At 43.1% G+C, this 115,931-nt stretch overlaps 1 protein-coding gene across 1 annotated transcript; it reads right to left on the minus strand.

The window, feature by feature from the left end:
• Positions 1–17,507: 17,507 nt before the first annotated feature.
• On the minus strand, positions 17,508–82,883 carry BABAM1 (BRISC and BRCA1 A complex member 1). Its single transcript, XM_077475533.1, has 9 exons — positions 82,732–82,883; positions 78,851–79,193; positions 56,184–56,242; positions 36,749–36,869; positions 36,205–36,283; positions 35,614–35,638; positions 34,258–34,387; positions 28,192–28,272; positions 17,508–17,812 (listed from the first exon to the last, which is right to left on the minus strand). The coding sequence occupies exons 2-9, from the start codon at positions 79,103–79,105 to the stop codon at positions 17,609–17,611; spliced, it is 954 nt and encodes a 317-aa protein (XP_077331659.1). The 5' UTR covers positions 79,106–79,193; positions 82,732–82,883; the 3' UTR covers positions 17,508–17,608.
• Between the last annotated feature and the right edge of the window lie 33,048 nt (positions 82,884–115,931).

A 115,931-nucleotide genomic window follows, 5' to 3' on the forward strand; every position in this document is an offset into this window, starting at 1 on the left:
ATGCGGTAGTATATGGGGGTCCCTGGCGCTATAAAAAGCTGCAGCGAACCTAAATACCTACCTGCCTAACTAGCGTCACCTGTGACACTAATACAGCGATCAGAAAAACGATCGCTTATTAGGCTGGGTTCACACTGGAGCGATGCGGGAACGCCACGAATGCGCGGCGGGTTCCCGCATCGCATGCCTCCCGGCGGCAGTTCATACTGCCCTATGCGAACTTCTGGGAGTGTCAGTGAAATGTTACTGACACCCCCAGATCAGTTCGCATATCGCAGTGCGATCTGCAAACTCGGATCGCATGGTGTGAACACCGATGCGATCCGATTCTGCTGCGGGCCAAAAAAAGGGTCCCGTGCGAATTTGCGGCGGGTGCGGCGAATGGCTGAACTCGAATCGCACAGAGATCGGATGTGATTTGCACTGCAGTGCGGTGCGAATCACATCCGTTCTCATAAACCGCTGCAATGTGAACCCAGCCTTAGTGACACTGGCGACGGGGGGTGATCACGGGGTTAAACCTTTATTGGTGGGGTTAGGGGGGTACCTTAGAACTAAAGGGGGCTAACCCTAACTGCCCTAACAGTTATTAGTCACAAATGACACCCGCCGGGTGATCAGGGGGTTAAACCTTTATTAGGTAATAAATGGCGGGTGCCCTGAAACTATAAAAAAATAACTAACCAACCAGCGTCACCTGTAACAGTTATATGGTGATCACTGGTGAAAGGGTTAACTAGGGGGCAATCAGGGGGCTTTATGCGGTAGTATATGGGGGTCCCTGGCGCTATAAAAAGCTGCGGCGAACCTAAATACCTACCTGCCTAACTAGCGTCACCTGTGACACTAATACGGCGATCAGAAAAATGATCGCTTATTAGGCTGGGTTCACACTGGAGCGATGCGGAAACGCCGCGAATCCGCGGCAGGTTCCCGCATCGCATGCCTCCCGGCGGCAGTTCACACTGCCCTATGCGAACTGCTGGGAGTGTCAGTGAAATGTTACTGACACCCCCAGATCAGTTCGCATATCGCAGTGCGATCTGCAAACTCGGATCGCATGGTGTGAACACCCATGCGATCCGATTCTGCTGCGGGCCAAAAAAAGGGTCCCGTGCGAATTTGCGGCGGGTGCGGCGGGTGTGGCGGGTGCGGCGAATGGCTGAACTCGAATCGCACAGAGATCGGATGTGATTTGCACTGCAGTGCGGTGCGAATCACATTCGTTCTCATAAACCGCTGCAATGTGAACCCAGCCTTAGTGACACTGGCGACGGGGGGTGATCACGGGGTTAAACCTTTATTGGGGGGGTTAGGGGGGTACATTAGAACTAAAGGGGGCTAACTCTAACTGCCCTAACAGTTATTACAGTCACAAATGACACCAATGCAAAAAAAAAAAAATTACATTGGTGTCACTGTGACTGGGGGGCAGGGGTAATTGGGGGGGTGATCGGGGGGTAAAGGGGGGGTGTGAGTGTGCCTGGCATGTTCTACTGTGTGTGTAGAGTGTTGGTGCAACTCACCGATCCGCTCTCCTCCGTGTCGGAACGAAAAATACCGACACGGAGGAGAGAATACATCACTTCCTCTCCTGTGTTTACATTACAGGAGAGGAAGTGATGTCACGGGGGATTTCTATTCGTCGGGAGCGATCGCGAGGGGGTGGCCATGAATGAATGGCCGCCCCCTCGTCCCGGATCGCTCCCGGACGAAAACCGACCGCCGCAGGCACTGGGCGGGGGCCCGATCGGGCCCCCGACCCGCGGGAGGCAAGGGACGTACATGTAAGCCCTTATGCCTGCCCGTGCCATTCTGCCGACGTACATCGGCGTGCGGCGGTCGGCAACTGGTTAAGGGAGTACGGGACCATTAAAAACTTGGCACCGGAATCACCTGCTACCTCTGACTGAAGCGGTTCGAATAACTCCAAGACAGGAACAGCCATCCACCTCTACTACTGTGCATTGACCAGCAACTAGGTCTCAGCCTGGATCCCTTGTCACTGAAGATAGTGAGGAGGAGGAAATGGAGATAAGCTGGTTGTGGTCACCTGAAATGCCAGGAGCTGATACAAATTGTCTTCCCTGCACAAGAGAGGACAGTGGAATCCTTAGGCCAGAAGCTCCAGAATTTGTGCCACTAAATGGACACTCTGAGGAGCACTCGCCCTTCAATGACATGGAAGTACAAGAGTCCGAAGTGGGAGAGGATAGTACTTGTCCAAAGATGGAGCCTACACCTAAAAGTCAGAGCGTTAAAAGAGACATTCGCCAACTAAAAGGACTAACGTACGATGCACTGGGCGAATGCTCTGAAGTGACCCAAGTAAGCAGCAATAGAAACTCTGAAGTGCCTGGCCCCTCTACTGTTGATTCAGTAAGGGACAACCCCATCTCACCCCTTGACACATCTGTACCAGACACCACAGTGTCTGCTGTGAGTGCACAGAACAGTCTCCCATCATATGAGAACTGGTGGAAGGCTCCTCTGTCTGTATTATGCAATAGGATAGAGGCAAAAATGTCTAACAGAACAAAGGTTTTGAATATATTTGGGGACCAAAGATTTAAAGCAGGGGGGAGCAAGTAGCGCTGGTATTTTTGCCTTCCAATGCTATGCAATGCTAAACAATGGACAATTCTATAAATTGGTATTTGGCTCCTTCTAGTGGTATAAATGTAAAATGGACTTCATTTCTCATTTCAAGATCATAAGGAAAGCCTAATAGGAAGTGACTTAATTGTTTTTTTCTTGAGAAAGGACTTACCTCCCCAGAATGCCCACTCATTTACTCATGAACACTAAGTGGTTCAACTGCATGCTGGGTAGGTAAAAAAGGCTCCGCGTGGCCATCTTCCTTGTCTTCTTGCTGGGACGTGTGGGCTGCCCACAGGGCTCTGTTGGTGTGCATCCGAAGAGCACTGTGGCCTGCTCGGTGCGGAGCAACATTTGAAGCCACAGAGACAGTCTACACTACAGCCTGCTGGAGCAGCGGTGTGGTTGGTTTTGAGAGAATCCAGAGACATCTCACGGAGTCAGGTGGAGGTCCCGGTCTTTGTGCAGAGCGGTGCAGTGTGACGGAGCCAACTGTGGCAGGACTGGGAACCAAAGGAGTGGAGGTATCCATCTGTCTGAACCTGGTGTGGGCTGTTGCACAGAAGTTTTGTACCGCACTTCATACACTAATGCCGTGTACACACGATCGGACTTTCCGGCAGACTTGGTCCGACGGACAGTCTGCCGGACTTTCCAGCGGAGGTCCGCCGGACTTTCCCAACGAGCAGACTTGCACGAACACGAACTGACTTTCCGGTGGACTAGGTCCGACGGACTTTCCAAATGAACGGACTTGCCGACACATGGACTAAAGTCAGTTCATTTTGAACATGACTCCAGGTACGACGGGACCAGAGAAGGAAGTCAATCTCACCGCTTTCTTCGGCGGGCTTAACACCTTGCGAGCCCTGTCGCCTGGTATGGATTTTAAGAGTAACCCCCTATGCTGAAAAACCGGCAAGGGTCCCCCCCAAAGTCCATACTAGACCCTGATCTGAGCATGCAGCACAGCCAGTCAGGAAAGGGGGTGGGGATGAGCGAGCGCCCCCCTCCTGAACCATACCAGGCCACATGCCCTCAACATGGGGGGTGCTTTGGGGAAGGGGGCGCCCCCCCCGCCCCAAAGCACCTTGTCCTCATGTTGATGAGGACAAAGGCCTCTTCCCGACAACCCTGGCCGTTGGTTGTCGGGGTCTGCGGGCAGGGGGCTTATCTGAACCCAGGAGCCCCCTTTAACAAGAGGGCCCCCAGATCCCGGCCCCCCACCCTATGTGGATAAGTATGGGGTACATTGTACCCCTACTCATTTACCTAGGGGAAAAAGTGTCAATAAAAAAACAAACACACTACACAGGTTTTTAAAGTAGTTTATTAGGCAGCTCCAGGGGTCTTCGTCCATCTTCTCCAAGCTTTCCGGTTCTTCTCTCTGGGCTCCTCCGCTATCTTCTGCTCTTCTTCTGCTCTTTTGCTAGCGGTGGCCCGGCTTTCTCCTTCGGCATCGCCATCATCTTCTTCCTTCTTCTGTTCTTTTGATGTTGACACAGCGCTCTCTCCCGCTGTAATGCTGTGGAAACGGTGCGCGGTGACTTATATAGGCATAAGGGGCGGGGTCACCCCGTCCCTTATGACCTCACAGTCCCAGGGCACGCTGGTCTCTAGTCCCCAAAAAAGTGTAATTTGGAATCAGATTTTTTTGCCGCAATGTCGCAGTCCTGCTAAAAATTGCAGATTGCCACCATTACCAGTAAAACAATAAAAAATTACGCAAACCAATCAATATATGCCTATTGTGATTTTTTACCAAATAAACGTAGAAGAATATATAATCGGCCTAAATTGATGAATACATTTTTTTAAATATTTTTTTCTTGGGATGTGTATTATAGCAGAAATTAAAAGAAATTATTAATTTTTTTTTCAAAATTGTTTGTCTTTTTTGTTTATAGCGCATAAAATAAAAACCGCAGAGGTGCTCAAACACCACTAAGCCCTTGTACACACGGTCGGACATTCCGATAATCCGACAGTGTGTGGGCTCCATTGGACTGTTTCCATCGGAATATCCAACGGACCAAGTTTGAGAGCTGGGCTATAAAATTTTCCCACAACATGATCCGATCACGTGAGTTACGATTGTGTGTAGCCTAGTCCGACGGACAAGGTGCCACGCATGCTCAAAATAAAATTCTGAGAGGGAAGCGCTCGCTCAGGTAAAACTACCGCTCGTAATCGATATAGCACATTCGTCACGCTGCAATGTTAAAAATTCTTTTATGCAGCGCATTCTCTTTTTCTTTACAATGCTACAAGAATGAAGTTGTTTTGCTGCTCATATCCACACACACTTCTCCCAAACTTATTTCTTTATTCTTTTTACTCATTTCAGCAATACAATATTTTAATTCGTCACATCTCCCCAATCTATTTTTTATAATTTTGTGGTTGGTTTTTTTAATCAACATCTCCTTTTTTGACAGTTTGCTCATCTTTGCATTTTTTTTGGTGTGTTTTGTGTGTCAACTTACCACAACACCATTATTATCTTTTTAATTTATGGTTTTCTTTTTTTTAATCTAGAGGAGGTTGTTTGGTGTTGGTGCCCCTTGTTATTCATTTAACTTTGTATTTTTGAAATGTACCTGCCTACTCATAAATAAACTGTCCTTTTTGAAGTAAAACACATAGGTAAGTATTTCTTCAACCAAAATAAAAATTTATTTAGGTGTCAAATAAATAAACAGGAAGGCAACGCTGGAGAAACTGGTCAATTTGGCGAAGCCTTTGGCCCCCAGGGCAGACATGAACTAATTTGAAAATGCAAAATTGGTGGCCTGAGGAGTACATATCTCAGGGAGAGCAGTCTGGTCCAGAAGTTCAAGAGATCAGGAAGAGCAGATGACATCAAGAGGCTGCATCTTCTGTCAGACCAGACTGAACCCAGGCCATCACTCTCTGGTCTTCCTTGGGCACTTCCCTCCAGGCTGTTGCTCGGCTCCTGTAGTTGTGGCAGGAAGAGGAGGAGGGCGATGGTCGACCTCCCGGCTGCCACTTGCCACAGCCTCCTCCTGGCTGAGGTCTTCCTGTGTATGAAAATGGGGCATAGTTTTAGTTTTTTTGGTTATCAATCATACAATTTTGTGCTCATGACTGTTGCAAATTGAATGTTACCAAATAGAACAGACTATCATTCTGAGCCCAGCATTTTTCATTCTTGTCCCAATCATTTTTGGTCACTACTGTCTATTGAGATGTAAACCACATTGTTAAATCACAACTTACTGATCAATAATAACATCTAGTTAACATCAATAAATTTACGACAAGAAATATGTTCAACAATGCTATACCTGTCTCAAGCTGGGCCGCTCCACATGTTGCTGCCTGGAAGGCCCAGGTTGGACATCGGAAGCCTCAGCTGGGGGTGAAGGAAGCCTTGAAGGAAGACTGGAGAGCGGTGGCGTGGGTTCCCCCTGGTCTGCCATAAAATGCAGCCTCTCGTAGTACAACATCCTGGGGTAATGTCATCTGGTTCTCCTGATCTCAGGGAATTCTGGTGCTTCTTTCACTCCCTGAGATATATACACCTGAGGGCACCAACTTTGCCCTTCACATAGGTCATGTCTGCCGTGGGGACCATGATCTTCACCAAAGCAAGCAGTTTCTCCAGCGCTGCCTTCCTCTTTCTTAGGTCATTATAAAAGGGGTTGTTGTTCTGCCACAGGCAGGGCAGCTACCTGAGCAGATCAATGAATGGCCCCATAAAATTTGATTGCTTGAAGGGATCCATCCTGTCTGCAAGACACAACACAAGACAAACCCTAATAATAATGACATGCTAAACTCTCCTAATCTTGTCCCAACATAGGCCTATATAGAAGCAGTATAGGCTAGTGATGTACCAAGTTAAAAATTGTACCTTCGTTTGCACGATTGTCCTCACAATGCTCAGATCGTACGGAAGACACGCATGTTACGTTTTATATACAGTGCACGTGTGAAACTCCGCCCGCCCCTGACGTTCTTTCTAGACTATTCCCTGCTCCTTCTCTTTTGGCGCAGTGGGGAGAGCACATGGCAGAGACACAGCAGGTGCGCAATCATAGTTCCACTAACGAGGAGGAGGGCGAGGAAAGCCCGGAGCCTGAAACGTCCCGATCCTGGAGAAGATTTAAGGCCTCAAATATGTCTTTTGGAGAGATGTTGGAGATGATGGACATATTGAAGAGGAACGACTATGATGGGAAGTATGGACCTTACCCAAACCCAAATATCAGAAAGGCCAAGATCATGACTAAAGTTGTGAAAAGTCTTCAGAAGAATTTTGGGGTACGACGATCCAAGGATCAACTGAGAAAACGCTGGTCAGACCTGAAACTGAGGAAGCATGATCAGTACAGAAGGATCAAGCGAGTTCTTCAAAAAAGTAAGTAGTTGTCGTGTGTTCATATTATTATTATTGCTTGCATACTGCTCCATGTGCTTTGATTTAATGTTGTACAGTTTAACCACTTAAGCCCCGGACCAATTGTCAGCCTAAGGACTAGAGGTCTTTTTACAATTTTGCACTGCACTGCTTTAACTGGTAATTGTGCGGTCATGCAACATTGTACCCAAACAAAATTTGCTTCCTTTTCTTCCCACAAATTGAACTTTCTTTTGATGGTATTTTATTGCCTCTGCAAACTAGAGTACATTTTCTGGAATTTACACAGCTTTTAATTTATGACTGCCTATCTCATTTCTTGAGGTGCTAAAATAGCAGGGCAGTACAAAACCCTCCCCAAATTACCCCATTTTGGAAAGTAGACACGCCAAGGAAATTGCTGAGAGGCATGTTGAGCCCATTGAATTTTTTTTTTTGTTTGTCCCAAGTGATTGAATAATGACAAAAAAAAAAAAAGTTTACAAAAAGTTGTCACTAAATGATATATTGCTCACACATGCCATAGTTATAAGTGGAATTGCACCCCAAAATATATTCTGCTGCTTCTCCTGAGTACGGGGATACCACATGTGTGGGACTTTTTGGGAGTCTAGCCGCATACGGCAGACTGAAGACCAATCAGTGCCTTAAAATGCCAAAATAACACAACCCCCCCCCCCCCCCCCCAAATTACCCCATTTTGGAAAGTAGACACTCCAAGCTATTTACTGAGAGGCATGTTGAGTCCATTAAATATTTTATATTTTGCCACAAGTTGCGGGAATATTACAAATTATTTTTTTTTTTGCACAAAGTTGTCACTAAATGATATATTGCTCACACATGCTATGGGCATATGTGAAAGTATACCCCAAAATACATTCTGCTGCTTCTCCTGAGTACGGGCATACCACATGTGTGGATCTTTTTGGGAGTCTAGCCGCGTACGGGACCCCAAAATCCAAGTACCGCCTTCAGGATTTAAATATAAAACGCTACCAAAAAAAAAACTGTTAGCGATCGCAGGGATCAGGCCAGACTCTGGGAACACTGCAGTTATGTGTTTAGTGTTTTGCAAGTGACAGTGATTGATCGATACTGCACTGGGGTGGGCTGGGCGGAGGGGCAAAACGCAGGTGCTAGCAGGTATCTGGGCTGATCCCGCTAACAATGCTTTTTTTGGAACCCTAAACTGCTGGGGACGCTAGTATAGATCTGATCAGATCGGATATTGATCTGTTCAGATACTATACCACTACGGGAGATGTATGGTTTGCGCGTGGGTGTTAGCGGTACTGGCACTAACCTAGCACTGCCTGGGGCGACGCAGACGCCATCTGACCCTAAAACCTAATTGATATCACCCGCCGGGTGATCAGGGGGTTAAACATTTATTGGGTTTTAAATGGTGGGTGCCCTGATGCTATAAAAAGCAAACTAATTAACCAGCGTCACCCGTAACACTTATACGGTGATCACTGGTGAAAGGGTTAACTAGGGGCAATCGGGGTTAAAACCTTTATTAGGTAGTATATGGGGGTCCCTGACGCTATATAAAAACCTGACGGGGAACCTAAATAACTAACTGGCTAACCAGCGTCACCAGTGACCGTTATACGATGATCGCTGGTGAAAGGGTTAACTCTAGGGTCAATCAGGGGGTTAAAACCTTTATTAAGTAGTATATGGGGGTACCTAACGCTATAAAAACCTGGCGGTGAACCTAAAAAATAACTAGCTACTTAGCGGCACCAGTGACACTAATGCATAATCATAAAAAACGATTGTTTAGTGACACTGGCAAAAGGGGGTCAAAGGGTTACCTGGGGGGGCTAGGTTGAGGACCCAACCTAGGTATTCCAGGTAGTTGACTGTGGTGACCATGCTTTGGTCCAAGTGGACTATAGTCTGGTCTATCAAGATCAGGTCGTCCAGGTATGCTATTATTGTTATACCTTGCGTCCTTAATCTGGCCAGAGGAAGGGCCAGAAGTTTTGTAAACACAGAGGTGCAGTAGCTAGACCGAAAGGCAAGGCTACAAACTGAAAATTACGTTTTTATACTTCGAAACACAGATTTTTCTGTTGAGCGGGAGAAATAGGGATATTTATATTTATTAATAGGGAAAATCTAGTTTATCTTTATATACAAATCTTTATTTACATTTCCTTGGAAAGATACAAATATATCTTTGGTTCTCCGTTTAGATTTACAGCAGAATTAAGCATTGCTTTACATATACTTATTTTATTCTTTGCTCCCTTTTTTGTAGCTTGGCTTTTCCGGCCTTCTGTGACCGTTGGGGGGCACAAAAACCCCGGAGTCTGTTTGGTAGGTGTGATATCACAGGCAGCGGCTTTCAGTGGGTGGATACGGCTTGGGGTAAGTGCGGTCGCAGTGGTGTCAGTTTGATGATGTGCTCCTATATTGATGCAACAGTTAAGAATTTACGTTTTTGAACATCTTGTTTGTCTGTTTTTTCATAAATATAGTGTCTTTGGTGATAGCTTGCACATCCCCTGAAGAAGCGAAACAGCCAAACATGTCGGACTAGTGTGCAGCAAATGTTTTCTTTTAATCTACTTTTGACCTCAATGACCACCATATATGTAGACCACTGCATGTTTTATGTATAAATTACCTTTTAACCTTGACTTAAATACTTGACTATAAATATTATATAAAAAAACCTTGCTACCTTTTCATTGGAACTTTTATTCAAAGCACCGTCAACATCCCTATTTTCCTTATCATCTTTAATTCACGGCCATTATTTCTAATGGCTAAGTAACGACATCAAAATAGTGTGTATGGTGTCACCCCCCACATATATAAACCTTACCCAGAGCAAAATCCTACGTTGCAGTCCAGAAGAGTGGGTCTGCCCACCCCACCCCCCCCCCCCCCAGGCAAAAGAAGGAAGTTATGAAATAATCGAATCAAAAAATAATGAACACTGTTGTAAATTATGTTCAGAGCAATGTAGAGAATGAGTGTATATACACACACACACGTACGTAGCCTATAAATGGGCTTCCTCAGCTGTATTTCTATCAGCAAGTTTAGGTAGGAGAGGTCATATTAAAAAGGTACAGGGCTATGATGACATCCCGGTGAGAATTCACTAGATGTTCATTGCATCCATAGATTAAAAGACCCTAGGATAGAGAGGGAAACTAAACGTCCCAAACTCTGCTTGAGTGCGTTTGTCATATTCCGCGTCCTCCAGTCTAAATATAGAGATTAGGCGCAAAATGCAGCCGGGAACAAAAACAGGACTAATTTGGCTGCAAGCTGGAACATGAACTGTTTATTGAAAACCCATGTACAGAGAGGTAACACTCAGGGACAACCCCCCTCCCTTTGCATTCAGGGCAGGGTAAACTGTCCAATAACAATAGACACACAGGTCTGTTGTATTCAAACTTCTCATCAGTAAGCAGTCTTATCAGCAGGGAGGGGCTGCTGGAGGAATTCCCCCCTCCACATTAGACATACATCCCATAATATAACTTTTCTCCCAAGGCAGACAGACAATAGAACAATGGAATACAACTGCACCCAAACGACCCAGCAAAGAGTACACAATATATATATATATATATATATATATATATATATATATATATATATATATATTTACACACACACACACACAGATACATACCTACATACACACACACACACATTCCAGTGTGATTGTACAGCGAGTCCGATTAGTACAGATCAGACTGGATTTCTCTGGCAGCCTGTGCCCCTATTAGAGACACAGGGTGACTTAGACATAGGAGGTGCACGGTGAGCTGAAACAAGGGTTTCCCAACCTCCCCAGGGGATTCTGGGTTCCATAGGCCCTCTTGCCCCAAAGTGACTCCCATCACATTTCAGCAGCAGACAAACACAGGAGAAGACCCCAGATGTGTTGACTCCAAAGTTAGTAATTCCAGTCCCCCAATGCCGTATACACACAGTACCCCAAATAAATTGTCCAGAGGCATAACTAGAACCTTCAGAGCCCTGGTGCAAGAAACCTTGGAGGGCCCCCCTGGCTCCCCCTTCATTTCATTGGTCCCAGGCCCTCCCCACTGATCCCAGGCCTTTACTCCTCTATTATGGTCCTGCAGCGGGACCCTTTCATGTGTTCTACAGTGGGCCCCTTCCTACAATCTACACCGAACGGTGGCATAAAACAATAGACATGTCACCAGCACACCAGGGTCCAATGCAATGGCAGAACTACCAGGGCTGCAAAGGTCACACTTGTGAACAGGCCCTGGCATTCTGGCACCATGGGTGTCCCCAGCGTACTCTTGATGTCATGCCCCTGCTATTGATAATGCTGGTCAGGTGTCTGTCTCCACGGCAGCAGTTGCATAGTGTTCTCTGTTGTCATGCCGATCGGGATGTGACTCAGGTGATGCTCCCAGTCGGATCTATATCATTATAATCATAAAGTAATCAGCACTGGGTCCCAATTTGCTGCTGCCGCTGCCATGGAAACAGGGACTAGTGCTGTCAATAGCAGGGACAGCATCCCTGGTTGTTCGGCTACTGGTCGCAGTGGGAAGGTTCCCCCAGTTACCTGGAGTGTGTAGATGGGGGAATTTGATCATATTTATTTATATTTTTCAGCTTAATGCCCCGTAATCAATGTACAGAGTGGGGGAGAGAGACATAGGGGACAGAAAGGGACAGCTGAGTGATCAAAGTGTAGAGCAGTGCTCACTTGTTCGAGGGACGAGGCTGGAAGTTGGTGGCTCTGGCATCATTCATTATCACACAGTTTGGAATGTGTAGCTGTGACTGCTGTTCTTCATATCTCCTGCACACAGCTGTACATTGGGATAGGAGAGTGGGCGGGTCGGCCAGACACAGGGGGAACAGGGAGGAGGGGCAGTTGTATGCATTGTTCATCTCCCGTCCATTGATGGGAGGGGGGAATGAGCTTGCTGGGCTGTGTGAGATGAGTGGCAGAGACACTCCACTCAGCTGCAGCCACTGGCCCCTAAATGTACAGCCCTACTCTCTTGTCCTACGGATGGGAGAAATCAGTCTTTTTTTCTCGAACTGCCACTGAGATAATGGGAGGCTGGCAAAACTGCTTGGGTCCCCCCACAGTGGTGGAACAGCAGGGCCCAGTCACAAGTGCGACTTCTGTGGCCCCGATTGTTCCGCCACTGAAATTGTCCCAAACTAGCATTATTCGCAGAACCAAGCTCTGCCTCTCTCAGAGAACATACCCGGCACTGGGTAGAAGTGTGGAATGGCCCTTCTACCTGGAGTCCTTTCAGACGCTGGAAAGAATACAGTGGGGCTGGGCTCACTTCATCATGCTGTTGGGCATCTGGGCCAACTGCCCAGCATCCCTGGCGTATACAGATGGAGACCATATCTTTGTTAGTTGAGGGCAGAGGCCAGCAGCACTTCTGGGTTGCTGGCATCATTCTGGGGTGCCATCTGCTGATGGGAAGGGAAGCCGGCTGCTTCACCTCCCTTACCCTCATCTGGCTGTTGGGATGACATGTCTTTGGTACGATCTACCATGTGCATAGATCCTAGCTGGGGAGAAAACACTGCAACCTTCTCACCCTGGGGCTCCGGAACTGCCACAAGTGTAGGGCAGAGGTCTTGGACCCTCTGTGCAGTTGTCAGCGCTTCAGATGCAGAAGTTTCTGGTACCTCCACAGATGTTGCTGCCAGAAAATCCCTGGTCTCTGTTAGTATTGTAGGAGAAAGGCCGACTGCCTCTTCTCTCAGGGAGGCTGAAGCTGTTGGTGCTGAGCAGAGGTTAGCAGAGCTCTGCCCTGTTGTCAGCACTTCAGCTTTGGAGACAGCAATCTCTGGAGTTTCCACTGCCGATTCTCTGGCATGCTGCTGAGCGTGTTCTAGCAGTTTCCTGTATGCTCTTTCCAGATACTGTTCCTTCCTTAGCAAATAGTCCACATCTGGTTTAAACTCTGAGTCCCCTGCAAGACCAAGAATAGCCTCTCTGTATTCTCGCAGGTCCTCAAGGGTAGGTTCCCCTTCATCACCAAACACAAAACGATCTGTAAGGCTCTCCCACAGTAATCCAGGGCCGCCAAAGTAATATCCCTCTGGAGAGCATTCTGTTGTCTCCCCTAAATATTTCTGCTCTGTGTGCCATTTCAGAGCCCGATAACGATTGTCCAGCTCTAGTTCCTGCTGGACCAGCCTGTACAACTCAGTCACCCATTGCTCCTGGGGCCGCTCTCCCAGGAATGCCATCCATAACTCCTGCTGGTCACTGGCCGTTGCTCTGGGGTTGGAAAGCACTTTAGTACAGAGCCGACTGGATTTCCCATCAGAGACACAAGGTGACTTAGACATATGAGGTGCATGGGGAGCTGAAACAAGGGTTTCCCAACCTCCCCAGGGGATTCTGGGTACCACAGGCCCCCCTGCCAAAAATGACTCTTCACAGAGAGTACATATGAAGTATAAGTTTAGCAGTAACCTCTAGGAGAGTGTAGTACTTCATATAAAGCTGATGCTTACCATCCACATGAGGAGAGACACACAGTGGAGCTGCAGCAGCACAGTGTGTGTACTCTGCACAGCTCTCTCTTATCTGCACGAGGCTCCTGCCTGGCGCTGCCCATCAGCCAATTCGGCGGGTGACGTCACCGGGCCTGGCCCCTCAGAATGCATGTGCAATGTCTCCATTCGGGCATTTACACAAAACACGGACACCATCCGTGCAGTGTGTTGCCACTAGGATAGTGAGGAGAGGCTGCATGCCCACAGCCCTACTCTCTCTGCAGAGCCGCATACCCATTGGGACAGACCAAATCGGGGGCCACAGCGCAGGAAGTCACATCATCAAGGCTGAGCAAAATCCCTGGCGGCCATGATGGAAAAGGGCAAATATGGCCAAAGATGCCAGAAGCGACCCCTGGTGGCTAGCATGAGTAAATCATGTCTCCATGTCAGATCCGCAAGGATGGAATAGGGATTTTAGCCAGCATATCATATAAAGAGCAACACCACACAGACCATATAATAGTAACAAATACAATAATCGACAAACATTAACTATTAGTACTAAACAGATCATAGCAGATAAATGTATATCTATAGCATGAACATAGTAGATCACTGCCGTGAATTGTTTCAGAACCCCTGCAAGTCATATAGGCATAACAATAGAAATGAGAAGACTTTGATTTTTAACAAGCTGAAAATATGAAGATGGAATGGACAGTTTAAGAGATAATACCAGGGCCTCAGAAAAGTCGACATACTCATATACACATGCACTTGTAATGCATGTGCATATGTGTATCCATCAAACCCGGCGTATTTAAAGAAAGGGTCTATAAGAATTAACTTAATTAATATCTGGAGGGCTCATAGCATTAAGGGGTTCGATCCATAGAGTTTCACACTGGAGTATGCGTTTATCCCAGTTTACGCCTCTGGGATCAGGAAGAACCACATCCAGAACAAAGAAAGACCATTTCCGTATGGTATTTATGGTGAAGACCAATGTACCTTGTAACTGGCGTAATTGATCTTTCCCCCACAAGAATAAGTGTGGTCTCCAATCCTCTGGACCAAACTGACGTTTGGTTTTCCGAATATGAAAAGATCCACAGTTCATAATATAAAGGACTCCCTGTGTGGAGCAGTTGGAAAATATTTTGGATTTATGCCATTGGATAGACGGATGCCCTGACCCTCCCGCACACAGAAAACCTGTCGGGCAGGCCAATATGATTACCACAGGGTGAACTGGTATCACTATCTTTTTCAGTTGCACCCTATATGTTTGAATCGACAGAGTTGTTTTAAACTTGTATATTTTAACCTATTGTAAATTTAATAAAATTCAATTAGTTTTATCTACTCTTTGTACTCCAAGTGTTGTGGCACCATTAAAGTCCACTATAGCCTCAATTCCAAATTGTTTCCATGTAGCAGAACACATTTTGTATTTGTAGACATTTGATTTGTTTTGTAACAAAGTAGAAAATATTTTTTTTCATTAATCTCTTTTCATTAATTTAACAAAAAATAAAAAACAAAAATCCTAGTGGTGTTCAAATACCACCAAAAAAGCTCCATTTGTGTAAAAACAATTAATAGAAAATTTTAATTGTGTACAGTGGTGCATGCCAATGCAATTGCCAGTTAAAGAAGCACAGTGCCGAGTAACAAAAAATTAACTGGTCATGGATGAGGATGTTATATAGCTCTCCCCAAGCCTACATTAGATACTTGGGCTTTTGTTCTAAAGAATTTGCAGTTGCTAGGGGTATGAGACAAGGTTGCCCCCCATCTCCAATTTTAGTCACACTTGCATAGAGCCCTTAGTCTTGGCTAGCCAACAATGGGAATTAAAAAGGTATCGAGGTGGCAGGGGATCACCAAAAAAAAAGAAAAAAAAAGAAAAAAGGTGTTTGCAGATGATGCTCTACTATTACTGATCATCCCCTTGATATTCCTTCCAAGCCTTATGTCCCTGTTGATTCCCTTCGGTCAGCTTGTCCCCTAGTTAGGCAGAATCATGGGGGTAAAGATGACGAAGATGCATTTTTATTCTTCGTCTGCGTTTTGCCTGCACCCATCCTGTCTATCTCTATGCCATGCAGAGGAGTATCTTACAATTCACTTGGAAAGGCGCTTGATAGATAGCAGTTAGAACAGTTTTGGAGAAAGTTAGTTAAATATAGTAAAATAGGGTGGAAAAAAAAAGACACTAGTTCAACAAAAAACACACACACAGAAAATTCCATATACACTATCCTATAACCACACGTGATCCAAAGGAAGACAAAAAACAAACAATAAAGCATGATCCAGTTTGCTCCAGTGGAGGGAAAAAAATCCTTACTGACCCCTCATGAAGCAATCAGATATGGATCAATTAACCCCGGCTTTATAACCTTTAAAAATTAGTAACCAGTCCTATTTTGTGCGTTTAAAAAATATCCAGTTTTTTTTTTTTAAAACAATCTACTGAGCTGACCAGAACCAGTTCACGAGGGAGTCTATTCCACATTTTCACAGTTCTTACTGTGAAGAAGCCTTTCTTTATATGATGGTTAAATACCTTTTCCTCCAGATGTAAAGAGTGCCTCCTGGTCCTGTGAAATGACCTGAAAAGAAATAACTCTGCACAAAGTTCACTAAATGGCCCACTTACTGTATATATTTATATATATGTTGATCCTATCCACCTTTAAGTTCCTCTTCTCAAGAGAGATTCAATGCAGTTCTTCTCATCTTTCCTCATAGCTGAGCTCCTTCATGCTTCTTATTAATTTGGCTGTCTTTCTCTGCACCTTTCTCCATTTCTCCAATATCCTTTTTGTGAATCGGTGCCCATAACTGAACTGCATATTCAAGATTAGGTCTTACTAAATGTACAGGGGGAAAATTATATCCATACCTCTTTTAATACAATAAAGTATTTTGCTAGCATATCATGCCATTACTAACTCTATGATCTACCAGAGCACCCAGATCCTTCTGCATATGAGGAGATAAAGTGAATCATTTAGATCAGTAGCAACAGATAAATACAGGAATATAAGATCGCATTGAGAAAAGATGACAAAGATAGCTTTGATGAAGTATTTGAAGAGAAATACTGTATATTTTGAATAAAAGGATACTTGTTAAGGATACATTTAAGACAGAAGAAAGTGATCTCTAGAGGAGGAAAATTGTATTTTAGAGAGCTGTTACTTTCAGGAAGACACAAAATGGTGTGCTAAAATTTTAAAACATTTGGGCAATATTAACAAATATTTTAACTGTATGAAGTAAAAGTTTAAGCTACATTAATCCTTTTTTTTTTAAGAGTATGTCCACACTTGCAATACAATGTGGTTCTTCTGCTTTAAAAAGGTCTAATTTTCTTCTACTCGGTCTGGTCTCCAGGTTGCTGCACCACCCCTGACTGATTGCAGGGGACTTCTTAGCTAGCGGGCTTCTAAGAAGACACCCATGTGTGCCAGCATGCTCCAGGACTATAGTCATCCAAAGACACATAGTGCCTAGCTAGCCATGCCCATCAATTTAACTGACAGCAACTGAAGCATATCATGCCCCTGTCCTCAGTATCTGCCACTAGGACCCAAAAGATCAGATAAGCTGCACAGATCATGAGGACCTGCCAACTGTGACAAGTAACTGCAGGTAAGTGTTTGGGGACAGGGGCATAGAAAGACATTGTTACCTTAACGCAGAGAGCGCATTAACAAAAAAAAATTCACCTAGCATTAAGAAGCACTACTTAGATTCAGCTTTTTTTATTGTGGAAATGTAAAGAGTCTCTATGTGCAATTTAAAATTATTGTGCAGATAATTGTCTGGCAGGAAGACATTTTTTTTATTTTAACTCTATTAGAACACCCACTGTACATCAGTTAAAACCTGTCAGAGGCAGCATTTATACCTGAAAAAGGTTGGGAAAAAATGAAGACTGCAAGGCTCTATGTATCTCCTATGTAGCAAAGCAAGTCTCAATTGTTACAACAAACACCATTCAAAACGCAAATAAATATAAAAAAGTATGCAATTTTATTTTGAATGTTTTAGCACTAACATGAAATAATGATATCCAATAATAATTTGTTTTGCTTAAGATGTTCTGATGCTTCAGACAGTAACCTCCCCCTCTGTGCTCTCTTCTTCTTCCTCTAGAAGGCTGTACGAGGCATGGCTCTGGAATGGGCGCTGGAGGGGATGTGCAAGCAATCTTGCCATACAGTTGTGAAGTTCCAGAGCAGATCCTGTTATCGAAACCTCATATTTGTAGCTAGTGCCTTTAGGGTCCAGGCTACTAAAGAACCCAAACACATCCTAGTAAAGGGAAAAAAGGAGATTATGAGGGACTGAAAAAATATAATCATATTCTAACCCAAATGTGTGTGAGGAAAAATGTGAACATCTACCAATTCACCCAAAGAATAATTTAGAGGTGTGGATCAAGTTCCCTATATCAAAGCCACAAATTAAGAAAAATCAGGCAAATAGTTCCTAAGGGAAGTACTATAGATACAAATTTTGACCCAAACTGTGTGACTATTTAAAAATTCTCTTTATTAAATAGACATTCATAATTGCACCAATTTCACTTACAGCTAATGCCAAAAGGTATACATAAAATAAATGATAACCTCCACCCTCTATCACAAAAACTCTAATTAGTGTAAAAACACAGTAATTACAGGGATAGTGATAAGGTGTGAAGAGTGACCCAAATAATTTTTTTACAAATTTTCTCTTAGGCCCCTTTCACACTGAGGTGTTTTTCAGGTGCTACAGAGCTAAAAATAGCACCTGTGTAGCGCCTGAAAAAAAAACGGCCCCTTTCACTCCAGTGTGAAAGCCAGAGGGCTTTCACACTGGAGCAGTGCACTGGCAGGACGGTGAAAAATCTTTGGAGCAGTGGATTTACCACTCCTAAACTCCTCCTACCCATTGAAATCAATGGGGCAGCGCAGCTACGGCAAAATGCCACTGCAGCAGCGCTTTGCGGGCGGTTTTAACCCTTTTTCGGCCACTAGCGGGGTTAAAAGAGCCCCACTAGCGGCCGCATACCGCCGCTAAAACTACGGTAAAGCGGCGCTAAAAATAGCCTTAGAGAAAGGGTTGGGAAAAAAAACACAACATCAAAAATAAATAAAAAAAATGATATACATACACACATACAAATTCATATGTTCAAACTTATACAATACTCCCAAAGTCCCCTCTCCCCACATTTTACCATTACTCCTTTCCTTCCTCCCTTCTCCTTAATTCTCCACCTCTTTTACCTCCTCCTTCCTCATATCTCTGTATATTCTCCCATTCTCCTAAACTCTACCCATCTTTCCCAAACAATAGAGAATTTCTTTGATGATCTTCTCTACTACTACTACTCAGATTTGCATTTTATAAATGTATTCTATTTTTTTTAAACCAATCCTTCATAGTAGAGCTTTTTGGGTCTAGCCACTTTTTTGGTATTACTCCTTTCGCTGTATTCTTATATTGTTTTATTGTGCTTTTGTATTATGGAAAAGGCAAACCCATGGGTCATCGGCAATGTCCATGTTCGTTATCTTCACAATGTATTCCCGCACTGTCTGCCACTACTCCTGTATCTTTGGGCACTCCCACCTTATGTGTGTCATAGTGCTTTCAAATTACACCCTGTCCAACACATTGAATATTTCTCTGGTTGACATTTCTGAGCTTTAATGGGTGTTATAGACCACCTGGCCAGACATTTATAATTCATTTCTATCATATTTATATCCACAGCCATGCTGTGGAACGCTCTCAGTACTTTATTTATTTTTTGCCCCTTCGAACGTGATCCCAACTCTTTTTCCAAATTTTCAATGAATGGCGGTATTCTCGGCTCAGTGTTCTCCGTGAGTATTTTATAGATCTGCGAAATACGATGTTTTGGATCCATCTGTGGAATACACAGACGTTCGAATGGGAGGAGATCCTCCTCTGACCTAACAGGCTGAAGTAATGTTGTCACAAAGTGTCTTAAATGAAAATACCGCCATTCGTTTAATATCATTAATTCCCTTTTGTGTTTCCATTCTTGCTATGAAAATATCTTTCCTCTTTTCATTATATCATCTGTGCATTTTTGTCTATAATCCAGTCTTCAAATTGTGCCCCATTACCAGGTAAAAAGTACTTTGTCCCTGTGAGTGAAATTAACAGCGAATTATATTTCCATTCCATTCTATAAATTAAATCTCAAACCCTAAAAAAAAATTCTAATAAAGTCATGTGTATTTACATCTAACTTTCTATATTGTTATGGTACCCAAATATTACTTAACCACTTAAAGTGGTTGTAAACCCTTACAAACCACTTTGACCTAAGGTAAGCCTAGATTAAGGCTTACCTGTAGGTCCAAGAAATATCCCCTAAACTTATATGGTTTAGGAGATATTTTTACCTGAAGACAGCCACCGCTGTCTACGGGGCATGCGCTGTAGACAGCGGCGCACAGGCGCACTGGGCAAGCCGCAGATCGCGGCGATATGACACGAGCTTCGGCTCCCGTGCGGATGCACGGGAGTGACGTCATCGCTGCTCCGGCGAATCACAGGGCCGGAGCAGCGAGACCCACCAAGAAGATGGACACTCGGAACTACAAGGGACAGCGGTGACTTCGCTCGCTCCTGTGTCAGGTAAGTGACACATAAGGGACTACTATGCGATGCATAGTAGTCCATTATACTTTACCTTTGCAGGGAATCAAAGAGGAAGTAAACCCATCAGGGTTTAATTCCTCTTTAAGGACCGAGACTATTTTTGAGACTCAGTGTTTACAAGTTAAAATAATTTATTTGTGCTTAAAAATTATTTAGAACCCCCAAACATTATATATTTTTTTCTAACACCCTAGAGAATAACATGAAGGTCTCTGCAATACTTTATGTCACACTGTATTTGTGCAGCGGTCTTACAAGACCAATTTGTTTGGAAAAAAATACACTTTTTTGACTAAAAAAATAAGACAATAGTAAAGTTAGCCCAATTTGTTTTTATATTGTGAAAGACAATGTTACACCTAGTAAATTGATACCCAACATGTCACGCTTCAAAATTGCGCCTGCTCGTGGAACGGTGACAAACTTTTCCCCTAAAAATATCCATAGGCGACGTTTAAAAATTTCTACAGGTTACATGTTTAGAGTTACAGTGGAGGTCTAGTGCTAGAATTATTGCTCTAGCTCTAACGATTGCGGTGATAACGCACATGTGATTTGAACACCGTTTTTATATGCAGGCGCAACTTATGTATGCGTTTGCTTCTGTGTACAAGCTTGGCGGGAGGGAACGTTTTACTTTTTCCTCATTTTACTTTTTAATTTTTACATTGTCCTTTTTAAAAAAAATGTGTAGATCACTTTTATTCCTATTACAAGGAATGTAAACATCCCTTGTACTAGACAAGGAACTCTAATGCCGCGTACACGCGCTCAGACTTTCCGGCGGACAATCCGATCGCGCGTGGGCTCCAGCTGACTTTTTCCCCCAAAAGTCCGATGGACCTAGAGATAAAACATGTTTCAAATCCATCCGACGGACTAAAAAATCGTGAAAACCGTTTGTGTGCTAGTCTGACGGACAAAATACAATGCAAGGGCAGCTATTGGCTACTGGCTATTGAACTTCCTTGTTTAGTCCTGTTTATGTCACCACGTTCAGAAAGTCCGTCGGGAAGACCGCCAGACCAAGTCAGTCGAAAAGTCCGGGTGTGCATATGTGGCATTACATATGAGATCTGGGGTCAAAAAGACCTCAGATCTCATATTTACACTAAAATGCAATAATAAATGTAATTTTAAGAGCATTGGGCGGAAGTGACATTTGACGTCGCTTTCACCCTCCAATGCCATGGGGCCGAGCGGGGGCCATCTTTCCCTCACTCGGCATCCAGGCAGTGAGGGCAAAGGACCCGATTATCTCCCCCGCTACCGACGGCTCCGGTAAGTGGCGGAGGGCTCCTCTACTGCCCCGATAAAATAGCTCTCGCGATTCGCCGCTGAGACCACTTTTATCTGAAAGAGGACTGCCAGACTATTTAAAAATACCTAGCTGCTGCCATAACAATGGTATTTAACATCAAAGTAGTGACTTATAACGATGGTGGGTGGTGCTTAAAGCAGAAAAAGTGGAAACTTCCGCTCATTTGTCTCCTCCTACATGGCACCTTGGGGGGGGGGAAACGACATGATACTGGTCTTTGACAGCTATCCAGGAGCTACAGCTTTTGATGTCATCGCTTGGCTCCCCCTCCTCCTCCCCCTATCGCCGGGCCAGTAGGAGAGAGGAAAGGAGCCTTGCAGATGTGCAGTAGAGTTCCGGGCATGAAGATGTAATTCTACACTGCCAGGTTCCCTTACCCATAATGGCAGCGGCAGCATCCGACAGCTGATGGAAACATCAGCTGTGGTGCCGACATCACTGGACTCCAGGACAGATAAGTGTCCTATTATTAAAATGCCAGCTGCTTCAGTAAGTGTAGCTGCTGGCTTTTAATTTTTGCGGCGGTGGGCGGACCTCCGCTTTAAGTGGTTAATCTTTTTTTACTCAATGTATTTTCAATTTTTACCCATTTTTTATCGCTTCCTATTTTTGTCCACTCCACCATTCATGCTAATATTATGGCATTATAATACCTTTTAAAATCTAGGGCAGCTAAACCCCTTTCTGTTTTATCCTTACCTAATACCGAGAACTGTATTCTTGATTTGTTATTCTGCCATATGAACATTATTATGATTGCTTTTAATGTTTTGAGGGATATTGGTAAGATCTGAAATTTATAAAGAATTTTTGGCACAATCACCATTTTTACCATGTTTTTCCGTCCTACCCAGGAGAGTGATCTTGTTATTATATTTTTAATTTCGGTTTTAACTTCGTTCAATAGTGGGATGGAATTTGCTTGTTATAAGGATGGTTATGTCTATCCAAAGATATTTTAGTTTTTTTTTCTCTTCAAGTAAATGGGAATTATTTTTGTAAAGCTAGTTCTTTCTTATTCAGATTTATATTTTAGATTTTACTGGATTCATCTTTAAATTTGAAAGTTCTCCATACTTTTTCATTTCTTCTATTAAATTTGGCAATGTTATTCTCGGTTTGGATACATAAAACAAAATATCATTGGCATATGCCGCTACCCTGTGTTCTTTGTCTCTGATCTTCACCCCACCTATGTCTGCGTTATTTAGTATGGTTGCCAGTAATGGCTCTAATGACGGAACAAGACAGGGGTGTCCGCTCTCCCATCCTGTTTGTGCTATTATACATTTCAAATATGCGGACAGAGTCCCGTTAACCTTTACGGATGTGGTTGGGTGATTATATACTGATATAGTAGTCCGTTGGACCATCTTTGATCCCAGTCTACCCTGTCAAATGCCTTTTCAATATAATCATATTCCAACCCGAATATATGTGTGAGTAAAAATTTGAAAGAATTTAGGGGGTGTGGATCAAGTATACCATCAAAGGAACTATCAGTAAAAGGGTTCCTAAAGAAAGTAGGTACTCATTTTCTAAATAGTATAAAAAAAAAAAAAAAAAACTGTAAAATTCTCTTTATTAACCACATGTCGACCGGGCCATAGCCGAAAGACAGCTACAGAACGGTCGGCTTATTCTGGGAGGGCGTCCATGGACGTCCTCCCAGAACCTTGCTCCCACGCGCACCCGGGAACATCCGTGACTGACCTGGTGCATCACGGTAAACGGCCGCTGATCGCGGCTTTTTACCACGTGGGCGCTCTGTCAAATGACGGAGAAATCACCTGTAAACAAACAGTCCTCACGTCATGATACTGGTTCCTCCCTCCCCTCTCTGTACCGATCGGTACAGTGAGAGGGGAGAGGGGGAGAGATGGCAGCAGCTGGATGTGAAGTGCCCACAGCACTGCTCAGTGCCAATACTCTGCCAATAAATTTTAAAAGAAACAATTTTTTTTTTTTTTAACCGAATTTTCAGTCTTTTTTTGATTAATAGCGCAAAAAAAAAAACCCCAGCGGTGATTAAATACCACCAAAAGAAAGCTCTATTTGTGTGAAAAAAAGGACAAAAATTAAATTTCGGTACAGTGTTGTATGACTCAGTAATTGTTATTCAAAGTGTGAGAGCACCAAAATCTGAAAATTGGTCTGGTTAGGAAGGGTGTTTAAGTGCCCAGTGGTCAAGTGGTTAAATAGACATTCAAAATTGCACCAATTTCACTTATGGCTAACACCAAAAGCTATACACGCAATGAATTATAACCTCCACCCTCCCCGTTTAAATATGCAATAAAGGGTGGAGGTTTTAATTCACTGTGTATACCTTTTGGCGTTAGCCATAAGTGAAATTGGTGCAATTATGAATGTCTATTTAATAAAGAGAATTTTATAGTTATCACACTGTTAGGATCAAATCTAGTACCTACGTTCTTTAGGGACCCTTTTTCCTGATTTTTCTTTATTATGAGGGACTAGTTGACTAAGGCTTTTTTGTATTTAGTACTGGCCAAAGGCAAAAGGATATATATAAAACCATCAGCACATTAGCAACGGACTAATGAGAGGGATGGAGAGGTGGATAGAAAATGAGTGTATTTACAAAACAGAGTAGTTTTTTTTTTCTTCAATTATTTTTTCACTTCCAAAAAAAATCTTGAGTAAAATTTTAATTTCAAGCTTGCCATAAACATGTGCACACAGATGCTTGGCATTAGCCTTGGCTGGTAATCTCTTAAAATCCATACTGCTTCTAGAGCTAAACCTATGGATTGTGTGAGCCAATGGGGCAAATAAAAATCTAGTTACCTTATTCACTCTGGTTATTTAACATTCATTTAAATCCTCTGCTCATGGGTTGTGTTTTAAAGTGCTATATCTTAATAGTGGTTAGTTCCTGACACTTATTAGAACAGAGAAAAAAACACTTGGATAAGTGGTGATAGGTCTTCAACATTATAAAAACAAGCCCAAATGAATGTGACCAACTACAAGCTATATAGTAAATTAGAGCCTTCACAGACACTTGAACTAGTGTTTGTAGGCTAGGCTAGTGTGCCGTTAAGGCTAGAACTAGTGTTTGTGAGCCAGGTTTGGGTTAAGGGTAGAACTAGTGGATTTTGGCCAGATTAGGGTTCGAATTCATGCTAAAACTAGTGTTGCCCAGCACAGTCCCAATGCAAAGAAAAGGCAAATAACCATATTCCCTATTGTTTTAGTTAGTTCAAAACAATGTTCTATGTTGGTGTGTACTGAAAAAATGTAGGACAAGTTTCATTTTTGTTTAGTACATTGCAAAACCACAGATGTCATTTATAAAAAACGGTTCAAACATGCAATGCATTGCAGCACAGTACAAATTAAAATGCATGCCAGCTTATTATATGCATGTGCTATGGTGTGAATGAGCCCTAAGGCTAAAACTAATGCTTTTGAGCAGAGTTTTAATTTAATCTGGAAGGTGTCTGGTCCTAGTTTCAATATTCCTGGACCAGGCTAGGGTTTGTATTAAGGTTAGAAAGAGTGTTTTCAGGCTTGGCTAGGGTGCGTTTAAGGCTAGAATGCTGTTTTTTGGGCCAGGTTTGGCTTAAGTCTTGAACTAGTTGTTTTTCAAATGGGCTAGAGTTTGGACTAGAACTATTTAACCGGCCTATGGTTTGGATAAAAATTAGACATTATGTTTTTGGCCAGGTTTGACTTAAGGCGAGCTTTATTGTTTTTGGACTGAACTAGGGTTTGGATTAAGGTTACAACTAATGTTTTCACTAAATGTGATAGCTCTGGAGAAATTATTATTTGTTATAATTAAGCAATATTAACCACTTGCTTACTGGGCACTTAAACACCCTTCCTGCCCAGACCAATTTTCAGCTTTCGGTGCTCTCACACTTTGAATGACAATTACTCAGTCATGCAACACTGTACCCAAATGAATTTTGTGTCCTTTTTTTCCCACAAATAGAGCTTTCTTTTGGTGGTATTTGATCACCTCTGGGGTTTTTATTTTTTGCGCTATAAATGAAAAAAGACCGAAAATTTTGAAAAAAAACGCATATTTCTTTGTTTCTGTGACAGAATTATGCAAATTATTAATTTTTCTTCATAAATTTTGGCCACAATTTATACTGCTACATATCTTTGGTAAAAATAACCGAAATTAGTGGATATTATTTGGTCTTTGTGAAAGTTAGAGAGTCTACAAGCTGTGGTGCGAATCGCACAAAATTGATCACATCTGATGTACTGGTGACCTATCTCGCTTCTTGTGACCCGAACAAGTCAGGAAAGTACAAATACCCCCCAAATGACCCCTTTTTGGAAAGTAGACATTCCAAGGTATTTAGTAAGAGGCATGGTGAGCTTTTTGATGTTGTCATTTTTTTCCCACAATTCTTTGCAAAATGAAGATTTTTCATTTTCTTTATTTTTCTCCACAAAATTGTCATTGTAATAGGTTATTTCTCTCACGTGGCATGTGTATACCACAAATGACACCCCCCAAAAAATTCTGCTACTCCTCCTGAGTATTACAATACCACATGTGTGGGACTTTTTCACAGCCTGGCCACATAGAGAGGCCCAACATGCAGGGAGCGCCATCACGTGTTCTAGAAGCATAAATTACACATCTAACTTGTTGACTACTTATTACACTTTTGAAATACCAGGACAATGACACGTGACACTGATGACAGATGGCACTGATACGTGGCAATGACACTTATACGTGGCACTGATGACACGTGGCACTGATGACAGATGACACTAATATGTGGCACTGATGACACGTGGCACTAATACGTGGCACTGATGACACGTGGCACTAATACGCGGCACTGATGACACGTGGCACTAATATGTGGCACTGATGACACGTGGCACTAATACGTGGCACTGATGACACGTGGCACTAATACGTGCCACCGGTGACAGATGGCACTAATACGTGGCACCAATGACGCGTGACACTGATGACAGATGGCACTGATAAGTGGCATTGATGACACGTGACACTGACAACAGATGGCATGTGACACTGACAGGTGGCACTGATGACAAATGCCACTGATACGTGGCACTGATGACAGATGGCACTAATACGTGGCACTGATGACAGATGGCACTATGTGGCACTAATAACACGTGGCACTGATGACAGATGCCACTTATACGTGGCACTGATGACAGATGGCACTGGGGACAAATGGCACTGACAACAGGTGGCACTGGGGACAGATAGCACTGCGGGCAGGTGGCACTGGGGTGGGGTGGATTGCACTGGGGTGGATGGCACTGGGGCGGATGGCACTGGGGCGGATGGCACTGGGGCGGATGGCACTGGGGCGGATGGCACTGGGGCGGATGGCACTGGGGTGGATGGCACTGGGGTGGATGGCACTGGGGCAGGATGGCACTGGGGCAGGATGGCACTGGGGCAGGATGGCACTGGGGGGGGCATGGCACTGGGGGGGGCATGGCACTGGGGGGGGTGGCTCTGGGGGAGGATGGCTCTGGGGGAGGATGGCACTTTTTTTTTACTTTTTTTTTTTTTTTTTTTTTTTTTTTTACACTGACGGCTGCTGCAGCCGTTCTTCTCTCCCCTCTCACACGCTGTCTGTGTGAGGAGGGAGAGCGGCGCTGAGAGATGATCTCATATGTTTACATATGAGATCATCTCCCATTGGACACGCCGATCACGCTGTAAACGGCCGCTGTGATTGGCCGTTTACAGCGATCTGTGTTTGCCTGTCCCCGGGGGACACGGCAAACACAGAACTTCCGCGATGCGCGCCCGCGGCGGCGCGCATTGCGGAAGTAAACACCAGGCCGTCCAGGGACGGCCAGGCGAGGGAAGCCGCCCGCCCTAAAGCCGTCATTCGGCTATAGGGCGGGCAGGAAGCGGTTAAACCCTCTTTTTTTTTTTTTTTTTTTTTTTAAAACATGTGCACTATTTCAGTAAATCCAATGTACTCAAAAAGGGATTATAAGCTGAGAGAATGTCCACAGGGGGATGTAAACTCAAGCTGCTTTTAGTGAAACCACCTGGAGTGGTGGAAACAATGAACCATAATAAACAACATTAAAGGAAAGCGGTCAAAGAACCTCAGTCCATATATTGCTACAAATAGGTCCTTAACAATTGGTCATATATAATTGTTGTGGATAATGTTTAGACCAATCCAGAAATATAAAATTTTCATTTATTGGAATAATTTAAAACATATACACATATATATATATGTCTATCTATCTATCTATCTATCTATATATATATCCATATATATATATATATATATATATATATATATATATATATATATATATATATATATATATATATATATATATATATATATATATATATATATATATATAATGTTTTTTGAACCAGAGACAGCATTCCAAGCATGTATTCCAAGCATGTTGGCTTACCTGTGCTATTGTGGCAGGCTGGTGTGGGTAACTGCAGCACAATGGCCAATAGGCAAACCACCATGAGTTGTGCAGGACACCAGTGTCCTGCATAACACATGGTGGTTCCCCTAAAAGAAAAATTGCACCTTAGACTGCATGGCTAATAAAAGGCATACAAGTATAAAGTTGGGATAACGGTCCTAATTTTACATGATTTGTCCATATGAACAGTAACAATACAGACTACGGGTGAAATCCATTACATATCTACCTTCCAGCTCATATCTTCCTCCTCAGACCCATTGTGAATGTAGACAACATCTAAGAAGAAATAAGGACACTGTAGCATTTTCTGTAAAAAGAAAGAATTTGTTTACCACTGGTTTACATGCTAAGTTTCTAACTGTGGAAACAGAAGGTCATTATTATTATTATTATTATTATACAGGATGTATATAGCGCCAACAGTTTGTGCAGCACTTTACAACATGAGGGCAGACAGTACAGTTACAATAAAATTCAATACAGTAGAAAGGCTCTGCTTGTTAGAGCTTACAATCTAGGAGGGAGGGTCAAATGATACAAAAGGTAATCTGATGGAGAAAGTAAAAGTACAGTTGTTGGGTGGGGGCTGGATAGGCTTCTCTGAAGAGGGGGGTTTTCAGGAAGTGTCTAAAAGCAAGCAGAGTAGGAGATAGTGGGACAGATAGTAGGGAGTTCCAGAGGATGGGAGAGGCAAGGGAAAAGTCCTGGAGGCGAGCATGGAGGAGTTGATGTGGGAACTAGAGAGCAGGAGGTCTTGGGAGGAACAAAGGTGTTTTGAGACTAGGTTAGTGATATAGCCGGAGGCTGAATTGTGAATGGCTTCGTAAGTGCCCGTTCACATTACCGCGACTTGTCAGGCGACTTAGCCGCCTGACAAGTCGCGCTCCGTTCTGTACTACGGAACCGTTCTAATAGGAGCGACTCAAGTCGCTCCGACTTAGAAAAAGGTTCCTGTAGTATTTTCGGGGCGACTTCAGGCGACTTGCATTGACTTCTATACAGAAGTCATTTTGCAAGTCGCCGCTGAAATCGTGTGCAGGTCGCGTCTGTGAGACGCGCTGCAAGTCACGTCGCCCCTGTGTGAACGGGCACTAAGTTATTCGAATTTTTTTAAATTTATAAATAATTTTTTATTTGTTGGGTAAGTGGAAGCCAGTGGATGGATTTACAGAGATGGGTAGCAGACGGGGGGCGTGGCTTGCTGCTGATGTCGTAAGCAGCATGGTGTGAGAGCTCCACCGAAAATGCACACATTTCTCCTGTCTTAGCCATTCTGTCACGACTAAACTGCTACTAACCTGCACCGGAGGGATCCCCGCACTGTCCCCGCTCCAACGGTACCACATTCTCCACGATCTGGTAATGAAAATGTCCAGCAAAGGCGGAAGAGAGTCTCTGCCAGCAACAGAGCATGGCAGACAAGATGGCGCCCGGTCCCAGCGCTCAGCCAAAGAGGCAACCAAGAAGATGTTTGGAAGTGCTCTGGGAAAGGGTATCCTTCCTAAAATACCCTCCCTTCTCCTGGACTCCACCGAGAAGGCCTCTCTCCCAGAGGCACAGGAGAATGCATGGCCTGAGGACCCAGCACATACCTCCTCATGGGCAGCGAGTATACTAGTCTCTGATAATAATGCCATGGCTCTGGCAGACCAGGAGCTCCCTGCCCCTGAACCGACCCTTAGGGATATTTTTGCAGCAGTTACATCATGCAATATGTCTAGTACTACCCTAACTACTGAGATTAAAAGTGTGAAACTGGAGTTGAATCTAGTTAGACAGGATATGCAGAAGCGGTGTAACCGCACTGCAGCCCTGGAAGGCAGAGTGAGCAATGTTGAGGATGATGTTATACCACTGCAGAGAGAAGTTTGCCATATGCAGTCGATTATCACCAGCCACTCAGCCTGTTTAGAGGACATGGAGAACAGGCAGAGACGCAATAATGTCCGTAAGGTGGGCATACCGGAGAGGGCAGAAGGGAAAAATCCTGTAGCATTCATTGAAAACTGGCTACTTAACACATTTGGCAAAGATTCCTTCTCCAAGTTTGCAGTGGAATGTGCCCACAGAGTCCAACCCAGACCGCCTAAACCTGGAAAGCCTCCCAGGCCGTTCTTATTTAAAATGCAGAATTTTAAAGGCCATAACCAAAAGGAAACCTTATGAAGATGGAGAACTCCCGCATATTATTTTACCCAGATTTCTTCGTGACTTACAACGGGCTAAGTTCACAGACGTAAAGAAGTGCCTCCTTAAATATGTTGCATATGCTATGTTGTACCTTGCCAAGCTCAGAATCGCAGAAAACAGTGAAAAGCAGTTTTTTGATAACCCTGCAAATGTGTCTAATTGACTGGATCGTGTGGAGCATACCCTTAAAAGGGCACCAGCACCCATGGAATAACTGTGCTTCACCCTTTACTTCCTTTTACAGTTTGGTGCAATTATAAAATGGCGGTCATTGCAATATTTTTTTTCACACCGTATTTGCGCAGTGGTCTTACAAGCGCACTTTTTGGGTAAAAATTCGCTTTTTTGAATAATAAAAAAAAAAAAATAAGACAACAGTAGAATTTTTATATTGTGAAAGATAATGTTACGCTGAGTAAATTGATACCCAACATGTCACACTTCAAAATTGCACCCGCTCTTGGAATAGCGACAGACTTTTACCCTTATCTCCATAGGTGTCATTTAATAAAATTTCTACAGGTTACATGTTTTAAGTTACAGAGGAGGTCTAGGGCTAGAATTAGTGCTCTCACTCTACCGATCGTGGCGATACCTCACATGTGTGGTTTGAACACCGGTTTCATATACGGGGGAGCTACTCACGTATGCGCTCGCTTCTGTGCGCAAGCTCGGCGGGACGGGGCGTGTTTAAAAAAAATAAAAAATAAAAAAAAAAGAGTCACTTTTATTCCTATTATAAGGAATGTAAACATCCCTTGTAATAGAAAAAAGCATGACAGGACCTCTTAAATATGATATCTGGGGTGAAAAAGTCTGCAGATCTCATATTTAGACTAAAATGCAATAAAAACAATTTTAAAAAAAAGGAAAGAAAAAAAATTGTAATTTAAAAAAAAAATAGGCATCTAAGAGCTGTGGGCGGAAGTGACGTTTTGCCGTCGCTTCCGCTCAGCAATTGTATGGAGACGGGTGATCTTGCGGCAAATCCGTGAGATCTGCTGCCATAACAACAATATCCTCCTTCAAACAGCCACCATAAAACTGCAGTGGACGGTCTGTAAGTGGTTAAATCCAGAGCTAGTGGCAATCCCCAACTGGAAAGTCCTACTTCCTTTGCTAGATTTCTTGCAGAACTTGGCCTGCGAGATGTGTGGAGGGACCCAAATCCTAATGTGCAATGCTACTCTTGTTATTCAGCATTATATAAATGCCTCTCCTGCATTGATTTATGTTTGGTAAACAACCTGGCGCATACACTGACCACTTTCGTGATGTATGCTCCACGCAACTTATCGGACCATTCCCTCCTATGTGATTGCGCAGCTACCTCCCCTAGCCCCCAACATAGGCTGTGGAAGGTAAACCCAATTTGGTTCATAATCTTTCCAGAATCTGATCCCACTTCCAAAGCCCTGATTGAGTTTTTACAATTTAATCAGGGCTCAGCTGGATCTGCAATGCTCTGAAGGCTCATCTGATGGGTTTAATCATCACGCAGATTACTGCCATTAAAACCAAGACCAAAAAATGGGAGAATCTGGTAATGAGTGAGGCCAACAAGGCGAAAGAGGTATATTGCTGCCCCCACTTGAGAATCAGAGCTTAGGTGGCAGGAAGCACACCACTGCAGCAGAGAAAAAATGGTTCTTCCTGCAGCAAAAATACTTTAATCAAGGGGAAAACGTTGGATATTAACTAACCATGATAGCTAAAGCCCAGCAAGGCACGATCCATATAGAGGCCATTCAGAACACTGAGGGGGACACAGTTACCAACAGGACCCGTGTCCCCAAAGTGTTTTCGGATTTCTTCAGAGATCTATATACATCTAAACGTGCATCCCACAGAAGACAAGTTGAGACATTTTTTAGACCAGTGCTCCCTTCCCCAGTTATCACAACAGGGTCTTGCTGCCCTCAATAACCCACTGACTCTTGAGGAGCTCACTCTAGTAGTGGCCCAGATGGCAAATAATAAATCTGCATATTCACTGACCCTGAGAAGAAATGGATAATTTCTAGACTTTATATTCACATATTGTTGAACATACAAGCCCTTGACTTTTTACCTTGTAGGGAGGGATGGGAAAAAATATGTTGGTCCCATTGATAGCGAACAGTGGGAGCAGATTTTGGGAGTAGGACCTTTGGTGTCAGTGGCACAAAGACTGTCCCATCTGTTTATATTGCACTGAGTGTACCCTACTTCTGTGCAGTTGCACAAATGGGGCAGGCGAGATACCCCCATTTGCCTGAAATGTCAAGCCCAACCTGGCGATCTTATTCATATGCTCTGGAGATGCCCCAAACTGATGAGGTACTGGAGCACCGTCATTGCTAAAATCAATAGTATATACTAGGTTCAGCTAGCGGTAGATCCGCTAAAGTGTCTGTTAGGGAATCTTAATACCCCCTCCAGTAAACATTGCCCTCACAAGGCTCCTATACTAGCTAGGAAGCGGATAGCTCGTCACTGGCTTTTGCCACGCACCCCGAAAATGACACAATGGATCCAACAGGTCAACACTATCCTTATCCAAGAAAAAAAAATACCTTCATAGAAAATAGCCAAAAAATGTATAAGCATATAGCAGACCTGCTTGAATTCTCCAGAGGTGGCACCCCCACAGATGGCTTTAGACAGCTTACTGAAGGGATAATTGGTTTCATGAGCTAATTTCAGAGTCTTATATGAAAGAATAGGTGACCCTCCAAGAGAGATTTGCTAGTTCTTTAGAACATAATTACCTTTATGTACATTACCAGTTGGACTAGAGTTCTCCTTATAATTTAAGTTTATTTGTACATCCTTTTGTGATAATTTTGTTTGAATGTTGCACTTCCCTTTGCTATGAGTGAAGGGAATTCAGGGTATTACACAATGCTTCTTAGGCGCATGATAAATAAGATGGTTATACATTCACTTATATATTGTTGTGAATATTGAGAATCCTGTTGTTCAAGGATTGTATACCTATGTAAATATACCATGTAGTGCCTTGTGTTCTCATTGATAAAAAAAAAAGAGAATTAGCAGACACTGAGCAGTTATAACACAGGTTATATAGCGATGTTTACTACCAGAAAGGAAATGTTAAACAGTAAAGCAAGATGGACAGAGTACATGGTGCCTATACACACAAATTTTAAAAATATTATTTCAGCTACTGGGTGGACACTGCTGGGCCAAATACTCCACTGGTTATTCTGTCACACTAAGACAACGTGGAGTGTAATCTTATCACTGGAGTTTCCGGCTCATCATGGAGCCTTGTTTCTTCTACATTTACAATAAAGAAAATACCATGAATAAATACCCCCTCCCAAAAAAAAAAAAGCTAATAAATGCCTTAACAGGTATACAGGTTTGGGAACTGAAATTTCACCTCCAGTATTTTTTTTTTTTTTTTAATTTTTATTTGCCGAATGTACATACAAAAAATATAACATTGCGCATCAATTACATCCCTAATTATAGCCATCAAAGGACAATCATCATATAAAGTTCTTTGGAGTAAACATCTAATAATCATGGATATGTTAGTACAGATAGCGTTTTTTTTTTAAACGGCAAACTACCAATTGTCTTCTATAATTGTAAAGTAAATTATTGTCAACCTATGACATGGTAAAAAGCGAAATAAAATAACATTAGAAAACAAAACCTTGGAGGTGAATACCTCCCAAATCAATTGTGCTGTCGTCTCCCCAACCCCCAAAACATGCTTCTCCAATATCTTCTTACAACTTACATTGTTCAACTGCGATATATATATATATATATATATATATATATTAGTTCAGTGGCGTAGTTTCCTTGGGAGTTTACCCATCTTTCTCACACTCTATTAAACTTTTTTTTATTACCTCTTGCTTCATAAGTCATTCTGTACAAGGTGATATTTGCATTAACCAGCCCCTTCCAGGCAGATTTCAAGCTGACCCAAAAACAATCTAGATCCTTCTACATATCTGTTCTGTTCAGCCTGATAGCTAGTCAGAGGAAGCAAAGCAATTGCAGCCTACATATTGATTTCATGGAAGCTTTCACTGAACTGTGAGCAAATGGTTAAAAAAGCACACACAAACATATAATTTACCTTCATGTTTTCCGTAAGAGTGAGCTGGGGCTGAGTGGCTGGGCGACTGTATATCATAATGATTCTCACTACATACGGAGGAGGAACAGTCTGCACATTCTCAGTGACTGGAAATTCTGTCCTCTGCTGTCTACACCACACATGTACAAGAAGGAAGGTAATATGGTCTATTAAGATTCAGGTGAAAAGTTAAAACAAGAACATTTATTTTCCACATTTATTCATTATCTGCATCTGTGGTCCATTTACACAATATAGGTAGTCCTAATTACAGCCCCTGCGGTCAAAAAAAGAGCCACACATAATATTCCATATATACAATACCACCAAAGACTGTCAGCGACTGCAGATATACTGCATGGGGATGTCAAAGAAAGCAAACATACTACTAGAGACTGTAGTAATTTTACACAGAAGAAGGTCAGAATCTGTGGAAATACTACAGGTGTGATTAAGAACAGACTACATGACTCTGCTAGTAATCACTGCCATTACAGACCAATCCCAATTTAGTACCCCCACTATTGACTGATACTTGTTGTGGTGCCCACAGGCCCCAGCAAACAGCAGCATGTGGCCCTCCCGGTTGTAGGTTTGACACTACATAATGAAGCCTCCCATGATTCTCTGAAAAGGGCAAGTACATCCAATATTTAAAGAAAAATACATATTTTTGATTTTACTTATACTGTATGTCTAGCCAAAACTTTTTTTTCCATTTTGAATAGGGAGGTGGGTGGTTACTCCTGTCAAATGTTTGCTGCTATCTGGGGCTCTGTTAGAGAGATTTTCCCTCACTTCCCCTCTCACTCACAACCTTTTTACCAAACAGGAAGTAAGTGGAACTCTCCAACAGCAACACAAACAAAATGTATTTCTCTTAGTAACATGGGAAAGGATAGAACCCCTGCCAGATTTTTTATTTATGTCCTTGTCCCTGTTTTTTCCCTAATTTCCTGTCTAGTGAAACCATTGTCAGAAGGGCAGGAGGTAATAGCAAAGTTGATCATACATGGATCAAAATTAAGGTGGATCCAGGAGAATTTTGATCCATCTGTGGTCACTGGTTGAACAGACGTTGATCTATCAGATAGGACTTTAGTTCAGATTCAGGTAGGACTCTAACAAAGTCTGTTAAAATCCTGTACATGGATCACCCAGAGGGGAATGCTTTTTTTCTCAACAAAAGTGGAGTTACTCTTTTTAAATAGGTCAGGATGTCACGGACCAAAGGTTATGGGATTGCCTAAACATTACAAATCTGCCAGGAAAAAACAGTTCTCATATGTTTCAACTGTTTCTGTCGCTGTTCTTTCTTTGACAAAGTGGCCACTTTTTTTTTTTTTTATAACTTACATTAGGTTAAAAAGGCCTTCAAGATCTGGAGTGCTGGATTAAGGAAATAATTTTACAGTAGAAAGATTAAGGTTATTGCAAACAACGTTATCTATTCTATTACCCCTTTCATTTTGCAAACCACCTAAAAATGAGCAGAAGTACTGCATTTACAACTGTGTCCATGTTTAGTATTAGACTGGGTTCACACATATGGTTTTGCAGTAACATACACTGTGCACGCTATTTATTTTGAGTGGCACCCCAACACACATGTGCTGTAGCACACCACCACCCATGGTAATGGACTACAAAAGTGTTGCGATGTTGCTATAAATGGTGCATGTCCCTTTTTTTGTTTGTTAACCTGACATAACCTAATGTGTACAAAAACGTGTATTAATGGATATGGGTATGTATAAAATACCAAAAATTGGCAAGTATAAATCCAGCCTCAGACAACTAAGCAATATTTATAAAAAATGTCTATACATGACCGACCACCAGCATACACAGGTAATAATGATGGTATAAAACCCATTACAGAATGCAATTTCTCTACAAATCCTAACTTAAGATCCAAAGCTCCCAGATGATGCTACAAAAGGATACTGAAGGACTCACATATGTTAGTTTCCAGATCATAAAGACAACTGCAAACCTCCCGTGGGTCAGATGTAAATCCAGACAACTAAATAAACAGAAAACAGACATTTCTTTAATGTAGGATTCTCCCTAGATAACAAGAGAAGAGAATTGCCACAAGAAATAAAAAAAGAACACACAAGGCTGCTTTATTTAAAAAAATAAAATAAAAATAAGGCAGCACATACATGAAGCTACTCTAGTCATTGTAAAACAAGAACAAAATTGGATGGTCACTAGTGTTGAGTATAGAGAATGTAACTCATCAGTAATGATAACATAACAGCCGCCGCTGTCAGAATTCCTGAAGAATGTCTGCATCTGACTGTATGCAGGCACTGTTTATTTAACAATAATACAACAGGGTCTTTTGGCAAAAGCCGACTAACACAATGCCAGCAAGGCCAAACAATGCTCAGATTTCTGAAATGCTGAAATTCAAGCAGTGTAAGCCCAACTTAAGAAATGAAGAGAGTAAGGTACAAGCCATGTATATATTTAAATAACTCACCCACATAGCCTCATTGTTTGCAACTACCAGTGCAAATTCATGTCTCTTATCTATTTTGTGCTTTGTTCGAACAAACATCTCAATCATCTTCTGTGAAGAATTGAGAGCATTGGCCTTGGACCTATAAAGAAAATACAGAATTTATCAGCATTTAAAAAGAAAAAAAACTTTACACGAGAAGAAAAGCAATTATTTCTTTAATAATCTATACAACAGCCGTACTATTTCAAAATAAGAGAACTTGAAGTATAAAGAGATGTACTGGAAGGACATATTGGTGTTCAGTGTGTCTGACTTGAATCTAGAACATACAATTTCAATATGGTTACACTGTGGACTGGCACAAAGTGAACAAAAAACTGAAGTTTAAAACATGAGCAAAGTAACTTTAACAATCTCTTCTTTGACTAATATGAAATTATAATTGAGCAAAAGGGTTGAAAACTGTTTGCTGCAACACCTTCAGGGTGAAGATCTCTACTGAAGATATAAACATGTAACCATGAAATCCAAATGAGAAAAATGCAAAACTGAGCTGGAAATTACCGGAGTAGACATTGTGGGTGTAACTAAATATCCAAATGTTCAGAAAAAGAGCTGGGTTACAGTATCAATAGGAGGGGTGACAAAGAAATATAGAATGCTAGTCCTAAAGGATAAGTTTACCTTTAGTATAATGTTACATCCATATTCAGGATGTAATATGTAATGTGTTATTAAAGTACCTACCCGCACCTGGACCCGATTTCCCCCATTGTGTCCCCCTTTACGTTCAACATAGCACTAAACTTAAAATGTATAAAACTTCTAGCAGATATTTATAGGAGAATAGGCCTTTTTTTTGCAGAAAAAGACACACACCATTCCCATGATTGCTAGTGTCATTATTACATTTACACTGGCTTTGTATGCACCATCTACTTGGGAGTTATGTCATCATAGTCAGGTTGCTTTAAGGGACATCATATTAAGATCAAAGTCACCCCTTTGTTTGGCAAATTAAATTGTGTTCCTATTCACTTCAGTTATTCAATTATGTGAAGATACAAATGAAATAAGTAAACAGGAATTTGCTTTTCACATTATTAGATCATTCATTTGAAGTGACAATACAATGTTTGTGTCAAGACTCAACTCCCTTACTAAATCTGTCTGTATGCAGCAATAGAAAAAAAAATTGAGTTTTGACTTACCGTAAAATCCATTTCTCCAAGTTCATTGACAGACACAGAGCTCCATTATTCATAACCATAGGGTTATACCGCCACCTACAGGCATAGGACACCAAGCAGAAAAAAAGACTTGTCTATGCCTATGGGCAGTCCTAGGTGGTACACACCCCCCTCTCTACTATAGGCCTTTAGTTTTGTAACAAGCAGTGTCAGAAGTATCAAAATTCCTTAGAGTAGTGGGTGTCTGTCGATGAACTCTGAGAAATGGATTTTACGGCAAGTCAAAAATCCAATTTTTTCCTTTCGTTCATTGGCAGACACAGCGATCCATTTTTCAGAACCATAGGGACATCCCAAAGCAGTGCCAAACATGAGGGGTGGGACAACAAAAAATCCCAAGGCTAACACAAGAGCCAACCAGGTAACAGGAGCTCAACACAGAACAACTTGAGCTCAACCTGAACAATACACCCTCAAGAGGGATTAGACCCTCTAAACAGCAGCCTGCAAAACCTTGCGGCCAAGGAAGCATCTGCAGATGGAAGCACAGACACTTTGAAGAATTTTATGAAAGAGAACACCGACGACCAAGTGGGCTACCTTGCAAACTTGCCCAGCTGACACCTGATGACAGAATGCCCAAGACACACTAAGCGCCCAGGTAGAATGCGCCATAACAGAGAAAGGACGAACCTGACCCCTGGCAGAATAGGACAGAGTCAGCATCTGTTAGATCCATCTAGAAATGGTTGCAGAAGAAGCAGACAGACCCTTTTTGGCATCTGTGATTACAAACAGTGAGTTAGAATTGTAAAGTATCGAGCCAGGCAGAACTTCAGCAATGCAGGTTTATTAACAGCTGATAACATACAGGTTTATGTTCAAAGTATTACAACATACAGGTCTAATTTATACAGTTTCTTACAATGCAAGCATATTAGATATAGGTATTCTTATTCCCTAACCAAATTGAAACAATTGTGAATTGTCCTCACCTTGAACCAGAATGGGTCTTTTCTGCCAATTCTTGGGAACCCGTCACCTGATAGGGACCAGCTGGTCGACCAGTGGTTTGGTACCCTCACAGAGTTCTGTGTTCTAACTCGACCAAGTTTGTGAGGGAAATTCACCTGAGACCACACTCTGGAACAAGTTAACCACTTAAGGACCGCCTCCCGCCGATATACGTCGGCAGAATGGAACGGCTGGGCACAAGCAAGTACAGGTACGTTGCCCTTTAAGTGCCCAGCCGTGGGTCGCACGCTGCCTGCGGTGCACTCGCGACCCGGTCCTGAACTCTGTGACCGTGGCCGCGGACCCGATCGCCACCGGTGTCCCAAGATCAGGTCACAGAGCTGAAGAACGAGGAGAGGTAAGTGTAAACAAACCTCTCCTTGTGCTTCCTAGTGAACCGGTCACTGATTGCCTGTTCCTTGTCATAGGGAACAGGGATGATCAGTGATGTCACATGCCAAGCCACACTGCCCTACAGTAAAACACACACACACACACACACACTTAACCCCTACACTGCCCATGGTGGTTAACCCCTTCACTGTCAGTGACATTTTTAATCGCACTGATCGCTGTATTAATGCCAATGGTCCCAAAAATGTGTCAAAATTGACGTGTCCGCCATAATGTCGTAGTCACAATAAAAATCGCTGATCGCTACCATTATTAGTAGAAAAAAATAATAATAAAAATGCAATAAAACTATCCCCTATTTTGTAGACGCTATAACTTTAATCCAACTCTTTTTTCTTTTTATTCAAGTTAAAAAATACACAACCACAGAATATACAATTATTTCCCAAAACATACATCCCAAACCTCCCATAAGCATACCCTCCTTCCCTATCAGTCCATTGCACCCCTAATACCCCCACCCGGGAGTGTTAAATATACAGCTTATCAAAACAAAGGGGGGCAAAAGTAACCTTTTAACATTACCGCAAAAAATCAAATTAAACGGTCATCTCTTTCGTTTTTCCCTCCCTCTCCCCCCCTCCCCACTCCCCTCCCCTCCCCTTATGCCCACTCTCCTCCATCCATACACCTTTCATCCCTTCCACTCTTACACATCCTTCTAACACCTCTCACACCAATTTTTCCATATCCTTACAAATTTCCTATAATTACCTCTTTTCCTATATATATATATATATATATATATATATATATATATATATATATATATATATATATATATATATATATTCCTCCTTCTTTATCGTGTCTTTAACTATTTCCATCCATTCCTTTACTGTAGGTGCTTCTTTCCTCTGCCGTTTATAAGCGATCAACTTTCTCCCTTGGAAAAGACATCTAATTACTGCTATACGAGTATCTCCCAACCCATCTTCCCCTTCTATCAAACCCATTGTACAGATTTTGGCCTCTGCTTTTAATGATGTCCAAAATACTTGATTTATTTTCCCTATAACTCCTTTCCAATATCTGTATAACCTTGGGCATCGCCATAACATGTGTATTAGGTCCCCTCTTCTATCTCCCCATCTTTGGCATTCTGCATCCTGTCTTCTCCCAAACCTAAACAACTTAAGGGGAGTGTAATATGACCTATGTATCAAATACAATTGCGATATAATTTGTGAGGGGGATAATGAGACTTTAGCCCCCAGTGCCATAGCCCACTCCCACTGTTCATCCGACATTGGCCCCACATCTCTCTCCCACTTTACTCTTTTTGCGCTCTCTATCTCTCCCTCTTGTTCTGCTCCCTTTATATAGCCGTAAATATCTGAAATGACTCCTTCCGATGTCTTACTATTTATGATTTTCCTAAGTGCAGGCATCTTACTCCACTCCAATTTCTTACCTCTAAATTGTACCTTCAATGCATATTTAAATTTGCATGCAATTAAAAAAAGTGCGACCGGGTACTTCATATTCTTCCTTTAGTTCCTGAAAAGTTTTCAACCTCCCTTCCTTATACAGTTGTGATATGAAGTGAATACCCCTCCGATCCCATTCTTCTATTTTCCCCATTTTCCTCATTTCCACTAGATTTTTTTTTTCCCAAACTGGGAAAAATTCTGTGTATCCGCTATATCCCAACATTGCCTTTACCGACTCCCAGCATTTTATCATCAGTTGAACTGTTGGGCATCTGGACCTAAATGAGTCGGCCTCCACAACTGTATTATGCGGGGTATCATTCACTAGGAGCTTATTTCCTGTCTCCTCTTCTACCGTTAAATTACTTCCTTTCATATACTGTAGTTGAGCTGCCAAGAAGTAGTATCTCATATTAGGTAGTGCTAAACCTCCCAGTTCCCTTGATCTTTGCAACACCTGTAGGCGAATTCTTGCCACTCCATTCTTCCATATTACTTCTCTGAACATGCTCTCTATTTTCTTAAACCAATGTTTTGGAATCCAGACTGGTGTGTTGTGTTTTACATAAAGTATTTGAGGCATCCACACCATCTTAATTAGATTACACCTACCACCTACTGATAGGGGAGGTTTTTCCATACTCTTATTTTACGCCTCAGTTTTGTCATAAGTGGGACTAAATTCCCTGTTATGTACTGCCTCGGGTCTCGTGTCATATTCACTTCTAAATATTTCATTTGATTAACTATTTTAATTTGGGATACCTGTTTTGGCAATGGGACGACGCTATAACTTTTGTGCAAACCAATCAATAAATGCTTATTGCGATTTTTTTTTTACCAAAAATATGTAGAAGAATACGTATCAACCTAAACTGAAGAAAAAAAAAAATGTTTTTTATATATTTTTGGGGGATATTTATTATAGCAAAAGTAAAAAAAAATTGTTTTTTTTTCAAAGTTGTCACGCTATTTTTGTTTATAGCGGAAAAAATAAAAACCGCATAGGTGATCAAATACCACCAAAAGAGAGCTCTATTTGTGGGAAAAAATGGACGCCAATTTTGTTTGGGAGCCACGTCACACGACCACGCAATTGTCAGTTAAAGCGATGCAGTGCTGAATCGCAAAAAGGGGCTTGGTCCTTTAGCTGCAAAATGGTCCGGGGCTTAAGTGGTTAAGAAGTCTTCTGTGAATCGTACGAGGGGACAAGTTTTGGACAGATATTTGCCCATTGGTTCTGACCTCTATGACCCTTGCAATAGGGCTGAATACACAGAGTCCAGCCTTGTGAGCTCCTATCTGACTTGTCTGGCTTGCATTTATATACCCTTTTACAAGCTTATCTCAGCCATCTGTCCTAGATATGATTGGACGCTAAGATCTATGTCAATGTAATCAACCATAAATCTGACACCTGTTCTACAACCAGATAAACCTAATTACTCCCAGAATTCCTAAATGTTCATTAAAAATTATTTATAACTGCTTTTGTCCAATTAAAGACACCGTGTTCAGACCGTCTGTCACCCAGCTGTGTTAAATCCAACCCTCCTCATCCTGATAAGGTTTAACTAGATTCAAGAATAACAGATTTACAACTCTGGAAGAATGAACTTTCAATATGTGTTATGTTGTTTTTCACTATACAATCCTGTGTGTATGTATACATAAGGTACTGTATTACTTAAATATATATATATGCACATACACACATATACATATTATATTTACACAAGCCAATTATTCAATATTATTATACACACACACACACACACACGAGTGTACTTTTGTATTCAATGTATTTTTACAGTTTTAATGAGGGCTCAAGCAGACCTTTGTTTGACCCTGTCAAACTTAATTTAATGTTCTGTTCATAACTTTCCCGTATTCCACCTAATCATTTTAACCACCTGTTTTTCTCATCTTTGACGGTGCTTATCTTATCAGCTATATTTCAACTACTGTCAAAAGTTCTCTCTTCTTCCAATTAGTGAATTTAAAAACTATGAAGCATCCTAATGAACTTTCACCCAGTAAACTATCTTATAAAAAATATCAGAAAGAAGCAGAGAGGTCATCTAAAGTTCAACATTTAAAAATTAAGACGTTCTCTATAAATTTAGAATAATATAGTGTACATGAAATGAAAATTTAATAACTATTGCTTTACTATCAAATAATATTGATAAGACCACTACTATATAATAACAACAATAATAATAATTATATTATCAATAAAATATATGCAAATCAATATGAATAATATGAAATACATTGGCTAATATGGAGATTCTACAAACAGAGTCTGACCTCCGAAAAGACTCCGTGGCTGCCAAATACACCTAAATTGCCCGAAAACATCCAGGGCCTGCAAGGTAAATCCCTTAGGATATTTTGACCTGGGACACAGGGAAGGCAACACAAAGTTCTTAGTCAAAAGTAAATCCAAGGAGAGAACGACAGACAAGGGGGCGAAGAACCATCTCATTTTTGTAGATCACCAGGTAAGGTGCACGACAAGACGCCACCAGTTCCGACACTCTGTGAGCAGAGGTGATAGCCACCAAAAAGTAAGCAGAGGAATCTCCAGAATATTTTCAAAGAAAGGCTTCTGTAGAACCAAAAGCACCAAGAGCAGATCCCACAGCAGTAGACAGATGTCAAACCTCTTGATTAAAAGTACGCACAAGGGAGTGCGAGACCAAGGGATGCCGAAGAAGACTGCCAAGGCTGACATCTGGCCCTTGATGGTACTCAAGGCCAAGTTCTGCTCCACCCCCCATGAAGAAAGGTTGAAATCCGAGCCACCGAGAAAGAACTAGGGTAAACGTCAAGCGACTCACACCAGGATATGTATGCTTTCCACATCCGGTGGTAGATTTTTCTAGGAGGAAGACTTCCTAGCCTTCAGCAGCACTTCGGCACCTGGCTCATAAAAGCAAGGCTTTCAAAACCAGCGACTGTAGCAGGATGGAAGATCAGCCCTTGGGACAACTGATCCTCCCTGAGAGGCAGCTGCCAAGGGACGTTGGCAACCAGGCGCACCAAGACAGACGAGGCCACCTGGGGGCACTAGAATGACCAGAATTCCTTTGGCCTCGCTCCTGCGCAAATGCTGCGGCAGAAGCTTGAGGAGAGAAAAGGCATAGCTCAGATGATACCGGCCCCACGGGGCCACCAGATTGTCTTTGGTGTCCATCAGAGGATCCTGTGACCTTGCCAGAAACCTCAGTACTAGACCTGCACGATTCTGGCCAAAATGAGAATCACAATTTTTTTGCTTAGAATAAAAAGATCACAATTCTCACGATGTAAAATCTTTCACATTATAGGCTAACTTTACTCGTTTTTTTTTAAATTCATTAAAGTAATTTTTTCCCAAAAAATTGCATTTGAAAGACCGCTACACAAATACTGTGTGACATAACATATTGCAACAACCACCATTTTATTCTCTAGGGTGTCTACTAAAAAAAAAATCTATATAATGATTGGGGGTTCTAAGTAATTTTCTAGCAAACCAAAAAAATTATTTTAACTTGAAACCAACAAATGTCAAAAATGGTTTAGTGTTTAAACTTTTTTCACTTACATACAAAGTCTATTCCATTGACAAATTGTTACAATGTTTATACTTAAGTTCAACTGATAAAGAATGTTGATTCTTAGCAGACTGCCCAGTTTTTCTCTTCCTTTCTTTGCATAGAAAGAATTGTGAAACACTTTATTCAAGATCGCGATAACGATTCTTGACAATTGTGCAGCTCTACTCCGTACCATTCTGTTGAGCTGGAACGCCAACAGATCTGCCTCGGGAGTGCCCCATCAGAGACATATCTGATGAAACATGTCCTGGTGAAGGGATCACCCTGTGGTCCAACACTAGCTGACTGAGGTAATCGCCTGCCAGTTTTCCACCCCTGGAATGCATACAGCAGAGAGGGCAGGAATGAGACGTTCTGCCCACCAGAGGATGCTGGCTACTGTCAGGGCTGGCAACACACTCTTTGTTCCGCCCTGTGATTGACATATGCCACTGCTGTGGCATTGTCTGACTGGATCTGCACCAGGAGCCCCCAAAGTCAACCCGTCCATGATCCAGACATAGTCTGATTGCTCGAAGTTCCAGGATATTGATCAGCAGTCCGGGTTTCCTCCAGCTCCCAACGACTCTGAGCAGAACCCAGTCCCAGGACACCTCCCCACCTGGACAGACTGGCATTGGTGACCACCACTGTCCAATGTAAGGGGAGAAAAAATGTGCCCTGCCAAAGAACCAGAGAGCGAGTCACCAGACCAGGGACCCCCTGTTTACCTGGCTCAGCCAAATCTGATTGTCCAGAGACCTCGGGCACTTGTCCCATTACGCCAGGATCTCCCTTTGAGGGGAGCTCGTACAGAAGATTGCAAATGGAACGGCCGATAGAACTGGGGCCAACACTTGTGTAAATACCCGAGGAGTGGAGGCAAGACTGAAGGGCAACGCCACAAGCTGATAATGCTCTTTTCCCACAGCAAAATGGAGGAAGTGTTGGTATCAGGCACATATTGGAGTGTGTAAGTAAGCACCCTTGATGTTGATAGAAGTCAGAAAGTCCCCATGATGAAGGGATGCCACCACGGTGCGGATGGAATTCATTCTGAACTTCTGTACCCACACAAAACAGTTCAGGGCCTTGAGGTCCAGAAATGGAGGTACTATGCCCTCCTTTTTTGGACCATGAACAGGTTTGAATAAAAACCCCCTGAAAACTGTCCTGGCACTGGAACTGGGACAAGCACACCCTGAAGCAACAAGGCTTGCACAGCCCCAAGGAGACCAGCAAACGGTCCAGTGCCAGACGCATACTAGAAGGAAAAAAGGCCTTTTCGGTGGACAAGGCTGAAACACCAAGACATGGGTGAGGGCGCACCTTCATGCTGAAGGGGCCTTGTCCGCGGGTATAGAGCCCCACTCTCGGTTTTCCAGACCAGGTCTGTTTGCCGTGAAGGGCTGCATCCACTACGAGGCTCTTTTCCCATTGTAGACTGTGGAAGAGATGTACACTTTCCTCCTGTGAGACTCGTAATGATGTCATCCAGGGTAGCCCCAAACAGACAATTGCCTTGAAATGGTAAACCAGTCAGAGCTTTTTTAGAAGCCTGATCCGCAGACCAACACTTAAAGTAGTTGTAAAGTCAGAATGATAAAACATTGCCATCCCCTCTGTTTTACCAAGAGATATAGCATTGTGTTCATTTTTTTTAAATTCTAATTGTAAGTACCTTATCTCACAGCAATAACTTGTTGTCAGTGCCTTTCCTCTGCTCAGTCTTTCCAATGTAAGGAATGCAAAAGGGAGGGGCTGAGATAACCCTCTGACATTAGACAGCCAGCAGAGGAATATCAAGTGACTGCTGTGAGAAGGAATTATGATTAGAGTTTTAAAAGAACGGACACCTAGTAGTTAGGATCTTGATAAAACAGAGGGGATGCAAGTTATTTTTCAAAAGGTATTTCAAGTGACGGGAAAGAACAGTAGGGAGGGGGGGGGCTGGAGGAGATCACTCTCACACACAGGCATCAGAACTGACAGGCTAGGAGGGAGGGGGAGAGACAGAGAGGAGAGAACAGACAGCGTGATGACAGAGGCACGTAATCTGACCATGGTATCCTGGATCAGGAGCGTTGATTATCGTGGTCAGCAAAGACAGGGGGACACAGGAACAGGCAGGATCAGCCAGGTATTTCACATCATACAAAAGGGACAAAGGACATGGCATAAGCACTGTGCTATTTAACATGCTTTAAAGGAGCAGGATAGATATATAATTTTTGGGGGGTTTACGCCACAATACATGTCTAAGCACCACTGCGGAAGCAGAGAGCTTACCAACCAGGGGAACTGCAGACAAACAGCAGCCCCTAGACCAACTGGTCTGCCAATTCAGCAAAAGCAGAGGGATTCTGCTCCAGGTATGTCAGCCGGATCTTTAAAAGCCAGAGATTCTTCTACCGGAATCATGATCCACTACTGGTGGAACACTTTTTGAGGAGGGACTCCTCAAAGGGGTACCATGCAGCAAAGAGTTTTTGGAACTACAAACGGGCGCTTTGGACACTCCCATTCTTTCTTTATGGACAAATCTTCCAAAAGAAGAGGGAGAAAGGAACGCTTTCAGCATGCGAGACAGCTTATGGGTGCCAAAGGGGACCGGTACCTCTGCGGCAGCCACAGCTGAATCCTCAATCACACAGATGTAATAAGGGCGACAACCAGCACCTTCTTGTGCACCACTGCAGTTGTGGAGGATCCTCCTGACAGCAAAGTCCATGTCCACAGTGGCAGAGCCAGATATAGGCTCAGTCGAGACCGATGAGGGGGGCGGGGGGTGCCATTTACTAGGCTATATGCCTAAGCGCTACCTGTAAAAACCCAAAGAACAGGGGGTGCTGATGGAGGGCCCACTTGAAGAACCCCCCCAAAAGGGTGTCGCCCTCAGAGCCCCCACAGCGCCATCCCTCCGGAAGAAGGCGTCCGCCGTGGCCACATAGACTAGCAGGCCACTGCCTAGTAGGCTTCAAAAGCCGCTCCCTACATTTTCGGCCACCCACCGCAAGTGCATGGGTCCGCAGGGGGACTGGACCGAGCAGAGCTGAGGAATGGAGGGCGGATGCCCACAAGGGAAAGCGGAGGCCTCCACCGCCCGCTCTAGGGATGTCCCATGCATCGCCGATCGGTAGGCCGCAAAGCTACGGCGTAAATTACTGGAGTACCACCGCAGGGTGCTCCCTAGGTCCAACCATCCAGCAGGTGCCAAGGTGTACCCCCCCAATAGTGGCAACCCGGGGGGGGGGGGGGGTGGACAGCGTCCGAACCACCTAGGCCATAAGCCTGGGCTTCACAGGGGGTGGGGGGGAGGAGAACTCCAGAGGGACTGACCATCCTAGGGAGTACCCACACCCCACCCCACCCCACCCCACACCCAGGGAAGGAGAGGAGGGCGTCCCTTATTTACTGATCTATCAAAGCGCGTGGGTAACGCTCCCAGACAGATCTAGTGTGGGGGTAGTGTCGGCCAGGAGGAACGCTGTGACACAGGCCAAGACTCGGTCCTATGTGACCTTGCAAGACGTTTAATTCACGGGGCCAGTCCCTGTCCAGTGGGGCTACGTTGCAGCCAACCTAGCGTGTAGCTACAGTCTGCATGCTCTCTCTGACCAGACTGGGGAGGGGGGGGGGGGGGGTTTGGGGAAATCACTGGATCTAGATTATCCAGCCCGTTGCCCAGTCCAGCAGTTAAATTGTAAATCTCACAGGAAAAAAATCCAAGCGAAAAAAAGTAGTTTAAAAAGCAAAAATGAAAAACATTGCCAGGACCAGAGATTCCGGCAGGGAACTAGGTCCTTACTCCTGACTAGGCAGAAAAAAAACTTGAGACCTATAGCAGAGAGATGTATACCCACCTAGGACTGCCCATAGGCATAGCCAAGTCTTTGTTAGTGTCCTACTCCTGTAGGGGGCGGTATAACCCTATGGTTCTGAATAATGGAGCACTGTGTCTGTCAAGCAAAAAAGTAAATTGTATTTTTCAAAAGGCTCAGCTGTGTTCTAAACACCGTTCAGAAGCACCTTCTTATACAGCAGTGGCTGTAGTCACATTTGTGAAATAGAGCAAGTCCTGGTTGTCAATTTCACAGCTGGGGTTTGCTGAAGACAGCAGTGGGGCGAGTGGCAACCTGGGGAGAGGGACAGTACATCTGCCCTATGTACCTTGTTGAAACATACAATATATGAATGTATGCCTTGTCCCTTCAACTGGTTAAACAAAATGTCTTAAGTTTCAGCAGACCGCTCGTGCACCCAAAACTATTTAATCCCTATCTAGAAGCCCGCTATGCAAAATTCTAAATCTTTAGGAAAAAAATAGCAGAAAAGAGACCTCGCCTTCTGTCATTCTCATGTAGGCTCTGGTGACATTACTAAACCTCAACACAGCCTTCCAGAAAATCTGAGGATTGTATCATGCAAGAATGCAATCCTGCACAGGAAACCAGAGTTCAAAGTAAGCATCTTGTATTTTTTTTGCTGTGTCTCTTTTTTAGGGTTCAATTTTAGCAATTTTGCATGGTAGAGTGGGGGGGCTAACAGATAGTGGATTGATATTTTAGATACACAGTCTTTTTTAGGTTTTTCCGCCCCAAGGTGCAGAGTCTCCAAAGTTCAGATGACACAAAGTTATGTATTGGAATACAGTTTCCAATTTATAAGACTACTGTACAGTATTCAGTTATCGTTAGTATAACCTCATCTTAAATATGGAGATATATTGTAGAAAGGGAAAGGGTACATAAAAATAAGCATATATTATTATGGGCATGGAGGCCCTTAACCACTTAAGCCCCCGACCAATTTGCAGCCAAAGGACCAATCCCCTTTTTGCGATTCGGCACTGCGTCGCTTTAACTGACAATTGCGTGGTAATGCGACTTGGCGCCCAAACAAAATTGGCGTCCTTTTTTCCCACAAATAGAGCTTTCTTTTGGTGGTATTTGATCACCTCTGCGGTTTTTATTTTTTTATCTATAAACAATTTTGAAAAAAATGCAATATTTTTTACTTTTTGCTATAATAAATATCCCCCCAAAAAATATAAAAACTTTTTTTCCTCAGTTTAGGCCGATACGTATTCTTCTACATATTTTTGGTAAAAAAATAAATCACAATTAGCGATTGGTTTGCGCAAAAGTTATAGCGTTTACAAAATAGGGGATAGTTTCATAGCATTTTTATTCATATTTATTTTTTTTACTAGGAATGGTGGCGATCAGCGATTTTTATTGTGACTGCGACATTATGGCAGACACATCGAACATTTTTGGGACCATTGTCATTTATACAGCAATCAGCGCTATTTAAATGCACAGATTCCTGTGTAAATGACACTGGCAGTGAAGGAGTTAACCACTAGGGGGCAGTGTAGGGGTTATGTATGACGTTATGTGTTTTTTTTTTTATTGTAGGGGGGCGTGGCCTGACATGTGACGTCACTGATCGTCTTTCCCTAACAGGGAATAGAAAATCGGTGACAGCCACAGTAGGAAGCACGGGGAGAGGTTTGTCTACACAGACCTCTCCTCGTTCTTCAGCTCTGTGACCCAATCGTGGGACACCAGCAGAGATCGGGTCCGCTGATCCCGCGGCCACGGTCACAGAGCTCAGCAAGAACGTACTGAAATTACAGCTATTGAAAGCAAGCAGCATTCAATGGAACACAGAACAGCTGTCTATCAGAAGACTTCCACTAAGGCCCCTTTCACACTGGGGCGCTGCGGGTGTCGGCGGTAAAGCGCCGCTATTTTTAGCGCCGCTTTAGTGGCGGTATGCGGCCGCTAGCGGGCGGTTTTAACCCCTGCTAGTGGCTGAAAAAGGGTTCAAAGCGTCGCCGTCGGTATAGCTGCGCTGCCCCACTGATTTCAATGGTTAGGAGCGGTGAATACACCGCTCCTTCACCAATCCAAAGATGCGGCTAGCAGGACTTTTTCAGCGTCCTGCCAGCGCACCGCTCCAGTGTGAAAGCCCTCCGGCTTTCACACAGGAGTGAAAGGGGCCGTTTTTTTCCAGGCGCTACACGGGCGCTATTTTTAGCGCTGTAGCGCCTGAAAACCGCCTCGGTGTGAAAGGGGCCTTAAGGTGGCCATACACATAGTTTTTTTTTTTCAAATGGTGGACTGAAATAAAACAAAATCTAACAGATTGCCCATTACAGCTATTGTATTTAGACAGCCGATTGTATACATCAACTGTTTGGCTGACAATTTGCCATCTTTTGCAACCTCTGTGATGGTGTCACAGGAGTTAAGGAAGGGGATTATACAGAACAGGGACATGGTCACTAAAAAATAAAAAAATAAACCAAGGTACACAAGGAGAGAGGGAGGTTTGAGGGTATTTTTAAGTGCTGTCTGGCGTTTAGGGCTTATCAACCATAACATGTTATCAAACAAATTAAAGCGGAGTTCCAGTCCCCGAAACATTGTTTTTTTTACAAGACCGCTCTGTAACTGTCTCAACATGTAAATTAATATTTCTAACATGTCATTTTTTTTGCGCTTTTACTTTCTTTAAAAATAAAGTTAGTTACTTACTGATCTCGGAAGCAGGCAGGTTCCATTTTAGTTGTGGGCATCTGAAGCCCTCTCGTGTTAATTTCCTGGATTTCTGTGCAGCTGTCTACCCCATCATGCACCACCAACACCAAATCTCGCACATGCTCAGCAATGCCGCTATAATATATATATTTGCTATAGTGATAATGTTTAGCCCACTCTGAGACCGTATAACATTGACCAGACTTGTAAAGTGTCTTTCCTAATTCTTCAGTACTTCCCTAATCTCTCCAATCAGCCGCCCATTACCCTCTCTTGGAAATCCATCAGTAATCTCAGCGCTGAAAAGAAATTTAACGTCTATTCTGCCTGCTGCCCAGCCAATAGGATGGGGTCAGGGTGGGCCTCTACGTGTATGCGGGCCCGCCCCCCCTTTCTTAAGAAGCCCAATAATTGGCTGGTGTTCGATAGCTGCTCGGTTTCGCCCACCCCCGACAGCACCAAGGAATTCTGACAGCTCCTCTCTCTCCCTGCACACAGTATAGTGCAGTGTGTGTGACCTGTTCAAACAAAACAGGATCCTCAAGACTGTGAAATTAGTTCTTTTGAGTTTCTATGGATCAATACTATTGATCAGATAATCATTCTGCTTTAATAAAAATGAAAAATTAATGGTTTGCATATCCACTGATTAAATCTATATCTCCAGACTCCTTCTATTAGACGCAAGGGCAGCAGGCAGAACAGACGTCAAATTTATTTTCGCTGAGATTACTGATGGATTTCCAAGAGATCTTATCACTATATCAAATTATACACACATACACATTATGTATGTGTGTATGTATGTATGTATGTATGTATGTATGTATGTATGTATGTATATATATATATATATATATATATATATATATATATATATATATATATATATATACACACACATATATACACACACACACACACACACACTTGCAATAAAAAGTATGGGAACCCTCTTGGAATTATATGAATTTCTGCACAAAAATTGGTCATAAAATGTGATCTGATCTTCATCTAAGTCACAACAATAGACAATCACAGTCTGCTTAAACTAATAACACACAAAGAATTAAATGTTAACATGTTTTTATTGAACACACCATGTAAACATTCACAGTGCAGGTGGAAAAAGCATGTGAACCCCTAGACTAATGAGATCACCAAGAGCTAATTGGAGTGAGGCGTCAGCCAACTGGAGTCCAATCAATGAGATGAGATTGGAGGTTTTGGTTACAGCTGCCCTGCCCTATAAAAAACACACACCAGTTCTGGGTTTGCTTTTCACAAGAAGCATTGTGAATGATGCCTCGCACAAAAGAGCTCTCAGAAGACCTACAATTAAGAATTGTTGATTTGCATAAAGCTGGAAAGGGTTATAAAGTATCTCCAAAAGCCTTGCTGTTCATCAGTCCACGGTAAGACATATTGTCTATAAATGGAAAAAGTTCAGCACTGCTGCTACTCTCCCTAGGAGTGGGCGTCCTGTAAAGATGACTACAAGAGCACAGCGCAGACTGCTCAATGAGGTGAAGAAGAATCCTAGAGTGTCAGCTAAAGACTTACAACAGTCTCTGGCATATGCTAACCTCCCTGTTAGTGAATCTACGATATGCAAGACACTAAACAAGAATGGATTTCATGGGAGGATACCACAGAGGAAGCCACTGCTGTCCAAAAAAAAACATTGCTGCACATTTACAGTTTGCACAAGAGCACCTGGATGTTCCACAGCAGTACTGGCAAAATATTCAGTGGACAGATAAAACCAAAGTTGAATTTTTTGGAAGAAACACACAACACTATGTGTGGAGAAAAATAGGATTTTTTGTACTCACCGTAAAATCCTTTTCTCTGTAATTCACCGACCGACACAGCTCCTCTCTGTAACTAAATGGGTTGTATAGCCTGCCATTAGGAGAAACTAGGCAAAATTGTTACACAATACACAGAACTTTAATCCCACCCCCGTGCTATCAACCCTTCCCACTGCTCCTAGCAGCTTCAGTACGTCAACAAGCAGTATAAAGTAGAAAAAAGGAGGGGTGGGTGCTGTGTCGGTTGGTGAATTACAGTGAAAAGGATTTTTACGGCGAGTACAAAAAATCCCATTTTCTTTTATATTCACCGACCGACACAGCTCCTCTCTGTAACTAAATGGGATCCCCCAAACCGCAACATTGCGGAAGTAATGCAACAGTGCATTAAACGAAACAGTACTTCGTTTTTATCGAAAAAACTCAATAGCAACTACACGGCCACCTGCAAAACTTTGTGGCCAAAACCAGCATCAGCCGATGCACTGACATCTACCTTGTAAAACTTGGTAAACGTATGGACAGACGACCAGTCGCCGCCTTGCACACCTGAGCGACAGGCGCTTGGTGTCGGAAGGCCCAAGATGTTTCGATTGCTCTTGTAGAGTGGGTCGTGACTGGAAAGGGAGGCGCCTGCCCCTTCAAGGTGTAGGCTTGGACTACAATCTGTCTGATCCACCTGGAAATGGTGGCCGACGAGACCGCCATGCCTTTCTTAGGACCAGCCACCTAAACAAACAGCGAGTCTGACTTCCGAAAGGAAGCTGTGACAGACAAGTACACATTCAGAGCCCTAACCACATCGAGAGCATGAAGGGCCACCTCTTTGGGGTGCTTCGGCTTAGGACACAACGATGGTAATACAATGACCTGATTGATATGAAAGGCCGAGACCACCTTCGGTAGAAAGGACGGTTGCGGACGCCCTTATTCCTGTGGATGACCAGATAAGGCGTTTTGCAAGACAAGGCCACCAGTTCCGAAACCCTCCTGGCCGATGTGATGGCCACTAGAAAGGCCACCTTCTGTGAAAGGGTCAGCAGAGGAATCTCCCTGATATTCTCAAACAGCAGCTTCTGAAGCGCCGACAACACCAGGTTCAAATCCCACAGAGGTAACGGAGGACACACCGGAGGGACTACATGTCGCACCCCCTGCACAAAGGTACTCACTAATGAGGCGATTCAGTTCGCATAGGTAGCGCTATACAAGTCACTCACTCACTCAATACCTGCCTTTCAATAGCCAGGTCATTAAAGCCAGCGATGGTAAGGCAGGGTGAAGGACTGGACCTTGAGATAGGAGGTTCTCTCTCAACGGCAGTCACCAGGGAGCGTCTGCCACCAGGTCTGCGTACCAGGCCCGCTGAGGCCAATCTGGGGCAACTAGGATTACTGGAATCCCCTCGGCTTCCACTCTGCGAAGCAGACGTGGCAACAGTTTCAGCGGAGGAAAGGCGTAGATCAGCTAGTACTGATCCCGCGGATCCACCAGCGCGTCTGACGCGTCAGCCCACGGATCTCTTGTCCTGGACACGAATCTCGGCACCTTCCGATTGAGCCGGGAGGCCAATAGATCCACATCTGGTGTGCCCCATTTCAGGCACAGCCGCCTGAATATCTCCGGATGCAATGCCCATTCTCCTGGATCCAGTCTGCCTGCCAATTTTCCACCCCCGGGATGTAAATGGCCGACAGGACCGGAACGTGTCGTTCTGCCCACCGAAGTATGTGAGCGACATCCCGAGCAGCGGCTGAACTTCTTGTTCCCCTTGGTGATTTATGTACGCCACAGCCGTGGCATTGTCTGACTGTATCCTGGTCGGATGCCCTCGAAGACACGTCAACCATGTGTGGAGGCACAGCCTGATCGCTCTCAATTTGAGCAGATTGATCGGCAACTTGGATTCCTCCGTCGACCAGAGGCCCTGAGCCGACTGAAACCCCATCACTCCACCCCACCGTCCATTTCAGAGGAAGGAACGATTTTCCGGCCTGAATCACCGGGGACCTCAACCACCAGATCAGGGAGTCCCCGACTGGCTGGCTCACCTGGATCTGCTGATCCAGGGACAATGGAGATTTGTCCCATTTTGTCAAGATCTCCTTCTGCAGGACTCTGGTGTGGAACTGGGCATAAGGTACTGCCTGGAAGGAAGCCACCATGAGCCCCAGCACCCGCATGCAAAAGACTACAAAACAGTAGTTTGACCGCAGAACTGAGAGTCAGCAATTTGTCTGAAGGTGATCGCCACATCCTCCTCTAATTCTGAGGTGGAAGAAGCTCTCAGGAGGAGATAGTCTATGTAACCCACGATCGCGATCCCGCGTTGTCTCAACAACGCCAACACTGGAGCCAGTACTTTGGTAAAGACTCGGGGGGCTGATGCCAGGCCAAAGGGAAGAGCTACAAACTGGTAATGGGCTTCCCTAATGGCAGACTACCCGATTGAGATGCTGTAGCATGACCTCAAGAAAGCGATTCACACCAGACATCCCAAGAATATTGCTGAACTGAAACAGTTCTGTAAAGAGGAATGGTCAAGAATTACTCCTGACCGTTGTGCACGTTTGATCTGAAACTACAAGAAAATGTCTAGTTATTGCTGCCAAAGGACCAACCAGTTATTAAATCCAAGGGTTCACATACTTTATTCACCTGCACTGTGAATGTTTACATGGTGTCTTCAATAAAAACATGGTAACATTTAATTATTTGTGTTATTCGTTTAAGCAGACTGTGATTGTCTATTGTTGTGACTTAGATGAAGATCAGATCATATTTTATGACCAATTTGTGCAGAAATCCATATCATTCCAAAAGGGTTCACATACTTTTTATTGCAACTGTATATGTATATATGTATAATGTGTAGCCCGCGCAGAGAGCGTATAACATTGAGCAGACTTGTAATGTAACCGTGTTCAGGGACAGAGAGAAGCTGTCAGAATTCGTCGGCGAGGTCGGGGGTGGGCGGGACCCAGCAGATATCGAACACCAGGCAATTATTGGGCTTCTTAAGTAAGGGGGCGGAGCCGCATACACATAGCGACCTGCCCTGGAACCATCCTATTAGCTGGTGTCTGATAGCTGCTTGGTCCCGCCCACCCGACATCACCAATGAATTCTGACAGTTCCTCTCTGCCCCTGCATATGCGAGATTTCGGCAGTAGGCGATTTGCAAGGAGTCATGGGATACATGACTCCGCTATCCTAGGAACACTTGCCAATCGCCTAGCGACACAATCGCCTAGACGATCGCAAGGACGAAGTAATGTATAAATAGAAAAAAACAGCAAGAAAAAAAAATGGCCATTGTGAAAACTATGAGCTAAGGACATGCAGCACAGCCAAAGAGAAAAAAATGGGTGGAACTCCGCTTTAAAAAAAGCATCTTTCAAAACTGACCACTGTTAAGAAAAAAAAAAAATAAGCAAAATAAAGAAAACCTACCCATTAAAGGATTCCAATTTCTGAGAGGACATTTCTTCTGACAAATCCAGACAAATTATCTGTAGCAATAGGAAAAGACAGCAAACGACAATAAATATCATGATGCCCAACAATGATATATAAAAAAAACATTTAAAATATTATTAAAGTGATATTAGCACTATTGAAATTTGTTTTAACTTGACGTACAACCAAACTCACCTTTGAGCCAGTTTGCAAAAGAGTTCAATCAAATGTAATAAAAATTGGTGGATAATGTTTTAGCCCTCATTTCTGGTTACTCAACAAAAGGGAAATCTTTCCAAAGTGACAGAGACCCCATAAAAAAAACCTGAAAGGGGTCGTAAATATTGTCTCCTCTTTCCAAATTTTTTGTTTTGGCTTTACATAGAGTGAGGGAAAAAAGTATTTGATCCCTTGCCGATTTTATACGTTTGCGCACTGACAAAGAAATGATCAGTCTACAATTTTAATAGTAGGTTTATTTTAACAGATTTAACAGATTAAAAAACAAAAATATCCAGAAAAATGCATAAAAAAAAAGTTATAAATGTATTTGCATTTTAATGAGTGGAATAAGTATTTGATCCGCTGTCAATCAGCAAGATTTCTGGCTCCCAGGTGTCCTCTATACAGGCAACAAGCTTAGAATAGGAGCACTCTCAAAAAATGTAAATATTAATTTGCATTTTAAGTATTTGACCCCTTCGCAAAACATGACTTAATACTTGGTGGCAAAACATTTGTTGGCCATCGCCGAGGTTAGACGGTTCTTGTAGTTGGCCACCAGGTTTGCACACATTTCAAGCGGGATTTTGTCCCACTCCTCTCCAAGTCATTAAGGTTTTCGAGGCTGACGTTCTCACCCAAGATTTGGGGGTGCATTGCCCCATCCATTGTCCCTCTCATGCTGTGAATTTGTCCTGTCCCCTTAGCAGAACCCCCCCCCCCCCAATCATAATGTTTCCACCTCCATGTTTGATGGTGGGGATGGTGTTCTTGGGGTCATAGGCAGAATTCCTCTTCCAAACAAGGCAAGTTGAATTGATGCCGAAGAGCTTGATTTTGGTCTCATCTGACCACAACACTTTGATCCAGTTTGCCTCTGAATAATTGCGGGCACTGCAGGATTTTAGTCCTTCATGGCGTAGTGCCTTACCAATTGGTTTTCCTGGCGACTATGGTCCCAGCTGCCTTGAGATCATTGACAAGATTCTCTGTGTAGTTCCGGTCTGATATCCTCACTGTTCTCATGATCATTGAAACTCCACGAGGCGAGATCTTGCATGGAGCCCCAGACCGAGGGAGATTGACAGTTATTTTGAGTTTCTTCCATTTGCAAATAATCGCACCAACTGTTGTCACCCTCTCACCAAGCTGGTTTGCAATGGTCTTGTAGTCGAGGCCAGCCTTGTGTAGGTCTACAATCTCATCTCTGACATTCTTGGACAGCTCTTTGGTCTTGGCCATGGTGGAGAGATTGGAATCTGATTGATTGCTTCTGTGGACAGGTGTCTTTTATACAGGTAACAAACTGAGATTAGGAGCACTCCTTTTAAGAGAGTGATCCTAATCTCAGCTTGTTACCTATATAGATGACACCGGGGAGCTGAAAATCTTGCCGATTGATAGGGGATCAAATATTTATTTCACTCATCAAAATGCAAATAAATGTATAACTTTTTTTTAAATGCTTTTTTCTAGATATTTTTTGATATTTTGTCTCTCACTGTTAAAATAAACCTACCATTAAAATTATAGATGATCATTTCTTTGCGAGTGGGCAAACAAAAATCAGCAAGGGAACAAATACTTTTTCCCCCAGTGTACACTTCAACTAAAAAAGAAAATAAGAAACGTTTTGAAAAAGCTGATGGAGGATGAACTCCTACTATATTGAATTGTATTGCAACTGTACTGTCTGCCTCAGGTTGTAAAGCGCTGAGAAAACTGTTGGCGCTATATAAATCCTGTATAATAATAATAATAATAATAAAGCGGACCATGAGCAGATTATTAATTTCAGCAACAATCTTCCTATAAGGATCCATGCACAATGGACTTAAAAAAATGCTACATCACCTAAACATGTGTACAATAATGCTCTATATGAGAGGTTTTTTTCTGCATGGAGCCCTATGTGCATTTAAAGAGGAAGTAAACCCGGATGGGTTTACTTCCTCTTGGATTCCCTGCAAAGGTAAAGCATAATGGACTACTATGCATCGCATAGTAGTCTATTATGTGGCACTTATCTGACACAGGAGCCAGCGAAGTCACCGCTGTCCCCTGTAGTTCCGAGCGTCCATCTTCTTGGTGGGTCTCCGTGGGTCTCGCTGCTCCGGTGATGTGATTCGCCGGAGCAGCGATGACGTCACTCCCGCGCATGCGCACAGGAGCCGACACTAGCGGCATATCGCCGCGATCTGCGGCTTACCCAGTGCGCCTGCGCGCCGCTATCTACAGTGTCTACAGCGGTGGCTGTCTTCAGGTAAATATCTCCTAAACCTTATAGGTTTAGAATATATTTCTTGGACCTACAGGTAAGCCTTAATCTAGGCTTACCTGTAGGTCACAGTGGTTTGTAAGGGTTTACAACCACTTCAAGTCATATTAACCACTTCACCCCCAGACCATTTGGCTGGCCAAAGACCAGAGTATTTTTTGCGATTCGGCACTGCGTCTCTTTAACTGACAATTGCGCGGTTGCGATGCAGCTCCCTAACAAAATCAATGTCCTTTTTTTCCCCACAGACAGAGCTTTGTTTTGGTGGTATTTGATCACCTCTGCGTTTTTTTTTTTTTTTTTGCACCATAAACAAAAAGAGCGACAATTTTGAAAAAAAAAAAATCTATATTTTTTACTTTTTGCTATAATAAATATCCCCCAAAAATATATATATTATATAAAAAAAAAAAAACTTTTTTTCCCCTCAGTTTAGGTCGATATGTATTCTTCTACATAGTTTTGCTTAAAAATCGCAATAAGCGTTTATTGATTGGTTTGCGCAACAGTTAGAGCGTCTACAAAATAGGGGATAGTTTTTATGGCATTTTTATTAATATTATATATATATAATTATTTTTTTTTTTTTTATTTTTTTTTTTACTGGTTATAGTGGCGATCAGCGATTTTTATCATAACTGCGACATTATGGTGGACACATCGGACACTTTTAGCGCTATTTTGGGACCATTCATATTTATACAGAGATCAAAGCATTGATTACTGTGTAAATGTGACTGGCAGTGAAAGGGTTAACCAGGAGGGGGCACTGCAGAGGTTAAGTGTATTAACTGTGGGGGGGGGCTGGGCTATGTGTAACACAACACTGATCACCACTCCTGATCACAGGGAGCGGTGATCAGTGTCCTGTCACTAGGCAGAATGGGGAAATGCTTGTTTACACCAGCATTTCCCCATTCTTCCTCTCCGTTAGATGATCCCAGGTATCCCCACTGACATCGAGTCCGCAGAACCTGCAGTCGTACTCACGGAGCTCGGGCACGCCTGCTATGCGGACCTCGCGAGATCACGTACAATAACGTGATTTCACGCAGCGGAGCCAACCAGTAAAACTGTGGCGGCTGGTCCGCAAGCAGTTAAGTTAGTTAAAAAAACAAAATCAATGCCTTCTATGTATATACATCCAAAAGCCTTTAGACTGCTGTTGGGTGCTGCCATCTTGGATGTATGTCAGCAGCCCAAACAGACTGAGTCATCACAGAAGTGGCACTCTAGAACAATGATGGTCAACTCACTTGTTATAGGGGACTTCAAGTATGGTCCCAAACATCAACAAAGATCTGCACATAATATTTAGTTAATGTAATGGTACAGATAGATGTCTAAGACCTTGTACACACGGTCGGAAATTCCGATGGAAAATGTCCAATCAGACCGTGTTGTCAGATAAACTGACCGTGTGTGGGCTCCATCGGAATGTCCGCCCAACAAAGTTTGAGAGCTGGATATAAAATTTTCCGATAACATGATCCGATTGGACTATTTCCAATCGTTTGTAGAGAATTCCGATCGGACAAAGTGCCACGCATGCTCAGATCAAAATTATGAGACCAAAGCTATTGGCTACTAGCCAGAACGTAGTCCCATCATAACGAATGAACGTCATCATGTTCCGAACGGTTGGATTTTCCGACAACTTTGTCCGACCGTGTGTATGCAACACCAGTTTCGGACAAAATCTGACAGATTTTGTTGTCGGAATGTCCGACCGTGTGTACAAGGGCTAAGACTGCAGACATATAACAGGAGATGGAGAGGGACTATGAGCATACTACAAGAGATGGGCAGGGACTGTGAAAAGTCAACAGGAAAAGTAAGAGTCTTTCAGCAAAAGCCAGAATTCTGTCTGCTGGGGGTCACAAGGGCCACATAAGTGCAAAATGGCTACATGCAACCCCTGGGCACCAGGGCTCTATAGTATTCCTCTTTGCTCCCTGCTTGGTTGCTACATTATAGGCTCGTTCACACTATGTGTGGTGACCACCCTTTTTCCCCTCACTGGATAAATGACAGCCACCACAGGGGCACGCAGAGAACAATTGTTTGGTGTATGGGGCGGAGGGTAGAAAAATGCAAACATGCTGGATTTTTCCGCAGTGCACTGGATGGCACTGCACTTCAACACACCACATGGCACAGCTCTTTGAAGACATAAATGAAGTGCCACTTTTTGCACTTCAAATACATTTAAAAAATAAAATAAAATGTAATGTGCTGAAACACATAATACACTGCCCCTTCACAGCAGCTCTGGCAAGGTAAAACTGACAGTTGCCCACACAATAAAAATGAAAGTTTAGCATACATACAGAAAGAACAAGCCCAAAGCGTTAGCAGAGAGATAGAAGAGCTTGACCAACACAGTTATTAGACACTCCCAGAAGAGGAGAGGGTGAAATTCAAAGAAGGAAGGAGCTGTGCTAGGGAATGATGCTTTTTTGAGTAGTCAAATTTGCAACCAAGTTCAGAGGCACATTTGTAAGGCTGCATTCACACCTGAGCGTTTTCAGCTTGTAAAATGCGCATCTCAAAAGTTGCAAAACGCCCAAGCAAAATCCCATTCATTTCAATGGCACCTGTTCACATCTGAGCATTCTGTCACCTAAAGAAAAACTCCTGAAGCTAAAAAAAAGTACATGAGCTTAATTTTTGGCAGAATACAGGAGTTTTACTGCTTTTACATTGGTGACCTTTTAACCTTGAAAACACCTGTACAAAAAAGCTGCAAAAACGCCCCGTAAAACGCCTGAAAATTATACGCTCAGGTGTGAATGCAGCCTTAATAAAATTAAATTATGGTAGGGCAAACTCTGCAAGAAAGGATTTAAAATATTTTTTTTTCTGTGCATTTACTTGCATTGTTTTAAATTGGTAGCTGGGTCTTAAAGCGGAGGTCCACCCTAAAATGGACCTTCCGCTCATCGGAATCCTCCCCCCCTCCGGCGCCACAATTGGCACCTTTCAGGGAGGAGGGGGGTGCAGTTACCTGGATAATCCAGGTAACTGCACCCACTTCCGGGATAGCTCTCTGCAGAAAGGGGCGTAGATTACGCCCCTTTCTGCAAGTGCCCACCCCCTTCTGCAAGTGCCCCGCTGCCTGCTGGGAAACACACAGATCCCAGAGGCAGCGGAGACCGTCCTTATTGCGCAGCGCGACTCGCGCATGCGCAGTAGGGAACCGGGAAATGAAGCCGAAAGGCTCCATTTCCCGATTCCCATACCCAAGATGGCGGCGGCAGCACCCGAGTGACGATCTAGAGATCGGCTTTGGGTGCCGACATCGCGGGCGCGCTGGACAGGTAAGTGTCACTATTTTAAAAGTCAGCAGCTGCAGTATTTGTAGCTGCTGGCTTTTAAAAAAAAAAAAAACACGGAGTCCCGGCGGACTCCCGCTTTAACCACTTAAGCCCCGGACCAATTGTCAGCCTAAGGACCAGAGGTCTTTTTACAATTTTGCACTGCACTGCTTTAACTGGTAATTGCGCGGTCATGCAACGTTGTACCCAAAACGAAATTTGCATCCTTTTCTTCCCACAAATAGAGCTCTCTTTTGATGGTATTTGATTGCCTCTGCGATTTTTATTTTTTACGATATAAAAAGGAAAAAGACTGAAAATTTTGAAAAAAAAAAAAGATATTTTCTACTTTTTGTTATAAGAAAAATCGAATAAACTCAATTTTAGTCATACATTTAGGCCAAAATGTATTCAGCCACATGTCTTTAGTAAAAAAAATGTCAAAAAGCGTATATTTATTGGTTTGCGCAAAAGTTATAGCGTCTAAAAACTAGAGTACATTTTCTGGAATTTACACAGCTTTTAATTTATGACTGCCTATCTCATTTCTTGAGGTGCTAAAATGGCAGGGCAGTACAAACCCCTCCCAAATGACCCCATTTTGGAAAGTAGACACCCCAAGGAAATTGCTGAGGGGCATGTTGAACCCATTGAATATTTTTTTTTGTCCCAAGCGATTGAATAATGACCAAAAAAAAAAAGTTTACAAAAAGTTGTCACTAAATGATATATTGCTCACACATGCCATAGTTAAATGTGGAAAATATATTCTGCTGAATCTCCTGAGTTCGGGGATACCACTTTTTGGGAGTCTAGCCGAGTACGGGCCCCCGAAAACCAATCACTGCCTTCAGGATTTCTAAGGGTGCACATTTTTGATTTCACTCCTCACTACCTATCACAGTTTCGAAGGCCATAACATGCTAAAATAGCACAAAACCCCCCCAAATGACCCCATTTTGGAAAGTAGACACCCCAAGCTATTTACTGAGAGGCATGTTGAGTCCATGAAATATTTTATATTTTGCCACAAGTTGTGGGAATATTTCAAACTTTTTTTTTTTTTGCACAAAGTTGTCACTAAATGATATATTGCTCACACATGCTATGGGCATAAGTGAAATTATACCCCAAAATAAATTCTGCTGCTTCTCCTTTTTGGGAGTCTAGCCGCGTACGGCACCCCGAAAACCAATCACTGCCTTCAGGATTTAAATATAAAAACGCTACCAGAAAAAACTGTTAGTGATCGCAGGGATCAGGCCCAACTCTGCGAACGCTGCAGTTATGTGTTTAGTGTTTTGTAAGTGACAGTGATCGATCGATACTGCACTTAGATGGGCTGGGTGGAGGGGCAAAACACAGGTGCTAGTAGGTATCTGGGCTGATCCCGCTAACAATGCGTTTTTTTGGAACCCTAAACTGCTGGGGACGCTAGTATAGATCTGATCAGATCAGATATTGATCTGTTCAGATACTATACCACTACGGGAGGTGTATGCTTTGCGCAAGGGTGTTAGCAGTACTGGCACTAACCTAGCACTGCCTGGGGCGACGCAGACCCTATCTGACCCTAAAACCTAATTGATATCACCCGCCGGGTGATCGGGGGTTAAACCTTTATTGAGTAATAAATGGTGGGTGCCCTGATGCTATAAAAAGCAAACTAACTAACCAGCGTCACCCGTACCACTTATACGGTGATCACTGGTGAAAGGGTTAACTAGGGGCAATCAGGGGGTTAAAACCTTTATTAGGTAGTATATGGGGGTCCCTGACGTTATATAAAAACCTGACGGGGAACCTAAATAACTAACCAGCGTCACCAGTGACACTTATACGGTGATCGCTGGTGAAAGGGAGTTAACTCTAGGGGCAATCAGGGGGTTAAAACCTTTATTAGGTTATATATGGGGGTACCTAATGCTATAGAAACCGGGCGGTGAACCTAAAAAATAACTACCCTGTTTCCCCTAAAATAAGACCTAGCGTGAGTGTCGGTGATGGCTGCAATATAAGCCCTACCCCCAAATAAGCCCCACCCTCTTTCCCCCGAAAATAAGCCCTACCCTGAGAATAAGACATAGAAGGACTTTAACCAGGGCTTATTTGGGGGGTAGGGCTTATATTGCAGCCATCGTCGACAATCACGCTAGGTCTTATTTTAGGGGAAACAGGGTAGCTACCTAGCGGCACCAGTGACACTAATGCAGCGATCAGAAAAACGATCGCTTATGCCGCGTACACACGATCAAATTGTCCAGTGTATTTAGTCCACTGAAACGCATTTCACCGGACAATTCGATCGTGTGTGGGCTTCAGCGGACTTTTCCAGCGTAAAGTCCAGCGGACTTAGAAAGTATTTTTGCAGTCCAATCTTTCCGCCGGACTTGGGTTTCAGCGGACAATACGTTCGTCAGTATGCTAGTCTGGCGGACTAAGAATGACGCATGCTCAGAAGCAAGTACGAAAAGGAAGCTATTGGATACTGGCTATTGAACTTCCTTTTTCTAGTCCCGTCGTACATGCTGTACGTCATCGCGCTAGCAAACGCCGGACTTTCTGTGTGTCCGTATGTGGCCAAGTCCGTTCGGTAGAAAGTCCGCCGGACTGTTTGCCGGACTAAGTACGCCGGACAATTGTGTGTACGCGGCATTAGTGACACTGTCAAAAGGGGGTGAAAGGGTTAACTCGGGGCAATCAGGGGGTTAAACCTTTATGGGAGGGGGGGTAGGGGGCTACCCTTGACCTAACACTAACTGCCTTGACAGTTTTTACAGTTACAACTGACACTAAATGCAGTGATCAGTAAATAAATGATCAGTAAATAAATGATCACTGCAATCAGTGACACTGTGACACTGTGACTGGGAGGAGGGGGGGGGGGGGGGGTGGGTGGGTGACAGTGCGCCTATGTGTACCTACATGTCAGTGTAGTGTTGATGCATACTTACTATGTCTTCTCTCCTCGCAGACCGCCCCAAGGACATCACTTCCTCCTGCCTGTGTTTACACTACACAAGCAGGGGAAGCTTCTCATTTGCCAGGAGCGATCGAGAGGGGATGGCCAAAAACCAACGGCCATCCCCTCATCCCGGATCGCTCCTGAAGCGAAACGGACTGCCGCAGCCAGCGGGAGGGGGTCCCATCGGACCCCCCACCCGCTGGAAGGCAGGCGCGTACGGGTATGTGATAATGCCTGTCCGTGCCATTCTGCCGACGTATATTTACATGCAGCGGTCCTTAAGTGGAACTTTAGTCAGAAAATAAAGCCCTGCTATATCACTTCAGGCTGGCCCCTTTTGCAGGAATGTAAAACCTTAAATATAAGTGCCTGTATTGTTTACAAATCCAGTAATATTCTGTATCGACCTGCTCTGCACGTGCTCAGTTGCTGTCCATTTTTGGCATTGTGCTGAAGATCAGAGCCACTAGAGGCAGATTTGCCGACACCCTAAAGACTTTTAACATAAAATTTTATTTATTTATGGCAAACAGTACATACAATCCAAAAACAGTCAAAATAGACAGATGTTACAGACAATGATCACATATCCGGAGACATATTTAGAACATCTAAAAACGAATGTTCATGTCCTCGGGTCCACAGCCCACCCACAAGGTTATAAACACATAGGTACTACCAGGGTCCCGACCACTCCACCAGAGGGGGGGGGGGGGAGGGGAAGGGGCGCCAGGTCCACTCCTCTTCATCCCAGGTTCCCAGCCACCCACCACCCCAGCCACTACATTACGTCAGTGTTAATACCAGACTTGGTCAATCTATATAGGAACACCTTACCCAATAGTCACTTGTTTAGCCTCTACCCAAGCAGCCCACACTCTATCAAACTTTCCAGGGCAGTTCCTTCCCATATACGTTAATCTGTACAAGGGCAGCGCCCTATTGAGAAGCGTTAACCACAGCTGTCTGGTAGGAGGCTGAGCCTGGCTCCATTGAAGCATAATTGCCTTCCTGGCATACATAGCGGCATAGAACACAAACAGTTTTTTCCGCTGGGGGGCCTCTACAGCAGACCAAATGCCCAGGAGAAGTGGAAGGGGGCTATTAGGGACATGTAGTTTACCAACAGAATTAATATCCTCCAGGACCTCCGACCAAAAATCCCTAATCAGCGAACAGGACCAGACCACATGGAAGAAGTCCGCCTCCCCCACACCACACCTGGGGCACGCCGCTGGCCTATCCGGATACATCCTGGCCAGGCGCTTCGGAGAGAAATAGGCACGGTGTAAAAACTTCAGCTGAGCAAACCTGTCCCTGGAAGAAACAACCAGGGTCAGGTATTGCCGAATCCCCTCCTCCCAGTCCTCCCCCCCTAGATCTGCGCCAGGTCTCGTACAGCTGGGAAACTCTAGAAGTGTCCAAAAGTGACAGTGCATTATAGATAATTGACATTGTTTTAGACCGCTCAGGAGATCTAAGCTCTTTTTCCAAATCCGACATCTGGAGAATAATTAGTTCGGGAAATTGGGACCTATAAGCGTGTCGGATCTGGATATACCTGAAAAACATACGGTTTGATAGGCCCCTAAGACCCTTCAAATCATCAAACGTGCGAAGCCATCCCTGAGACACTATATCCCCTAGCGTAGTGATCCCATTTCTAGTCCAGATGACCGGGTCCGGGATGGAGTAGAAATGGGGAAGATGCGGGTTACCCCACAACGGCGTCTCGGGGGACCAGGTGTGCGGTTGTCCCAGCTTTTTGGACACCGTGTCCCAGACTTGAATTGTTGCCCTCATAGGTGTCGTAACTCCCGAGTTAGATCTGGGCCCTTTGTAGATGAGATCTCGCAAATCAGAATGGGTCACCAACAGGGCCCCCTCCACCACCGCCGCCGGATTCGCCGGCTGCCTACCCAATCACCATTTAAGTGTCACGAGAACCGCCGCCCAATAGTACTTTAAAAAGCAAGGAAGGGCAAGGCCCCCCATTGCAACCGGGAGTTGTAGGGTAGATTTAGCTATCCTGGGGACCCCCCATTCCAAACAAAGGTGACAACTATACTATCCAATTTCTTAAAGAATGAGGCGGGGATGGGGACGGGGGACTGCCTAAACAAATAGATAAGTTTGGGTAGTATAGACATTTTAATTAAATGGACCCTACCCACCGGGGTCAGGGGAAGAGACCTCCATGCCACACATTTCTGCGTGATCTGGGTCACCACAGGGGCAAGATTAAGATCAATGTATTGCCCAAGATCCTTACTGATCTCCACCCCCAGGTACCGAAATTGAGATACTCATTGTAGCTGCCCATCAGAGTCCATCGGGCCTGCCCCCGAATGGAGCGGAAATAGCACGGACTTACCCCAGTTTATCCGGACTCCCGAGTAATGCCCATACCGGTCTATAACCGCAAGTGCCCGCTGTAGGGAAGCGCCGTCATCTCCAAGTTACAGCAACGTGTCGTCCGCATAGAGGGACACCTTTTCCGTCAGAGGGCCTATGTCTATGCCTCTTACCTGGGTCGTGGACCTAAGAAGGATGGCCATGGGCTCCACCGCCAAGGCAAAAAGCCCCGGCGATAGAGGGCATCCCTGTCTCGTCCCCCTTTGAAGGGGGAAAGACGAGGAGAGGACAGCCCCCGTGCGCACCCTCGCGGTCGGAGATCTGTACACGGCCGCAACCCAGGAGACGAAGATGGGACCAAAACCGAACCTGCGGAGGACCTCCCATAGATAGGCCCACTCCACGGAATCAAAAGCTTTTTCCACATCCAGGGAGGCCACCACCGCCTTGTCAACATCTCCGACCCCCGAGGATAAGACCGCATACAGTCTCCGAAGGTTAATATCTGTCCCTTTCCCGGGCATGAAGCCCGATTGGTCAGCATGCACCAGGGTGAGAATCACCTCATTGAGGCGTTTAGCTAGAATTTTAGTCAATACTTTGGCGTCAGCGTTGAGAAGGGAGATAGGTCTGTACGAGGAGCAGAACCGGGGGTCCTTGCCAGGTTTGGGTATTACTACAATTATAGCTTGAGCCATCGAGTGGGGAAGGGCGTCGCCGGACAGCGTTTTCGTAAACATATCATGCAGCCTGGGTACCAGTACGTCCGCATACTGTTTAAAAAATTCAGGGGGGAGCCCATCCGTACCCGGGGTCTTTCCTGACTGAAGGGATCCCAGCGCAGCCCGCACCTCCGCCAACGTTATCGGGCTATCCAAGGCCTCCCTAGCTTCAGGGGACAGAGTCGGAAACTGCACGTCATCTAAAAATTTGTGTAACTGTTCCATGGAATAATCCCTTTTAGAAGAATACAAATTGGCATAAAAGTCTTTAAAGCAAGCATTAACGTCTGCCGGATCAGTGTGAATGGTCCCATCCGCAGATTGTATCCTAGCGATGGCTGTTCCTTAGCTATCCAGGCCAGCATTCTCCCTGTCTTCTCCCCCTGCTCAAATATCCTCTGTGTCTGGACCAATTGCCTCTTGTGAACCTTAGCTACCCGCAGGAGCATCACCTCCCTGTACGCTACCTTCATGTCCTGTCCAGTAATTGGGTTAGCCGTACTGGCGAACCGTGCCTCCAGGGCCTGGGCCCTAGCCTCAGCCTCCTCAAGGACGATCTGGTCATTCCTGCGCTCTCTAGCAATAGAGGAAAGATAGCATCCCCACACATAAGCCTTAAAAGCATCCCATTCAATGCCTGGGGACGCGGACCCGGCGTTCAGCCTCCAGTATTGCTGTATCAGCCCCCCCACCTCAAACTCTATAGTGGGGTGACTAATCCAGAATCTGGAGAGACGCCAAATTCTATCGGAAGGGGCAGTAGCCGTTTTCACACTACAAAGCAGAGGGGAATGGTCCGATATACCTCTAGGAAGAATACTGATATCTCTAAGTTTAGGAAGCAAGGCGGAACTCACATAAGCAAGGTCAATACGTGACAATGTATTATGGGGAAGAGAATGACAGGTGTAAGAGTGTACCCCGGGATTTTTCCACCTCCACGCATCCTGCAGACCAAATATTCCCGCCCATTTAGACAGGCTAGACTCAGTGTGAGCACCAGAGGCCAATCTATCCAGGGATGGGTTCGGGGCAATATTAAAGTCGCCCATCAGAAGAATATTGTCCGTGGGATATTGTGCCAATATGGGGACCATATTATATAACAAGGACATGTCAGCCGGGGGAGGCAGGTAGAGACCCACCACCACCAACTCCAGTCCGCTCACGCAAGCGTGTAAAATAACATAACGTCCCCCAGGATCCAGCTTGACATCCAGTAAGTCAAAGGTAAGGGATTTACGGACCAAAATGCTAACCCCTCGAGAATACCCCGTGTGAGTAGCATGAAAATGCCTGCCAACCCATGGTCTTTTGAGGCTAAGAATTTTGCTGCCCACCAGGTGCGTTTCTTGTAGGATGCAGATGTTGGGGTCATATTTCTTGAGGAACTCAAAAACCAGTGAGCGTTTGATTTTATTATTAAGACCCCGAACATTCCACGAGAGAACCTTCAACTGGGCCATAACACGTGTCGAGTTTGATAGCATACGGGGAACTGTAGACAAGCCGGACCCCAGGAGGACAGCCTCACCCCCCACCAATACCACATGTACACATGAAAGTAGATCTGTCTATGAGAAAATGATGCCATAACATTTTGGAATGTAGGAACAAAAAAGCAAAACTTAAACTGAAACTTCAACCCCCAACCCCCCCCCACCCCACACCCCGCCAACCGTAGCGTAAGGTGTCTGCATACCCAAACTAAACATACCAAACTGATATAGGAAGGTCTCCTATTGGGGCAGCATGGCACAGCAGCCCACCGTGGAGATCAAAGACAGATAACAGCACTAGAAAAAAAGAGAGCAGAAGTAGAGAACAAGAAAGAAGAAGAGAGAAAAAAGAGGGGGGAAGGGAAGAAAAGGAGAGAGAGAGAAACTCCGGGAGCTCCACACCGCAACTCCCTTCAAAAGCAGCATTTACCGTTATTAATGAACAGAACAGATTACAAAAACCATCTCTTAGTGTACACTAAGGGCACCAACTTATGCTCCCACCGCCCCCCTCAGGTCCAACCAGTCCATCCAGGCCCCACCAAACTCCGTAGAAGCCCACGGGGGGGTATCCCCACCCGCAGAGAGGCAACCCCAACACCAACAGTCCCCCCACCCACCCCACCCCTCTCCCACCAGGTTACTAGCCACGATCAAGTCCCGGGGGAACCAGTGGGGGGGTGAAAAAACGGGAAGGCGTCCAACTAATAGAAACAAAAAAAAGTAGGGGGGGGGACGGGGAAGCCCACTCACACTCCCCGCGGACCGGGATAGTAACATCTCACCAACCCCCCACAAAAGTCAGAGGGGGGGGGCCGAACAGGGGCAAGCGGGACTCCAAGGGGACACTCACGAATGGTGAAGCCCAGATAGACAGAACCCACATCAGGATAGAGTCACGGACGGTGGGAAGGATAGGCCACAGGCGCGGCAGGAGCGTCACCAACCTCCACAAAAAAGCAGCAGAGTTAACGGTCCCGAGGCAGCGACTCAATCCAGCGAGAAGCCTCATCCGGTGACCCAAAGAATCTAACCAATTCGCCATCGACCACCCGTAGTTTAGCAGGGAACATCATGTTGTATTTCAAGCCTCTGGCGCGGAGCTGTGCCTTGACCTGATCAAACGTGCGGCGTAGTCGCTGCGTTTCAGTCGAATAATCCGGGAAAATCATAATTCTGGCATTCTCATACCGCAACTCCTCCATCTTCCTCGCCTCCCTCAGCACAAGGTCCCAGTCACGAAAGTTCAGGAGCCGAAATATAAAGGTCCTCGGCGGCGTCCCCGGCGGTCCTCTCACCGATGGCATCCGATGCGCTCGTTCTACCACAAATTGAGGGGAAAAGACAGCCTGGGGTAAAAGGGTGCGCAGCAGGTGTTCCGCAAAAGTCGCCGGTTCTCGGCCCTCCGGGAGGCCCACCAGGCGGAGGTTGTTCCTCCGATTTCTATTTTCCTGGTCTTCGGCACGAGACTCCAGTACCTTCATCTTCACCTGCAGGGTCCGGAGAGCTTCGCCATGCGAGTGAATCGTATCCTCCGTATCCCCCACTCTCCGCTCAGCTTCAGTGAGCCGGTCCCTGTACTTGTCCATGTCCCTCCGGATTAAACCCATCTCCATTTGCATCTGCTCTATTTTGGCCGTCAGCGTGGTCTGGCATCCCGAAATCGCCTGCATCAGAGCGGTGAATTGTTCGTTTCCCAGCGCTGCCGCCTCCGGGTTATCCGTCTGGGACGCCATGTTAAGGGAGAGCACACGTGTGTCCCGGGGACCCGGCGAGGTATTCTGGGCCTGCTGCCGCTTCTTTTGGGAGCCGGGGTGCCCTCTTCTCATGCCCAAAGACAAGTGGCACACTCACAGGGTTAGACAGGCTCAATAAGTCTTTTGCAGACGGATAAATAAGCAATGCAATGCGGAGCTCCCCTCACACACACGTCCACTCAGGTCGCCATCTTGCCACGCCCCCCCACCCTAAAGACTTACTGCTGTTCAGGGACACTGGGCTTCGGCAAAATGGCAGCCTCCAGGAAGAAGAAACAGGAGCAATGCTGGAGGCAATTTACAGCACACACTCATTTTAGTAGCGTAAATATTGATGTGGAATGTAAGTTCCTTGCTAAAGAATATTATTTTTTATCAAGTTGTTATGGATAAAGTTCCATTTTAACTGCTAGTTTACATGGAAGTCAAAAGGGAACAGCTGTCATTCATCTCCTAGCCTCCAGCCCCAAATGACTTATTGTACACTTCTGTGTGGATTTCTGTATTGAATACAACACTCATCTCATTTGCTTGATTGCCTTTTCACTGAATGTGGGAGAGCATTGACAATGTTGGCAAAATAAAACTCTGTAAATATCTGTATCCAGCATAGCAAAAGACCATAAATGTCAATGGCCCCAAAATAATGCTCCACTTTCTTTAACCCTTTCATGCCAACTGCCTCCCTGCCCTTTAAGAGTTGTAAAAGCCAGGAGCGGGCATTCGGGTGACGTGACCGATGCGATTGGCTGCCTGCATCGGGAGTTTACCTTTCCCCGCTGGCTACCATGCTGGGATTGTGCAGGAAGCTTGCTCTCAGCACAGTAACTTATTTTAACAGGACCGCATATATGTGGCCACTTGGCGTTAGGGCCCACCCGCCGAGCGGGCACATATATGCGTGCGGCCAGCGCTAAGAGGTTAAAAAGAAGTCAGTTGCTACATAAGTAATTTCATCATTCTAAACAAATATGATTTAAATACTGCGGACAGAAGATCGAAAAGTAAGCACATCACTAGAGGATGCTTGCTACACTCATTTTTTTTTTAACACGGGTTTGCGTTAAACTAAATAAAAAAATTGCATTTCCTTTTTAATCTTTTGCCAGCTATGGTTTTGTATAACATAGTCAGAAATTTCATATGTCACTAACTTCCAACCATGGTATCATTGGGAGCATTCGCTTGGCTTATTATTTTTCCCAGCAAATTTTCTGATCATGAGATCACAGCAACTGCATACCTTCCCACTTCCTTTTAAAGGAAGAGGAAAGGCCTGTATTAGATATTAGTATTATAAGCAAAGCAGGAGCAGGTGGGAATCTACAATAAAGTCTGCTTTATTGTACACTGTATGTACATTAATTGCCTTGAAAAGAAGTAATTTATGTGTCCTGGCACCTAGGCTTTTGTCAGCCATCTGCATTCCCCTCCCAGTTGCCGACCGCACCTACTGACATACTCCCAAAACCCCGCCCCTTGTGTGGGCACACAATGTGATTAATGTGTCCTTCAGGCACAGCTGAACAGAGATCGAGATAAAGGGCCAATCACAGATGCCCGTTACCATGTGATCACCTGTTTCCAATCACAGCTCATCACATGTAAACAAAGGCTGGTTATCGGTGCTTCCTTTCCTCAGAGCTGTCACACCATGAGGAAAGGAAAGCCGATAACTGGCTATCCTGTGACAGGGGACATTTACACTTATATTCAGGGCACTGATCATCAGTGCCAATTAGTGACCATCAGAGCAGCCTATCAGTGCAGCCAATCAGTGCCCACCAGTGCTACCTTATCAGTGCCTCCTTACCAGTGCAGCTTCATCAGTGAAGAAGAAAAATTACTTATTTGCTAAATTTTATAACAGAAATAAACAAAGTAAAGAAAAAAAAAAAACAGTGCTGATTAAATACCACCAAAAGAAAGTACAGTGTTGCATGACCACGCAATTGTCAAATCAAAGTATGAAGGGTGAAAGTGCCCAGTAGGCAGTGGTTAGCTGGCTCCTAGAGTCAAAGCAAATTTGTCAAGCCCTGACAAAGCTCATCTTGAATCTCCCCTTCCAAATATAGTCTCTTATTACCGCATTTGGTTTAGCCTCTAGGTATTCAATTAATTTAAAGCACTATTTTTCTACCTTTTTCCAGTCAAGGAACCCTTGAAATGGATTTTCAGTCTCGAGACATCCCAATCTAAGGCTTGGTCCACAATACTGCGTTTCGGGAGAAAAACGCACAAAATCACATGCATTCCCGACATTCAAACACGTTCCTCTCTATCAGATACGCAGGGATGTCATTAAAGCGACTGTAAAGGATTATTTTTGAAAAAAAGAAACAAACATGTTATACTTACCTGCTCTGTGCAAGGGTTTTGCACAGAGCGGCCCCAATCCTCCTTTTCTGGGTTCCCGCGGCGGTGCTCTTTTGGCTCCTTCTCTTCTCGAGTGACCCCAAGGGAGAGATACTTTCCATGGGGGCACTCGTGCGGGCACGCACTCAAGTCCTGCTGCTGCATCCATTGATGCAGACAGCAGGACTTGGCCCTGCCCCCGGATTTGAATGACATCAGCGGGACCCGAGACAGCGACTGGAGCTTCTGCGCTTGTTCTTGTCACAGGGGGCTGCTGCAGCATTAAGGTGAAAAGCCCCAAGGGTTTACAACTCCTTTAATTCTTAATGGTACTCTCACACATTGACAAATGCAGTATGCTTTTTGTGCAATGCAATTTAAAAGAAAAAAGGGGGTCCAGGATTTCTTTCCCTACGTTTCTGCGGGTAGGGCAGCCCAATGAAATGAATGGACTGCCCTGCACAGCACGCACCTGCGAATATGTAAACCAAGGGCTTGTTCAAACGAGAGGTTCCTGGATGGTAAAACCATGCAGTCGAACCACATTTTTACCACTCCCAATTACAGAGGCAGCAGCTGGGGGTTGTATACACACTGGTCGTGGCTGGAAACATACCCCCAGGTGAATGCACATGCATTGCGCATGGGGATGCAGAATTTAGGGGGTTTAGGGGGCTAAATTGTGCATTGAGGAGGTGAAATATCACCTCTTTATTGTCTGTCAAATGCCTCTGAAAATTGATCCAAGCATGGATCACTTTTTAGCAGTGTGGCAGTCCTTGCCACTATTATGAATGAGACCTAAAACAGCAGGATTAGGGGGTCAATATTCAAAGTAACGGTCATACATACGCATATAAAAAACACACACGTAAATACATACTATACAAGTATATACATACACACACAGACCTTTTAAAGAGGAAGTAAACCCTGATGAGTTTACTTCCTCGTTCATTCCCTGCAAAGGCAAAGCATAATGGACTACTATGCATCGCATAGTAGCCCATTATGTGTCACTTACCTGACACAGGAGCCAGCGAAGTCGCCGCTGTCCCCTGTAGTCCGCCACATCTATCTTGTTGGTGGAGTCTTGCAGCTCCGCCGCTGTCATTCGGCGAAGCCGCGATGACGTCACTTCCGTGCATGCGCACAGGAGCCGACACGCGCGTCAGCTCAGTCGCTGAGAATGCCGCGCTCAGTGCGCCTGCGCGCCGTAGACAGCGGTGCCCGTTTTCGGGCAAATATCTCCTAAACCATATAGGTTTAGGAGATATTGCTTGGACCTACAGGTAAGCCTTAATCTAGGCTTACCTGTAGGTCAAAGTGGTTTGTAAGGGTTTACAACCACTTTAAAAACTGCAGTAATGTACCTGCACTCGCACTGCTGGGTAGGCAGAGGTGAAGGCAGGACTAACGAAGCCAGCTTCCCCTTCCACTGTTCTGCACTCACTGTCCTGACTGAGCTCCCACTATGCTAATAAACAGTTCAGCGAAGGAGAGGGAGCTTGGTCTAATCTAAATGCCTTTCTCAACTGATATTGAGCATCCAATGATAGCTTACTTTTACATTTTTAATGGTATTTAACCAGACTACTTACAAATGGACCTCCCAATTGACAAACCCACTAGAGCTGCGCGATTCTGGCCAAAATAAGAATCACGATTTTTTGCTTAGAATAAAGATCACGATTCTCGCGGTGTAACATCATCTTTCACATTATGCAAATAAATTGGGCTAACATTACTGGGTAGTTTTTTTTTTTTTTTTTCCAATTCATTAAAGTGTATTTTTCCACAAAAAAAAGGCATTGGAAAGGCTGCTGCGCAAATACCGTGCGACATAAAATATTGCAACAACCACCATTTTATTCTCTAGGGTCTCTGCTAAAAAGAATATATAATGTTTGGGGGTTCTAATTTTCTAGCAAAAAAATCATGATTTTAACTTGAAACCAACAAGTGTCAGAAAAAGGTTTAGTCTTTAACCACTTGCCAACCAGCCACCATCGTCATACAGCGGCAGGCCAGCGTGATCCCGTGAGCCGTCGTAGCTGTAACTCGGCTACTTTAAGTGGGATAGCAGGCGTGCGCAGCTTCACTACGGGGGTGCCGATGCGCTTGGCCTGCGGTCACGATGACCGCTGGCCACATGCGAGAGCCAGAACAGGGACGTGTGTATGTGTGTTTTTATAAACACACAAATCCCTGTTCTGAGAGGAGGCAGAACGCAAGTTCCTACTAGCTAGGAACCATGATCTGTCATCTCCTCTAGTCAGTCCCATTCCCCTACAGTTAGAACACAGTTAACCCCTTGATTGCAACCTAGTGTTAACCCCTGCCAGTGACATTTACACAGTAATCAGTGCAGTTTTATAATGGTCCCAAAAATGTGTCAAAAGTGTCCAATCTGTCCGCCATAATGTTGCAGTCTCGATAAAAATTGCAGATCACCGCCATAACTAGTAAAAAATAAAATAATAAAAATGCCATAAATCCATCCCCTATTTTGTAGACGCTACAACTTTTGCGCAAACCAATCAATATAGACTTATTGTGATTTTTATTACCAAAAATATGTAGAAGAATACATATCGGCCTAAACTGAGGAAAAAAAAAAATGCTAAAAAAATAAATAAAAATTGGGGATATTTATTATAGCAAAAAGTACAAAATATTGTGTCGTTTTCAAAATGGTCGCTCTTTTTTTGTTTAAAGTGCAAAAAATAAAAAACGCAGAGATGATCAAAAAAAAAGCTCTATTTGTTTGGGTACATCGTCGCGTGACCACGCATATGTCAGTTAAAGCGACGCAATGCCGGATCGCAAAAAATGGCCTGGTCATTGAACAGCCAAATCTTCCGGGCTGAAGTGGTTAAGTAGTTATTCTTTCCTCATTTACAGACTGAAATTCATTCTTTTGATCTAAAGAACAGAACATTACAATGTTTATAGTTAGCTCAGCAGCTGAGGAATGTTGTGATACCTGGCAGGCTGCCTTTTTTTTTTTACAGCAGTCCTCTTGAGCGGAGAATTCTCTGCATATAAAAAAAATTAATAATAATAAAATTATATATACAATATACAGTGCCTTGCGAAAGTATTCGGCCCCCTTGAACTTTTCAACCTTTTGCCACATTTCAGGCTTCAAACATAAAGATATAACATTTTTATTTTTTGTGAAGAATCACCAACAAGTGGGACACAATTGTGAAGTGGAACGAAATCTATTGGATTTTTGAAACTTTTTTAACTAATAAAAAAATAAAAAGTGGGGCGTGCAAAATTATTCGGCCCCCTTGCGTTAATACTTTGTAGAGCCACCTTTTGCTGCGATTACAGCTGCAAGTCGCTTGGGGTATGTCTCTATCAGTTTTGCACATCGAGAGACTGAAATTCTTGCCCATTCTTCCTTGCAAAACAGCTCGAGCTCAGTGAGGTTGGATGGAGAGCGTTTGTGAACAGCAGTTTTCAGCTCTTTCCACAGATTCTCGATTGGATTCAGGTCTGGACTTTGACTTGGCCATTCTAACACCTTCATACGTTTATTTGTGAACCATTCCTTTGTAGATTTTGCTGTATGTTTGGGATCATTGTCTTGTTGGAAGATAAATCTCCGTCCAAGTTTCAGGTCTTTTGCAGACTCCAACAGGTTTTCATCCAGAATGGTCCTGTATTTGGCTGCATCCATCTTCCCCTCAATTTTAACCATCTTCCCTGTCCCTGCTGAAGAAAAGCAGGCCCAAACCATGATGCTGCTACCACCATGTTTGACAGTGGGGATGGTGTGTTGGAGGGTGATAAGCTGTGTTGCTTTTACACCAAGCATTGTGGGCAAAAAGTTTGATTTTAGTTTCATCTGACCAGAGCACCTTCTTCCACATGTTTGGTGTGTCTCCCAGGTGGCTTGTGGCAAACTTTAGACAAGACTTTTTATGAATATCTTTGAGAAATGGCTTTCTTCTTGCCACTCTTCCATAAAGGCCAGATTTGTGCAGTGTACGACTGATTGTTGTCCTATGGACAGACTCTCCCACCTCAGCTGTAGTTCTCTGCAGTTCATCCAGAGTGATCATGGGCCTCTTGGCTGCATCTCTGTTCAGTCTTCTCCTTGTCTGAGCTGAAAGTTTAGAGGGACGGCCAGGCCTTGGTAGATTTGCAGTGGTCTGATACTCCTTCCATTTCAAAATGATCGCTTGCACAGTGCTCCTTGGGATGTTTAAAGCTTGGGAAATCTTTTTGTCTCCAAATCCGGCTTTAAACTTCTCCACAACAGTATTACGGACCTGCCTGGTGTGTTCCTTGGTCTTCATGATGCTCTCTGCGCTTTCAACAGAACCCTGAGACTATCACAGAGCGGGTGCATTTATACAGAGACTTGATTACACACAGGTGGATTCTATTTATCACCATCAGTCATTTAGGACAACATTGGATCATTCAGAGATCCTCGCTGAACTTCTGGAGTGAGTTTGCTGCACTGAAAGTAAAGGGGCCAAATAATTTTGCACGCACCACTTTTCAGTTTTTTATTTGCTAAAAAAAGTTTAAATTATCCAATAGATTTCGTTCCACTTCACAATTGTGTCCCACTTGTTGGTGATTCTTCACAAAAAATTAAAATTTTATACCTTTATGTTTGAAGCCTGAAATGTGGCAAAAGGTTGAAAAGTTCAAGGGGGCCAAATACTTTCGCAAGGCACTGTATCTATCAGGAAAAAATACTTTGTTAAGATTGTAAGTGGGAAAAAAGTTGTGATCCCGATTCTTAACGATTAATCTTGCAGCTCTATTTCCCACTAACTCATATGTCAACATCTTTGATCGGACGCCTCATCCCTCTTCATATGCAACAAAGTGTATGACAAATTCTTAAGGGTCAATGCTCAGGCTATCAAGGTCCGAAGAGTTGGATGCCACGGACTAGTTAGGATGCAGGCTGAGGAGAGGTACATCCAGACCCAAAGCACACTACATAAATAGAAAAAAGGTAGCCTGGGCACCACACACCTCAACTGGCTTGAGTGGTTAGCAGGTAAATAGCCACCCATCAGTTGTTTAGTCGGCTAGCTGATCGGTTCAATGACGGAACCCCCCCCCCACACCACCAAGAGTTATTGAACTGCATCCTATTAGTTGGACTTCTAAATATAGAGTAACTACAAGAACCCTTTCAGCAAAGGCTACTCACCACTTTTTCTGGGCAGTTCACTCTTGGAGTCTTTATTTGGAATTCTGGAGGTGGAGGAAGAGCACATATTGGAGGAGCTGTGGCTGGTGGCGATTGATCCTCTACCTGAGCTGCCTCCCCTTCGCCCTCACTCCGGCTGCCCACAACAGGTTGTAGGGGTGCTGCCTTGTCCTCGGCCCCTTCTGGGTTGGAGCGTGTGCGGGGTCTCTGCTCTACTGCCAGCTCCCCATCATCTGTGGGCTCCGACGTGTCCATGCTGCACGTTTCCTCTGTAGGGCTATCCAGCTTTGTGGTGGGGTTGTTCAATTAAGAACGTTGAATGGTAGAGACTTTTAATGTGGACCTATAGCAGAAGAATACAGATTAACACATAGCTGCATTAAATATATTCTACCTAATTATTTCTTCACTTGTAGATATAAATGTCCAAAAAAAGAGTAAAACTACGATAATGAAAATGTAAAAGATTATAGTATGTTTTACATAATGTACACCGTTTTCCTAAACAAAATATTTTATTGTTTAAGTACACAAGGCTGCTAAATATTGGGTATTGCGTTGTAAGCTTGCAAGAGGAAGTGTTGTTACTGACAGGATCTCTGAGTAGGAAACTGCACAACGGATTCACAAAGAAGACAAAACAAGTGGGACTTTATATGAGGCTTGCACCCAGGAGATAACACAGTGATAATGAATATGGCAGGTACCCAAAATAGTACAATAGGACCAAAAACGTTGCATATAAACATCAAAACAACATAATTGATTCACAAAGAAACTACTGTATATTTTGTGCTACATGATGCCAAATATACTGAGAAATCGATTTTGGGTTTACAAACATTTTGAAGTAGAACTAACCTCAAACACTAAAATTTCATATACACTAACATTTTGCCAGCCGCATAATGCAGATATGCGGCAGCAGGAATGGTGGGCTTTAACACCCAGGTGCCACACATATTTGTCCACGCAGCCTGAGGTTGTGTGCTGAGAGTGCATACACTTGCGTGCTGCCAGCACAATGACCAAGCTGTCAGCAACCAACAGCTCTTGGCCATGGCTTCTGATCAGAAACCAGTGGGATGGACTCCTGATCATGTAAGTGCTGTGAGAGCCAATACCAGTGGTCACATGATACAGAAGTACCGCCTTCCAGGGGCCCATTAGGGGTGTTTCTGGGAAGAGTTAAGAGGTTAACACATTAACGTGATTACAAAAGTTGTTTTCAGTGTTACCATTATGCAGTTATCAAGTAACTACTGACCGAGACTTCAGAACTGTGTATTTAGAAATAAGATTATACCTATTGATGCCTTACACCTCGTGTTATCATGCTTGGTATGCCAGCTATAACTATATATATATATATATATATATATATATTTATTTTTCTTCAGACATAATAAATATGATATTATATAAATATTTGGGATGATGAAACATTTCTTTTTCCACTGTTATAAAATGAAATCACTAACACGTTTTACCTGTGTGCTTGCCTGATCTCCCCTAATGGAACACAGATGTAAAATACAAAAAAAATAATAATCCTGACAGTGGTTTTAACCCTTCAATACTTAAAAATAAAAAGATAAAAATAAAATAATAAAAATCCAAATTTTTTATAACAACAAACATGGTATTGCACAGTGTACCAAAACCTCCTCTTCTGGGGTTCTAGGCTCCTCCACTTCTCTGTGTGCCACCATGGGAATTCTCTTGCCATGGTGGCACATGTGCAGGCTCACTCCCGTGCCAGTCTGTGTGTGTCCACCAACAAACACACCGTGGCTCAGCCCCCCCCCCCCCAGCAGCAGCAGCAGCAGCAGGATCCATTGGCTTCCACTGCTGCCTCTCTGTCCTGTGAATGCAGGGAGAGAGTTGCTACAGAAGGGCACAATGCTGGATTGAGTAGTATTTGGGCGGAATACTGGGACATTTTTTTACCTTAAAGAGGTTGTAAAGTCAGAAGGTGTTCATGCATGAAGATAAAACACCTTATGTGTGCAGCAGCTCCACTAATACTTACTTGAGCCCATCTCTATCCAGTGATGTTACAGGAGAATCTCGGCTGTCCGGGACTCTCCCTGGCTGAGACGGCAGCACAATGCCATTGGCTACTGCTGCTGTCAAAGTCAGAAAGCCAATGAGGAGAGAGAGGGGGTGGGCCAAACTGAATGGACACACAGAGCAGCGCCTTGGCTCAGGTGCCCCCCATACCAAGCTGCTTGTTGTGGGGGCACTCAGCAGGGGCCAAGAGCGCCAGCAGGGGACTTGAGAAGAGGAGGATCAGGGCATCTCTGTATATTATGTTTGTTATTTTTATAGGAATAAAAAACTTAGTATCTTTAATGCAGGGAATGAATTAAAGCGATTTTAAAACTAAGTTTTTTTTTTAAATAACAAACATGTCATACCTCCACTGTGCAGTTCGTTTTGCACAGAGTGGCCCCGATACTTGACTTCTGGGGTCCCCTGTGGCGCTGGTAGCTCCTCCCCGCATTGTATAACCCCCTATGAGAAGAGCTCTCCCAGGAGGTTACCTTGCGGTCACTTTCCCGAGTCCAGCATTTGCGTCCATAGACGTAGAATGCTGGACTCTGCCCCATCCCCACGTCATTGGATTTGATTGACAGCAGTGGGAGCCAATGCCTGCACTGTTATCAATCTATCCAATCAAGAGGCAAGAGGAATAGTGTGGGAATTACGGGGCTCAGGTGAGTAAAGGGGGGGGGGGGTCAGTGACAGAAGTTTTTGAACCTTAATGCATAGGATGCATTAAGGTGAAAAAACCACAAGGGTTTACAACCTTTTTAAGCCAAGAATTGTCTAGCCCTTACAACAGCTTTAAAGTTGAACATTTGCGTTTGAAAAGGCTAATCACTGATTTCATCATTGATTCCTATTTAAGATGAGCTGTGCTTGCTCACTGCTGCTTACATCTGTCTGGCATATCTTTTCTCTGCCTATGATAAATCAGCATATGCAAATGAAAAATATATTCACAGTCAACGGCCAGCTTTCACAGAGACCTCAAGTGTTGAAAAAAATACAAGTCTCTGCAGGGTTCACACTACAAAACTGCGGAGTGGAGAGTCTGCAGTTTTCTGTACTGGAGAAGTCTCCACCCACCTGTGTGTTTTCTAAGGAAATTAATAAAATATCACTGGTGACATTTCAGTAAAGAAAAAAAAAAAAAAAGGAATCAACGGCACCTTATGTTGTAAAAGCACCTATACCCTTCTGCCTGTACACAATAGTCATCAGCCCACACAATAAGACAGCTTGTTATTCTGTGCAGGATAGTGTGACTGAACTTTTACTGTGTACATATAGTCTTTTTAGCTTTGGATATAGCAGGAAAGGTTTAGAACTGTCTCCATCGAAGAGATTCCTTCATTCCTGTTAGGGATGAGCTCAGCCGTGTTCGCATGGACCACGTGCAGAGCAAGATGGCGCTGCGCTAATCACAGGCAGTGAAATATTGCCCCAATGTGCAGCTGTAGAGATCGGGCAATGTCTCACTGCCTGTGATTAGCGCAGCGCTGCACCAACTTCCTGGCGGGCTCTGCACGTGTTCCATGCGAACGCGCCTGAGCTCATTTCTATTTCCTGTCTGATAAAAAGGCTGACCCCAGGACAGGAAGTGAGGGGAAATCTCAGCAACAGTAAATATGCTTTTACAAAATGTTCAGCTTTTTTTTGTTACCGGTTTACCTGGTGCAGATTTTCCCTCACTTCCTGTTCCCAGAACAGAAAATAAGGGGAAATCTGCCTTATGGAGCTCCGGATGGCAATAAAAATAAATATTTGTTTTGGGTATAACACATCAGGAAATGTACCAATCATGGCGTAGAATAGTATAATCAACACAGTACCTCTCCTGTTTTCAAGTTTCTCTGTTCGTCACTGCACAGAAATAAAGCACAAAACATGCAGGTCCATCTTTTCCAGTTCCGCTCTGTAACCCTCTACAGGAACCAAGCCTCGATCTGAAAACTGCTTCCAAGCCTCATTCTGGGTAACAGAAACCAAGCCTCATTCTGATTAGTGGCATTCAAGCCTCATTCTGGGAAGCAGTAACCAAGCCTCAAACTGAATGGTAGCAACCAAGCCTCATTCTGGGTAGCAGGCTAGCAGCAAAGCTTCAAGTGTGTGTAAACGTTAAAAACGAATGTCTCTTGTTTGCTTCAATTTGGTCTATTAAATATGCAATTGAAAGCATTTAGTATATCTGTTCAACAAGTGCAAAAAAAAAATAGCTGTTTATCCAGCGAGAAATCTTGTGAGCTGATGCCAGCACTGTTCCCCCTGGCTGCTATCTCCACTGGCTGCACCACACCTGTGTTATGGAGAAGTTTATATAGTCCAAACGCACTCCCTACTATAATATAAGATCACCAGATTTTTAAAATGAAATCTAGGGACATGTTTTTTTTTTTTTTACTAGTAATGGCAGCAATCAGTGACTCATAGCGAGACTGCGATATTGCGGTGGACAAATAATGTCGCGAACACACGACTGGTTCTCCCGTCGGAATAAACTTGGAAGGTTTTTCCGGCGGAGTTCTGCTGAAACTGTCTTGCCTACACACAATCACACCAAAGTCCGACCGTCTAGAACGTGGTGATGTACAACACGTATAACGGGACTAGAAAAAGGAAGTTCAGTAGCCAATAGCTGCCGTCTCGTACTTTCTTCAGAGCATGAGTCGTTTTTGGTCCGTCTGACCAGCATACAGCCGAGCAGTTTTCCCAATAGGAATTGGTTCAGTCGGAAATATTTAAAACATGTTCGATTTCTAGGTCCATCAGAATTGTCCGGATGAGGCATACACACGATCGGAATATCCGATGAAAATACTTTTTCTGTCAGACATTCTGCTCGTGTGTACATGGCAATAGTGACACTTTTGACACTTTGTGGGAACCAGTGACACTAATAAAGTGATCAGTGCTAAAAATATGCACTGTCACTGTACTAATGACACTGGCTGGGAAGGGGATAACATCTAGGGCAATCAATGGGTTAAATGTGTGCCTAAAAAATGTTTTCTCACTGTGGGGCAGGTTCTGTTACTAAGGGAAGACATAGATCCCTGTACTTGCTTTGCTCTGATACCCAGAAATGCAGGATCACGTATATAAGTGATCCTGCGCAGCGCGACTGCCCTCTAGCAGTAAATCAGCTATCAGGCGATCAGAAACTGGTTAAGATCATCAGCATTATGATAACTCACAGGCAGCAGGCACTCTATCATGGCTCTGGCTGGCTCTGTCACAGTGTGTCACATAACATGGCTGCTGGGTGCTGATTTTGTTGACTTCTGACCAATAAGTGCCCCCCCCCGCCTGTGAGTTCTGATACCATCCATTATGCCAGAGAGACAGACACAGTGCAATGTAGTCTATTCACAGACACCCCCAAAGCACACCTGTGTTGAAGCCTTGAAGGCACCGGTAGCCCCACGATTGGATCTTCTTCCCCTCTATTGCTGCTGCTGGACATCGTCAGCTGAGCTCAGCTGTCTCTCTCTGCCCATCGCTGCCGCCTCCGCCGGCCTCACAGCTTCTCAGGTCTCACTCTTCGGGCCCCGGCTACTACTGGGTGGGGAGTGGAGGAAAATTACTCTGCCGGGGGAGGCAAGGAGATAAGCAGGCAGGCGGCTGACCGGGATTTGAGCCAAGGCAGAAGAACATGTGAGCGGAGCTGAATGGGCAAGAAATAGTCCATCCGCTCCGATCAGCACATCATCATCAGAAAGGGACACAGATAATGGAAAAAATACACCCCCCTAAGCTAGTAGGAGCGGGGGGGTGTAATTCAGATTTTTTTTTTTATTCTGCACTGTCTTTGAAAATTGCCCCAGCTCCTATTGAAGTCAAAGCCGGGAACAAAACCAGGGACAGACTTGGTCCGGGGACAGTGTACTCAATCCAGGGACTGTCCCCTGAAACCGGGGACATCTGGTCACCCTACTATAATAGGGTGACGACTTTGATGATTAGGCTACTTTCACACTGGAGCGTTGCGGACACTGGCGGTAAAGCGCTGCTATATTTAGTGGCGCTTTACCGTCGTTTTAGCGGCGCTATGCGGCTGCAGTTTTAACCCCCGCTAGCGGCCAAAAAAGGGTTAAAACCGCCCGCAAAGCGCCGCTGCAGTGGCGCTTTGCAGGCGGGTTTGCAGCGCTGCCCCATTGTTTTCAATGGGAAGGGACGCTTTAGGAGTGGTAAATACACCGCTCCTACGGCGCTCCAAAGATGCGGCTCGGGGCTTTCACACTGGAGACACAGCAGTGGCTGTTTTAGGCCGCTTTGCAGGTGCTATTTTTAGCAATTTAGCACCTGAAAATCGCCTCAGTGTGAAAGCAGCCTTATGGTTATAACTCTAGAATAGGAAGTGAGTTAATGACCAGATTATTAGGTAAAATATAGGAAACAAATTGTGTAGAAAATAAAACTAATACAGCCACCACATCTAAGGACCTGTAAGCTGCAATAATATCACATTTTGTTCTTGGGTTTAGACACACTACACACCATTTTTTTAAATACGGCACTGTGTCACCTCACCTGACAATTGCGCGGTCGTGTGACATTGTACCTAAACAAAATGTATGTCCTTTTCCCCCCACAAATAGAGATTTATTTTGGTGGTATTTGATCACGTTTGCGTTTTTATATTTTTTGCTCTATAAACAAAAAAAGAGAGACAATTTTGAAAAAACAAACTGTTTTACTTTTTGCTATAATACATACACAAAAAAAAAAAATGGATTCATGTTTAGGCCGATATGTATTCTTCTACATATTTTTGGTAAAAAAATCCCAATAAGCGTATATTGATTGATTTGTGCAAAAGGTATATCATCTACAAAATAGGGGAAAAATGTAAAGGACTTTTAATTTTTTTTTTACTGGTAATGGCAGCGATCTCCGATTTTTTAGCAGGACTGCGTCATTGAAAAAGACAAATCTGACTCTAAATGACACTTTTTGGGGACTAGTGACACCAATACAGTGATCAGTGCTAAAAAAAAATACACTGACCAATGTATAAATGACACTGGCAGTAAAGGGGTTAACATTTGGGGCGATAAAAGGGTTAAATGTGTTCCCACAGTGTCTGTTCTAACTGTGTGGGGGATGGGCTCACTGGGACAGCACAGAGATTGCTGTTCCTGATCACTAGGAACAGCCGATCTCAGTGTTGTCAGAATGGGGATCCGCCTTGTTTACAATATACAGTATCTCATGCATTAAACGGAGTACAGGTATGTAGTTTCACACAGCCAGACCTCCCTGCCGCAGTACATGTGTGGTTCAGAAGTGGTTAAACCCAAGCACATTAATTACACAGGTTCTGTGGCTGATTAAGGGGGTAATTAAACTCACAGTGCCTTACCTGCATTAAATTAGCCTCAGATAATAGTCTTGTCTACAACAGTGTAGATTATACCAACTCTCATTCTCAGTTTGATTGTAACATCTTACACTATCTAAAAGCCTTCCACCAATTAAGCTTAAAGCATGCCTTTGCCTCCTCCCTTATATTCCACATCAGCATGTATTTGCATGCTGATGCAAAAAATTGCCTAACACCCTTTTTTTTTTTTTTGCTTTACCTATCTTTTATTTCTTCTACTTCCTGCAGGCAGTGGTGACATATTTATGTGTACTGGTGACCATTCTACAAAGAGAGGGGAAATCCAAAATTTTAGCATTAAGAGGGATTTCACCTTCCTTTAGGTGATTCTAAATTCCTGTTGTATCACTGAGATTGGGGGCAGCACAGTGGTTAATTGGTTGGCACTTGGCACTTCTAGGGTCATTACCTCGAATCCCAACTATTACACTATGTGCCTGGAGCTTACATATTCTCCATGTTCCTATGTGAGACTTCTCCAGGTTCTCCAGTTTCCTCTCACACTCCAAAGACATGATGGTAGGTTATTTTGCTCCTGTCAAAATTGGCCCTAGTATGCATCAATGTGAGTTATCGACCTTAGATTGTAAGTTCCTTAGGGCAGGGACTGATGTGAATGCTCTACATATATATATATATATATATATATATATATATATATATATATATTGCACCCTTACATTTCTTGTTGCATTCTTTATAAAGTCTGAATGCCTATGATGATCCCTCAACCTTGTATTTTTTTAAGTTCTTCTTCTTTGCTTTTATATGCATTTTTACATTGGAGTTAAGCCATCCAGGACTTTTGTTCGCTCTTTTAAATTTATTACCCAATGGGATGCATTGGCTGATGCCCTTATTTAATATACTCTTAAAGCAAACCCATCTCTCCTCCGTGTTCTTTGTTCCTAAGATTTTATCTCAATTATTGCCTTCTAGCAAGGTTCGTAGTTTAGGCAAGTTGGCTTTTTTGAAATTCAGTATCTTTGTATTCCCCTTTTGTTTCCTATTTGTGTGATTTATACTGAAGCCAATTGACCTGTGATCAAAATATATATATGAATGTGGCGCTACCTAAAAAGTGCAATAACCAAATAAAACTAAAGTGCAAATAAAATTCTGTCCCACTACAGTGATAAATTGTGACACAGTGAAAGATAAATATGATGCATCTACTATGCAATGAAATATGATTATAACCCTGCATACATAATGAAATTATTACAAGAAAAAAATATATAGTAAAAAGTGAAAAAATATATATATATAGAAAAATATATATACCAATCCAGTGACAATGTGCAAAAATTGCAATATTAAAAAGTGATTGTCCAAAAAACCATGCATAAAGTATTGATTAAAACAAAGTCCATGCAAAAAGGTTGAAGTGATTTCCAAAAGTGACAATCCACTGCAAACTTCAGTGCCTATTATGTGCACCACCTATTTCCCCCAGCCTCTCACCTCCAATGAATGGCAAAAGAGCGCTGTATGTAATCAAATGTTGCTGAATCCTTATCCATCCAGCCTCAATATTCTACCGCTGTATGTGTACCGCTGTATACCGCTGTATATGTACAGTTATTTTTCTCCCAATTTCTCCAAAAGTGTCCAGTTATCATTGATGGTAAACATGGAATGGAAGAAAACAAGGGGGGCTCTCATGTGTAGAATCAAATAAAGACTTTAATAAAAGATATCCACACTTACATATAGGTATACGAAGGAAAACACTCAGCAGACGCGAACTTCCGGTCTCGGCCGTGACCGGAAGTGGTATGTGCGACACCTAACTCCTTCCCTGACGCGTTGCGTCACACCTCGTGACTTTTTCAAATTACACTTAATTGACCTGTGATCGCTGTTACCTAAATTGCCCCATATTTCCACATCCGTGATCAGGTCTGTATGGTTGGTAATCAGTAGATCCAGTAACGCTTTATTTCTAATTGGTGCGTCTACCATCTGGCCCATGAAATTGTCCTGCAAGACATTCCTCCGCCCAGTCTATGTCTGGAAAGTTAAAATTGCCCATTATGATAACACTTACCACTTAACACTTTTTCAATGCTAGAGGGTAACGCGGACAGAGAGGGAGGGGAATGAGAGAAGGGATGAGGTAGACTTGTTTTCCTTTTCTATTTTTTCCTGGGATAAGGGGGGGGGAGAGGGAGGAGGATAGGAAAGGTTTGTCTAATGTAATGTTAAACATAACTGTATAAGATGTATGTTTTAAAAGAAAGACATTTGTACAATTGTATTTAAATATTAAAATAAAGAATATATAAAAAAAATGATAACACTTACCATCCTTGCTGCTGATCCAAATTGTGATAGGAGATCTGTCTCCCCGTCCTCCCTCAGGTTAGGGGACCTAAAGCATACTCCCAGTATTATTTTCCCCTTAGCTTCATTACTTTTGAGCTGTACCCATAAGGAATCTACCACCTCCCTAGCACCCTTAGTGATGTCATCTCTCACATTGACTTGTACATTATTCGTGATATATAGGCATACCCCTCCCCCTTTTGTACCCTCTCTATCCTTGCGATAAAGGATATACCCTTGAATGTTTGCCAGCCAATCATGAGAGCTGTTGAGCCAGGTCTCTGAAATTCCCACAAAATTAAAATCCTATAGACATATATGATATATATACAGTATCTCTAGTTCACCCATCTTGTCTGCCAGGCTCCTGGCATTGGTGAACATGCCATGTAGTTTAGACAGGTAGCATATTATCCTCTTATTGGGTGTTCCGAGATTGCAACTAGGACTTGCTACTATACTTACCTTGGGTTTATGGGCTTTGGTCAACCTACCACTAATGCCCACAATACTACTCTCTGGAATATGTTCCGCGCTGACTATCTCTACCTCTGCCCTCCCCCTCATTGCTTAGTTTAAAAAACCCTCTAACTTTTTGGGCATCTTCATTCCCAACTGATCTGCACCCTCCCCATTTAGGTGCAGTTCGTCAATTCTATAGTACTGGTTATCAGCTGAGAAGTCGGCCCAGTCCTTCAGGAACCCAAACCCATCCTTACTACACCAGCTCTTCAGCCACTTGTTTACTTCCCTAATCTCCCTCTGCCTTTCTGGTGTGCCTTGATGTACCGGTAGTATTCCTGAGAATACTACCTTAGAGGTCCCTTTTCTCAATTTAACTCCTAAGTCCCTAAAATCGTTCTTTAGAACACTCCTTCTGCCTCTGACTTTGTCATTAGTGCCAACGTGCACCATGACAGCTGGGTCTTCCCCAGCCCCTCCCAGTAATCTGTCCACCAGATCCGTGATGTGCCTAACCCAGGCGCCCGGTAAACAACATACTGTTCGGCGCTTCAGGTCTTTGTTACAGATTGGCCTCTCTGTCTGATTAAGAATTGAGTCCCCTACCACCATAATCTGTCTATTGTTTCCCTTAGCTTCCCCCCCCCCCCACTCTCACTGGAGGAGTTCTTCCCCTGGCAGCTATGAGAGTTCCTCAGCTCCAGCAGTGCTGGTCCCTGACTGGTTTCACCAATGTCACTCAAGTTGCACTTATTGGGATGCTCCAGCCCTGGATCAGCCTCCCTGGCACTTCCCCCTCTACCCTTCCTGACTGTCACCCATCTACTCTTTGCTAGTGCCTGTACCTCTTTGTCTCCACCCACCTCTGTGCTGGCCCCTGCCGACACCTGTGGTGTACGTTCCTGGCTCTCCTTTAGTATGGAGGGACTTCTCAGTGCTGACAGTTGCTTCCTCAGATTCGGAACCTTGGCTTCCAGGGACAGTTCGTCTTCGTACCCGACTTGATTGAGCAAATGCTCCCATTCGATGACTTCTGGCACTCTGGAGAGGTGTTCACTGTACAGGGCAGATGGCAGACAGCATGTCTGGTGTTGTGTGGGTGAGCAGTTTGCTAATGTCTACGTTGTGGATTGAGTGGCCCATAATGACGGTGGGGTTATGGTATGGGCAGGCGTATGCTATGGACAATGAACACAGGTGCATTTTATTGATGGCATCTTAAATGCATAGAGATACAGTGACGAGATCCTGAGGCTCGTTGTTGTGCCATTCATCCACGTCCATCACCTCATTTTGCAGCATGATAATGCACGGCCTCATGTTGCAAGGATCTGTACACAATTCCTGGAAGCTGAAAACATCCAAGTTCTTGCATGGCCAGCATACTCACTGGACACGTCACCCATTGAGCATGTTTTGGATGCTCTGGATCGGTGTATACGGCAGCATGTTCCAGTTTCTACTAATATCCAGCAACTTCGCACAGCCATTGAAGAGAAATGGACCAACATTCCACAGGTCACAATCAACAACCTGATCAACTCTACCCGAAGGAGATGTGCTGCACTGCGTGAGGCATATAGTGGTCACATCAGGTACTGACTGGATTTCGGACCCCCCCCCCCAAGACAGTAAAAATGCACATATTAGAGTGGCCTTTTATTGTGGCCAGCCTAAGGCACACCTGTGCAATAATCATGCTGTCTAATCAGTATCTTGATATGCCACACCTGTGAGGTGGATGAATTATCTCGGCAAAGGAGAAATGCTCACTAACACAGATTTAGACAGATTTGTGAACAATATTTGAGAGAAATAGGCCTTTTGTGTACATAGAAAAAGTCGTAGATCTTTGACCACTTCAGCCCCAGAAGAATTTACCCCCTTCCTGATCGGGCCATTTTTTGCGATACGACACTGTGTCTCTTTAACTGACAATTGCGCAGCCGTGCGACGCTGTACTCAAACAAAGTTGACGTCCTTTTTTTACCACAAATAGAGCTTTCTTTCGGTGGTATTTGATCACCTCTGCACTATTAACAAAAAAAGAGCAACAATTTTGAAAAAAAATAAAAATACTTTTTGCTATAATAAATATACCCAGAAATGTTTTTACAAATCAAATTTCTTCATCAGCTTTGGGCAATATATATTCTGCTACATATTTTTGGTAATAAAAATCACAATAAGCATATATTGATTGTTTTTTGCACAAACGTTATAGTGTCTACAAACTATGGGAAAGATTTTGGCATTTTTATGGCATTTTTATTACTGTGTTTGTTTTTTTCTAGTAATATCGGTGATTTTTGTTAACATTTCAGGGGTTAACACTAGGGGGCGATCAAGGGGTTAGATGTGTTCACTCAGTGTATGTTCTAACTGTAGGGGGAAGGAACTGACTAGCTAGTAGGAACACACAATCTGTCTCTCCTCTCCTCACAGAACAGGGATTTGTGTGTTTACACACACACACACACACACACGTCCCTGTTCTGGCTATCTGTCCTGATGAAGTGCAGCGGGCGCGCGCCTGCTATCCCTGATAAAAGGGTTGACGTACAGCTATGATGGTTCGTGAAAACATGCTGACCTGCCACTGTATAATGACGGTGGCTGGTCGGCAAGTGGTTAAATGTAGCTCATGATAAATAGGGGCAAACACAAAAGTGTTGTGTTTATTATTTTGCTCAGTGTAATAAATAAATAGATAGGAAGTAATGAGAATTTTCTCCATTGTTTTTTTCATTTTGAATAAAGTATGGGAGGGTTATAACCCCAGAGTGGCTGTTTGGACCTCATCATGTGTTGGGCTAAGGGTCCAGAAGAGATTTGACTAAAGATGTTTGCTGGAGGGCATCACCTGGGGACATTGGTCTGGAGAAGGATCCTTTTATTTCTCCCTCAATGAGGATGTCACATGGGAGCTAGAGTGAGCGGCATCTGTCCTAGGACATTGTGAGTAAAGATCTTGGATGGAGATCCTAGGTGTGCATGTACTTCAGGAAATGACAGAAGTTGCTGTCAGGACAGGAGCTGCTTGTACAGAGCCCATCCATCCTACCCTCAGAAAAAAAGGCTTCTACTAACGGTTATCTGCTAAGAGACTGTGAAAATAATCTAAAAAAAAAAATTTTAGTACAGTGGCGGCCCATCCATAGAGAGCGCACGGACGCAACCCCCCCATCCATGTGTCCCGCCCCCTGTTCTACATATCAAGGCACCGGACTATGGATGCCAATGTGTGGGGTGTGTTTTTTTGAAGCATGTAATTAGAGTCTGAGGTCCTAAAGCCCAAAAGGAGTCCCTGAAGATGTTTAAGACATCTAGCGCCACCCCCCGTATGAGCCGCTGGTTAAATTTGGGGTTCTCTGTTCTGCGCCTCGACTCCAAGGACAGCCTCAACCCCCCCCCCCCCCCCCCGGTCCACCTGGTTGAATAAAATGACTGCAAGCACAATTTACAACATAAGTGAGAAATACCTTTCGCCTGGCTGTGGGATATGGCAATAAATTCACACACACACACACACACACACACACACACACACACACACACACACACACACCTGTTTAGTGATAAGTACACCTAATCTATTGATTATTATAGCGTAAGTAAAAGTTAAACCGAATTGAACACACTCAGCAGGCAGGTTAGTAATAAACAATGCATATAAACTTTAAATGCAACAAGGGTACTTATAAACCCACACTAGGTTTAGACAAAGGTATACCACGTTAAACTGGCCAGCCAACGTTAGAGCTTCAAAGTAGTTACAACTAAGGGCAGTCCTTAGTCCTAAGTTTCGTTGGAGCTCGTTGGCGCACATTGTGGTCATCAGAAAGGCCTGCAGGCAGTATTAGAGCTATGGGGTCATTGGTTAAGTAGCTCCTAGTGACTTTATTCCCTAGCAGTGGTAGCAAGTATTAGCCGCAAAACCTGCTCACCAGTCCCGGTAACACTGATTTAGTTGCCCTCCGATCAGGTGTCAACTCGCTTAGGTTGCTTAGGGTGACAATGGTAGGCAGCACGGCAAAGATAGCATCCTGGGAGTGGCTCCGTCTCTCCACGTCCAGATCCCAGAACTGCTTCCCCACACTGTAGTATCTTCCAATGGCACTTCGTCCTCTCTCCACACTGGCCCTGATAACTCGCTACAGACTTAGGAGATTCCCCAAATGGCTGTGGAATTCTGCCATCTCAGGCTCTGTCTTTCTCTGGCTGACAATCTTGGGCACAGTTATTCTCTGCTCACTGTCACTGTCTCATGTCAGAGTCTTTTCTTTTGCTGGCTCCTAGACTCTCTCTTCCTCTGAAAACACCTCAGCTTCCTCAGTTCTTCCAGTGTCCTCTCTGTCTGAGTATTCTGGAAGGACAAGTCAGCATCTCCCTATCGCCATCTTGTGGCCAAAAGGAAAAATTGCATGACAATAGTCTTTCATTGGTCCATGACAACATGCCTGCTGCACACTTCCCCCACCAAAGAACCTTTGGTCCCCAAAGGAAGGACAGAGCCCATCAACATATAATGTCCACAACCTGTTTCATTCTTTCAAGATACAATGGGAGACAAAAAACAGGTTAGTATATGTAAGAAAACAAACAATTGGCATGCACGTATGAACCTGGCAAGGGAACCTCCCACCATTTGTTATAAGAGGTGAGATTGTCTTGCCCACAAGCCATCGATATTGGGATGGCCTGCCTAGATGTTCCAGGGGGTGAGATGGAGTCGCCCTCCACTAAACTTGTAGTAGGAAGGGTCGGCGTGTTGTGAGCTCTTTGAGAGGTATAGATAGCTTCCTCAGAACTTTTGCCTAGAGTATCGTAAGTCAGTCTTTTTGGCGGGTGAATTGTTTGTTTTTTCCTTTGCTCTTTGGGCTCAGGTAGTTCTGGTACAGCAGCCTCTTCCTCTTCCACCATCGAAGGTTGAAGAGTCTCTGTGACCTCTTCAATCGAAGGTTGAAGAGTCTCTGTGTCCTCTGCAGTTAGGGAAATCAGAAGGTCTTCCTGGCCTGTCAGTGATTGGCTCTGTGGTAGGAACTCTGGTGCCTCAGGCCTGAGGGTTCCAGTATCTGTTTCTCTAGAAGGAAGAAGAGTGGCAATTTCACTGTCCTCTTCATCTGTGTTTAGTGGTACAGACTGAGACCTGGTTATTGGACATGATCTCTGAGTAGTTTGAGTAGGCTGTGGATGTGGTTGTTGAGGAATAAAAACTGCTTCTGATAAAGGTAGGGCTGCGACTTCCAGCGATCAGTCAGTTTGTGCTTTCCAGGGACATCCAAGTTTCTCAGTAACATTCTGTCGCCAGGCTGCAAATTGTGTACTCTCACCTTCAGGTCAAAGTGTTGCTTGTTTCGCTGCCCCCAAGTGTCTGAGGCAGCCTGGGCTTTCTCATATGCTGTTTTCAGACTCTTCTTCAGGTGGTCCACGTACCCTCTATGAGAACACCATTGAGGTATGATGTAAAGAGGTGCCGAATGCTAAGTCAACCAGCAGTGGAGCGTCCCTTCTGAACATCAGCCTGTACAGTGGATAGCCTGTGGCATCATCTTCAGTGCTATTATATGCATGTACGATAGCTGCAATGTGCCTGCTCCAATGTTTTTCTTTTCAGCCGTAAGAGTCCCAAGCATATCCAGGAGGGTGTGATTGAAGTGTTATGGCTGGGGATCCCCTTGAGGATGGTAGCAAGTGGTTCTTGACTTCTGAACACTTAACAGGTCTAACAGTCTTTTAATGAGTCTACTCTCAAACTCTCTCCCCCTGGTCAGAGTGAATACACTGAGGTAGTCCTTAGTGGACAAAGAACTTCTTTACCAGCCTTTTGGCCACCGTAGGTGCTTGTTGGTCTTTAGTTGGGAATGCCTGGGCATACCGGGTGAAGTGGTCGGTCACCCCCAGAACATTTCCTTGTCCACTCGAGTCAGGCTCCAGACACAGAAAATCAATACACACTAACTCCAGTGGTCCTTGACTTTGCAAATGACCCATTGGGGCAGTTCTGTGGGGCAAGGTCTTGCTCTGTATACACCATATGCAGGAGTGACAGTATCCCTCAACTTCAGCCCGCATACAGGACCAATAGAACCGGTCTCACACCAGTTTGAATGCCCTCTCAGACCCTAGGTGGCTATGATTGTCATGTAAGGCAGTCAGGACAATTTCTCGGTAAGAATAGCTGCCACTTATCTTCAGGATCATCTGAGGGGCCCCTTCAGTAGACCACCCCATTGCGTAACTGCAGTAGATCCCATTCCTTGTACACTAGTCGTGCTTCTGTTGTAGAGTCTGTTAGCAGTAGATCTGGGCATTGGCCCTCCATGGCCTTTAGTGTTAAACTACAGAGGGTATCTTCCATCTGGTCCTTTCTTAAATCCCTGTCTGAAAGCTTAGATAGGCCATTGTCCCTGACTTGGGACAAATCACAGTAGTATTTGGGGACACCTGCCACTGAGATTCCGATGGCTTAGGCCCCAGTTGTTCCTCTGGCCTGATGTTCTGCCCCCTGACACAAGGCTTGTATCTCTTCTGGTGTCCACTCTTCAGAGCAAGCCCCTGTGTCATAGGGTCTCCTCGATAGGGCATCAGCATCCCAGTTCCCGACTACTGGACGGTACTTTAAACTGAAAAACAGAATTCTGATAGGGCAGCCAACCACCTGTGCCCAGTGGCATCCAGCTTGGCGATGGTAAGAATATATGTGAGCGAGTTGTTATCAGTCTTGACTACAAAGTCTGCACCATACAAATAGTCTTTCAACTTGTCCACCACCACTTACTTCAGAGTCAAGAATTCCAGTAGGGTAGTTCTTCTCAGCATGTGCAAGACTTCGGCTCACATAAGCAACAGGCCGCAGGTGTCCATCGTGCTCCTGATACAGTACCCCACCTAGCCCGTCTTGACTGGCTTCAACATACAGTTCATGCTGCTTGGTTGGATCAGCATAAGCCAGAACAGGAGAAGTTTAGACTCCACTTCAACTGTGGAAAGGCTTGCTCACACTGGTTGGTCCACTGGTCTTGGATTGACTCCTGAGGCTTCCTGGGCCCTCCGGGTTGTCAAAACGGCTTTGTTGGGTTTGGATCCTCGTCAACATTCTCATTCTTTAATAATTCATTAAGGGGCCAAGCTACTTTAGCAAATCCTTCGACGAACCTTCTATAGTGTGAGCAAAATCCCAGGAATGACCTAAGCTCAGTTACATTGGTAGGCCTTGGCCAAGAGGTGACATCTTCCAACTTCTTGGGGACCCCAAGCCCAGTTCTACTGCTGCAGAAGATACCAGCCCACCTTCCTGTCCCAGTCCTCCCAGACTGGCACACTTCCCTAGTCCTCCCTGACTGGCACAATTCTATGGAGATTCCCCAGGGCAAGGATGAAGACTTGCGCACAGCACTGTCTTCAGAAAGCACTGCTACAGCTGACAGTCTCTCCCCTTGTGTTCTCCCTGCACTGTGCTGATATTACTCACTGTCTTTGCTTGCTGTGCTTGCCCCTCAAGGGCCACCAACAGCCTCTCATCAGCACTCCATCTTCCACCCGACTCCCCTTGCTGGCATTGCCCATGTCTATTTATGGGATTTTCCCATAATATTGCATAGCATGAATCTATCCACAGCCGCTGTGGCCACCCCCTATTCATGCATCTGGCCCCTTTCAGGGCACCGGGTGCATGAATTACAGCAGCTGTTTGTGTTTTTTTTAAGCACCTGATTAGAGCCAGAGGCTCTAATAGGCTTCAAAATCGGGTGGGCTTGGGTCGAAGAGGATGCGCTCTGATCCCATCTGAGGTGTGTTACAACATCGAATGCACATTCGCTATTGAAACACTGATCCTCACTCCGGCCAATCAGAAGTGGGTGTGAGACCCATTTTACAATTGACAAGAAGAGAAGACTGCCGATTGCCCGCCGAAGAGGAGGCAGGAAACAGAAAGCTCCGTGATGACCCGGAGAACAAGAGGCTGCAGGAGAACAGCAAGAGAACTGAGCAGGGGAAGCGGCCACTAAGCAGGAGAAGCTGCCGATGATGGTGTGAAGGTCCGGCATACCATGCCGGACCTTCAGAGCTTCTTGCCGGAACCAAGGTCTCCCGCACGCATGCATACTAGCACATTATGCCATTGTCTTGCAGGGTTTTTTTCCAGCAGTCTACTACTGATTTAAGTGTAACAGCCATAGAATAAGAGAGAGTTAACTGTGCAAGTTCTAAATTGGAGTGCCAGCTTAATGTTGATTTCACATGAAAGTGGCTACATGCCTGTGCTTCAGGCATTAGCAGGGGCATTTCCACAGTGTCCCCACTAGGGCACCTAAGCCCCACTCACACATATGCACATTTTATCTTGGCACCTACAGCATGCTGAGATTGTACACTCTGGCATGGATAAGTCTACAATCTGAAAAAAATGCTGGAAGGCAAAAAAAAAGCTTTCCTGGTGTCTCCATGGCAGCAGTATACGTATGATAATAGCCCCGCCTAATTCCGCCCACAGGACCAGTGCATAGACATAAAAAGTTAACACTCACATAACAGCTCATTCCCTTTTTTGTCCTCATGGAACTCACAGCCAATGTGAAGAGAAGAAACCCTTACCTGCCACCTTGGGATGCTAAATGCTCTGATAAGGCAGGGAGCCCCTTATGTGGATCTTTTTGGGTGAAAAATTGGGTGCTAACTAGCCCCACATATAGCAGTGCAGCTAGGGCTTTGTTCCTCACAAGAGCTGTCACTGTCTGGAGCCTGCCTCCCAGAAGTGAGTGGATACATTGAACTGTGACACTGCATTTTCAAGATAAGTATGTTTTCTAATTTTTTGGAATTTATCTGTGAATGGCCTCATAAGTTGTATCTTACATCTCCTCTCGGATGGGCTGCAGCTGTACCGTGTTCCATTATGCAATCTAGTGGCAATTGTGGAAGAGAAAGCCAAGTGTCTACATTCAAGAGAGTAATGCACATGCTGAACAGGTGAAGTGGATAGACCTCACATGGAGGCCATCTTTGGTTTGGGCAAAAAACTCCCCCAGTGGCCATCTTGGAGTGGAGCAAGACTATCTGGAAGCCATCTTGCAAGTGAAAAAGGTGAGAGGTTTGCCAGGAGTGGGAGGCAGGGGATCATGGGGTTAAAGACCCAACAACTTACAGATAGGGCGTTTGCGCATTTGGACTGCATGCCAGCCCATACTAAAAACTCTGCATCAAGAGACATTTCCTGCTGCCTAGGGAATAGATATGTCTTGCTCATGTTCCAGGGTGGCAATATTATTATACCTGACTAAATGTCAGTGTTCCAGCTGCCCTGCATAGGCTCGCTGCATAACAAAGATGCATATGGTTCCTATAGCTAAGGGTCATCAGACCAGATAGGTATTTGCTGCTAAAAGAGTGCATTCAGGTGCTAACTGACCTCTCCCTTGGCTAAGGAGCCTAGCCTGTCCCACTGACAGGAATATACATGAGAGGAGCCCCAGAAATCCTGTCAAAGGTAGAGATAACTCTCTTTTATACTGCAAATGCCAAAACTTAAGCCTGAAGGACTGCCTTAAAAAGGCAGACAGAAGCCCCCCAGCCCATTATGCTTAGCTGCAAGCAATTCCTGTGAATCCTGGGTGAAGCTGCATTTACAGCCTAAATAATGTGTCAAGCTTGCTTTAAAGAGGATGACAGAAGCTCTTCCATCCCACTATTCATAGTCGCAAAGGATTGCTGTGAGCTTAGGTGAAGTTGCCTTTACAGGATAGCGTGTCAAGGTTGCCTTAAAGGGGTAGACAGAAGCTCTCATGCCCAATTATCATAGCTGCAAAGGATATCTGTGGGCTTGGGTGAAGTTACCATATCCACTGCATTCCAATACTATTGCTACCAACTGCATAAAGCCTCCCTCAGCAGAGAGCAGGCCAACTGCTGGCAAGGAAGAACAGAGGATAAGCTGGTACTTTATGTTACGCCTAAGGCTTTGCATCTGTTGGGCATTTTCTTTAAGGTAGGTAAGTTTACCATGAGTGGAGAAGAACCAGAGGGACAAGGTAAGAAACTAGAGCAGGCTCAAGGTAAGAAACTTGTCAAAAAAAAAAGGCTTCCCCCTGAGTGGGTGGGATTTTAAATGACCATCAACTCCGGACACACATGGACAAAATAATATACAATTTTTATTCATAAATTACACAATGTACATAATATTACCAGGGAGGGCAAATGGGCTAAACAATGTCCTCCTGGTATATTAATAAATAAACAAACATATATACAGAACAAAATATGATCAAAACAATGCTTGTCCTATATTACCCACACCCCAAGGTAAGAAACTTGCTACAGCATTTCGTCAGTCGGAAGAAGTAGCCTGAATGGTTTTCGAGCGATAGGTTCTCTTTGAGACAGTCCAGGTCAACAGCATTAAAAATGTGGCTGAAGTTGAACACTTGTCATTACTAGCGGAAGAATGCTAGAGTACAGATTGCAAGGTCTTTTTCTCCTTCTAATTGTTAATGAGCATATTTTCTCCACTGCATATCCTCTGAAGGTGTTTCTGCCCCAGTTGTGGTGGCAAACAGTTTACTATCCAAAAGCCCATGGTGGCAATATCTGGTATGCATCTTAAAACTTTAGGCTCCATTTCCACTAGTGTGACTTGTCATGTGACTTTGGATACATAAAGTTGCATAATAAGTCACAGCCCATTGATTTCAATGGCCCCCATTGCAATTCATGGGATTTAGAGTTGCAGAGACTTTGAAAAGGTTCCTGTGCTACTTTGCTGCAACTTTGATCCAGAGACTGTAAACTTGGATTGGGTCTGCACTCGGGGTCGCAATAGTGGAAATGTTGCCTTAAGGGGCTGGGTTTAGATGCAAGTTTTCCATCGAAAAATAAATTTCTTATTCATACATAATGGGACACAGAGTCAGGCTAATATTCATTACCTGCTGGGTTATTGAAGAAAAAAGTAGAAAGTAGCAAAATCTACATAATCTAGTAAAATACACATTACTCTAGTATTCTACTATGCTCACAGGGCCATTTCTGGATGAATAGGAAAGTCTTTGTGTAGTATGTCAATCAGTGTCCTTTCTCCTAAAGGGTGTATAGCGGAGTTATGTATGTCTTTATCCAAGGCCGCATTTCCAACTTACTTTTAGTTTCTTTAGTAGAAATTGAAGAATCCTTTGTTCGATCAATACTTCAAGAAGAGTTGTTTCATTGTTCAGAAAGATAAGCAAAGACAACTGACAGCTGGTAACATATGGCATGGTGATGGCCTCAGAAGGAGGGAATGGACATCTGATCTTACATTCTCCAAAGTGTAGAGTTCTTTCTCTTCCCACCACTCTTCCCTCTCTACCATAACCCTACTCCATTCTTAAACTGTTTCATAATATTATGTCAGAATATCCTAATAACACCCATATTTGCATATATGCCTTATATGGTTCAGTCTAAAGATAAGTAGCATAAGTCCACCCATTGTCCTCCTGACATAGTGACTCAAAAATAGAAGTACCTAAACAGCAAAACCACTCCTTTCTATACTCTGTGTGTTCTGTGACCTTCAAAGACTATGACTAATTACCATATGCAAATTCATGTTTCATATATATTTTTCGTTCAGAAACTTTTATCACTTAAAATATTAATTAACTCAAAATATCTAACAATTCCCCCTCAATGCACTATAATCAACAAATATAAGTGCATTCATCTTAAATAATAAATGTCTCTTTTTCAATACAAACAATACAATAAACATTATTACATTATATTAAACATTAATATAATTTAGTGTGTCAGATATTGTACATAAGCATTTTCCAAAACTCTGAGATATTCCTATGAAAAATATTTAACTATTTTATAATATTATTTATTCATTTTAATTTATTCTCCATCTAAATCATGTAATATTAAAAAGATTTTCTTCTTTCAACTTCATAAATTTACTTAACTTCTTGTGAAACTCTTATAACTTTAACCATATCATATAACTATTTTAATATAAAGAAGAAATAAATATCTTTGAAATATCAAATAATATTGCTTTGTAATATAAATTATTAATTAATACAATTTCTTCCATTCCTGGAAATTTCAATAACTAAATAATTTCTACAATATAAGTTTTTATATATTATCCTTGACACTAAACAATTTTAAACATAATAAGTAATCTACTCGTCTGTAGATACATAAAAACAAAAAAAAAAAAATTCCCATTATTTGATTGTCATATTTTTATATATTCTATCTATCGCTCTATTTATTTTTTAATTTATTTATCCATCTATCCATGACCAGCAAGCAATTCTATTTCCTTTTTTTTTTTTTTAAACATTCCAGATTATTTAAATTCAACAGTAACTCTGTTTAGACATATTAAATCCTTTTCTTCATATACTCTAACTATACCTTTTGTCTTTCCTATTATGTTATCACTATCATTATTATTCATATAATTCATAAAAAATTCTATATGAAAATCGCATCCAAAACATCCCAACTCCCCCTCACATATCACACATGATCGACCAATCAGTATGTCGCTTTTGATGCAAGTCCATATGAATAAATCATTGAAGTTCACCCAAAAAGGATAGTCCTTGATAACATAATCAAAAAATAATAATTTCTGAAAAATCAAGAAGTAATAACAAATAGAAATGTCATTGTGCTTGTTGCATTGTCATAGAAGAATTTCAAAAATATAAAATAAAAAAATTTAATAAAATAATTTCCTTAAATTCAGAAATGAAAGACATATCTTTAAAAAAAAATGAAAACAAGTATCAAATTCTTTCAAAAAATGATGTTTTCTTAAATAATTTTCATTAATCAATTTAGACAATTTTAGACTGATAATCCTTTCTGTGTTGACCCATTTTATTCTTATTTTTACCAATTATTTTTATTTTTACCATTACGTTTGAAACAAAAAACTATAATCCTAATGTACCTTGAAAATAACAAAATAATCTTCCCAATTGATATCCCAGTTGACATCTCTGTTGGCATCCCTGGTACCTTCAGATCTACAATTCTTAACCATAACTTTAGCTACTGGAATACATTAGTAAACATACTCATTAGAAGTAGAAAACTCATTCAAGACATCATTTCTATTTAAATTTAGCAAAGGCCTAGCCATATTTTGTGAACAAACTTCTGAAATACCTGTACCTGTCTGCAAAATTTGCAACCACACTTTTTTCTATACAACAGATTATATAAATAACTAAGTATGCTAATCTCAAAAGACTGTCATTAACTCAAAAAGTTAACAAACCCTATGTTTAGAAAATAAAGTTTTTAAACTAAAACTATAGCAGGTAAATAAGTCACCCAATATTTACCTTTTTCTTGAATCATCTTACCCTATTTAGACTTTATAATACTATTCATATGTTCTACAATACCCGAGTACTTAAGATGTGTTGACTAGTGTTTATGATTATGTGCATACCCCTCAATCATTGTAGTAGTATGGACATATACATATCTAGATCTGAGAGATCTTGTACAAAAGAGATAGTTCAATCAGCAATACACATTTATTTATAGGGTTACATAATATATACAAATTACACACCAGACAGTATTTACATCACAATATACAGTGTAGGTCCCCTGGCTTACATGATATTTACAAATTACTCACAGAACCATATTTACAATACAATATAAGGTGCAAGTTCAGAGTTAGATTACGTGTTAACTTCAGGTCAGCCCATGGTGACTGCCGTGTGCTCCCACACCAGAGTGAGTTGGCTTGCTCACAAAGCATTATATCCCCCCCCCCCTACTTTCTGTAGTGTGGCTAATATAATTCTCCCTAATTGGTCACTGTACCTAGTCAATGTATATTGGGAACAGCCTGATTGGATGAGTCAATGAAAGCTGTTGTTTACTTCCCAGGTAAGATGTTATCAGGGAAAACAAAAGGCCAAGCTTTGAAGTTGAACCAATTACAGTAACACCAACACAAACACTTGTTAACCTTTAAAATCTATATTTCTGATTTATTAATCAGAAGATATGATATGGGTTTAAAAGAGAATTCTAATGACCAGGATAAGAAAGGTTTAACATAACACCATTTATTAAAAGTAGTTGAAAGTCTAGCTAACACACAAATCTATCTATGATCTTACCTCAAGGAAGAAAATACTAGGTTGAAATATAATATTTACATGCAGGAATACAAAGTATATTCTCTAAGACAGTGTATTTAGTCACAAGCATACAAGCATATTTAGTTACAAGCATCACCTTAACCATAATTACCCATCCTTACAGAGTTCCACCCTTGACCACTGGTTTCCGAAAAAGGACTGTCCCTCCCCTTGGCTTTGGGTAATATGCCTTCATGCTGATTCCCCATTGGCTGCCTTAGCTTGGATCATGATTGGAGGGCTCACTACATAAGTCGGCCCCCTTTCATGCAACTCCTTGTGACTAGGAAGAAGATTTAATTGGATTTCCCCAGGAACTTAGCAATTGATTATGTTTGCCTCCCTTCATTGCATACCCCAGCATGGGGTCCTTTTGAAGTGAGTAGGTGTAGAACAATGGGAGTGGCTCTCCATATGGTGTATACAAGTCACGGCCCCGCATTGTCTGCTCTTACCAAGCCACTGGGGAGAGACATTTTACCTGGCTTTCATAAATGAAAGCCAAATGAGATCTATTTCTAATTACAATATTTTACCGATATTAATGAAGATTTCACATAAACTCATAAGGCAACAGATGGCCCCTTGTGGCCAGTTGAGAATATGAGACTCGGCCACACAAAGAATAATGATTTAGGTGCAATCTTCTTTAATATTTGGAAAGTTTGGCTTTGCCCTCTGAAATGAAATAAAACTCTTTGAGAAGAAAAAAAAAAACGTTTAAACTCTCCATCTCTACAGTTCACATTTCTGGATCCTAGTATCGGTAGTCCTCACTTGTTCTGAATGTAATAAGTCCATAATAAAAATCATAGGATACAAAATACAATAAAAAAAACAAGAGGGTTAAAAAAAAACATGAGGATCCTTGTTCTCAACCGTCCAATAATGTTAGTGCGAAAGTCAATAATGTCAATCTGGTCATGTTGCCCTTGCTTCTGGGACAGCCTTCCATGGTGATTCCCGTTGGATACCGCATACAGTAATGGCCTTTGGATCAGCTTTCCCGGCTAAGATTATACTTTGTTAATGTGGACAGAGGTAGAGAAAGAACACCACAAGTACATTTGAGACACATGCATTCAAATTAATGCTCGTCTGGTAAGTCTGAGCAGTTAGGACCTTTTATTAGAATTACCATAGATATACTGCGACATACTACTGCGACCCCTTTCTTAGTGACATGTGTAACAATTTGGTAATGCCCTTCAGCCAGGTGTCTGATTTCCATCCCCCATCTTTCTTCCTCCGTGGTCATATGCCTGCAAGTAACTTCTGCTGTATACCACTGTGTGTCTGTGTATGACCCTTCAAGTGTGCAGGGGGTTCTTGTTGCCATCGCAACTCACCACTAACTCCTGTTACTGAAGCTATGTTCAGTTCTGGTCCCAAACCTTGGGCACCGTCCTTGGCTACCATGTGTAGCTACTGCACGAGCCCTGCCTTTAGCAGGCTACGGAAGAGGTCATCACTTTAAGAGTTCTCATTGCAGATTAGGCAGTGTCGCCTACGCAGACAAACATGACTGGATTTCAGAATACAGATAGGTGTGATGTCACCAGTCACTAGTGGCTTCTGGAAAAATCTAAATAAAATACTCTTAAGTACAAATGTACTATACTCCCTGCTATTTGCCAATCACTATGAGTCTCACCAGTCCCAGTATATCTATATGATATTGACGCAATGCTCTTTGAACTTATTATGGCACAAAAAGAAAGAAATGAAAAAGAAAAATATATATCAATGACCACATCTGATGACTGCCCAACATTAGAACTGTAGAGAGGATTGTATGTCACATATACACAGAAAATAGTCACATGGCTGTTGCTAAAGCCTTATGTTACTATTGTCATGATAATAGCTACAATGACCTAAAATTATATAAAACAATTATCCAATGTCATAAGAGAAAAACAAAAACTGTTGGATACTCGCCCCATCCCCAAAATGCTAAAGGGAAGCTTTTAATATTCTATATCAACATTTGTAATTGCTTTAAATGTTCTCCATATAATGTTCCCCATACTCCCCTCTTTTTTTTTTTTTTTTTTTTTATTTCACCATAGGCAAGCCAAACTGAAGAATCACCAAAAAAAATTAAAATAAGGTGATATAGGAAGTAAAGAAAAAAAAAAATAGTTTTCTTTAAGAGAAAAAGTTGAAGGAGAAAAAAAACAATAAAGAAAAAAAACTATTCAGATTGAATGCTGCCTCAACCTTTAATTTGTTAAAGAGCCTTGAATCTGTAATTGTGTTAAACAAAATGATTGAATTTGCTTTCAAACATTGCGCAACACCCTCTCTCGGTGGTGATTAACATATTAATTGACTCTTAGTGCAAAACAATTTGCAAGTCAAGCAGGCCACAAAAATTTGTATTAGAGAGAGCAGGACCTCTGTTTATTGAAACAGACCGCCCTAAAGAAGTTAGAATTTAGTAAGGCCTGACTGTAATTAATTCCATTCAAGGCTTCTCCTTAAAACCAACATAAAATTGTTTTAAGGTCCTCATCTGTGTTTCACAATACTTTGCCCCATCTGCGTCCGATCATCCATCCTTGTTTGGGCAATTACCCTAAAATACAAAACTTAAAAATCATTAATAACACCTCACTGTACCTCTCTGAGAGGTTCATAATGGTCTACAATAGTAGTGGATTCTTGGAACCGACTTCCAGCCAAGGTAATGAGTCTATACTTTGACAGACCAAATATGGAAAAACTGGGAGGGTTTGTAAATACTTAAATTCTAAAATGACAACATGTAGATCTATAACCTTCACACATGTTAGCATCACATGAGTTAATTTGGAAGGAAAAACAAAACAAAACATAAGACCTACTGAATCCATAAGATGTCACAAGGTGCAAAGTAATGTATCATTTAGTTTCCGAGTGTCAGAGTGAAAGAACTTTCACTCTAAGGCACAGGAAAGGAGAAAACAAAGATATACACCACATCCCTACAGTTCCTCATAGTTATAAGGATTGAGATTTCATACAATAGGTTATTTATTCGCAAGTACATTTGAACTTGTAAAAAAAAATTATAAATTTAAACTGGTACCAGTATTGAGCTCATTTCCAATGAAAAAAAAAATTATAAAATAATCATAAACAGTACAACGCATGCGCATTAGTGTGATCACACATATTTATGGCCATAAAGCAATGTTGAGTACACCCCCTAAGAGAAAAAAAAAAAATCTTTGTTTACACATGGACAGTTCATACCCATGCATTCCATCACTCACACATACACATTCATTTCGATTGCATCCCATACATCCTGGATAGCACTTTGGTATTTGCAAATGAATTGTTAGGCGTTTCTGGCCTCTGGGAGAATACAAAGGAAAGTGAGAGGAAGAGAGAAAAAACAAAAACAAAACAATGGACTGTTATACCATACCTTTGTTAGGCGTGTATTTACGCATATGTACAGCCAATTTGTATGGACATATACTTTCCTGAATTCACTTAAACCTGAAAACAGATTACCGTATATACTCGAGTATAAGCCGAGATTTTCAGCCTCTTTTTTGAGGCTGAAAGTGCCCCCCTCGGCTTATACTCGAGTCATCGCCGTCTGACTGCTCGATCAGCGTATCGAGCAGACAGACGGCGGACATACTACAATTCGAAAGCCGCGCCTCCGCCTCCGCCTGTGATAGGCGGAACACTGAATTTCCCAGCAGCCTGTGTTCCGCCTATCACGGACATCGTCTCATCCTCGTCCGTAGTACGAGGATGAGACGATGTCCGTGATAGGCGGAACACAGGCTGCTGGGAAATTCAGTGTTCCGCCTATCACAGGCGGAGGCGGAGGCGGAGGCGGAGGCGCGGCTTTCGAATTGTAGTATGTCCGCCGAGGCGCCGACGAAGAGCGGTGATCCTGGCAAGGCACGGGACGGAGGCAAGGCAAGGCACGGCACGGGACGGGACGGAGGCAAGGCACGACACGGGACGGAGGCAAGGAGGCAAGGCACGGCACGGGACGGAGGCAAGGAGGCAAGGCACGGCACGGGACGGAGGCAAGGAGGCAAGGCACGGGACGGAGGCTCGGGACACAGGCTCGGGACACAGGTAGGCTGGACACACACACACACACACACACACACACACACACACACACACACACACACACACATGGACACACACACACAGGGATGGATGGATGGAGACACACACACACAGGGATGGATGGATGGATGGAGACACACACACACAGGGATGGATGGATGGATGGAGACACACACACACAGGGATGGATGGATGGATGGAGACACACACACACAGGGATGGATGGATGGATGGAGACACACACACACAGGGATGGATGGATGGATGGACACACACACACACAGGGATGGATGGATGGACACACACACACACAGGGATGGATGGATGGATGGACACACACACACACAGGGATGGACGGACACACAGGGATGGACGGACACACAGGGACGGACACACACACAGGGATGGACAGGCATGTCTCACCCTCGGCTTATACACGAGTCAATAAGTTTGCCAGTTTTTTTGGGGGTAAATTGGGGGCCTCGGCTTATATTCGGGTCGGCCTATACTCGAGTATATACGGTACTTTGTAGAAGACAGTTATTAATCTTTCCCCTTTTTTATTTATTTAACCTATTTAAAGCAAAACAAAAAATTAAAAATACATCATTCTTATGTGTACATTGGTAAATGGACAATGCCATTCCCACTTTGATCTAATGAAACTAAAATGCCATAGACCTCTAAAACGAATTTATATGTTGTATTTCATCTCCGCTTTTAGTGTACTGTTTTGGTTTGCGGTGGACGAGTTACTCCCTCCATTTCTCAAATTCAGGGAGTCAATGATGTTTCTTTTAAAAGATTGGAATTCTTTCACAAATTCATCCCTTTCCTGTTTAATTTGCCTAATCTCCTGCTGTAAGGTCTCATTCTCAGCCTTAATAGTTGAGGAAGGGATGTATGATTTTGTATTTTCATATTTATTACTCCTGGGCCCTTCCCCCCAGCGTGGTGAGTACACTTCTATGTCCCGCCTCCTTGTTGTATATTGCTTCTGTTTAAATATCATTTCACCAGAAGACACACAAAATTGAGAAATGTGGCCTAATAACCCACAGGTATAGCACTTTATCTTTTGTAAAGTATTAAAGCGTCTCTTAACAACTGGTGTGGTTTTGGGCTGAGAATTTTCAATGGCTAAAACCTGATGAACTGCTTTTCCTGTCTTCATAATAGATCTAGGGGTACTTACAAAAGAACTCTCACCTTTCAATGAGTTGTTGAAATTAACGCCTACTCTAGGCGGAGCTAGTTTTCTGTTGTCTGTAGGAATACTAAAAATGGTTGCATTACAATCTATGTTATGTGTAGATTGCCCCCGCTGCTCTGGGCTGGGAGATGCCTTAACCTGATCACTATGCCATCTCACACCTGAGAGCTCCCCCCTCTGTTGCACATTGGTTGCGTGTGAAATAATGAGTTCATTATTTTTAATTTTGCCAATGTTGGGGAACTTATCTTGCTTCTCATTTGTGGATATCTGGTCCCCATTGTCTGGTGGGTATGTGACCATGGTGCATTCTCGATTTTCTTGTGGCTCTGCGATTTCTCCCATCGCCACCGGAAAAGTAGAATTAGGATCGATATCCTCCTTTCCCTTATACTTTTCATATTCTTTAATGTCCCCAATTTCATAGGCACAAGTAGGTGCCATAGTATTACCATGTTCGCATCTGCTGGCCATAGCTGCCTGTCCTTTAAGGATAGAAATTGTTTGTAGCAACTGTGACATTGTAATATTGTTATTGTAGATTGTAGCTTCAAATTGCTGTATTTTAGCATTCATAGCCATGCCAGCTGCATACATGCCTGCCAAGGCTAGACCTTTGAGATTTTTCTTTTTGGTTTTTTTAGCTTGTTCCTCAAATAACTCCTGGACATAAGTCCAAGGAGATGCTTTTAACTTAGCATCACAGGCAAATTTATTGCTCTTGTGTTTAAAAGTATAAGTTGCTACAAAATTTCCTAGACAAGACATGGCAGACATTGTCAAGCTCTACAATGCACAATTTGTAAGCTAAATTAAGTTAACTGTTGCCCTGTCACTTTGAGATTACCGTAAAGAAGTAGGGAAAACAAACAGAAACTCCCATTGAATAAAATTCAGAAAATGCAGTAAAGTGGAGAGGATAAATAAAAAAAATAAAATAAAAATATATATATATATATTTTCAGCTCTCACTACAACAATCCTGTTAGATTACTGGAGACACCCCAAATCTACTCACAATAGTTTGTAGTTTACCTTATCTGAGCCTACGCCCGCAGAACAATAGACCCGGGGAACAATAGGAACAATACTAAGGCCACAGGTATCAACTAGGGTGAATAACGCTTTCAGTTTACAATAGAAAGGTACACACAGCCGTGTTTACACCAAAGTTAAACCCAATTCAGTTTAAAATAAGAGAAAAAAAAAAAATGAATCTACCACAAACTCGGATTACCAAATTTGTGGCAAGGTTTCATCCTTAAAAAAAAAAAATTTCAAGGTATAATACAGTATGCTAGATGCATCTTATTTTACCCTATACTAATAATCTTTCTCAGATATTAGCTTCAGCATTCAGCAACAAGACTTCCACAGTTCTGTACTGTAACTGAAAAGCATGAGAATATTACTGCTTGTAAAATTCCACAGCTAAAATATACAAAACTACTCTCTTGTAGTTAGTTTCACTGTCCTATACACAAATATTATGCCTTTAGTGGACAGACCATTAAAAAAAAAAATTATTTGTTGAACCTTTTCAACAAAACCAAGACCGCACTCCAATTGGCGTCTTTCCAATGAAACCCATGTGCTCCCCATGCAGCACACTCAAACAATTGTTAGAGAGAGCAATGAACCTCGGTGAGCACCAAGGAATACAATAAAATTAAAATAAAAAATAATAACAAAAACTTTTCCCGCTAAGTTACTTCCTCCCCCTCACATGGACCGGTATGTAAAGGTACATCCAAAGAACTTTTTCAATTATAATTACGGGATATTAAGCAAAACAAAATATGTGGTGTATCCTCCCTCCTTTTTAGAGTTAATCCAATACCCACTGATACAACAAAACATTTACCTGTATTTTTCCCTAGATAGATTTGCTGTGGCCTTCAAACTATAGGACAAACTGACTCAGTTTAAATTCCCCCAATAACTTTAATCTGCATTACACAAATCTTGGTATTATATTAAATACTTTCAGTCCTGTAATCAACTTCGTGGTCGCCACTGTTAACCTTTAAAATCTATATTTCTGATTTATTAATCAGAAGATATGATATGGGTTTAAAAGAGAATTCTAATGACCAGGATAAGAAAGGTTTAACATAACACCATTTATTAAAAGTAGTTGAAAGTCTAGCTAACACACAAATCTATCTATGATCTTACCTCAAGGAAGAAAATACTAGGTTGAAATATAATATTTACATGCAGGAATACAAAGTATATTCTCTAAGACAGTGTATTTAGTCACAAGCATACAAGCATATTTAGTTACAAGCATCACCTTAACCATAATTACCCATCCTTACAGAGTTCCACCCTTGACCACTGGTTTCCGAAAAAGGACTGTCCCTCCCCTTGGCTTTGGGTAATATGCCTTCATGCTGATTCCCCATTGGCTGCCTTAGCTTGGATCATGATTGGAGGGCTCACTACATAAGTCGGCCCCCTTTCATGCAACTCCTTGTGACTAGGAAGAAGATTTAATTGGATTTCCCCAGGAACTTAGCAATTGATTATGTTTGCCTCCCTTCATTGCATACCCCAGCATGGGGTCCTTTTGAAGTGAGTAGGTGTAGAACAATGGGAGTGGCTCTCCATATGGTGTATACAAGTCACGGCCCCGCATTGTCTGCTCTTACCAAGCCCCTGGGGAGAGACATTTTACCTGGCTTTCATAAATGAAAGCCAAATGAGATCTATTTCTAATTACAATATTTTACCGATATTAATGAAGATTTCACATAAACTCATAAGGCAACACACTCAATACTTTAAATATATATTTAAATCTAATGGAAATATATTTCTAATTACAATATTGTACACGTATTAATGGAGATTTCACATAAACTCATAAGGCTACAGATGGCCCCTTGTGGCCAGTTGAGAATATGAGACTTGGCCATACATAGAATAATGGTTTATGTGCAATCTTCTTTAATATTTTGAACGTTTGGCTTTGCCCTCTGACATGAAATAAAACTCTTTGAGAAGAAAAAAAAAACTTTTAAACTCCCCATCTCTACAGTTCACATTTCTGGATCCCAGTATCGGTAGTCCTCACTTGTTCTGAATGTAATAAGTCCATAATAAAAATCATAGGATACAAAACACAATAAAAAAACAAGAGGGATAAAAAAAAACATGAGGATCCTTGTTCTCAACCGTCCAATAATGATAGTGCGAAAGTCAATAATGTCAATCTGGTCATGTTGCCCTTGCTTCTGGGACAGCCTCCCATGGTGATTCCCGTTGGATGGCCTTTGGATCAGCTTTCCCGGCTAAGATTATACTTTGTTAATGTGGACAGAGGTAGAGAAAGAAAACCACAAGTACATTTGAGACACATGCATTCAAATTAATGCTCGTCTGGTAAGTCTGAGCAGTTAGGACCTTTTATTAGAATTACCATAGATATACTGCGACATACTAATGAGACCCCTTTCTCAGTGACATGTGTAACAATTTGGTTACGCCCTTCAGCCAGGTGTCTGATTTCCATCCCCCATCTTTCTTCCTCCATGGTCATATGCCTGCAAGTAACTCTGCTCTGCCTTCTGCTGTATACCCCTGTGTGTCTGTGTATGACCCTTCAAGTGTCCAGGGGGCTCTTGTTGCCATCCAACTCACCCCTAACTCCTTTAACTGAAGCTATGTTCAGTGCTGGTCCCAAACATTGGGCATACCGCTCCGTCCTTGGCTACCATGTGTAGCTACTGCACAAGCCCTGCCTTTAGCAGGCTACGGAAGAGGTCATCACTTTAAGAGTTCTCATTGCAGATTAGGCAGTGTCGCCTACACAGACAAACATGACTGGATTTCAGAATACAGATAGGTGTGATGTCACCAGTCACTAGTGGCTTCAGGAAAAATCTAACTAAAATACTCTTAAGTACAAATGTACTATACTCCCTGCTATTTGCCAATCACTATGAGTCTCACAAGTCCCAGTATATCTATGATATTCACGCAATGCTCTTTGAACTTATTATGGCACAAAAAGGAAAAACTGAGCAACATAAAAAAAAAGAAAAATGATCAATGACCACATCTGATGACTGCCCAATATTAGAACTGTAGAGAGGATTGTATGTCACATATACACAGAAAATAGTCACATGGTTGTAGCTAAACCCTAATGTTACTATTGTCATGATAATAGCTACAATGACCTAAATTCATACAAAACAATTATCCAATGTCATAAGAGAAAAACAAAAACTGTCGGATACTCGACCCATCCCCAAAATGCTAAAGGGAAGCTTTTAATATTCTACATCAACATTTGTAATTGCTTTAAATGTTCTCCATATAATGTTCCCCATACTCCCCTCTTTTTTTTTTTTTTTTTCACCATATGCAAGCCAAACTGAAGAATCACCAAAAAAAATAAAAATACGGTGATATAGGAAGTAAAGAAAAAAAAAATAGTTTTCCTTAAGAGAAAAAGTTGAAGGAAAAAAAACTAAACAATAAGGGCCGGTTCACACTGCGGCGCGAGGCGAGGCGACACGGCTCGCCTCGCCTCGCTCCCGCAAGTCGTCCCCATTGAGTACAATGGAACCGTTCTGAGAGGAGCGACTCGAGTCGCTCCGACTCAGAAAAAAGGTTCCTGTACTACTTCGGGGCGACTTCGGGGGCGACTTGCATTGACTTCTATGCAGAAGTCCTCTGCAAGTCGCCGCTCACCCCCCCTGCAAGTCGCGGCGAGGAAGTCGGAGACGCCTCGCCGCGGCTCGCAGTGTGAACCGGCCCTTAAGAAAAAAATAAATAAAACTATTCAGATTGAATGCTGCCTCAACCTTTAATTTGTTAAAGAGCCTTGAATCTGTAATTGTGTTAAACAAAATGATTGAATCTGCCTTCAAACATTGCGCAACACCCTCTCTCGGTGGTGATTAACATGTTAATTGACTCTCCGTGCAAATCCATTTGCAAGTCAAGCAGGCCACAAAAATTTGTATTAGAGAGCGCAGGACCTCTGTTTATTGAAACAGACCGCCCTCAAAAACATTTTTAGAATTTAGTTAGGCCTGACTGTAATTAATTCCATTCAAGGCTTCTCCTTAAAACCAACATAAAATTATGTTTTAAGGTCCTCATCTGTGTTTCACAATACTTTGCCCCGTCAGGGTCCAATCATCCATCCTTGTTTGGGCAGTTACCCTAAAATACAAAACTTAAAAATCATTAATAACACCTCACTGTACCTCTCTGAGAGGTTCATAATGGTCTACAATAGTAGTGGATGCTTGGAACAGACTTCCAGCCAAGGTAATGAGTCTATACTTTGACAGACCAAATATGGAAAAACTGGGAGGGTTTGTAAATACTTAAATTCTAAAATGACAACATGTAGATCTATAACCTTCACACATATTAGCATCACATGAGTTAATTTGGAAGGAAAAACAAAACAAAACACAAGACCTACTGAATCCATAAGATGTCACAAGGTGCAAAGTAATGTATCATGTAGTTTCCGAGTGTCAGAGTGAAAGACCCTTCACTCTAAGCCACAGGAAAGGAGACAACAAAAATATACACAACATCCCTACAGTTCCTCATAGTTATAGGGATTGAGATTTCATATTTTTGCACAGGTTATTTATTCGCAAGTACATTTAAACTTGTAAAAAAAAAAAAATATATAAATTTAAACTGGTACCAGTATTGAGCTCATTTCCAATGAAAAAAAAAAAATTATAAAATAATCATAAACAGTACAACGCATGCGCATTAGTGTGATCACACTTATTTATGGCCATAAAGCAATGTTGAGTACACCCCCTAAGAGAAAAAAAAAATCTTTGTTTACACATGTTGTATGACAGTTCATACCCATGCATTCCATCACTCAAACATACACATTCATTTCGATTGCATCCCATACATCCTGGATAGCACTTTGGTAATTGCAAATTAATTGTTATGTGTTTCTGCAAATGGGAGAGAGAGAAAAAAAAAACAACAACCAAGAACACCAACCAAAAACAAAAAATAAAAATAAATTGAAGCATGAGTAAGTTTCTGTACTAAGCAACACTTGTACCCTATACCTTTGAATATTTATGGCAGTCTTCTGATCCTTTGGGGAAGATAAACACCTATATTACTAATAACCATGTTTGAATACCTAGCCTACTATACATTACCTTAGGTGTATGTATTTATGTATATACATCTATATTGATACATCTGCTTAACATGTAAATACTTTTTCATGAGCTCCCTGCACCTGGAAAATATAACTTATACAAAAGTTATTACCCTTTTCCCTTTCTTTGGCACAAAGAAAGCAAACACTACCACATTGTTACATTTACATTGGTATATGTTCACTGACATCCGCACTTGGATCTGGTGAAAATAAATTACTCAGATCATAGACATCTGAATGACACATTAGATCTGGTACTTCTTTCACTGTTTCTACATTGCTTATATTTAAGTTCTGTTCCCCGTAAGAGGAAGTCCTAGCAGATAATATAGATAGATTGGGCCTCCCTCCTGTATTTTCTGTTTGAATGGAATAGACGGTTTTCTGTGGGGTCTTAACAATTTGATCAAAAGATTGTTTTATTTCTTTCAGTTCTTTATTACACTGTACCACATCTGCATGGCATGCTTCATATTTTTCCTTAAGAACATGTTGTGATTAGGGATGAGCTTCGAGTTCGAGTCGAACTCATGTTCTACTCGAACATTGCCTGTTCGCCTGTTCAGCGAACAGTGAACAATTTGGGCTGTTCGCAGCAAATTCGAAAATCCGGAACATCCTATACAAGTCTATGGGAGAAATCTAAAGTGCTAATTTTAAAGGGTAATATGCAGGTTACTGTCCTAAAAAGTGTTTGGGGACCCGGGTCCTGCCCCAGGGGACATGGATCAATGCAAAAAAAAGTTTTAAAAACGGCCGTTTTTTCAGGAGCAGTGATTTTAATAATGATTAAAGTGAAACAATAAAAGTGTAATATTCCTTTAAATTTCGTAGCTGGGGGGTATCTATAGTATGCCTGTGAAGGGGCGCATGTTTCTGCTGCTTAGAACTGTCCCTGCACAAAGTGTCATTTGTGCAGGAAAAAAAGTCTTTTAAAATCACTTGCGGCTATTGTCGGGTCCCGTAATACAGAGAACACTCAATGAGTGTTCTCTGCATTAGCCGACAATTCATTCATTCATTGACAAAAAAAAAAAAAAAAAGCGTGGGGGTTCCCCTAAATTCAATTACCAGGCCCTTCAGGTCTGACATGGATATTAAGGGGAAACCCGTGTCAAATTTAAAAAAAAAATTGACGGGGGGGGGGTCCCCCTAAATATCCATAACCAGACCCTTCAGGTCTGATATGGATATTAAGGGGAACCCCGCATCAA

Source organism: Lithobates pipiens, unplaced genomic scaffold (assembly GCF_037356315.1).
Source record: "Lithobates pipiens isolate NorthernLeopardFrog02 unplaced genomic scaffold, aLitPip1_a1.2 Scaffold_13, whole genome shotgun sequence".
NCBI classification, from domain to species: domain Eukaryota; kingdom Metazoa; phylum Chordata; class Amphibia; order Anura; family Ranidae; genus Lithobates; species Lithobates pipiens.

What these genes read in the sequence shown, in the direction of transcription:
- BABAM1 (XM_077475533.1), bottom strand. Translation starts at nt 79,105, where the DNA reads ATGGACACGTCGGAGCCCACAGATGATGGGGAGCTGGCAGTAGAGCAG. An exon ending in TGAACTGCCCAGAAAAAGTG is followed by an intron (nt 56,243 to 78,850) that starts GTGAGTAGCCTT and finishes CTATTGCTACAG; the next exon opens with ATAATTTGTCTGGATTTGTC. An exon ending in AGGAAGATATGAGCTGGAAG is followed by an intron (nt 17,813 to 28,191) that starts GTAGATATGTAA and finishes TCCCTTTACTAG; the next exon opens with GATGTGTTTGGGTTCTTTAG.